This window comes from Danio aesculapii, chromosome 4, assembly GCF_903798145.1.
Source record: "Danio aesculapii chromosome 4, fDanAes4.1, whole genome shotgun sequence".
NCBI classification, from domain to species: domain Eukaryota; kingdom Metazoa; phylum Chordata; class Actinopteri; order Cypriniformes; family Danionidae; genus Danio; species Danio aesculapii.
The window spans coordinates 23,938,905-24,079,032 of NC_079438.1; the positions used below are offsets into that span (position 1 = coordinate 23,938,905).

The window sequence follows — 140,128 nt, forward strand, 5'->3', positions numbered from 1 at the left end:
TTGCCCCCTGCTGTCAAAACCTCAAAATTCCACTGTCCAGCAACCACCTATTTTTATGAATGGAATAGATTGTAGGTGGGATGTCCAGATCTCTGCTTCTGGACACAGCAGAGAGCCCAAACCTGCATTCCTGTGCTAGTCTAGGCATGCCCTGTCCATGCTGTGAATTTGAAGAAGATTGGAGAAACTTGAAAATCTGACCAAAAAAATCTCTAAGGGGTACCCCTTTGAGTTTTTTTTGGTCAAATTTTCAAGTTTCTCCAAACTTCCCCAAATTCACCCCCTGGACAGGATGTGTCCAGACTAGCACAGAAATGCAGGTTTGGGCTCTCTACAGTGTCCAGAAGCTGAGATCTGGACATCCCACGTACAATCTATCCCATTGTATGAAATAGGCTGTTCGTGGACAGTGGAATTTTAACATTTTGTCAACTTGATGTGGCCTAGGGGGGCTTGCATATACACCTCAATAGGTTTTTTTGGCACTTTTTTTAGATTTTGTGGCTCTAGCAGATGGATCAAGAAAAAACATCCCACCTGTAACTTATTTTAACAGGCCTAGGTAGGCTGTCCGTGGACACCCCTGTTAAAGGTCACCATTCAGAGCAGGAACAATTTTGGAGTACATCATTGGGAGCAGAGGGGTCAGTAATCCCTGCCATGCAGTTTTTTCCTCATCATATCTCACGAAACAACTTCTGTGGCCGAAAAAAGCACTGTCCACGAACAGCCTATCTGGGCCCATTCAAATAAGTTACACGTGGGATGTTTTACATGGTCCACCCACCCAAGTGGTCAAACTTCAACAGATCCACAAAAAAAAACCTTTGAAGGGGGATCCCCAGCTCCCTCTGAGTTGCCCCCTGCTTTTAAAACCTCAAAATTCCACTGTCCAGCAACCACCTATTTTTATGAATGGAATAGATTGTACGTGGGATGTCCAGATCTCAGCTTCTACAAGGGCTAGCAAGCTGAAACCTGGCCTCCTGCTCTAATCTGGACATGCCCTGTCCAGGGTGTGAATTTGGAGAAGTTTGAAGAAGGTTGAAAATTTGACCAAAAAAAACTCAAAGGGGTACCCCTTTGAGTTTTTTTTAGTCAAATTTTCAAGTTTCTCCAAACTTCACCAAATTCACCCCCTGGACAGGATGTGTACAGACTAGCACAGAAATGCAGGTTTGGGCTCTCTGCTGTGTCCAGAAGCTGAGATCTGGACATCCCACGTACAATCTATCCCATTGTATGAAATAGGCTGTTCGTGGACAGTGGAATTTCAAGGTTTCGAAACTTGTAGGTGGCCCAGGGGGGCTTGCCCTTTCACCTCAATACGTTTTTTTTGGCACTTTTTGAGGTTTTCCAGCTCACAGATGGATAAAAAAAAAAAACATCCCACCTGTAACTTATTTGAACAGAGCGAGGTAGGCTGTCCGTGGACACCCCTGTAAAAGGTCACTATTCACAGCAGGAACAGTTTTGGGGTTCATTAGGGGGAGTAGAGGGGTCAGGAAGCCCCACTCAGCAGTTTTTTCCACATCAGAGCTCACCAAAAGGCTTCTGTGGCCTAAAAAAGCACTGTCCACGAACAGCCTATCTGGGCCCACTCAAATAAGTTACACGTGGGATGTTTTACATGGTCCACCCACCCAAGTGGTCAAACTTCAACAGATCCCCAAAAAAACCTTTGAAGGGGGATCCCCAGCTCCCCCTGAGTTGCCCCCTGCTTTTAAAACCTCAAAATTCCACTGTCCAGCAACCACCTATTTTTATGAATGGAATAGATTGTACGTGGGATGTCCAGATCTCAGCTTCTACAAGGGCTAGCAAGCTGAAACCTGGCCTCCTGCTCTAATCTGGACATGCCCTGTCCAGGGTGTGAATTTGGAGAAGTTTGAAGAATGTTGAAAATCTGACCAAAAAAAACTCAAAGGGGTACCCCTTTGAGTTTTTTTTGGTCAAATTTTCAAGTTTCTCCAAACTTCCCCAAATTCACCCCCTGGACAGGGCATGTCCAGACTAGCACAGAAACGCAGGTTTGGGCTTTCTACATTGTCCAGAAGCTGAGATCTGGACATCCCACGTACAATCTATCCCATTGTATGAAATAGGCTGTTCGTGGACAGTGGAATTTCAAGGTTTCGAAACCTGTAGGTGGCCCAGGGGGACTTGCCCTTTCACCTCAATAGGTTTTTTTGGCACTTTTTGAGGTTTTCCAGCTCACAGATGGATAAAAAAAAACATCCCACCTGTAACTTATTTGAACAGAGCGAGGTAGGCTGTCCGTGGACACCCCTGTAAAAGGTCACTATTCACAGCAGGAACAGTTTTGGGGTCCATTAGGGGAAGTAGAGGGGTCAGGAAGCCCCACCCAGCAGTTTTTTCCACATTAGAGCTCACCAAAAGGCTTCTGTGGCCTAAAAAAACACTGTCCACGAACAGCCTATTTGGGCCCTTTCAAATAAGTTACACGTGGGACCTTCTTGTTTAAACAGTCAAAGAGACCTTTATTTTGGCGCAAAACGGTGGGGGCTTCGACTACAGTTTTGTCATGGCCCCCTGCACCACCTATTCAAATTTCGTACCCCTCGGTGCAGGGGAAGCACTTGAAAAAAATCTGAAAGAAATATTCAGTGAAAATTATTCAATCCGCCCATCCCCCGCCCAGCCAATTAAGCATTTGCAAAGGACCTGCGGGCCCCAAACTTTGAGGATCTTTTAAGGGACCCCTGAGGGTCAGACCATATCAATTCGAAGCCGTTTCGGGCCACGGGGGCCATTCCGCAGGGCGTCCACGAACCACCTATAAAAATGAATGGGATAAGTTACACGTGTCATGGGCTCTGTATCGGCCCCCGAGGGTCCGAGGGGCTCCAAACTTGGTCTGCTGGCAGCCTAAGGGCCCCCAAACACCATACTAAGACCACAAGTGCCTCGCTCGAACGCAACTCTTAATTGGCAAGGCAGAGCAAATCTCTCACTCAGGCCTCTTTCACCTATGCACTCTAAGTCTGTCTCATGAATGACTTTGCATGTTTGAGGTGAACTTTGCATCCTCAAAGGTCAGGGGTTATTTGGGTAGTTAGGGGGGGGTCAGGGACCCCCTCCAACAGTGCCTGTCAAGTCAGAGCTCACCAAACGGCTTCTGTGGCCTAAAAAAGCACTGTCCGCGAACAGCCTATCTGGGCCCATTCAAATAAGTTACACGTGGGACTTGTTGTTTGAGCGGTCAAAGGGACCTTTATTTTGGCGCAAAACGGTGGGGGCTTCGACTACAGTTTTGTCAAGGCCCCCTGCACCACCTATTCAAATTTTGCACCCCTCGGTGCAGGGGAAGCACTTGAAAAAAAATCTGAAAGAAATATTCAGTGAAAATTATTCAATCCGCCCATCCCCCGCCCAGCCAATTAAGCACTTGCAAAGGACCTGCGGGCCCCAAACTTTGAGGATCTTTTAAGGGGCCCCTGAGGGTCAGACCATATCAATTCGGAGCCATTTGGGACCACGGGGGCCATTCCGCGGAGCGTCCACGAACCACCTATTAAAATGAATGGGATAAGTTACACGTGTCAGCGGCCCCCCTTCGGCCACCGAGGGTCCGAGAGACCCCAGATTTGGCACAGAGTTGCGTCACAAGGCCCTCGGTCACCTACCGAAAGGGCTAGCTCGAGGAGCGCCCCCAAAAATTTTTTGAGCTCTTCATACATCCCTCTGTCTCTCATACAGCTCTATACGATGAGGCCTAAGAGGGTGTTTTTGTCGGCCAGGCCTAAAATGCTCAGAAAGCAGCTAGGGCCACGGACCTTGGGGACCTGGCTGGGGGGCCGGTGGCGGTACTCTGTGCCAAATTTGGGGGTCCTGCGACTTTTTGACCCCCTGTACGGCCATGTCCCTCCTGCAACTTATTCAATGGAATTTCATAGGTGGTTTGCGGTCATGGGGGGCTTTTTTGAGCAAATTAGCGCGTGCGACCGCGGAACTTGGGGGCCCGACTCAGGGGCCCGTGACGTAACATATATGTCAGTTCGGGCCGATCGAGCAACGTCAGCGTTCCCATGTACACGGAAGCCATCTGCGACCCGACACTCTGGGACTCGTGTCGGGGGCCCCAACACGACCCCCGTGCCGATTTTCGGGGCCCTCTGACCTTTCGACCTCTCGGGAGCCAACGTCCCACGTGCAACTTATTTCAATGTAAACTCCATAGGTGGTTCGCGGTCATGGGGGGCTTTTTTGAGCAAATTAGACCGTGTGACCGCGGAACTTGGGGGCCCGACTCAGGGGCCCGTGACGTAACATATATGTCAGTTCGGGGCCGATCGGGCAACGTCAGCGCTCCCATGTACACGGAAGCCATCTGCGGCCCGACACTCTGGGACTCGTGTCGGGGGCCCCAACACGACCCCCATGCCAATTTTTGGGGCCCTCTGACCTTTCGACCCCTCGGGAGCCAACGTCCCACGTGCAACTTATTTCAATGTAAACTCCATAGGTGGTTCGCGGTCATTGGGGGTTTTTTTGAGCAAATTTGCCAGTGCGACCGCGGAACTTGGGGGCCTGATTCAGGGGCCCGTGACGTAACATATATGTCAATTTGGGGCCGATCGGGCACTTTCCACGAAACACCTACAAAATGAATGGAATAAGTTGCACGTGTCACGGGCCCCGGATGGGCCCCCGAGGGTCCGAGGGACTCCAAATTTGGCCTGCTGGCAGCCTAGGGGCCCCCGAACAACATACTGAGAGCACAAGTGCCTCGCTCGAACACAACTCTTAATTGGCTCCTCAGCCCAACTTTCACACAAAGGCCTCTTTAGCCTTTAGACCCCAAGACTGTCTTGAGTCACTTTGTGTGTATTTAGGGGATTTTTTTTTTGGCACGCTATAAAACGTTCATGAGACCTACTGGGGCCCTGAAATTCGAGGTGCCGTGTCGGGGGCCCCTGCGCGACCACCACGTCGAATTTGGGGGCCCTCTGACCTTTTGACCTCTTGGGAGCCAACGTCCCACGTGCAACTTATTCAATGTAAACTCCATAGGTGGTTCGCGGTCATGGGGGGCTTTTTTGAGCAAATTAGATCGTGTGACCGCGGAACTTGGGGGCCTGATTCAGGGGCCCGTGACGTAACATATATGTCAGTTCAAGGCCGATCGGGCAACGTCGGCACTTGCATGTACACGGAAGCCATCTGCGGCTCGACACTCTGGGACTCGTGTCGGGGGCCCCAACACGACCCCCGTGCCGATTTTCGGGGCCCTCTGACCTTTCGACCCCTCGGGAGCCAACGTCCCACGTGCAACTTATTTCAATGTAAAGTCCATAGGTGGTTCGCGGTCATTGGGGGTTTTTTTGAGCAAATTTGCCAGTGCGACCGCGGAACTTGGGGGCCTGATTCAGGGGCCCGTGACGTAACATATATGTCAATTTGGGGCCGATCGGGCACTTTCCACGAAACACCTACAAAATGAATGGAATAAGTTGCACGTGTCACGGGCCCCGGATGGGCCCCCGAGGGTCCGAGGGACTCCAAGTTTGGCCTGCTGGCAGCCTAGGGGCCCCCACACACCATACTAAGAGCACAAGTGCCTCGCTCAAACGCAACTCTTAATTGGCAAGGCAGAGCAAATCTCTCACACATGCCTCTTTCACCTATGCACTGCAAGTCTGTCTCAGGAATGACTTTGCATGTTTGAGGTGAACTTTGCACCCTCAAAGTTTAGGGGTTATTTGGGTAGTTAGGAGGGGTCAGGGACCTCATCCGACAGTGTGTGTCAAGTCAGAGCTCACCAAACGGCTTCTGTGGCCTAAAAAAGCCCTGTCCGCGGACAGCCTAAAAATAAGTTGCCCGTGGGACCTTTTTCTTTGAGTGGTCAAAGGGACCTTTGTTTTGGCGCAAAACGTTGGGGGCTTCGACTACAGTTTCGTCAAGGCCCCCTGCACCACCTATTCAAATTTCATTCGCCTCGGTGCAGGGAAAGCACTTGAAAAAAAATCTGAAAAAATATTCAGAGAAAATTATCTAATCCGCCCATCCCCCGCCCAGCCAATTAAGCACTTGCAAAGGTCCTGCGGGCCCCAAACTTTGCGGATCGTTTGATGGGCCCCTGAGGGTCAGACCATATTAATTCGGAGTCGTTTCGGACCACGGGGGCCAATTCGGGGGGCGTCCACGAAACACCTACCAAATGAATGGAATAAGTTACACGTGTCAGCGGCCGCCGTTCGGCCACCGGGGACCCGAGGGGCCCCAAATTTGGCACAAAGTTGCGTCACAAAGCCCTCTGGCGCATACCGAGAGGGCTAGCTCGAGGGACACCCTGAAAATTTTTATGGATTTTTCGTATGTCCCTCTGTCTCACATAGAGCTCTATGGGATGAGGCCTGAAAGGGTGGTTTTGTTGGCCAGGCCTAAAATGTTCAGAAAGCAGCTAGGGCCACGGAACTTGGGGGCCTGGCTGGGGGGCTGGCGGCGGTACTCTGTGCCAAATTTGGGGGTCCTGCGACCTTTTGACCTCTCGGAAGCCATCGTCCCACGTGCAACTTATTCAATGTAAACTCCGTAGGTGGTTCGCGGTCATGGGGGGCTTTTTTGAGCAAATTGGCCCCTGCGACCGTGGAACTTTGGTGGCGGCCCTGGGGCCCCGTGACGCAACATATATGTCAGTTTGGGGCCAATCGGGCGCCGTCCACGAAACACCTATGAAAATGAATGGGATAAGTTGCACGTGGGACGTCCAGCCGTTTGGCCCCTAAGGGACCGTTCGGCCCCAGACTTGAAGTTTCGGTACTCTCTGGGGGTCGAGAAGACTACTGCGGCCTTTCTATGGCATCTTGGAAACAATTTTTTTCCAGTGACCAAAAACGAGTGCTCGTTAGCGCAGAGGGCACCTGGCGGGCATGTCCAGGCGGTTCCCGGGCACGACGGTCTCTTTGTGCACGATGATGAAAAATAGGTGTTTAGGGTCATTAAAGGCACTCTACGGAGAATGAGGGAGAAGAGGGTAAAAAAAACAGACAGTCGGGGGATCGGCGGGCATTTTGGGGGTCAAAGGTCAGTTTTTGCACAATAGGCAGTCAGGGGGACCAATAGGCACTTTTTGGACAATAGGCAGTCAGGGGGACCAATAGGCACTCTGCGGGCAGTGAGGAAGAGGAAGGTGAAGAATAGGCAGTCAGGGGGATCAATAGGCTCTCAGCGGACAGTGAGGAAGAGGAGGGTGGTGAATAGGTGGTCAGGGGGATCAATAGGCAGTCTGCGGGCGACGAAGAGGGTGAAGGGGTGTCGATAGGAGCTCAGGGGGACATTTAGGCACTTTGTGGACAAAAAGGTGGTCAGGGGGACGACTAGGCATTTGGGGGGATGGGGGGGGCTTCGGGAGTGACCCACGAAGAGCTTGGACACCCCCGAAGGCGTCCGTTCGGAGCCTAGGGCCGATTTGGTGGCCTTACCTCCGTTTTAGTAAAAGTGACAAGTAGTCATTCACTTAAGTGGTTCGTGGCGTCCAAATAATGAGTACGATCCCTCGAACCAACTATGCGTCATCTGGCAACTTATTTCCATTCAAAAATTTCCACGAACAGCCTAGTTTCCCTTACCTCGGGCTGGAGCTGGATTCGGTTGCTATGGTTGCGCGCCTCTCTGAGGAGCGCGCCAGGCTAATGCTTTCCTGTGTAACGAGCTCCACAGGAAAATAGTGGTCCCACTGAAATGTTTTCAGAGGCTCCTGGGGCATATGGCATCCGCAGCCGCTGTCTCGCCGCTCGGTTTGCTTCATATGAGACCACTTCAGCGTTGGCTTCGCGATCGAGTCCCCAGACGGGCATGGCGCGCGGGTACGCACCAGGTGAACATCACTCTGCTGTGTCTCCGCACCCTCAGCCCCTGGACGGATCTGGCTTTTCTACAGGCCGGAGTGCAGGTCTTGTTTGTTGCGCCCCTCTGGCCCAACCGGACCTGGGTTTCGGAGCTCACACTCCTCGCGGCGGCCCCTCCTTGGCGCATTCCCCTAAGGGAGGACCTCCTCTCTCAGGGACGGGGCACCATCTGGCACCCACGCCCAGATCTCTGGAACCTCCACGTGTGGTCCATAGACAGAGTGCGGAGGACTTTGGTGACTTACCGCCCGCGGTACTTAACACCATCACTCAGGCTAGAGCACCCTCTACGAGGCATGCCTACGCCCTGAAGTGGAGTCTATTCTCTGAGTGGTGCGCTTCTCCCCGAGAAGACCCCCGAACTTGCCAGATTAGCATTGTGTTATCCTTCCTTCAGGATAAGCTGGAGCGTAGGCTGTCACCCTCCACACTGAAGGTTTACGTGGCTGCATCTCCGCTCATCATGACGCGGTGGATGGCAACACGCTCGGGAAGCATGATCTAATCATCCGATTCCTCAGAGGCGTGCGGCGATTAAATCCATCCCGCCCCCCTCTCATGCCCTCTTGGATCTCTCTTTAGTCCTGGTGGGTCTGCAGAGAGATCTGTTTTAGCCACTCGATTCGGTATTCTGTCATTATGACAGCTCTGCTGATCGCATTGGCGCCATTCAAGAGAGTTGGGGATCTGGAGGCATTTTCGGTCAGCGAATCGTGCCTTGAATTCGGGCCGGGTTACTCTCACGTTGTCCTGAGACCCCGACCTGGCTATGTGCCCAAGGTTCCTACCACCCCATTTAGAGATCAGGTGGTGAACCTGCAAGCGCTGCCTGCGGAGGAGGCAGGCTCAGCCCACTCACTGCTTTGTCCCGTTCGCGCTTTGCGCCTTTACGTGGAACGAACGCAAAATGTAAGATCATGTGAACAGCTCTTTATCTGTTATGGTGGCCGGCAGAAGGGAAGTGCCGTGTCAAAACAGAGGTTGGCCCACTGGTTAGTTGATGCCATCGCCCTCGCTTATCAATGCCAGGGCGAGCCGCGCCCTCCTAGCGTGAGAGCGCACTCCACTAGAGGTGTCGCTTCCTCATTGGCGCCTCTCTCACAGATATCTGCAGAGCTGCGGGTTGGGCGACACCTAACACATTTGCGAGGTTTTATAACCTCCGAGTGGAGCGGTTTTCTCCCGGTTATTGGGAAATCCCAATCAATCGGGGGAGAATTAAGCTCGGTGTCACAAACGCTTGCTGCGCCAGGCTCCCTAAACCGGAGATGCGTGCGCTTTTTCCTATTCTACTAGTAAGTTTCCCTTCCCAGGCGAACCCTAGAGAATTCCTCCGAGGCCCCCAGCATCGACTCAGCGGAGGAGTCGAGTGCATGGCTCAGTGTGCGGTTGGTATGCCCATTAGGTCTACACGCATATTGAGGATCGGTGCCAGCTATGTGCATCCCCATTTGGTGATGTCATATGCATTATTACCACGGTGTGTTCCCCCTTATTAGGCGGTCCCGTGTCTTCCCTAAACCGCTAACCAGCTTATCATATGTAGCACTCCCCCTCATTAGGGCTAGTCCATATGTCTCCTTACCATCAGGTCTCCCCTTTTAGGGTAGCAGGTGGTCTCCGCTGCGTCCTCCCCCTTCGGGGACTGGCACGCTTTCCCAACGTACTGTCGTATTTCCAAAATCCCTAGTCTATATTAGCTAGGTAAAAGCACACTTACGACCCCCGAATTAAAACTTTTATTCCCATGTAATGGTAATATGTTGGGCCTAGGGGACGTTGGAAGGTTGCGCTCTTGGTGATGTCAGTGCGCTCACGCTTTGGCTTGGCAAACTACAAATCAGGAGCGCGACAGGCTTAGCTGCTGTGGCGCTTTCCATACTGTCTCCCAAAAGTCTGTTTAATACAGACACACGTAGAAGTTCCCATATGAAGGGGAACGTCCTGGTTACGTACGTAACCCACGTTCCCCGAATAGGGAACGGAGACGTGTGTCTCCACTGCCACAGCACCTGAGTCTCCAGCTGGGAGCTGAGCGATCGGCTCCTCAGCAGGCAAATTCTGATGAGCTGGCTCCAGCAGCCGACTGATATAGCCCTAATTGGCTCATCAGTTTCAGCTGTGGAGCTAAGCTTCGCCAGTTCAATTGGCATTTCATTGGCCCGTTTTCTTATCTTCAGAAGTGATTGGTCGTCTAAAGTACTCCCAAAAGTCTGTTTAATACAGACACACGTCTCCGTTCCCTGTTCGGGGAACGTGGGTTACGTACGTAACCAGGACGATCTTTGCCATATATTTTACCGAAATGATTAACAAATATCTAAGTAAAGTTTGATCATACTGTGTGTGGCAGGATAGTCTAGGGTTTACTAAAATGGCAATACCAGAGAAAAGTAGCATGAAATTACTGTACATATTTCGATCCAGAAAGGTACTTAACACTACCGGCCCCGTGTACAGGAGAAATTGCCTCAATTCAGTGGCCTTCCAGCGATCTAATTCTCTTAGCGATCGGGTCTTTCGGGCAAACTCCACAGGATTATAGGAACGCATCTCCACCAGCTTAGCAGACATTCTTTATAATATGTTTGCAGGAACTCTAAAATTCAGAGGACCCCTGAGCTAAATGTTCAACAAGCGCCTAACCACACCTAAACAAACCAAATGCATATAATCTAGAGGGAATTGTGAAACCATACCAACACTGCTGCCATGAAATGGACATGGCCCATCATGATGATGACTCTCACCAACCATGTTTTCAAATGAATCATCTGTCCTTAGTGCATAGTCTGTATATGGGTATGTCATGCGTCTGTTAATGTATTTCCCAGGCTGAGCAAACTTGTCACAACCATGGTAGCCATTGTGCCCCTTTGTGTTTTTAACAAAGGACCTGGCTGGTGTGTCACAAATACCTGTGTCCAGCTCAAGCTTTAGTGACTTTCCTTCTATATCAAAACATTTTTCAAGTTTTTGCAACTCAGTAACAAAATCTCCAAGAAACTCTTTTGCTGAGCTTGGTTTTTTTGGTCCACAGTACAAACCTATCAATACTGGTTCTTTCATGGGAACACTCAGTAGCAGACCAAGGATTGGCCACAGTTGCAGACTAGAGCTCTTGAACAAAGGAAGTCCATCAATGTTTATTTGCAGCTTTAAAGCTGCGGTCACACTTGACTTTTCCTCCCATAGACTTCCATTCATACGCACACGAATGCGTCAGACCGGAAACGCAGGATCCTGCGATGGGTTTTCGCACTTCGCTGCGTGAAGTCTAGACAAGATACAGCTGCAGATACGCACTTTACTATAGGATCATTTCTGTGACACTGCATAGCAACAATTAAATTTTTTACAGTACTGTGATGGTTGGGTTTAGGGTTGGGGTGGGGTAGACGGTGATAAAATACATTTATTAGGAAATTTAATAAATAATTTAAGTAAATTTCTTTCAGTTCCGGCCGCAACCGTATCTGATGATCTGACCTCTAGCAACAAAGTTCGCTGCGTGGCAAAGTTCAAGCTAGGTGAACTTTGAACTGCAAATTTGCTTCAGGTGGTTCGTGAGACCAATAGAAAAACAAACCGTAGCATGACCTTTCTGTTCAGAAAAAAAATGGAGGAAGCTCTAATTATATCCGTGTCTCTTCGCCCTATTTTATACAATACCTCCCTAAAGGATTATAAAAATCAAATAAAAAAAGAAGCAGCTTGGTTCGCAGTCTCTGTGGAAACGGGAATAGATGGTACATTTTAAAACTACAATGAATGAATGAAGTAACACTTTTTTTTCAAAGAGTCAAATGTCAGAATATTTTGAGAACTCAAGAGTGTTCCTAAAGATGTTTGGTGACCACACTTAACGGATAAAATAGTTTGATAAAACTGTTTTAGTAAATTGCACCAACATATTTTATACTGAAATATAAAAAAATATTAATTTTCATAGTGCCAACTTTTATATATGTGTGTGTGCATGCACACACATACAGACAGACAGATACAAAGAGATACTATATTTGTATATGTGCGTGCACACATTGCATAGTCTTATATTTAATATAAATATAATTATTGTATGCATATATAAATGTATGTTTATTAATATGTAGATCCTAATGTTTTTTTTATTTTCCAGTTGAAACTTGCAAGAAAAAATGGCGTGGCCTCAGAGATACGTACATGAGGGAGAGAAGGATAGAAAGAGACAGTAAGAGAAGTGGTAGTTAAGGAGGAGAGAGAAAAAAATTGAGGTTTTTTGACATCATGAGATTTATTGAAGTGTTTGTGGTGGAACGAACAACAACTACCAATTTCCCACAAGAGAAGAGGATGACTCAACAATCAGGCACATGCCAGCAGGTGATTCATTGTTTTGTAATATGATTTATGAAAAATAGAAATGCATTGTATATGTACCAGGATATGCACTACAGATATTTGTTGAAGCACTGAAATACTTTCAAATATTTTGAAATTAAAATAGCAGGTTTCGCATGGCAATGGGAACCCTGTGACAGGCAGCAGCAGTCAGGTCCTTGGTGTCATCACTCAGGTCCCAGGAATCACAAGACAGGTACATGTCAGAAGACAGTTCTGTATCAAATCATACGTTCACTACATTTTTCCATGTTATAATAAAGCATCTTTAATTTTAAAAGGTTTACTTATGACCAAAATATTTCATGGTGTTATTGAATTTTTTAAAATATATTTCTCAGGTTTAAGTTCCCTTGTGTAGGAGTGTGTGCTACTTGACAATGTAAATGTCATAAAAACATTTGTTGACAAATTAAGGTCTTTTCAATGATGTAGGTCTTCGACAGTGAGGTGCTAAGCAGCCAGTTCCCCGGCAGTCAGGTTCTCAGCAGGCAGATCCCCGTCAGCGTGATTGCTAACAGCCAGCTCCTCTGCAGCAGCCAGGTCGTCAGCAGCGGAAGCAGCAGTCAGGTCCTAAACAGCAGCAGCACCCAAGTCCACAGCAGCAGCCCCCAAGTCCACAGCAGCAGCCCCCAAGTCCACAGCAGCAGCCAGGTCCTCCACAGCCACATTCCCACTAGCAGCCAGGTCCTTCGCAGCCATGTTCCCAGCAGCAGCCAGGTCCTTCGCAGCCACATTCCCAGCAGCAGCAAGGTTCTCTACAGCCAGCTGGTCCCCCCCAGCCAGGTCCTCTATAGCCAAGTCCCAAGCAGCCAGCAGGTTCTCTGCAGCCAGATTCCCAAAAGCACCCAGGTGCTCCAGCAGCCAGCAGGTCTTCTGCAGCCAGGTCCGCCCCAGCGAACAGCAGCCAATAGGTCACCCGCAGTAGCAGTCAGCTCCCCTAGCAGCCGCCAGCAGGTCGCCCACAGCAGCAACCAGGTCCCCCAGCTGCAGCCAGGTCGGCCGGAGCAGCAGCCAGTAGTTTGCCGACAGCAGCAGCCAGCAGCTGGCCCACAGCAGCAGTCAGCCATTTGCCGACAGCAGCAGCCAGCAGCTGGCCCACAGCAGCAGTCAGCCATTTGCCGACAGCAGCAGCCAGCAGTTGGCCCACAGCGGCAGCCAGCCGTTTGCCAACAGCAGCAACTAGGTCTGCCAGCAGCAGTCAGGTCCCCCAGCAGCCAGAGCACATTTGGATCAAAAAAGAGGAAAAGAAAAACAGGTGATATAGATGAATTTGAAAGCCAAATTTTGTAAATTGTAAAAGAGAAAGAAAAAAAAAAGGATGAAGAAGTTGACAGCTTTCTTAGCTGCATTCGTCCAGCACTCATCCGAATAACAGGGGCCAAAAGAAGCAATCTACAAATCAAAATAATGCAGTTAATACATGAGGCTGAGTTCAGTTCTGAAATGTAAAAAAAAAATTAAAATGTTAAATAATGACATTTCTACCATCACTCTGCATGACTTTCAGTAAATGCATTAAATTATTTCAAACTAAAAAGCATACTGTCATATTATACTGAACTTTATGCGATTACTTTTAATGGTCTTTCTCATTACTATACTTCAACATTCCCAACATACTTCATATAATATAAAAAATTATATATAGTAAATATATATAGTAAATTATATAATGCACTGTTATGTGTACTTATTTGCTCATTTATTGAACCATTTCTAAACGTATTTAATAACCTTTCAGATGTTTTTTACTTACTTAATAACCTACTTCATTTGGATGACGTTTAATTTTGGGAAATAATTCAAATCAATGCAAATCACCGCGCTCTTCGTGCTAAATAGGCGCTGAGACCGAAATTATTTAAAACAAGACTGTGGCGCGGAACAGGATTTAATAGTGACTTTCGGATTCATGCCGTTATCCGCGGGACTTCCACAATACAGATTATAAACGGATGAAAACAAATGAAATTATGCAACTTATATACGCACAGAAAAAACAAGTATGCATTTAAGGTCTTTAAAGACGGGAGGCGGACGGAGGACTCGGCGCCTGCGCGTGCCTGTTTCTATGCAGTGAAGGCGTTTTCTTTTTGTTCAGTTGATCGCGCCGCGGCTTTGGGTCTGATCATTAAAAAGTGGTCATCAACAGTGTCCGATTAGTATTGGCTGAAATCTAACACAATGTTGATGAGTGTTTGTTTTCTGATAAGAGAAATAGTTTCATTTTAAACAGGCTATTGCCGACTTGCAGAAATGGCTGTAATTAAATTTTTATAATATTGTGTTTACATCAAAACTTTTCACTGAGCTCAAGGAAACGTTTTTTTATTAGTTATTAATTTTCTGTTCAATAATTTGTTAAAGCCAAAATGAATGGTAAAGTGCAGGTTGTAATATATTTTTATATAGACTACTTTAAATTAATACAATTTATTTTAATAGCCTGTACAAGTAAATATATTACATGTAATAATATAATATAAACGGACATGCGTATATTTTCAGAAAAAAATCTATCTATCTTATATATATATATATATATATATATATACACACACACACAGAAAATGGCAGACGTTTATCCTATTCCGTGTATTTTAATAAGCAGTCAACGCGTGCACTGAAAAAAGGCCTTACAACTTAAATAGTCTATTAATAACGGATATAAACATAAATAACTTTTGTGAAAGCAAGGGAAAATCTTGCGGGAGTGCTGTTATATAGGAGTCTTAAATTACCAAGAATTTTGTTTTACCGCAACACATTTTATCCTAGAACATTTCAGCTGGTTTAAGTTCTTATTTATTTATTTTTTATTGTTTTTTCATTTTCTTTTTGGGTTATTTTATTCTTACAAATCGTTTTATTTAACTTGTTTGTTAATTAAATCCAGTTTTATTATTTAGCCTATTATTGTTATGCAACAAAGTTGCAAATTAATTTGCTATGAGACGTGGCTGTGGCCATCACGTGCAGCGCTCGCGTCACCTGCTGCTGCAGAGAGAGAGCGCAGAAGAGCGATGGAAATACTGCATTTTTCGCATGCTGTGAAATTGCGAATACATGTCTATAACAGCCTTGCAATTTTACAAATTATTGTATTTTTTCCTTTGAGTAGGCTAGTGTACTTTTAAATTTATGCTAAAGATGCATGGTGCTGCTGTCCAATTATTTGTAGTTTAATATTATTAATAATCATAATGAACAAAATAACAATACTATTCATTTCATTTAATAATGTAATTAAAATAAAACATAATAAAAACATTTATGCAAAACGAAGTAAATATCGTCTTTAAAATCGTCATAGGTCTCAGCGATATCTTTGCCTTTAGGTATGTATATATATATATATATATATATATATATATATATATATATATATATATATATATATATATATATATATATATATATATCGTAGATACATGACAGTCTATCGGCATAACACAAGTATATATATATATATATATATATATATATATATATATATATATATATATATAGGTGTGTGTGTGTGTGTGTGTGTGTGTGTGTGTGTGTGTGTGTGTGTGTGTGTGTGTGTGTGTGTTAAAAAACAGATCAAATTACTGAAGTTTGAGATCCTAGGTGTAATCATATCATTGTACTGGAGATGTTCTTCATGGCTGTAAACATACTTCATTCCTACAGATGACTGGTAACATGCATAAAGCCAGAACAATCATAGAAATACATATTTTTGCATCCATGTTCTCAAAGAATTATTTGCATTAGAAATGTACAACACAGTAGTTCTTCTAAGTGTTCATAAGACAAGAATAATAAGTATTGTTCAACAGTTTTAGGAAAACTTCAAAGTAACGTTTTTATCCACTAAGTTGGTCACACATACACCAAATAATTGACTGCTGTGGTCCTTTACAACATGTGTATGGAGTATGTGACCCTACTAAACACACAAAAACATTGGAATAAGCTCTTTCTTTGATCATGAAGTGGCTCTGAAAAGAGCCTTTTTATGGAGGGCAGGCTGCCTCAAACCTGGTTGTACTGCCAGTGAACTTCACCACATGGGGAGTTAAAGTATTCTCTATACTTCTCCCTCACAGCAATGGCCTCCTGCGATGCTGTGTTGCTCCCCATCCGTCCGCACGCATTTAGTGCAGCTCCTAGATCAGCTCATCCAGTCATGGAGGAAGCATTCCGCTGACCCCATCTCAAGAAGTTGTGGAGGATGATGGTTGCTTGCACTATTTTTTCCACATTACATGGCAACAACTCCATCACTCTGTGGTAGACACGGAATTGAGCTGCCATGATGCCAAATGCATTTGACACGGCGTGTGACACGGAAATTAGAGATGCGCTGATCAGCAGGGATTGCTCTTCCTAGGTAAGGACGGAGAAGGTGTTTTTGAACACAAACACAAATGGAACTTGAGCATGGTGTTGGCCATTTGAGAGGGGCAAATCTGCTGGCAGATGGAGCATTCCATTTCTGTGAGCTCTTCCAAAAGATCAGGCAGACAATAAACCACCATCACTACTCTTGCCATAGCCACCAACATCTACCACTCTAAACAGGTAGTTGGCATCCACCACTGCCAGAAGAACAATAGAAATTTGGCCCTTATAGTTGTAAAAAAGGGACCCAGAATTAGCAGGAGCTTTAATTGTAATGTGTTTCTTATCAATCAGCAATCTCCCTCCAATCTGATTCCTGAGGCACTGGCATGTACTCTCCTACCAAACTCTCCCAAATGGCCTTAGCTACAGATGGCACAATTCCAACAACAGTGGATTTGCCCACCCTGAAGCTCTTGGATATGGTTTGGTAGGAGTCACCAGTTGCCAAAAATCTAAAATTAAAGAAAGAATTGTAAAAATTTATCTTTTCCTTTCTTGATACAAAAAATATTTTCATGAACGTGGCAGCGCATTTTCTTTGTAATTATATTATCAAATTAATGTTAATACTTAACAAGTAAATATATGGTAAAGAATGAGGTGGTGTGGTAAATTAACTTGATGTGAAAGATGCATAATTTACTAAAATACTTTTAATCTATAGTTTGTAATGTATATTACACACCTAAAAACGTTATTCACTAACAGATATCGTGATGTTTAGTTTTCTGACGTTAAAATACTGACCGTAAACATATAGCAAGACGTTCTGCTGGACCTATTGCCTGACGCAGTATAGTGTCTCGCTTCTCTATTGCCGGGGCAACCATTGTAAGCAACTGGTGAAAATCGGCTCTACTGAGGCGAAAATACTCCTTGTGGCGTTCTTCATCCAGACGAAGCTCTTGAATAAGGGAATGAAACTCTCCCCGCTCATTTCTTGTCTGGAGAATAGGGTGAATCCACAATCTCTTCCTCTGCAGGTGTTTTCGTTGTCGTCGCAGCAAATACAGCAAAAGTACGTTGGAATCCATCTTCTGTACAAAACTAAACCATTTGACGTGTGACTTCGTATCCTATTCCTCGCCCATATTCGCAGCGCCGTGCGTCAGAATTTCGCACACACAAACTCTAGTGTGACCGCAGCTTAAGAGTCAGTTACACCGTGCCATAGCGCATTTGCTATTTACACGGTGGACTTTGTACAAGGAAAAACTCAACGCTCACTAGAGAGAAAACCGTTAAACAGCATCTACAGTTCGAGAATGAGAGATGAGCCTCCTCACTGTTTACTTTTGCTTTTACTCTCATGGATAGGGAAACATGTTGTACGCACAGACATCCATTAGCTTATAAATAATTAATTTTGTTTATTATGCACAAATATTGTTTCAAAACTATTTCTAAATTCAGTTCTAATTTCCAGCAAACGATTAAATGAACGATAATAATGCTGTGCACATGCTGTGCCCCATATGGTCTAAAACCTGACAGGTGGACAAATCTAAGCTTGTTTTTAAGCTGCGGTGCAAAGCAGATTTTTCCATCCTTAAAATAGTAAAAGTGGATTCAGACATGCCCTTAATGCGTTTGTGCCCTGCGCTTTGGACTTTGCGTCTAGACCGTTAAAATAGAGCCCTCAATCTCTGTCTGTTTGTGATATACGTCAGCTTTCAGTTTCTGTAAGTTTTCACACTGCAGATAACAATATAGGCTAAACAGTTTCGCCCACTTAATGTTTAGTAACTCGTTAAATGTAGTGCTAAGCCATATTGCAAAAAAGCTTGATGGTGTTGTCGCGTCATGAGGTCCCGAGGCTCTTCAAACCAGTGTTGGATTGACTACAGCTTCAAAGCCATATTCAGCAATTTAAGTTTATTTTAAGGAAATGTTTTTTTCTTTCGTTTTTTTTACTAAATGAGCTTAAAAAGGTTATTAAGGTTAAAAAACATTTTATGTTTTTTTTATTTGTAATGCCATGATTACCAACTTGGTAGCTGTATGACTCTTTACTAAAAAATATATGCATGTATTAGTGTAGTTTACCAAGTACCAGCCTATAGTGCAAATAAATAGCACAAGTTATATTGCAGTCCTGTCAAAGGACTACCCTTTTCACAAATTCAAACATTAATATAATTGTCCTTCATACATTTTATATTGAATTGTTTATTTCTGTGACAGGACAAATGTAATAATATAAAATAGGAATAATAAAAAATATCTAATATATCTAAATATCTTTCTTTCTTTTAGGAAGCATATTTTAATTCCTCAGTAAATATGACTTTTTAAATCTTGGGGGAAATCAGGACTGTTGTTACTGTTCTAAATCAGTTACAGCATCTGTAAATCACTGTTCTGTAAAACATCTGAGATATGCTATGCACTTTAAGGAGGGTGATACAGGTCAGTCATTTTTTGACAATTTGCCAAGTTTTAAATTTAAGTGTTGAGGTGAAGTCTTTTGACTAATTTGATATTCAAAACATCTTGTGTTCGAAGACAAATTTACCATACCATGCCACTGTCCAGATTGGAAACTTGGTACAAGGAGTCACTGGCATTGTCCTAAATGTGCCAAAATAATAAGCAGATCTGTAGATTTTAAAACACACTTACATAAGCATGGTAGGCTATTGTACATAATCTTAATCCTTTAACCTTAATGAGTGAAACTGCATTTTTCAACTGTTTAATTTCCTTTCTCTGCAACTACAGGTCTGATGGTGCCAACAACACCATTTGGTGAGTACACTTATGTTTCTAACCCAACTGAAGTAATGAGACAATAGCACATTATAATGATGTTAATCACACTATGACATTTATTATTATTCTTAGAAAAGGATCAACCTGAAGATAAAGACATCCCACAAGCAAACAAAATTTGCCATATATGTGGTATTACATTTAGCACAAACTCAAACCTAATACGGCATAAAAAGGAGCAGCATGCTGGGCAAGAACCAATGTTGTGCATTGACCCAAAAAATGGGATTTATGTGACTACAAAGCAATCCCATGGTATTAGATTGCCAATACATGTCCAAAAGACAGTAACATCACAGCTCTACGATTGTGAAGTGGAGGAATACAGAGACTATATGGCCATAGCTGCTCAAAGTGGAAACCCAGGGAAAGAATGCCACCACGTAGAGCGGACCGAGAAAGCCAGTGCATACATTCCACCACCAGCACTACAAGAGGAAACCGTAAAGGAGATGGTTGAAAAAGGAATCATTTCTAAGTCCAGGCAAGAGGAATGTTTGGAACTTTACCAACATGCTTGCTCACACGAAGTGGACAGTGTGTTTCCTATTTTCTGAGGGGAACACAATCTGTCAGAGAGATATCTATTTTTCTCAGTGTACTCTGGGGAGAAGGACACCTGGTGTAAGTTTGGAAGGACAGTTTCCACATTTGACATAAAATTGGGAAGATGGCACTGCAAGAGCATTGGTTTAAAGAACAATATCAGTTGTGTCCACAGATACATGTTTATGTGGTGGATTTATCATTAGCATCCTTATTTGTTGAAAGATGCACCAGAAGCCCCAGAGGATATAGAGGGTATTGAGGAGTGCATCAATGGGAATGTCAGCATGGATGAGCACTTGGCCTTTTCACATAGTAGTGTGATCACAATGACCAATTACTTGTGGAATTGCAAAAGAATACCAGAAGACCTTACACTTGAAATGACCAAATCAGAAAAGCCCATTCCAGAAACCTTTATACCATCAGAAACAACCTGTCCATATTGCCCAGGGCCATGTCCTCCCGATCTTAACAATGCTTTTGTTGTTACAACACAAGCAACTGTTTATGGGATATTTTGGCAGAATAGAGGTAAGGAGTTCTATGTTATTTAATATATCTCTTAAATATACTGTATATAATATCTATGTATTTTTTTGTATGCCAACCAATTTGTTTTGATGCGTTTTCTTCTAGGCATTTCTGTTCATGCCAAGGCATGCCCAGTCTGCAGAAATGTAGTTCGTTTTCAGGACTACAATTCTGGATTCCATAATTATAACAACAGGGCCTTTCTTTCCATCCCACTTTGTTCTCTTCTCACAACTGGCCTTTTGGTAAGTATGCATATACAAGTTATTACATATGTTTTAGATAACATATAAACAACATATGTTTAAAGGCACATTCTGTATTTTTTTGCAGAATCACATTGCTGTTGGTAGAATGTTGCGCACTATAGAATCTCATTCTGGGACTACAGTGCCACACAGCACCTTGAGAAAAGCATTCTATTTCTGTTACCGCTGTGGACGCCACCCATCTGTGGTCATTGCTGATGCAAACTGGAAGATTGCCTTTGATTGGCCAGGTGAGTGTTAGTGAATATATTTTGTTTAAAATAGAAATATCTTCATAGAGCTTTGCTTTAAAGGAATAGCTGACTCAAAATTTTAAATTCTCTTATTTTTTACTCACGCTCAACTTTTTCCAGAGATATTTGAGTTTCTTTCTTCTTTTAAATGCAAAAGCTGATAATATGAATAGTGTTGAAAAGCAGCAGAAATTAACTTCCAGATAATGTTTTGATCCTACTATGGATATCGGTGGCTGCTGGTTTCCAGCATTCATCAGAATATTCTTGTTTTGTGTTCAACTAAAGAAAGTCATAAAAGTTTAGAACCACTTGAGGGTGAGTACATTGTGAGAATTGTAAATTTTGGGTGAATAATCCCTGTAATTCACATACTGTTATTTTTTTTTCTTTACAAATATCAGTGCATCTTTTGAGACGTCTAGAGAGCCATGATAATATGCCCCATGAAACTGAGATTAATGTGGCAGCAAGGTGGGAGACCCTGGAGAAAGAAATTATAGCTACTAGATTTTGTGATGGTAAGCATTATATAATGTATAATCATCAGACTACTAGTAGAATTTCTTTGCGATTTATATGAAATAAAAGATATCAGAAAATTATTATCTTACCATTAAAATTAATTGTTAATACAGAATGCTATACAACTATTCCTAATTGCAATACATATATACAAATGTTTCTGAACTTAAGATGCATCTAGCAATCCATTTAAAAGCCTACTTTCATACTCTGGCTTTGCTCCATGGATGGGGCAACATACACGAAGCAGCAATACTCTCCCAAAAACTGAGGTTTAAAAAGGACTATGTCAGACTGGCAGGGTGAGCACTAGTCTATCTGGAAATGACATTGATGAGGACAGGATTTTACAAGTGCTTGATTCCAAATCGGTACAGTATTAACAGCTGATTTTCATTAAAATATGACATTATGGTATTAATTATTGTATGCCCGAACATCTCTTTATAATTTTATTTTCATCAGCCTAAAAAAGATGAACTGACAAAAGGCTGTAATTATCTGGGAGTGTCTGCAAGTGGGTCGATCTCAGACCTTATAAACCGGCTTGAGGAACTTCTCCTCTATAAGGATATGTGTCCAAAAATGTTCAATAAACTGAAAAAAGCCGGAGGTAAGATCAGTTTTGTTATTCTATTGCATTACCTTTATTTACAGAAGGCACTCATTTATTAGATTTTTCTAAATGCATGTATATGGTAAAACTTTTATTTTTCATAAATTAAGGACATGTGTCATTTCTCTTTACAATACAGGTGGAGTGCTACACATGGGGGGCACACATGGAGTTGTGTATTATGCATCACCCTTGTGGTGGCAGGAGTCCCCCCAGGACCATGAGGATGCCCTTTTGAGCTTCAAACATCCTCCCACAGTGTATGTATGTGACATTGCTGGTCGTGTTGCCAGACATGTAAATAACCGTACACAGCAACGATTTTTTAAGCCACATGATGGGAGAGTATGTGAGCCAACTGAGAAGAACATGACCTTGGCAGTAACTGGAAAGTTCAGTGCACATTTTGACTGGCTTGATAACATCAAAAAGAAAACCAGGCTCAACCCCAAATCCTCAAAACGGACACATTTTTTCATCCACATCCAGAAACTGGAACATCCGACCGCTTGTGTTTATATGACAGGTTTCATAAGAAGAACCACAAACGACCTGAGGAGAAATTACGGGGTATTAAACTCATCCCATATCTGGCTACTTTAATCAACTCTTCAGAAGCAGAACAAGTAAACCGAGAACTTTCTTCAAGCCGACATTCCTTGTGCCAAATGAAAGATACACATTAGATGTTTTCAATTTGATTGTACTTCTACCTTCACAACACAAGGAAAAATGCATAGTTTTTCAAAGAAATGCAGAAGCGCACACCAGAGGAGATGCATATAGGAATACAGGGAAAACTGGTGTGTGGTCAGAAAGGTAAGAAAATGTAACATGTGTGTGTATAGTTCTGTCATATATGTAATAATTCTGAAACATTTGTAGAGATACAAACACAACCAACTATGGAGAGGCCCAGGGCAGAGATCCACAAGGCCCAGCAAAAGCTGATGAAAGTTTGCAAGAGGAAGGGAAGAAGTTTTCAGTGGCAATGTTCCCAACTGAGCAAGCACACAAAGTAGCATTTTTGCAAGTTTCATACTCCAAAATGAAATGTTTAAAATGATTGACAACAGGAATGTCAGTCTTTATCACTATGCTTTTCAATATTAGAAAACAATCTGCAAGCTGTATGCTGCAAAGAGGAAAGAAGATGGGATAATTGCCAGAATTTCACCTTATGTTGTATTGTTTCTGCGGGACCTGAAATCAATTCTCCCTCCACATCTCCTGAGTGACAGCAGCAGCACAGCAATGCCTTGGCTAAATGACAATGTAAGTATGAAACGTTATAAAATATTAATGAAGTAGTCATACAATAAATTGAATATCTACACAATGTGTGATGCTTTATAAGATTACACATTTATTGATAGATGTCTGCATATTTTGCTTTAAAGGCTGTGAATTGCCGTATTGCTCAAATTGCCAAAGAGACCAAAGATGTAAGTTGTTCACCCAGAAAATATAATTTGTCAGGGACATTATTAGTTTATGTAATGACTAAAACTTTTTGTTTTTAGGTTTTGGCTTTACACACGGACGCATTCATTTTGTGGCACAGGGATTGGCAGAGTTCTGAAACCGTTTCAGATGTGCATTTAGAACTGCTTGGGGTATTTAATATTGCTTATACTATAAGAAAAATATAATCATTGTAAATGAATCGTGTAAATGTCCCATAACACAGTGTTCTCTGCTTATTTTCAGAAGGCTTTAGAGTTCCAAAAAGTTCTTTTCCAAGAATTGTTGGATCTGGAGGTAACCCAGAGAAAGGGTGACACTTCATTCTTAAGGTAACGTCATATGTCATAATAGTTACAATGAAATTAACAAACTAAATATTTACAAATGCTATATTTTTCAGAATGATGCATACACAAACATGCTTAAAACTGTAAAATGTTTTAAAATATTTATTATTTCATGTATCCATAACATTTTTAATATTAGAAAATGTTATTAATTTGTTATTTTACAGGTTTCTGACATGTTGGAAAAATAAATCCGAATTCATGACAATACCTGCCAATATGTCACCATTTCAGACCTGGAATTGGATATTCTGAAGTATAAATATAATTTATCAATTTATATTAATACAAATTATGCAGTGTTTAAATAAATACAAAAATCATAAAAATCCATTTTGTGAATAGAACTATTAGCTTTTTTTTTTTCAGAAATGCTTTTAGAAATGTTAATTCCCTGGATGACTGGACAGTCCACAGCAGTGGCAAAAAGATGATGGACATAACTGTGGTGTTTTTGTATGCACAGTGAGTTAATGTTTTATTTGTTATGCATTATTTTTTTTATATAAATATTTCAAAAAAGTCTTTTTAATAAATGTGTCTAATTCAGTAAAATCATATTTCAAACAGAATCAGAATCAGTTTTATTGCCAAATGTGTTTCACACACACAAGGAATTTGTTTTGGCTACAGAAGCTTCCAGTGTACATAAAGTGACAAGTGACAACACAAAATAAATATGAAAAAAAAAAGATGATAAACATTAAACAGAGATGCATTTATTCAAAATAAAAATCTGGATGTTGAATTGTGTGTACAGATTTGTTATAAATATTCCGGGGTTTAAGGTGCTGTGTACAAGTGCAAATGAGAAAGTATTGCACATATTTATTGCACAGTAGGGGAATATTTAACTGTTCATAAGGTAGACAGCCTGAGGAAAGAAACTTTTGTGCTTTTTTGTGCTCTGAAGCGCCGACCAGATGGTAACAGTTTGAACAGGAAGTGTGCTGGGTGTGAGGCGTCCAGAGTGATTTTGCGAGCCCTTTTACTCACTCTGGAAGAGTACAGTTCTTGAAGTGTAGGAAGGGTAGTGCCAGTAATTCGTTCAGCAGTCCGGACTATTCGCTGTAGTCTACGGAGGTCGGTTTTGGCAGCTGAGCTGAACCAGATGGTGATTGAAGTGTAGAATATAGATTGGATGACAGCTGAGTAGAACTGTATGAGCAGCTCCTGTGGCAGGTTGAACTTCCTCAGCTGACGAAGGAAGTACAATCTCTGCTGGGCTTTCTTCACAATAGAGTCTATGTGAATGTTCCACTTTAGATCCTGAGAGATGATAATGCCCAGGTACCTGAATGCCTCTACTGCAGCCACAGTGCTGTTCATAATGGTGAGTGGAGGGAGTGCAGATGGCAGAAATGGAAGCAAAGAATATCAGAATGTGTCATGAAATGCTGCACAATGAACAGATGGCCCACCTTCGCCTTTACCATGCATCTTGCATGGTCAAAAATCTGCAAGCAAATGTAATTTGAGGGGTAGGAAAAAATGTTAAAAGGTGTGTGATTTTTTTTTTTTACTTAAAACTGTTTTTTAGGACTCTCCAGAGATCGAATCAGCGCAGGGCGCAACACAAAATATGTGTATGGCACAGGAAGCTGGAGTCTGTATTTACCAAAGACATCGCTCAAAGTATATGATAACTACAATATTCCCATGTGTTAAAGTTAGGTTAATTTGGTTGTTGTATCAATACCTTTTTCATTTATTTGTCCACAGAGTAATGCACCCTCAAATCCAGACAGTAGATTGGATTCAGTGTGACCTTTGCCAAAAGTGGCTTCATGCAGACTGTGCTGGCATCAGTATTGAAAAAGTGACAGAGCAAACATTCTTCAAGTGTGGTTGTGATGAACATGTGCATACATTTGAGTAGTACATATTATTTATAACATTATTTAAATACTTTAAATATACAGTTCTTTAAGAAAAATTATAATGCCAATTTGATTTTAACAGAACGTTAGCACTCTTGAAGGAAGGCCGGTTAGTTGACAGTGTCATAGAGGATGGAGAGATCCTGGTAAATATTATAATTTACAACAACCCTTTGGATTAGCTTTATTACAGCTGTATTATTTTATGGGTTATTATCGGTTAAGTTGCAGTCTCCCAAAGACATTTAAATTTTGTTATGGTTGTCATAATTATGTATTATTATAAAGAAACATATTTAGTGAATGCACTAAAATACATATTTCTAATTACAACACTTATTTGTTGTTTATTTCTATAAAAATGCTACATGTTGTTGAATAAAGTTTGTTCCATTTTAGAAATCACACGAAGGCTTGAGAAATGGCACAATCAAATCTAACAGGATGTTTTTATTCAAGCATCCCACATTTTGCCCTAAGCTCAAGATGAAACTTAGTCTGAAGTTTAGTTTTTTTGATGAAGAACAGGTACAGTACATAATTGTAATATAAAAGAATATCTATTTTGAAAAGATATAAATATCACATTTCAATCAACAATATACATTTACTGGACATTTGCTGTAAAATATTTGCAGAATTACAGTTATTAGCAGTTATAATTCAAATAAAAATGTTTGAAGCATATAATTTGAACAATTGACTTTTGTTTTGCAACAGACACAGTTGATAATAGAGAGAATATTTCAAGTAACACAACTGGCCAAATTGTCTGTAGAAAACACTCGCTATGTTCTTGAAGTTTTGACCCCTGAGGTAAATCTACAGTCTTACTGAAATTCATGGGACAAATGCATTAAATGGACGTTACTTATTGTTCAGCACTGTACGCTCCTCTTTTAAAGTTGACGCTGTTAATTCTGCACAAGACTGAGGGCTTCCACCGGTTTCAGGCAGAAATGGCTTTACAGTCAAACATTGCATTGGAGTAAGTCTATCTTTTGCTTTTGTTCTGTCCTGCAATCAGTTCTGAAAGGTTAAAACTCTCCTGTTTGTCTTCTTAAAGGATGGAAACTTAAAATCCGAAATGATGAAACTAGACAAGTCAATGTGTTTTCCAAGTTGTGTCACGAAAGAGGAATATTAAAGTATACTGTGACCGATAACCTGTTTACAGCTTCTGCAGTGCATGCACTTTACTCATTTCCTTGACAATTAAGAATATGCATTGTTATTTACACGCAAATTTATGTAAATGTTTATTTGTGTTGATAGTAACATGTTAATTAAAGTAAACATCTGTGTTTTACAATAAAGAAATGAAAGCATTGCAAAATACTGAAAAACAATAATAAAAACGTTTGGAATAGATCTTGTATTTGTCCATCAATACACAGTGGCAAACACTATAGGCCTATATTTCACATAAGCTAAATACAATACACTTCTGTAATACAAATTGTATTAACAGTAGTATTATCTAGCAAGTATATTGTTATATTTTCATTTGAAAACACTGTATTTCAGAGTCAGAATTTACTTATCTTTTATCATTGTCTTTAGAAGACAGCCGTGACTTGTTCGGTTTAAGGCGCGTATAAAAAAACTGACGGATTCCGTGCACTGGTGTGTACTTACATTAAGGGCTCAGTCACAGACACATATTACCGTGGCGGGTTCCATAGCAGACCTGTTTAACCGTGTCGGTTCCGTATCAGCCGCACATAATCGTAGCGGGTGCCGTGGCAGGCGCGTATAACTGTGGCGGGTTTAACTTTTGTATTGCTTCAGTTGATCCACGTCAAACGTCAAGCGATAATGTGACAGGAATGGGAGCATCTTGCCATTATGGCTTCAGACTCAGGAGATGTTCTTAGAACGTCACGCCGCATGCCCTCCAGAGGAGCTGTGGCCTTTTTTGCCCCCGGGAAGCATAAACGGCACGGAAGGTAATAAAGTACGCCGCCCGGTCACCGAAGTGCTCCCGTGTTCCAAAAGGTACGATCTTGCCCCGTGTGAGGCTCAAACTCACGACCTTCAGATTATGAGACTGACGCGCGGCCTACTGCCCCAACGAGGCGGACTGCTGGAGCTGGGCAAGCTGTGAAACACCAGCTTCCATGTCATGGTGCTGCGATGTGGCTCCTAGGAGACAGCTCCGGCTAAGTGTGCATGTCAGGCTGGCCGAGCGGTCTAAGGCGCTGCGTTCAGGTCGCAGTCTCCCCTGGAGGCGTGGGTTCAAATCCCACTTCTGACAAACCTAGTCTTTGGCTTAATGGGCACTGTAGACTGCAAGTTTTGAGGCATTTGCGCAACATCAAGGCATTGTCTACAGCAACTCGGAAAAGCATGTGAACAAAACAATGGACGTGGGCTTTAATGCAAGTGCATCGAAAGGGCATCAAAAGAATTGCCTTGGAATGCCATGTAGTGGAATGTCCTGAGATGCCGTTTATTTTTAGGGCAATGGGATTCGCAGGACTTTTCGGCCAATTTTCTTACAACGTCAAGTCATGACATTTGACTCTTTGTGGGAAAGAGAAGAAAAAAAGCTGTGTCAGTCAATCAACGCGTCTTTTTCAAGACGCTGTTCTGAATGTGCGTTTCTGGAGGCGGTGGTTCCTATCTCCGGATGATGAGCACGAGTATCGCATCACAGGTCTGGGGGTCCAGCATGTCGATGCAGTGCCCGCGGACAGCTCATGCTCTCACTGTGAGGACATGGCTGTTGCACAGCTGAGATCTCAGGTTCAAGTATTTAACCCTCTGGCGCCATGTCCGAGTGATACAGTAACACTGACAAAGTGCCGCATCAATCTCTTTGCGCCACAATTTACGCAGCATAGCAGTGGCCATGGCAGCGTTAATGGGCACTGTAGAGCGCAAGGTTTGAGGCGTTCGCGCAACATCAAGGCATTGTCCACAGCAACTCGGAAAAGCATGTGTTCAAAACAATGGACGTGGGCTTTAAAGCAAGTGCACCGAAACGGGATCAAAAGAATTGTCTTGGCATGCCATGTAGTGGAATGTCCTGAGATGCCGTTTATTTTTAATTCAATGGGATCCGCAGGGCTTTTCGGCTAATCCTCTTACACCGTCAAGTCATGACATTTGACGGATCCACGTCAAACGTCAAGCGATAACGTGACAGGAATGGGAGCATCTTGCCATCATGGCTTCAGACTCAGGAGATGTTCTTGGGACGCCAGCCGCATGCCCTCCAGAGGAGCTGTAGCCTTTTTTGCCCCCGGGAAGCATAAACGGCACGGAAGGTAATAAAGTACGCCGCCCGGTCACCTAAGTGCTCCCGTGTGCCAAAAGATACGACCTTGCCCTGTGTGAGGCTCAAACTCACGACCTTCAGATTATGGGACTGACGCGCTGCCTACTGCGTCAACGAGGCGGACTGCTGGAGCTGGGCAAGCTGTGAAACACCAGCTTCCATGTCATGGTGCTGCGATGTGGCTCATAGGAGACAGCTCTAGCTAAGTGTGCATGTCAGGATGGCCGAGCGGTCTAAGGCACAGCGTTCAGGTCGCAGTCTCCCCTGGAGGCGTGGGTTCAAATCCCACTTCTGACAAACCTAATCTTTGGCTTTGTGTTCAGGCTCAAGTATTTAACTCTCTGGCGCCATGTCCGAGTGATACAGTAATACTGACAAAGCCCCGCATCAATCTCTTTGCGTCACAGTTTACAAGGTGTAGCAGTGGCCCTGGCAACCTTAATGGGCACTGTAGACTGCAAGTTTTGAGGCATTTGCGCAACATCAAGGCATTGTCTACAGCAACTCGGAAAAGCATGTGAACAAAACAATGGACGTGGGCTTTAATGCAAGTGCATCGAAAGGGCATCAAAAGAATTGCCTTGGAATGCCATGTAGTGGAATGTCCTGAGATGCCGTTTATTTTTAGGGCAATGGGATTCGCAGGACTTTTCGGCCAATTTTCTTACAACGTCAAGTCATGACATTTGACTCTTTGTGGGAAAGAGAAGAAAAAAAGCTGTGTCAGTCAATCAACGCGTCTTTTTCAAGACGCTGTTCTGAATGTGCGTTTCTGGAGGCAGTGGTTCCTATCTCCGGATGATGAGCACGAGTATAGCATCACAGGTCTGGGGGTCCAGCATGTCGATGCAGTGCCCGCGGACAGCTCATGCTCTCACTGTGAGGACATGGCTGTTGCACAGCTGAGATCTCAGGTTCAAGTATTTAACCCTCTGGCGCCATGTCCGAGTGATACAGTAACACTGACAAAGTGCCGCATCAATCTCTTTGCGCCACAATTTATGCAGCATAGCAGTGGCCCTGGCAGCGTTAATGGGCACTGTAGAGCGCAAGGTTTGAGGCGTTCGCGCAACATCAAGGCATTGTCCACAGCAACTCGGAAAAGCATGTGTTCAAAACAATGGACGTGGGCTTTAAAGCAAGTGCACCGAAACGGGATCAAAAGAATTGTCTTGGCATGCCATGTAGTGGAATGTCCTGAGATGCCGTTTATTTTTAATTCAATGGGATCCGCAGGGCTTTTCGGCTAATCCTCTTACACCGTCAAGTCATGACATTTGACGGATCCACGTCAAACGTCAAGCGATAACGTGACAGGAATGGGAGCATCTTGCCATCATGGCTTCAGACTCAGGAGATGTTCTTGGAACGCCAGCCGCATGCCCTCCAGAGGAGCTGTAGCCTTTTTTGCCCCTGGGAAGCATAAACGGCACGGAAGGTAATAAAGTACGCCGCCCGGTCACCTAAGTGCTCCCGTGTGCCAAAAGATACGACCTTGCCCTGTGTGAGGCTAAAACTCACGACCTTCAGATTATGGGACTGACGCGCTGCCTACTGCGTCAACGAGGCGGACTGCTGGAGCTGGGCAAGCTGTGAAACACCAGCTTCCATGTCATGGTGCTGCGATGTGGCTCCTAGGAGACAGCTCCAGCTAAGTGTGCATGTCAGGATGGCCGAGCGGTCTAAGGCGCTGCGTTCAGGTCGCAGTCTCCCCTGGAGGCGTGGGTTCAAATCCCTCTTCTGACATACCTAATCTTTGGCTGTGTGTTCAGGCTCAAGTATTTAACTCTCTGGCGCCATGTCCGAGTGATACAGTAATACTGACAAAGCCCCGCATCAATCTCTTTGCGTCACAGTTTACAAGGTGTAGCAGTGGCCCTGGCAACCTTAATGGGCACTTTAGACTGCAAGTTTTGAGGCATTAGCGCAACATCAAGGCATTGTCTACAGCAACTCGGAAAAGCATGTGAACAAAACAATGGACGAGGGCTTTAATGCAAGTGCATCGAAAGGGCATCAAAAGAATTGCCTTGGAATGCCATGTAGTGGAATGTCCTGAGATGCCGTTTATTTTTAGGGCAATGGGATTCGCAGGACTTTTCGGCCAATTTTCTTACAACGTCAAGTCATGACATTTGACTCTTTGTGGGAAAGAGAAGAAAAAAAGCTGTGTCAGTCAATCAACGCGTCTTTTTCAAGACGCTGTTCTGAATGTGCGTTTCTGGAGGCGGTGGTTCCTATCTCCGGATGATGAGCACGAGTATCGCATCACAGGTCTGGGGGTCCAGCATGTCGATGCAGTGCCCGCGGACAGCTCATGCTCTCACTGTGAGGACATGGCTGTTGCACAGCTGAGATCTCAGGTTCAAGTATTTAACCCTCTGGCGCCATGTCCGAGTGATACAGTAACACTGACAAAGTGCCGCATCAATCTCTTTGCGCCACAATTTACGCAGCATAGCAGTGGCCCTGGCAGCGTTAATGGGCACTGTAGACCGCAAGGTTTGAGGCGTTCGCGCAACATCAAGGCATTGTCCACAGCAACTCGGAAAAGCATGTGTTCAAAACAATGGACGTGGGCTTTAAAGCAAGTGCACCGAAATGGGATCAAAAGAATTGTCTTGGCATGCCATGTAGTGGAATGTCCTGAGATGCCGTTTATTTTTAATTCAATGGGATCCGCAGGGCTTTTCGGCTAATCCTCTTACACCGTCAAGTCATGACATTTGACGGATCCACGTCAAACGTCAAGCGATAACGTGACAGGAATGGGAGCATCTTGCCATCATGGCTTCAGACTCAGGAGATGTTCTTGGAACGCCAGCCGCATGCCCTCCAGAGGAGCTGTAGCCTTTTTTGCCCCTGGGAAGCATAAACGGCACGGAAGGTAATAAAGTACGCCGCCCGGTCACCTAAGTGCTCCCGTGTGCCAAAAGATACGACCTTGCCCTGTGTGAGGCTAAAACTCACGACCTTCAGATTATGGGACTGACGCGCTGCCTACTGCGTCAACGAGGCGGACTGCTGGAGCTGGGCAAGCTGTGAAACACCAGCTTCCATGTCATGGTGCTGCGATGTGGCTCCTAGGAGACAGCTCCAGCTAAGTGTGCATGTCAGGATGGCCGAGCGGTCTAAGGCGCTGCGTTCAGGTCGCAGTCTCCCCTGGAGGCGTGGGTTCAAATCCCTCTTCTGACATACCTAATCTTTGGCTGTGTGTTCAGGCTCAAGTATTTAACTCTCTGGCGCCATGTCCGAGTGATACAGTAACACTGACAAAGTGCCGCATCAATCTCTTTGCGCCACAATTTACGCAGCATAGCAGTGGCCCTGGCAGCGTTAATGGGCACTGTAGACCGCAAGGTTTGAGGCGTTCGCGCAACATCAAGGCATTGTCCACAGCAACTCGGAAAAGCATGTGTTCAAAACAATGGACGTGGGCTTTAAAGCAAGTGCACCGAAACGGGATCAAAAGAATTGTCTTGGCATGCCATGTAGTGGAATGTCCTGAGATGCCATTTATTTTTAATTCAATGGGATCCGCAGGGCTTTTCGGCTAATCCTCTTACACCGTCAAGTCATGACATTTGACGGATCCACGTCAAACGTCAAGCGATAACGTGACAGGAATGGGAGCATCTTGCCATCATGGCTTCAGACTCAGGAGATGTTCTTGGGACGCCAGCCGCATGCCCTCCAGAGGAGCTGTAGCCTTTTTTGCCCCCGGGAAGCATAAACGGCACGGAAGGTAATAAAGTACGCTGCCCGGTCACCTAAGTGCTCCCGTGTGCCAAAAGATACGACCTTGCCCTGTGTGAGGCTCAAACTCACGACCTTCAGATTATGGGACTGACGCGCTGCCTACTGCGTCAACGAGGCGGACTGCTGGAGCTGGGCAAGCTGTGAAACACCAGCTTCCATGTCATGGTGCTGCGATGTGGCTCATAGGAGACAGCTCTAGCTAAGTGTGCATGTCAGGATGGCCGAGCGGTCTAAGGCGCTGCTTCAGGTCGCAGTCTCCCCTGGAGGCGTGGGTTCAAATCCCACTTCTGACAAACCTAATCTTTGGCTTTGTGTTCAGGCTCAAGTATTTAACTCTCTGGCGCCATGTCCGAGTGATACAGTAATACTGACAAAGCCCCGCATCAATCTCTTTGCGTCACAGTTTACAAGGTGTAGCAGTGGCCCTGGCAACCTTAATGGGCACTGTAGACTGCAAGTTTTGAGGCATTTGCGCAACATCAAGGCATTGTCTACAGCAACTCGGAAAAGCATGTGAACAAAACAATGGACGTGAGCTTTAATGCAAGTGCATCGAAAGGGCATCAAAAGAATTGCCTTGGAATGCCATGTAGTGGAATGTCGTGAGATGCCGTTTATTTTTAGGGCAATGGGATTCGCAGGACTTTTCGGCCAATTTTCTTACAACGTCAAGTCATGACATTTGACTCTTTGTGGGAAAGAGAAGAAAAAAAGCTGTGTCAGTCAATCAACGCGTCTTTTTCAAGACGCTGTTCTGAATGTGCGTTTCTGGAGGCAGTGGTTCCTATCTCCGGATGATGAGCACGAGTATCGCATCACAGGTCTGGGGGTCCAGCATGTCGATGCAGTGCCCGCGGACAGCTCATGCTCTCACTGTGAGGACATGGCTGTTGCACAGCTGAGATCTCAGGTTCAAGTATTTAACCCTCTGGCGCCATGTCCGAGTGATACAGTAACACTGACAAAGTGCCGCATCAATCTCTTTGCGCCACAATTTACGCAGCATAGCAGTGGCCCTGGCAGCGTTAATGGGCACTGTAGACCGCAAGGTTTGAGGCGTTCGCGCAACATCAAGGCATTGTCCACAGCAACTCGGAAAAGCATGTGTTCAAAACAATGGACGTGGGCTTTAAAGCAAGTGCACCGAAACGGGATCAAAAGAATTGTCTTGGCATGCCATGTAGTGGAATGTCCTGAGATGCCGTTTATTTTTAATTCAATGGGATCCGCAGGGCTTTTCGGCTAATCCTCTTACACCGTCAAGTCATGACATTTGACGGATCCACATCAAACGTCAAGCGATAACGTGACAGGAATGGGAGCATCTTGCCATCATGGCTTCAGACTCAGGAGATGTTCTTGGAACGCCAGCCGCATGCCCTCCAGAGGAGCTGTAGCCTTTTTTGCCCCCGGGAAGCATAAACGGCACGGAAGGTAATAAAGTACGCCGCCCGGTCACCTAAGTGCTCCCGTGTGCCAAAAGATACGACCTTGCCCCTGTGTGAGGCTAAAACTCACGACCTTCAGATTATGGGACTGACGCGCTGCCTACTGCGTCAACGAGGCGGACTGCTGGAGCTGGGCAAGCTGTGAAACACCAGCTTCCATGTCATGGTGCTGCGATGTGGCTCCTAGGAGACAGCTCCAGCTAAGTGTGCATGTCAGGATGGCCGAGCGGTCTAAGGCGCTGCGTTCAGGTCGCAGTCTCCCCTGGAGGCGTGGGTTCAAATCCCTCTTCTGACATACCTAATCTTTGGCTGTGTGTTCAGGCTCAAGTATTTAACTCTCTGGCGCCATGTCCGAGTGATACAGTAATACTGACAAAGCCCCGCATCAATCTCTTTGCATCACAGTTTACAAGGTGTAGCAGTGACCCTGGCAACCTTAATGGGCACTGTAGACTGCAAGTTTTGAGGCATTTGCGCAACATCAAGGCATTGTCTACAGCAACTCGGAAAAGCATGTGAACAAAACAATGGACGTGGGCTTTAATGCAAGTGCATCGAAAGGGCTTCAAAAGAATTGCCTTGGAATGCCATGTAGTGGAATGTCCTGAGATGCCGTTTATTTTTAGGGCAATGGGATTCGCAGGACTTTTCGGCCAATTTTCTTACAACGTCAAGTCATGACATTTGACTCTTTGTGGGAAAGAGAAGAAAAAAAGCTGTGTCAGTCAATCAACGCGTCTTTTTCAAGACGCTGTTCTGAATGTGCGTTTCTGGAGGCGGTGGTTCCTATCTCCGGATGATGAGCACGAGTATCGCATCACAGGTCTGGGGGTCCAGCATGTCGATGCAGTGCCCGCGGACAGCTCATGCTCTCACTGTGAGGACATGGCTGTTGCACAGCTGAGATCTCAGGTTCAAGTATTTAACCCTCTGGCGCCATGTCCGAGTGATACAGTAACACTGACAAAGTGCCGCATCAATCTCTTTGCGCCACAATTTACGCAGCATAGCAGTGGCCCTGGCAGCGTTAATGGGCACTGTAGAGCGCAAGGTTTGAGGCGTTCGCGCAACATCAAGGCATTGTCCACAGCAACTCGGAAAAGCATGTGTTCAAAACAATGGACGTGGGCTTTAAAGCAAGTGCACCGAAACGGGATCAAAAGAATTGTCTTGGCATGCCATGTAGTGGAATGTCCTGAGATGCCGTTTATTTTAATTCAATGGGATCCGCAGGGCTTTTCGGCTAATCCTCTTACACCGTCAAGTCATGACATTTGACGGATCCACATCAAACGTCAAGCGATACCGTGACAGGAATGGGAGCATCTTGCCATCATGGCTTCAGACTCAGGAGATGTTCTTGGAACGCCAGCCGCATGCCCTCCAGAGGAGCTGTAGCCTTTTTTGCCCCCGGGAAGCATAAACGGCACGGAAGGTAATAAAGTACGCCGCCCGGTCACCTAAGTGCCAAAAGATACGACCTTGCCCTGTGTGAGGCTCAAACTCACAACCTTCAGATTATGGGACTGACGCGCTGCCTACTGCGTCAACGAGGCGGACTGCTGGAGCTGGGCAAGCTGTGAAACACCAGCTTCCATGTCATGGTGCTGCGATGTGGCTCATAGGAGACAGCTCTAGCTAAGTGTGCATGTCAGGATGGCCGAGCGGTCTAAGGCGCTGCGTTCAGGTCACAGTCTCCCCTGGAGGCGTGGGTTCAAATCCCACTTCTGACAAACCTAATCTTTGGCTGTGTGTTCAGGCTCAAGTATTTAACTCTCTGGCGCCATGTCCGAGTGATACAGTAATACTGACAAAGCCCCGCATCAATCTCTTTGCGTCACAGTTTACAAGGTGTAGCAGTGGCCCAGGCAACCTTAATGGGCACTGTAGACTGCAAGTTTTAAGGCATTTGCGCAACATCAAGGCATTGTCTACAGCAACTCGGAAAAGCATGTGAACAAAACAATGGACGTGGGCTTTAATGCAAGTGCATCGAAAGGGCATCAAAAGAATTGCCTTGGAATGCCATGTAGTGGAATGTCCTGAGATGCCGTTTATTTTTAGGGCAATGGGATTCGCAGGACTTTTCGGCCAATTTTCTTACAACGTCAAGTCATGACATTTGACTCTTTGTGGGAAAGAGAAGAAAAAAAGCTGTGTCAGTCAATCAACGCGTCTTTTTCAAGACGCTGTTCTGAATGTGCGTTTCTGGAGGCGGTGGTTCCTATCTCCGGATGATGAGCACGAGTATCGCATCACAGGTCTGGGGGTCCAGCATGTCGATGCAGTGCCCGCGGACAGCTCATGCTCTCACTGTGAGGACATGGCTGTTGCACAGCTGAGATCTCAGGTTCAAGTATTTAACCCTCTGGCGCCATGTCCGAGTGATACAGTAACACTGACAAAGTGCCGCATCAATCTCTTTGCGCCACAATTTATGCAGCATAGCAGTGGCCCTGGCAGCGTTAATGGGCACTGTAGAGCGCAAGGTTTGAGGCGTTCGCGCAACATCAAGGCATTGTCCACAGCAACTCGGAAAAGCATGTGTTCAAAACAATGGACGTGGGCTTTAAAGCAAGTGCACCGAAACGGGATCAAAAGAATTGTCTTGGCATGCCATGTAGTGGAATGTCCTGAGATGCCGTTTATTTTTAATTCAATGGGATCCGCAGGGCTTTTCGGCTAATCCTCTTACACCGTCAAGTCATGACATTTGACGGATCCACGTCAAACGTCAAGCGATAACGTGACAGGAATGGGAGCATCTTGCCATCATGGCTTCAGACTCAGGAGATGTTCTTGGAACGCCAGCCGCATGCCCTCCAGAGGAGCTGTAGCCTTTTTTGCCCCTGGGAAGCATAAACGGCACGGAAGGTAATAAAGTACGCCGCCCGGTCACCTAAGTGCTCCCGTGTGCCAAAAGATACGACCTTGCCCTGTGTGAGGCTAAAACTCACGACCTTCAGATTATGGGACTGACGCGCTGCCTACTGCGTCAACGAGGCGGACTGCTGGAGCTGGGCAAGCTGTGAAACACCAGCTTCCATGTCATGGTGCTGCGATGTGGCTCCTAGGAGACAGCTCCAGCTAAGTGTGCATGTCAGGATGGCTGAGCGGTCTAAGGCGCTGCGTTCAGGTCGCAGTCTCCCCTGGAGGCGTGGGTTCAAATCCCTCTTCTGACATACCTAATCTTTGGCTGTGTGTTCAGGCTCAAGTATTTAACTCTCTGGCGCCATGTCCGAGTGATACAGTAATACTGACAAAGCCCCGCATCAATCTCTTTGCGTCACAGTTTACAAGGTGTAGCAGTGGCCCTGGCAACCTTAATGGGCACTTTAGACTGCAAGTTTTGAGGCATTAGCGCAACATCAAGGCATTGTCTACAGCAACTCGGAAAAGCATGTGAACAAAACAATGGACGAGGGCTTTAATGCAAGTGCATCGAAAGGGCATCAAAAGAATTGCCTTGGAATGCCATGTAGTGGAATGTCCTGAGATGCCGTTTATTTTTAGGGCAATGGGATTCGCAGGACTTTTCGGCCAATTTTCTTACAACGTCAAGTCATGACATTTGACTCTTTGTGGGAAAGAGAAGAAAAAAAGCTGTGTCAGTCAATCAACGCGTCTTTTTCAAGACGCTGTTCTGAATGTGCGTTTCTGGAGGCGGTGGTTCCTATCTCCGGATGATGAGCACGAGTATCGCATCACAGGTCTGGGGGTCCAGCATGTCGATGCAGTGCCCGCGGACAGCTCATGCTCTCACTGTGAGGACATGGCTGTTGCACAGCTGAGATCTCAGGTTCAAGTATTTAACCCTCTGGCGCCATGTCCGAGTGATACAGTAACACTGACAAAGTGCCGCATCAATCTCTTTGCGCCACAATTTACGCAGCATAGCAGTGGCCCTGGCAGCGTTAATGGGCACTGTAGACCGCAAGGTTTGAGGCGTTCGCGCAACATCAAGGCATTGTCCACAGCAACTCGGAAAAGCATGTGTTCAAAACAATGGACGTGGGCTTTAAAGCAAGTGCACCGAAATGGGATCAAAAGAATTGTCTTGGCATGCCATGTAGTGGAATGTCCTGAGATGCCGTTTATTTTTAATTCAATGGGATCCGCAGGGCTTTTCGGCTAATCCTCTTACACCGTCAAGTCATGACATTTGACGGATCCACGTCAAACGTCAAGCGATAACGTGACAGGAATGGGAGCATCTTGCCATCATGGCTTCAGACTCAGGAGATGTTCTTGGAACGCCAGCCGCATGCCCTCCAGAGGAGCTGTAGCCTTTTTTGCCCCTGGGAAGCATAAACGGCACGGAAGGTAATAAAGTACGCCGCCCGGTCACCTAAGTGCTCCCGTGTGCCAAAAGATACGACCTTGCCCTGTGTGAGGCTAAAACTCACGACCTTCAGATTATGGGACTGACGCGCTGCCTACTGCGTCAACGAGGCGGACTGCTGGAGCTGGGCAAGCTGTGAAACACCAGCTTCCATGTCATGGTGCTGCGATGTGGCTCCTAGGAGACAGCTCCAGCTAAGTGTGCATGTCAGGATGGCCGAGCGGTCTAAGGCGCTGCGTTCAGGTCGCAGTCTCCCCTGGAGGCGTGGGTTCAAATCCCTCTTCTGACATACCTAATCTTTGGCTGTGTGTTCAGGCTCAAGTATTTAACTCTCTGGCGCCATGTCCGAGTGATACAGTAACACTGACAAAGTGCCGCATCAATCTCTTTGCGCCACAATTTACGCAGCATAGCAGTGGCCCTGGCAGCGTTAATGGGCACTGTAGACCGCAAGGTTTGAGGCGTTCGCGCAACATCAAGGCATTGTCCACAGCAACTCGGAAAAGCATGTGTTCAAAACAATGGACGTGGGCTTTAAAGCAAGTGCACCGAAACGGGATCAAAAGAATTGTCTTGGCATGCCATGTAGTGGAATGTCCTGAGATGCCATTTATTTTTAATTCAATGGGATCCGCAGGGCTTTTCGGCTAATCCTCTTACACCGTCAAGTCATGACATTTGACGGATCCACGTCAAACGTCAAGCGATAACGTGACAGGAATGGGAGCATCTTGCCATCATGGCTTCAGACTCAGGAGATGTTCTTGGGACGCCAGCCGCATGCCCTCCAGAGGAGCTGTAGCCTTTTTTGCCCCCGGGAAGCATAAACGGCACGGAAGGTAATAAAGTATGCTGCCCGGTCACCTAAGTGCTCCCGTGTGCCAAAAGATACGACCTTGCCCTGTGTGAGGCTCAAACTCACGACCTTCAGATTATGGGACTGACGCGCTGCCTACTGCGTCAACGAGGCGGACTGCTGGAGCTGGGCAAGCTGTGAAACACCAGCTTCCATGTCATGGTGCTGCGATGTGGCTCATAGGAGACAGCTCTAGCTAAGTGTGCATGTCAGGATGGCCGAGCGGTCTAAGGCGCTGCTTCAGGTCGCAGTCTCCCCTGGAGGCGTGGGTTCAAATCCCACTTCTGACAAACCTAATCTTTGGCTTTGTGTTCAGGCTCAAGTATTTAACTCTCTGGCGCCATGTCCGAGTGATACAGTAATACTGACAAAGCCCCGCATCAATCTCTTTGCGTCACAGTTTACAAGGTGTAGCAGTGGCCCTGGCAACCTTAATGGGCACTGTAGACTGCAAGTTTTGAGGCATTTGCGCAACATCAAGGCATTGTCTACAGCAACTCGGAAAAGCATGTGAACAAAACAATGGACGTGAGCTTTAATGCAAGTGCATCGAAAGGGCATCAAAAGAATTGCCTTGGAATGCCATGTAGTGGAATGTCGTGAGATGCCGTTTATTTTTAGGGCAATGGGATTCGCAGGACTTTTCGGCCAATTTTCTTACAACGTCAAGTCATGACATTTGACTCTTTGTGGGAAAGAGAAGAAAAAAAGCTGTGTCAGTCAATCAACGCGTCTTTTTCAAGACGCTGTTCTGAATGTGCGTTTCTGGAGGCAGTGGTTCCTATCTCCGGATGATGAGCACGAGTATCGCATCACAGGTCTGGGGGTCCAGCATGTCGATGCAGTGCCCGCGGACAGCTCATGCTCTCACTGTGAGGACATGGCTGTTGCACAGCTGAGATCTCAGGTTCAAGTATTTAACCCTCTGGCGCCATGTCCGAGTGATACAGTAACACTGACAAAGTGCCGCATCAATCTCTTTGCGCCACAATTTACGCAGCATAGCAGTGGCCCTGGCAGCGTTAATGGGCACTGTAGACCGCAAGGTTTGAGGCGTTCGCGCAACATCAAGGCATTGTCCACAGCAACTCGGAAAAGCATGTGTTCAAAACAATGGACGTGGGCTTTAAAGCAAGTGCACCGAAACGGGATCAAAAGAATTGTCTTGGCATGCCATGTAGTGGAATGTCCTGAGATGCCGTTTATTTTTAATTCAATGGGATCCGCAGGGCTTTTCGGCTAATCCTCTTACACCGTCAAGTCATGACATTTGACGGATCCACATCAAACGTCAAGCGATAACGTGACAGGAATGGGAGCATCTTGCCATCATGGCTTCAGACTCAGGAGATGTTCTTGGAACGCCAGCCGCATGCCCTCCAGAGGAGCTGTAGCCTTTTTTGCCCCCGGGAAGCATAAACGGCACGGAAGGTAATAAAGTACGCCGCCCGGTCACCTAAGTGCTCCCGTGTGCCAAAAGATACGACCTTGCCCTGTGTGAGGCTAAAACTCACGACCTTCAGATTATGGGACTGACGCGCTGCCTACTGCGTCAACGAGGCGGACTGCTGGAGCTGGGCAAGCTGTGAAACACCAGCTTCCATGTCATGGTGCTGCGATGTGGCTCCTAGGAGACAGCTCCAGCTAAGTGTGCATGTCAGGATGGCCGAGCGGTCTAAGGCGCTGCGTTCAGGTCGCAGTCTCCCCTGGAGGCGTGGGTTCAAATCCCTCTTCTGACATACCTAATCTTTGGCTGTGTGTTCAGGCTCAAGTATTTAACTCTCTGGCGCCATGTCCGAGTGATACAGTAATACTGACAAAGCCCCGCATCAATCTCTTTGCATCACAGTTTACAAGGTGTAGCAGTGACCCTGGCAACCTTAATGGGCACTGTAGACTGCAAGTTTTGAGGCATTTGCGCAACATCAAGGCATTGTCTACAGCAACTCGGAAAAGCATGTGAACAAAACAATGGACGTGGGCTTTAATGCAAGTGCATCGAAAGGGCTTCAAAAGAATTGCCTTGGAATGCCATGTAGTGGAATGTCCTGAGATGCCGTTTATTTTTAGGGCAATGGGATTCGCAGGACTTTTCGGCCAATTTTCTTACAACGTCAAGTCATGACATTTGACTCTTTGTGGGAAAGAGAAGAAAAAAAGCTGTGTCAGTCAATCAACGCGTCTTTTCAAGACGCTGTTCTGAATGTGCGTTTCTGGAGGCGGTGGTTCCTATCTCCGGATGATGAGCACGAGTATCGCATCACAGGTCTGGGGGTCCAGCATGTCGATGCAGTGCCCGCGGACAGCTCATGCTCTCACTGTGAGGACATGGCTGTTGCACAGCTGAGATCTCAGGTTCAAGTATTTAACCCTCTGGCGCCATGTCCGAGTGATACAGTAACACTGACAAAGTGCCGCATCAATCTCTTTGCGCCACAATTTACGCAGCATAGCAGTGGCCCTGGCAGCGTTAATGGGCACTGTAGAGCGCAAGGTTTGAGGCGTTCGCGCAACATCAAGGCATTGTCCACAGCAACTCGGAAAAGCATGTGTTCAAAACAATGGACGTGGGCTTTAAAGCAAGTGCACCGAAACGGGATCAAAAGAATTGTCTTGGCATGCCATGTAGTGGAATGTCCTGAGATGCCGTTTATTTTTAATTCAATGGGATCCGCAGGGCTTTTCGGCTAATCCTCTTACACCGTCAAGTCATGACATTTGACGGATCCACATCAAACGTCAAGCGATACCGTGACAGGAATGGGAGCATCTTGCCATCATGGCTTCAGACTCAGGAGATGTTCTTGGAACGCCAGCCGCATGCCCTCCAGAGGAGCTGTAGCCTTTTTTGCCCCCGGGAAGCATAAACGGCACGGAAGGTAATAAAGTACGCCGCCCGGTCACCTAAGTGCCAAAAGATACGACCTTGCCCTGTGTGAGGCTCAAACTCACAACCTTCAGATTATGGGACTGACGCGCTGCCTACTGCGTCAACGAGGCGGACTGCTGGAGCTGGGCAAGCTGTGAAACACCAGCTTCCATGTCATGGTGCTGCGATGTGGCTCATAGGAGACAGCTCTAGCTAAGTGTGCATGTCAGGATGGCCGAGCGGTCTAAGGCGCTGCGTTCAGGTCACAGTCTCCCCTGGAGGCGTGGGTTCAAATCCCACTTCTGACAAACCTAATCTTTGGCTGTGTGTTCAGGCTCAAGTATTTAACTCTCTGGCGCCATGTCCGAGTGATACAGTAATACTGACAAAGCCCCGCATCAATCTCTTTGCGTCACAGTTTACAAGGTGTAGCAGTGGCCCAGGCAACCTTAATGGGCACTGTAGACTGCAAGTTTTAAGGCATTTGCGCAACATCAAGGCATTGTCTACAGCAACTCGGAAAAGCATGTGAACAAAACAATGGACGTGGGCTTTAATGCAAGTGCATCGAAAGGGCATCAAAAGAATTGCCTTGGAATGCCATGTAGTGGAATGTCCTGAGATGCCGTTTATTTTTAGGGCAATGGGATTCGCAGGACTTTTCGGCCAATTTTCTTACAACGTCAAGTCATGACATTTGACTCTTTGTGGGAAAGAGAAGAAAAAAAGCTGTGTCAGTCAATCAACGCGTCTTTTTCAAGACGCTGTTCTGAATGTGCGTTTCTGGAGGCGGTGGTTCCTATCTCCGGATGATGAGCACGAGTATCGCATCACAGGTCTGGGGGTCCAGCATGTCGATGCAGTGCCCGCGGACAGCTCATGCTCTCACTGTGAGGACATGGCTGTTGCACAGCTGAGATCTCAGGTTCAAGTATTTAACCCTCTGGCGCCATGTCCGAGTGATACAGTAACACTGACAAAGTGCCGCATCAATCTCTTTGCGCCACAATTTACGCAGCATAGCAGTGGCCCTGGCAGCGTTAATGGGCACTGTAGACCGCAAGGTTTGAGGCGTTCGCGCAACATCAAGGCATTGTCCACAGCAACTCGGAAAAGCATGTGTTCAAAACAATGGACGTGGGCTTTAAAGCAATGCACCGAAACGGGATCAAAAGAATTGTCTTGGCATGCCATGTAGTGGAATGTCCTGAGATGCCGTTTATTTTTAATTCAATGGGATCCGCAGGGCTTTTCGGCTAATCCTCTTACACCGTCAAGTCATGACATTTGACGGATCCACATCAAACGTCAAGCGATAACGTGACAGGAATGGGAGCATCTTGCCATCATGGCTTCAGACTCAGGAGATGTTCTTGGAACGCCAGCCGCATGCCCTCCAGAGGAGCTGTAGCCTTTTTTGCCCCCGGGAAGCATAAACGGCACGGAAGGTAATAAAGTACGCCGCCCGGTCACCTAAGTGCTCCCGTGTGCCAAAAGATATGACCTTGCCCTGTGTGAGGCTCAAACTCACGACCTTCAGATTATGGGACTGACGCGCTGCCTACTGTGTCAACGAGGCGGACTGCTGGAGCTGGGCAAGCTGTGAAACACCAGCTTCCATGTCATGGTGCTGCGATGTGGCTCATAGGAGACAGCTCTAGCTAAGTGTGCATGTCAGGATGGCCGAGCGGTCTAAGGCGCTGCGTTCAGGTCGCAGTCTCCCCTGGAGGCGTGGGTTCAAATCCCACTTCTGACAAACCTAATCTTTGGCTGTGTGTTCAGGCTCAAGTATTTAACTCTCTGGCGCCATGTCCGAGTGATACAGTAATACTGACAAAGCCCCGCATCAATCTCTTTGCGTCACAGTTTACAAGGTGTAGCAGTGGCCCTGGCAACCTTAATGGGCACTGTAGACTGCAAGTTTTGAGGCATTTGCGCAACATCAAGGCATTGTCTACAGCAACTCGGAAAAGCATGTGAACAAAACAATGGACGTGGGCTTTAATGCAAGTGCATCGAAAGGGCATCAAAAGAATTGCCTTGGAATGCCATGTAGTGGAATGTCCTGAGATGCCGTTTATTTTTAGGGCAATGGGATTCGCAGGACTTTTCGGCCAATTTTCTTACAACGTCAAGTCATGACATTTGACTCTTTGTGGGAAAGAGAAGAAAAAAAGCTGTCAGTCAATCAACGCGTCTTTTTCAAGACGCTGTTCTTAATGTGCGTTTCTGGAGGCGGTGGTTCCTATCTCCGGATGATGAGCACGAGTATCGCATCACAAGCATGTCGATGCAGTGCCCACGGACAGCTCATGCTCTCACTGTGAGGACATGGCTGTTGCACAGCTGAGATCTCAGGCTCAAGTATTTAACCCTCTGGCGCCATGTCCGAGTGATACAGTAACACTGACAAAGTGCAGCATCAATCTCTTTGCGCCACAATTTACGCAGCGTAGCAGTGGCCCTGGCAGCGTTAATGGGCACTGTAGACCGCAAGGTTTGAGGCGTTTGCGCAACATCAAGGCATTGTCCACAGCAACACGGAAAAGCATGTATTCAAAACAATGGACGTGGGCTTTAAAGCAAGTGCACCGAAACAGGATCAAAAGAATTGTCTTGGTATGCCATGTAGTGGAATGTCCTGAGATGCCATTTATTTTTAAGTCAATGGGATTCGCAGTGCTTTTCGGCTAATCCTCTTACAACGTCAAGTCAAGACATTTGATGGATTCACGTCAAAAAAGCATCTTGCCATCATTGCTTCAGACTCAGGAGATGTTAAACATTTACTTACCTTACAGCACTTACCTTTTACCTCACAAATTAAGGGATTTGACCAGATACTTAGTCTGCAGATGGTAACCAAGTCAGCAGCTGTATGTTATGATGCAAATACGTTAGCATACTGTTATACATTTATAGCTTACTTATGTTAACACAAACGTGACAAGACATGACCATACATAAAAAATCATAAAAATGTGTATTATTTACTTACCTTCCATAACATAGAGGCTGCGTGGCTACAGGACCTTCCTAAACCAGCTATGCACTAACATCCTGTAGTCTCCACTGATCCCTGCTTACTAAGTAGCAACCACGCTGAGTGGCATGGACTGCTCGACTGGCTGGGGTGCAGCTTTGCTTTTAAAAAGGGTCACCCTTGCTGTGTAATAGAACACGACCCACTTTCCCACTATGCAAATATTGGTAGGCTTCGGTACTGCGAGAGCAGCCGTCAAGAGTTGGCTATTTAAAAAGAGGCGCAGCACCAGAAGCCGAGCGCCGCTCAGCTTGCCTTGAAACAGCACCGACAAAAACAAAGCCCTTGACCCCTTTTTCTGTTTCTGCTCCAAAAATAAATCTATTGCTTGTAACCTCCCAATGGAGAGGAGAAAGTCTCAGTGGCGCAATGGATAACGTGTCTGACTATGGCTCAGAAGTTTCTAGGTTCGACTCCTGGCTTGCTTGCTTGCTTTGTACTTTTTGCTTTGCTGTCAGTCAGTGCACTGCGGTCGCCTTTCCCCCCCGCTGGAGCTGTTCAGTTCCACTCTGGAGTGAATCGAGTTTCTGGGGCTGCCAGCACAGAGCCCGTGGGGTGTTCCCCTGGTTTCAAAGGCTGCCCCAACTGCTGATTTTTATTAACGTCTACTACAGCTACACCAACCGTAAACCAAGCCTACTTGTTGCAAATGTCCCTACCACTTAGAAGTCACCCAGCCAACTTGCAGCGTAATCTCTTCCACTTGTAAGTCTCTAAGCTGCAGCAATACCTAAGCGCTCTGATAAAACATGCATAAAAGAAACTATCGCTTTTAACCTCCTTTTGGAGAGGAGAGAGTCTCCGACCCTGGATCTCAGGTCTTCTATGGAGGGACTGTCAGGAATCCTGTAAGAGCATCCCATCCACACAACCTCTTGCCATAAAAACAAAGCAGAATGTGTGGTGACGGAACTCCAGGTTGACCGAGCCTTGTCCTTGTTTCAAACAATGTGCTAAAAAGGTGCTGAACAGAGTGCCAGTGGCACAAAGGATAACGCTAATGACTATGCATCAGAGGATTCTAGCTTACGGAAACCATGAGACTGTGTATGAGAGCGTGCGTAAATGTATGAGTGGTACTTGTGCAAGAGAGGCAGTGAAGTGTGCACGATCAGAAAGAACTGAAGTTTGTGCCAAGACTGGCCCTCACAAGTGGCAGCTCCCATATGGTCTAGCGGTCAGGATTCTTGGTATTCACCCAGGCTGCCCGGGTTGACAGAGCCTTGTCCTTGTTTCAAACAATGTGCTAACAAGGTGCTGAACAGAGTGCCAGTGGCTCAAAGGATAACGCTAATGACTATGCATCAGAGGATTCTAGCTTACGGAAACCATGAGACTGTGTATGAGAGCGTGAGTAAATGTATGAGTGGTACTTGTGCAAGAGAGGCAGTGAAGTGTGCACGATCAGAAAGAACTGAAGTTTGTGCCAAGACTGGCCCTCACAAGTGGCAGCTCCCATATGGTCTAGCGGTCAGGATTCCTGGTTTTCACCCAGGCGGCCTGGGTTTGACTCCCGGTATGGGAAGGCTTGAGTGTTTTTGCTTCTGCCCTTTTTGGCCTGCAGCTACCTTAAGGGGATGGGCTTGTGCTTGACTGTCGTAAGCCTTCGATAGCTCAGTTGGTAGAGCGGAGGACTGTAGGTGGGATGTTGGCAATCCTTAGGTCGCTGGTTCGACTCCGGCTCGAAGGAGATCTTTTGCGCCCAGAGCTGCTTTCATGCCTGTGCAGTTCCATTATATTTTAGTTGCTAGAACTCAAAGTTCACCATAGAGGTGAAAAGGAAGTTCCCTGACCAGGAATCGTACCCGGGCCGCGGCGGTGAGAGCGCTGAATCCTGACCACTAGACCATCAGGGAAGGGCCAGCAGAAGCTTGCCCCTGGCTTTCTGTGGTCTTTTTGCTGTGCTGTCAGTCAGTGCACTGCGGTCGCCTTTCCCCCCGCTGGAGCTGTTCAGTTCCACTCTGGAGTGAATCGAGTTTCTGGGGCTGCCAGCACAGAGCCCGTGGGGTGTTCCCCTGGTTTCAAAGGCTGCCCCAACTGCTGATTTTTATTAACGTCTACTACAGCTACACCAACCGTAAACCAAGCCTACTTGTTGCAAATGTCCCTACCACTGAGAAGTCACCCAGCCAACTTGCAGCGTAATCTCTTCCACTTGTAAGTCTCTAAGCTGCAGCAATACCTACGCGCTCTGATAAAACATGCATTAAAGAAACTATGGCTTTTAACCTCCTTTTGGAGAGGAGAGAGTCTCCGACCCTGGATCTCAGGTCTTCTATGGAGGGACTGTCAGGAATCCTGTAAGAGCATCCCATCCACACAACGTCTTACCATAAAACAAAGCAGAATGTGTGGTGACGGAACTCCAGGTTGACAGAGCCTTGTCCTTGTTTCAAACAATGTGCTAACAAGGTGCTGAACAGAGTGCCATTGGCACAAAGGATAACGCTTATGACTACGGATCAGAGGATTCTAGCTTATGGAAACCATGAGACTGTGTATGAGAGAGTGCGTAAATGTATGAGTGGTACTTGTGCAAGAGGGGCAGTAAAGTGCGCACAATCAGAAAGAACTGAAGTTTGTGCAAAGTTTGATTCCTGGTTTTCACCCAGTTCGCCTGGGTTCGACTCCTGGTCTGGGAAGCCTTGAGCATTTTTGCCACTGCCCTTTTTGCCTAGCAGTCGGACTGCAGCAACATTAAGGGGGTGGGCTTGTGTGGGAATCTCATAACCCTGTCTTTCTTCCGAGTTCAGATGAGATCAGGCATTGCCAGGGTGGTATGGCCGTAAGCAAGAGCAGCCGTCAAGAGTTAGCTATTTAAAAATAGGCGCAGCACCAGGAGCCGAGTGCAGCTCAGCTTGCATTGACACTCACCGACAGAAACAAGGCCCTTGTCCCCTCAATTGTTTACCTGTTTTTTGTTTTTTTTCTGTTTCTGCTCCAGGGCACCAACAGCTCTTGCTAAGTTAAACCAGCCAAGTCACTGTACCCACTTTCCCCCGAATGGAATCAGGGGAAGTGGGTACACTGACTTGGCTGGTTCCAGAGTTCAGAGAGGAATTGAGAGGTTTTTTTTAAATATATTTTGGGAAGTGTATTAGCTGCCAAATGAAGGAATTTAAAAAGCTTACAGCACCTGGTATTCCCAGGCGGTCTCCCATCCAAGTACCAACCAGGCCCAACCCTGCTTTGCTTCCGAGTTCAGATGAGATATATATTTTTTTTTAATTAAAATCAAATATTTACATTTGTACAAAGAAATGATCACATCACACAAAAACCACATGATACTTACAACACTCATTATTAGACTTCATATTTTTCCCATAACCAACTTAAAATGTTGTCCTTGTATTCAACCATTACGTTCCCTTTTACCATTATTTCTATAAATACATCCTCCTTTTCTTGCACTATAAAATAGTTGAATATCAATTTTACAGCCATCTCCATTCTGTTTTTAAACATACGCCATATATCCACTCTCTTCCCATCATGTTTAGCCATATTTCTCCTTATCCAAATCAAATACTTAGCAATTGTTATACATAGATTAAAAGCATACATACCACATTAATTTTGACCAAATAAATATTTTTTTCCCAGTTCTTTTGTTCATCCACATATTTGTCCCCTATTAACGATTTAGCAATTTTCTTAAATTTTTCCATAATTCCTCCAACTTTTCACAATAGAAGAACAAATGTAATAAACCTTCCCCTTCCTTCCTAAACACCTTACATATTATATCTTGTTCAATTCCCATTTTACACAATCTCATTTCTGTTAATATGCAATTATGTCTCAATAAATAAATACAATTTTCTAAAATTGATTCCATATATTTCATTCTGACATTTGCCCATATTTCTTTTTCATTTAAATCCTCATATCTTTCCTTCCAGTAGTTGAATGCTATAGGTCTTATAAAAGCCTTTGATCTAAAAACAACATAAAAACTCTTAGCTGTACATAAGCTCATATTGATCTTTTCTCCATTTTTTTTCTTAAAATAGACCTCTGGTAATTCTTCCTTATCCCGCAACTCTTTTTTTTTTCAATTATTTCAATCCAATCTTTTGGTATTGCTTTTTTCAAATCATGATATTGTCTTTGCAATTTTGTTTCAGAAAGAACTGAAATTTCTGCCAAGACTGCCCTCATATGTGGCAGCTCCCATATGGTCTAGCGGTCAGGATTCCTGGTTTTCATCCAGGCGGCCTGGGTTCGACTCCCGGTATGGGAAGCCTTGAGTATTTTTGCCACTGCCCTTTTTTCCAACAGTCGGACTGCAGCAACTTTAAGGGGGTGGGCTTGTGTGGGACTTTCATAAGCCTTCGATAGCTTAGTTGGTAGAGCGGAGGACTGTAGGTGTGTTGTTGGCAATCCTTAGGTCGCTGGTTCGACTCCGGCTCGAAGGAGGTCTTTTGCCCTTTCATGCCTGTGCAGTTCGCATATATCTTCATAGCTAGAGCTCAAAAGGAAGTTCCCTGACCGGGAATCGAACCCGGGCCGCGGCGGTGAGAGCGCCGAATCCTAACCACTAGACCACCAGGGAAGGTCCTGCAGAAGCTTACCCTTAGCCTAGCTGTGGGCCTCCACGCAAGTATGCTGCAGCTGCTCTGACAAAAATAAATCTAATGCTTGTAACCTCCTCCTGGAGAGGAGAAAGTCTCAGACCCTGGATCACAGTTCTTCTAGGGAGGGACTGTCACATGCACTGTAAGAGCATCCTATCGACACCACAACTTGCCTTCATAACGAAGGACAGCATGTGTTGAACGAACTCCGTGTTGAATGAACTCCGTGTTGACTGAGCTGTGTCCTTATCACAAGTAACAAGATAAAGATGAAAAGATAAGCAGACAGGGCCAGTGGCGCAATGGATAACGCGTCTGACTACGGATCAGAAGATTCTAGGTTCGACTCCTGGCTGGCTCGCTCTGGTCTTTTTGCTTTGATGTCAGCCAGTGCACTGCAGTCGTCTTTCGCCCCCACTGGAGCTGTTCAGGTCCACTCTGGAGTGAGTTTAAGGGGCTGCAATCACAGAGCCCGTGGGGTGCTCACCTGGTTTCAAAGGCTGCCCCAACTGCTAGATTTTTATTAACGTCTACTACAGCTACACCAATCGTAAACCCAGCCTACTTGTTGCAAAAGTCCCTATCACTTAGAAGTCACCCAGCCAACTTGCAGCGTAATCTCTTCCACTTGTAAGTCTCTGAGCTGTAGCAATACCTAAGTGCTCTGATAAAACATGCATAAAAGAAACTATGGCTTTTAACCTCCTCTTGGAGAGAAGAGAGTCTCCGACCCTGGATCTCAGGGGTTCTATGGAGGGACTGTCAGGAATCCTGTAAGAGCATCCCATCCACACAACGTCTTGCTATAAAACAAAGCAGAATGTGTGGTGACGGAACTCCAGGTTGACAGAGCCTTGTCCTTGTTTCAAACAATGTGCTAACAAGGTGCTGAACGGAGTGCCAGTGGCACAAAGGATAACGTTTATGACTATGGATCAGAGGATTCTAGCTTAGCAATCGTAAACCCAGCCTACTTGATGCAAACGTCCCTACCAGGCCCAACCCTGCTTTTCTTCTGAGTTCAGATGAGATCAGGCATTGCCAGGGTGGTATGGCCGTAAGCGAGAGCAGCCGTCAAGAGTTAGCTATTTAAAAATAGGCGCAGCACCAGGAGCCGAGCGCAGCTCAGCTTGCATTGACACAGCACCGACAGTAACAAGGCCCTTGTCCCCTCAATTGTTTAACTGTTTTTTTTTTTTTTCTGTTTCTGCTTTGGGGCACCAACAGCTCCTGCTGAGTTAAACCAGCCAAGTCACTGTACCCACTTTCCCTGTTATTGGAATCAGGGAAGTGGGTACACTGACCTGGCTGGTTCCAGAGTTCAGAGAGGAATTCAGAGTTGTTGTTTTTTTGTATTTTGGGAAGTGTATTAGCTGCCAAATGAAGGAATTTAAAAAGCTTACAGCACCTGGTATTCCCAGGCGGTCTCCCATCCAAGTACCAACCAGGCCCAACCCTGCTTTGCTTCCGAGTTCAGATCAGATATATATATATTTTTTAATTAAAATCAAATATTTACATTTTTACAAAGAAATGATCACATCACACAAAAATCACATGATACTTACAACACTCATTATTAGACTTCATATTTTTCCCATAACCAACTTAAAATGTTGTCCTTGTATTCAACCATTACGTTCCCTTTTACCATTATTTCTATAAATACATCCTCCTTTTCTTGTACTATAAAATAGTTGAATATCAATTTTACAGCCATCTCCATTCTGTTTTTAAACATACGCCATATATCCACTCTCTTCCCATCATGTTTAGCCATATTTCTCCTTATCCAAATCACATACTTAGCAATTGTTATACAAAGATTAAAAGCATACATACCACATTAATTTTGACCAAATAAAAAAAAAATTTCCCAGTTCTTTTGTTCATCCACATATATGTCCCCTATTAACGATTTAGCAATTTTCTTAAATTTTTTCCATAATTCCTCCAACTTTTCACAATAGAAGAACAAATGTAATAAACCTTCCCCTTCCTTTATACACACCTTATATGTTATATCTTGTTCAATTCCCATTTTACACAATCTCATTTCTGTTAATATGCAATTATGTCTCAATAAATAATTACAATTTTCGAAAATTGGTTCCATATATTTCATTCTGACATTTGCCCATATTTCTTTTTCATTTAAATCCTCATATCTTTCCTTCCAGTAGTTGAATGCTATAGGTCTTATAAAAGCCTTTGATCTAAAAACAACATAAAAACTCTTAACTGTACATAAGCTCATATTGATCTTTTCTCCATTTTTTTTCTTAAAATAGACCTCTGGTAATTCTTCCTTATCCCGCAACTCATTTTTTTTTTCAATTATTTCAATCCAATCTTTTGGTATTGTAAGGGCCCATCTATTTTTCCTATGACGGAACTAACAGCATGGGTGAAGGTTAAATGCATGTAAGCCTTTTAGCACATGTGAAAAGAAATATTTTTATTCATTAAGATTTATTTTAATTTGTTTCCAACTCCGAATTTTAATCTGACTCCAATTTATAATAATTTTAGATTTATCTAATTCATGCTGATCACCTTATAGGTTGTGATTCGGTCTAATTTAGATTGATTAACCTAATAAATCCTTATTCTCAAGTAATGGTTCATCATTTACCCGAAGTCGCTTAGAGTCAGTATGCTGGCCAGTTACATCTGCTCACGGACACATCCTCGCCAGTTCCGAGTCTTAGCCGATAAGCTAATTTCCCCATGCTTGCTCATATTTAAAGGAAGTTTGATTTAGCCCCTAGATTATATTATACTAAGTCAGTGATTGTCAGAAATCATCAGGTCTCTAATGCTGTGCCCATGCTCCATCCATTGATCCTGAATGTATGACAAATCCTGGTCGTAGGCTGTGGAAACATCAGCCTAAACAATCTACTAGATTTAAATGATTTCAGGAGATATTAAAGTTAAACAAGAATTTTACATTTATTTGTCAGGCAAAGATTTTCCATTTCAATTCACATAACTAAACAAAATAAGCCAATCAAGGTTGTACAACATCAATTATTTGAAGATACATTTAAGTTAGAGATTAATACCTGACCGTGTAGAAATACATTGCAGCACATAGGTCCTGATGCAGAGCTCAGAGACTCACAAACTGCAATGGGGTATCCTGCCTACAGAATCCCACAGACACTTCTGCACCCTTTGCCTAAATACTCAAATCATCATAAATTCAAGACAATAAAAGCGTCACCAAGCCTCTTGCCTGGTCATGAGTTGATACAAAGACCATTTTCCCTGGAGTGGAGCATCTGGCAAAGATCAAAGAAATTAAGACCACTTTACCAATCACACAGAGACATTTAAAATGACACTAAGCATGACAAGTTAAAATTCACAAATACTGCAAATATACATCTTATATCATTTCACCATAGAAGCTTGAAATCTGGTCATTCCTGAGTAACCTTTTTAATGACCCAGGCTGTATAACTGGGGAGGGTAAGAGGGCCTGAGGATAGGTGATGTGTCAACTGTCCAGAAGGCTTTCTCGAGATCCTCTCTGAAGATTATAAAGTTTATTGTTTTACAGCCTGTTAGTTCTCGTGGTCTGATCTTTAGAGAATTTCACAGCAGTTTTCAGACAGTAAACTCCAGGACAAAGAGGGGGGGCTCGGGATGCATGATCGAGACAACCCGAACAACTGGTTTCCTAGCTGAACTTCTTCTCAGATTAGAAAGTTTATTGTTTTAGTGCTTGACCATTCTCGTGGTCTTGTCTCGTGTGGAGCTACATAACCGTTTTCAGGGTTTAATATTATAGAGAGATATAGCCATCCTTACACCTTCAAAAGAAAAGCACGCCATTCTAGGCAATTTGACGACTAAATGGCAGGCAGGGCAAAGAAGCCACCACAGAACAGATGTGATATTATTTTTTCTTTTTCGACCACGTCTAAAATGTTCAATTTTGACTGTGAAAAGGGGATTTAGCTTAAATGGTAGAACGGTCGCTTAGCATGCATGAGAGAGGTAGCTGGATCGATGCCCGCATTATCCACTTCTGTTTTCATGCCTTTCACACTGGCTTTTATTGCAAAGCTGGTTGCACCTGGAGGGTTTAGAGCGAATTTCCTTACGTCAGCTTTGCCGGTTCTGTGTAGTACTAATCATTGCAATCCTTCAGAAGCCCTATCAAGTCACAGTTTTCTTTTATTCAATGGCGCGTCCGCAGTGGGAAATCAAAGCACTAAATATATAGCAGAGTGCTGTCGATTAGCCCATAGGAATCATCACCAGAAGCGATGTGACCACCTGGGAGAAAGATAGCGTTTTGGTCAAATGGAAGCAGATGGACTTGAGGGTGAAGCAGCTGGACTTGAGGGTCCTAGAAAACCCATAGTAACTGTTATTCTCTGGCCTTCAAGGGAACAGGATGCTATTTTAGCTTTTTTGTGCGGTGCTGGCAAAAAAAAACAGGTCCCATCTAGATTTGAATTTAGATCGCTGGATGCAGAGTGCTATCCATTACATTATGGAACCTCAAGATGGTGTAGAGCTGCTGCCCGAGATGAAGATGATGAATTAAAAAACTGGCCTTGCAGGAAAGTAGCGGAAGGTCCATCCAAGGCAAGGCCAATGTGCATTGATTTCTGAGTAACTCGTCATTCGGCATGCAGGGCTCCTCACACATTTACTGGAGCATTACTAGGTAGGGCCTTCAAAAGAAAAGCACGCCATTCTAGGCAATTTGACGACTAAATGGCAGGCAGGGCAAAGAAGCCACCACAGAACAGATGTGATATTATTTTTTCTTTTTCGACCACGTCTAAAATGTTCAATTTTGACTGTGAAAAGGGGAATTAGCTTAAATGGTAGAACGGTCGCTTAGCATGCATGAGAGAGGTAGCTGGATCGATGCCCGCATTATCCACTTCTGTTTTCATGCCTTTCACACTGGCTTTTATTGCAAAGCTGGTTGCACCTGGAGGGTTTAGAGCGAATTTCCTTACGTCAGCTTTGCCGGTTCTGTGTAGTACTAATCATTGCAATCCTTCAGAAGCCCTATCAAGTCACAGTTTGGATGCAGAGTGCTATCCATTACATTATGGAACCTCAAGATGGTGTAGAGCTGCTGCCCGAGATGAAGATGATGAATTAAAAAACTGGCCTTGCAGGAAAGTAGCGGAAGGTCCATCCAAGGCAAGGCCAATGTGCATTGATTTCTGAGTAACTCGTCATTCGGCATGCAGGGCTCCTCACACATTTACTGGAGCATTACTAGGTAGGGCCTTCAAAAGAAAAGCACGCCATTCTAGGCAATTTGACGACTAAATGGCAGGCAGGGCAAAGAATCCACCACAGAACAGATGTGATATTATTTTTTCTTTTTCGACCACGTCTAAATGTTCAATTTTGACTGTGAAAAGGGGAATTAGCTTAAATGGTAGAACGGTCGCTTAGCATGCATGAGAGAGGTAGCTGGATCGATGCCCGCATTATCCACTTCTGTTTTCATGCCTTTCACACTGGCTTTTATTGCAAAGCTGGTTGCACCTGGAGGGTTTAGAGCGAATTTCCTTACGTCAGCTTTGCCGGTTCTGTGTAGTACTAATCATTGCAATCCTTCAGAAGCCCTATCAAGTCACAGTTTGGATGCAGAGTGCTATCCATTACATTATGGAACCTCAAGATGGTGTAGAGCTGCTGCCCGAGATGAAGATGATGAATTAAAAAACTGGCCTTGCAGGAAAGTAGCGGAAGGTCCATCCAAGGCAAGGCCAATGTGCATTGATTTCTGAGTAACTCGTCTTTCGGCATGCAGGGCTCCTCACACATTTACTGGAGCATTACTAGGTAGGGCCTTCAAAAGAAAAGCACGCCATTCTAGGCAATTTGACGACTAAATGGCAGGCAGGGCAAAGAAGCCACCACAGAACAGATGTGATATTATTTTTTCTTTTTCGACCACGTCTAAAATGTTCAATTTTGACTGTGAAAAGGGGAATTAGTTTAAATGGTAGAACGGTCGCTTAGCATGCATGAGAGAGGTAGCTGGATCGATGCCCGCATTCTCCACTTGTGTTTTCATGCCTTTCACACTGGCTTTTATTGCAAAGCTGGTTGCACCTGGAGGGTTTAGAGCGAATTTCCTTACGTCAGCTTTGCCGGTTCTGTGTAGTACTAATCATTGCAATCCTTCAGAAGCCCTATCAAGTCACAGTTTGGATGCAGAGTGCTATCCATTACATTATGGAACCTCAAGATGGTGTAGAGCTGCTGCCCGAGATGAAGATGATGAATTAAAAAACTGGCCTTGCAGGAAAGTAGCGGAAGGTCCATCCAAGGCAAGGCCAATGTGCATTGATTTCTGAGTAACTCGTCTTTCGGCATGCAGGGCTCCTCACACATTTACTGGAGCATTACTAGGTAGGGCCTTCAAAAGAAAAGCACGCCATTCTAGGCAATTTGACGACTAAATGGCAGGCAGGGCAAAGAAGCCACCACAGAACAGATGTGATATTATTTTTTCTTTTTCGACCACGTCTAAAATGTTCAATTTTGACTGTGAAAAGGGGATTTAGCTTAAATGGTAGAACGGTCGCTTAGCATGCATGAGAGAGGTAGCTGGATCGATGCCCGCATTATCCACTTCTGTTTTCATGCCTTTCACACTGGCTTTTATTGCAAAGCTGGTTGCACCTGGAGGGTTTAGAGCGAATTTCCTTACGTCAGCTTTGCCGGTTCTGTATAGTACTAATCATTGCAATCCTTCAGAAGCCCTATCAAGTCACAGTTTTCTTTTATTCGATGGCGCGTCCGCAGTGGGAAATCAAAGCACTAAATATATAGCAGAGTGCTGTCGATTAGGCCATAGGAATCATCACCAGAAGCGATGTGACCACCTGGGAGAAAGATAGCGTTTTGGTCAAATGGAAGCAGGTGGACTTAAGGGTGAAGCGGCTAGGATTTTTGGGTGACTTTCATTCAACTGACCCTGTGCCCAAAACAGAACAACAACATTGCTTTGCCGAAACCCGGGATTGAACCAGGGACCTTTAGCTCTTCAGTCTAACGCTCTCCCAACTGAGCTATTTCGGCTGCCATGACACAGCTTTCCTGCAGCAGGGATGTCTGTGAGACCAAGCTGAGCCCTTAAGTGCATCTGAGGCATAAGAGAGTAAAAATTTGGCCAGTACGGGTATCGAACCCGTGACCTTGGCGTTATTAGCACCACGTTCTAACCAACTGAGCTAACGACATGAAGATGATGAATTAAAAAAATGGCCTTGCAGGAAAGTAGCAGAAGGTCCATCCAAGGCAAGGCCAATGTGCATTGATTTCTGAGTAACTCGTCATTCGGCATGCAGGGCTCCTCACACATTTACTGGAGCAGGACTAGGTAGGGCCTTCAAAAGAAAAGCACGCCATTCTAGGCAATTTGACGACTAAATGGCAGGCAGGGCAAAGAAGCCACCACAGAACAGATGTGATCGTATTTTTTCTTTTTTGACCACGTCTAAAATGTTCAATTTGGCTTGTGAAAAGGGGAATTAGCTCAAATGGTAGAGCGCTCGCTTAGCATGTGAGAGGTAGCGGGATCGATACCCGCATTCTCCACTTGTGTTTTCATGCCTTTCACACTGGCTTTTATTGCAAAGCTGGTTGCACCTGGAGGGTTTAGAGCGAATTTCCTTACGTCAGCTTTGCCGGTTCTGTGTAGTACTAATCATTGCAATCCTTCAGAAGCCCTATCAAGTCACAGTTTTCTTTTATTCAATGGCGCGTCCGCAGTGGGAAATCAAAGCACTAAATACATAGCAGAGTGCTGTCGATTAGCCCATAGGAATCATCACCAGAAGCGATGTGACCACCTGGGAGAAAGATAGCGTTTTGGTCAAATGGAAGCAGGTGGACTTGAGGGTGAAGCAGCTGGACTTGAGGGTCCTAGAAAACCCATAGTAACTGTTATTCTCTGGCCTTCAAGGGAATAGAATGCTATTTTAGCTTTTTTGTGCGGTGCTGGCAAAAAAAAACAGGTCCTATCTAGATTTGAATTTAGATCGCTGGATGCAGAGTGCTATCCATTACATTATGGAACATCAAGATGGTGTAGAGCTGCTGCCCGAGATGAAGATGATGAATTAAAAAACTGGCCTTGCAGGAAAGTAGCGGAAGGTCCATCCAAGGCAAGGCCAATGTGCATTGATTTCTGAGTAACTCGTCATTCGGCATGCAGGGCTCCTCACACATTTACTGGAGCATTACTAGGTAGGGCCTTCAAAAGAAAAGCACGCCATTCTAGGCAATTTGACGACTAAATGGCAGGCAGGGCAAAGAAGCCACCACAGAACAGATGTGATATTATTTTTTCTTTTTCGACCACGTCTAAAATGTTCAATTTTGACTGTGAAAAGGGGAATTAGTTTAAATGGTAGAACGGTCGCTTAGCATGCATGAGAGAGGTAGCTGGATCGATGCCCGCATTATCCACTTCTGTTTTCATGCCCTTCACACTGGCTTTTATTGCAAAGCTGGTTGCACCTGGAGGGTTTAGAGCGAATTTCCTTACGTCAGCTTTGCCGGTTCTGTGTAGTACTAATCATTGCAATCCTTCAGAAGCCCTATCAAGTCACAGTTTGGATGCAGAGTGCTATCCATTACATTATGGAACCTCAAGATGGTGTAGAGCTGCTGCCCGAGATGAAGATGATGAATTAAAAAACTGGCCTTGCAGGAAAGTAGCGGAAGGTCCATCCAAGGCAAGGCCAATTTGCATTGATTTCTGAGTAACTCGTCATTCGGCATGCAGGGCTCCTCACACATTTACTGGAGCATTACTAGGTAGGGCCTTCAAAAGAAAAGCACGCCATTCTAGGCAATTTGACGACTAAATGGCAGGCAGGGCAAAGAAGCCACCACAGAACAGATGTGATATTATTTTTTCTTTTTCGACCACGTCTAAAATGTTCAATTTGACTGTGAAAAGGGGATTTAGCTTAAATGGTAGAACGGTCGCTTAGCATGCATGAGAGAGGTAGCTGGATCGATGCCCGCATTATCCACTTCTGTTTTCATGCCTTTCACACTGGCTTTTATTGCAAAGCTGGTTGCACCTGGAGGGTTTAGAGCGAATTTCCTTACGTCAGCTTTGCCGGTTCTGTATAGTACTAATTATTGCAATCCTTCAGAAGCCCTATCAAGTCACAGTTTTCTTTTATTCGATGGCGCGTCCGCAGTGGGAAATCAAAGCACTAAATATATAGCAGAGTGCTGTCGATTAGGCCATAGGAATCATCACCAGAAGCGATGTGACCACCTGGGAGAAAGATAGCGTTTTGGTCAAATGGAAGCAGGTGGACTTAAGGGTGAAGCGGCTAGGATTTTTGGGTGACTTTCATTCAACTGACCCTGTGCCCAAAACAGAACAACAACATTGCTTTGCCGAAACCCGGGATCGAACCAGGGACCTTTAGCTCTTCAGTCTAACGCTCTCCCAACTGAGCTATTTCGGCTGCCATGACACAGCTTTCCTGCAGCAGGGATGTCTGTGAGACCAAGCTGAGCCCTTAAGTGCATCTGAGGCATAAGAGAGTAAAAATTTGGCCAGTACGGGTATCGAACCCGTGACCTTGGCATTATTAGCACCACGCTCTAACCAACTGAGCTAACCGGCCGTTTTCTTATCAGTGTGCTGGAAAACCCAGAGTTAGTGTCATTCTTTGGCCTTCAAGGGAACAGGATTTACTGGAGCAGGACTAGGTAGGGCCTTCAAAAGAAAAGCACGCTATTCTAGGCAATTTGACGACTAAATGGCAGGCAGGGCAAAGAAGCCACCACAGAACAGATGTGATCTTATTTTTTTTTTTTTACCACGTCTAAAATGTTAAATTTAGCTTGTGAAAAGGGGAATTAGCTCAAATGGTAGAGCGCTAGCTTAGCATGTGAGAGGTGGCGGGATCGATGCCCGCATTCTTCACTTGTGTTTTCATGCCTTTCACAGTGGCTTTTATTGCAAAGCTGGTTGCTCCTGGAGGGTTTAGAGCGAATTTCCTTACGTCAGCTTTGCCGGTTCTGTGTAGTACTAATCATTGCAATCCTTCAGAAGCCCAATCAAGTCACAGTTTTCTTTTATTCAATGGCGCGTCCGCAGTGGGAAATCAAAGCACTAAATATATAGCAGAGTGCTGTCGATTAGCCCATAGGAATCATCACCAGAAGCGATGTGACCACCTGGGAGAAAGATAGCGTTTGGTCAAATGGAAGCAGGTGGACTTGAGGGTGAAGCAGCTGGACTTGAGGGTCCTAGAAAACCCATAGTAACTGTTATTCTCTGGTCTTCAAGGGAATAGAATGCTATTTTAGCTTTTTTGTGTGGTGCTGGCAAAAAAAAACAGGTCCCATCTAGATTTGAATTTAGATCGCTGGATGCAGAGTGCTATCCATTACATTATGGAACATCAAGATGGTGTAGAGCTGCTGCCCGAGATGAAGATGATGAATTAAAAAACTGGCCTTGCAGGAAAGTAGCGGAAGGTCCATCCAAGGCAAGGCCAATGTGCATTGATTTCTGAGTAACTCGTCATTCGGCATGCAGGGCTCCTCACACATTTACTGGAGCATTACTAGGTAGGGCCTTCAAAAGAAAAGCACGCTATTCTAGGCAATTTGACGACTAAATGGCAGGCAGGGCAAAGAAGCCACCACAGAACAGATGTGATATTATTTTTTCTTTTTCGACCACGTCTAAAATGTTCAATTTTGACTGTGAAAAGGGGAATTAGCTTAAATGGTAGAACGGTCGCTTAGCATGCATGAGAGAGGTAGCTGGATCGATGCCCGCATTCTCCACTTGTGTTTTCATGCCTTTCACACTGGCTTTTATTGCAAAGCTGGTTGCTCCTGGAGGGTTTAGAGCGAATTTCCTTACGTCAGCTTTGCCGGTTCTGTGTAGTACTAATCATTGCAATCCTTCAGAAGCCCTATCAAGTCACAGTTTTCTTTTATTCAATGGCGCGTCCGCAGTGGGAAATCAAAGCACTAAATATATAGCAGAGTGCTGTCGATTAGGCCATAGGAATCATCACCAGAAGCGATGTGACCACCTGGGAGAAAGATAGCGTTTTGGTCAAATGGAAGCAGGTGGACTTAAGGGTGAAGCGGCTAGGATTTTTGGGTGACTTTCATTCAACTGACCCTGTGCCCAAAACAGAACAACAACATTGCTTTGCCGAAACCCGGGATCGAACCAGGGACCTTTAGCTCTTCAGTCTAACGCTCTCCCAACTGAGCTATTTCGGCTGCCATGACACAGCTTTCCTGCAGCAGGGATGTTTGTGAGACCAAGCTGAGCCCTTAAGTGCATCTGAGGCATAAGAGAGTAAAAATTTGGCCAGTACGGGTATCGAACCCGTGACCTTGGCATTATTAGCACCACGCTCTAACCAACTGAGCTAACCGGCCGTTTTCTTATCAGTGTGCTGGAAAACCCAGAGTTAGTGTCATTCTTTGGCCTTCAAGGGAACAGGATTTACTGGAGCAGGACTAGGTAGGGCCTTCAAAAGAAAAGCACGCTATTCTAGGCAATTTGACGACTAAATGGCAGGCAGGGCAAAGAAGCCACCACAGAACAGATGTGATCTTATTTTTTTTTTACCACGTCTAAAATGTTAAATTTAGCTTGTGAAAAGGGGAATTAGCTCAAATGGTAGAGCGCTAGCTTAGCATGTGAGAGGTAGCGGGATCGATGCCCGCATTCTCCACTTGTGTTTTCATGCCTTTCACAGTGGCTTTTATTGCAAAGCTGGTTGCACCTGGAGGGTTTAGAGCGAATTTCCTTACGTCAGCTTTGCCGGTTCTGTGTAGTACTAATCATTGCAATCCTTCAGAAGCCCAATCAAGTCACAGTTTTCTTTTATTCAATGGCGCGTCCGCAGTGGGAAATCAAAGCACTAAATATATAGCAGAGTGCTGTCGATTAGCCCATAGGAATCATCACCAGAAGCGATGTGACCACCTGGGAGAAAGATAGCGTTTTGGTCAAATGGAAGCAGGTGGACTTGAGGGTGAAGCAGCTGGACTTGAGGGTCCTAGAAAACCCATAGTAACTGTTATTCTCTGGCCTTCAAGGGAACAGGATGCTATTTTAGCTTTTTTGTGCGGTGCTGGCAAAAAAAAACAGGTCCCATCTAGATTTGAATTTAGATCGCTGGATGCAGAGTGCTATCCATTACATTATGGAACCTCAAGATGGTGTAGAGCTGCTGCCCGAGATGAAGATGATGAATTAAAAAACTGGCCTTGCAGGAAAGTAGCGGAAGGTCCATCCAAGGCAAGGCCAATGTGCATTGATTTCTGAGTAACTCGTCATTCGGCATGCAGGGCTCCTCACACATTTACTGGAGCATTACTAGGTAGGGCCTTCAAAAGAAAAGCACGCCATTCTAGGCAATTTGACGACTAAATGGCAGGCAGGGCAAAGAAGCCACCACAGAACAGATGTGATATTATTTTTTCTTTTTCGACCACGTCTAAAATGTTCAATTTTGACTGTGAAAAGGGGAATTAGCTTAAATGGTAGAACGGTCGCTTAGCATGCATGAGAGAGGTAGCTGGATCGATGCCCGCATTCTCCACTTGTGTTTTCATGCCTTTCACACTGGCTTTTATTGCAAAGCTGGTTGCTCCTGGAGGGTTTAGAGCGAATTTCCTTACGTCAGCTTTGCCGGTTCTGTGTAGTACTAATCATTGCAATCCTTCAGAAGCCCTATCAAGTCACAGTTTTCTTTTATTCAATGGCGTGTCCGCAGTGGGAAATCAAAGCACTAAATATATAGCAGAGTGCTGTCGATTAGCCCAAAGGAATCATCACCAGAAGCGATGTGACCACCTGGGAGAAATATAGCGTTTTGGTCAAATGGAAGCAGGTGGACTTAAGGGTGAAGCGGCTAGGCTTTTTGGGTGACTTTCATTCAACTGACCCTGTGCCCAAAACAGAACAACAACATTGCTTTGCCGAAACCCGGGATCGAACCAGGGACCTTTAGATCTTCAGTCTAACGCTCTCCCAACTGAGCTATTTCGGCTGCCATGACACAGCTTTCCTGCAGCAGGGATGTCTGTGAGACCAAGCTGAGCCCTTAAGTGCATCTGAGGCATAAGAGAGTAAAAATTTGGCCAGTACGGGTATCGAACCCGCGACCTTGGCGTTATTAGCACCACGCTCTAACCAACTGAGCTAACCGGCCGTTTTCTTACCAGTGTGCTGGAAAACCCAGAGTTAGTGTCATTCTTTGGCCTTCAAGGGAACAGGATGCTATTTTAACTTTTTTTGTGCGCTGCTGGCAAAATGAAAACAGGTCCCACCAAGATTTGAACTCGGATCACTGGATTCAGAGTCCAGAGTGCTAACCATTACACCATGGACCCTTAAGACGATAAAGAGCTGCTGCCCGACATGAAGATGATGAATTAAAAAAATGGCCTTGCAGGAAAGTAGCAGAAGGTCCATCCAAGGCAAGGCCAATGTGCATTGATTTCTGAGTAACTCGTCATTCGGCATGCAGGGCTCCTCACACATTTACTGGAGCAGGACTAGGTAGGGCCTTCAAAAGAAAAGCACGCTATTCTAGGCAATTTGACGACTAAATGGCAGGCAGGGCAAAGAAGCCACCACAGAACAGATGTGATCTTATTTTTTCTTTTTTGACCACGTCTAAAATGTTCAATTTGGCTTGTGAAAAGGGGAATTAGCTCAAATGGTAGAGCGCTCGCTTAGCATGTGAGAGATAGTGGGATCGATGCCCGCATTCTCCACTTGTATTTTCATGCCTTTCACAGTGGCTTTTATTGCAAAGCTGGTTGTACCTGGAGGGTTTAGAGCGAATTTCCTTACGTCAGCTTTGCCGGTTCTGTGTAGTACTAATCATTGCAATCCTTTAGAAGCCCTATCAAATCACAGTTTTCTTTTATTCAATGGCGCGTCCGCAGTGGGAAATCAAAGCACTAAATACATAGCAGAGTGCTGTCGATTAGCCCATAGGAATCATCACCAGAAGCGATGTTACCACCTGGGAGAAAGATAGCGTTTTGGTCAAATGGAAGCAGATGGACTTGAGGGTGAAGCAGCTGGACTTGAGGGTCCTAGAAAACCCATAGTAACTGTTATTCTCTGGCCTTCAAGGGAACAGGATGCTATTTTAGCTTTTTTGTGCGGTGCTGGCAAAAAAAAACAGGTCCCATCTAGATTTGAATTTAGATCGCTGGATGCAGAGTGCTATCCATTACATTATGGAACCTCAAGATGGTGTAGAGCTGCTGCCCGAGATGAAGATGATGAATTAAAAAACTGGCCTTGCAGGAAAGTAGCGGAAGGTCCATCCAAGGCAAGGCCAATGTGCATTGATTTCTGAGTAACTCGTCATTCGGCATGCAGGGCTCCTCACACATTTACTGGAGCATTACTAGGTAGGGCCTTCACAAGAAAAGCACGCCATTCTAGGCAATTTGACGACTAAATGGCAGGCAGGGCAAAGAAGCCACCACAGAACAGATGTGATATTATTTTTTCTTTTTCGACCACGTCTAAAATGTTCAATTTTGACTGTGAAAAGGGGAATTAGCTTAAATGGTAGAACGGTCGCTTAGCATGCATGAGAGAGGTAGCTGGATCGATGCCCGCATTCTCCACTTGTGTTTTCATGCCTTTCACACTGGCTTTTATTGCAAAGCTGGTTGCTCCTGGAGGGTTTAGAGCGAATTTCCTTACGTCAGCTTTGCCGGTTCTGTGTAGTACTAATCATTGCAATCCTTCAGAAGCCCTATCAAGTCACAGTTTGGATGCAGAGTGCTATCCATTACATTATGGAACCTCAAGATGGTGTAGAGCTGCTGCCCGAGATGAAGATGATGAATTAAAAAACTGGCCTTGCAGGAAAGTAGCGGAAGGTCCATCCAAGGCAAGGCCAATGTGCATTGATTTCTGAGTAACTCGTCATTCGGCATGCAGGGCTCCTCACACATTTACTGGAGCATTACTAGGTAGGGCCTTCAAAAGAAAAGCACGCCATTCTAGGCAATTTGACGACTAAATGGCAGGCAGGGCAAAGAAGCCACCACAGAACAGATGTGATCTTATTTTTTCTTTTTCGACCACGTCTAAAATGTTCAATTTTGACTGTGAAAAGGGGATTTAGCTTAAATGGTAGAACGGTCGCTTAGTATGCATGAGAGAGGTAGCTGGATCGATGCCCGCATTATCCACTTCTGTTTTCATGCCTTTCACACTGGCTTTTATTGCAAAGCTGGTTGCACCTGGAGGGTTTAGAGCGAATTTCCTTACGTCAGCTTTGCCGGTTCTGTGTAGTACTAATCATTGCAATCCTTCAGAAGCCCTATCAAATCACAGTTTTCTTTTATTCAATGGCACGTCCGCAGTGGGAAGTCAAAGCACTAAATACATAGCAGAGTGCTGTCGATTAGCCCATAGGAATCATCACCAGAAGCGATGTTACCACCTGGGAGAAAGATAGCGTTTTGGTCAAATGGAAGCAGATGGACTTGAGGGTGAAGCAGCTGGACTTGAGGGTCCTAGAAAACCCATAGTAACTGTTATTCTCTGGCCTTCAAGGGAACAGGATGCTATTTTAGCTTTTTTGTGCGGTGCTGGCAAAAAAAAACAGGTCCCATCTAGATTTGAATTTAGATCGCTGGATGCAGAGTGCTATCCATTACATTATGGAACCTCAAGATGGTGTAGAGCTGCTGCCCGAGATGAAGATGATGAATTAAAAAACTGGCCTTGCAGGAAAGTAGCGGAAGGTCCATCCAAGGCAAGGCCAATGTGCATTGATTTCTGAGTAACTCGTCATTCGGCATGCAGGGCTCCTCACACATTTACTGGAGCATTACTAGGTAGGGCCTTCACAAGAAAAGCACGCCATTCTAGGCAATTTGACGACTAAATGGCAGGCAGGGCAAAGAAGCCACCACAGAACAGATGTGATATTATTTTTTCTTTTTCGACCACGTCTAAAATGTTCAATTTTGACTGTGAAAAGGGGAATTAGCTTAAATGGTAGAACGGTCGCTTAGCATGCATGAGAGAGGTAGCTGGATCGATGCCCGCATTCTCCACTTGTGTTTTCATGCCTTTCACACTGGCTTTTATTGCAAAGCTGGTTGCTCCTGGAGGGTTTAGAGCGAATTTCCTTACGTCAGCTTTGCCGGTTCTGTGTAGTACTAATCATTGCAATCCTTCAGAAGCCCTATCAAGTCACAGTTTGGATGCAGAGTGCTATCCATTACATTATGGAACCTCAAGATGGTGTAGAGCTGCTGCCCGAGATGAAGATGATGAATTAAAAAACTGGCCTTGCAGGAAAGTAGCGGAAGGTCCATCCAAGGCAAGGCCAATGTGCATTGATTTCTGAGTAACTCGTCATTCGGCATGCAGGGCTCCTCACACATTTACTGGAGCATTACTAGGTAGGGCCTTCAAAAGAAAAGCACGCCATTCTAGGCAATTTGACGACTAAATGGCAGGCAGGGCAAAGAAGCCACCACAGAACAGATGTGATCTTATTTTTTCTTTTTCGACCACGTCTAAAATGTTCAATTTTGACTGTGAAAAGGGGATTTAGCTTAAATGGTAGAACGGTCGCTTAGTATGCATGAGAGAGGTAGCTGGATCGATGCCCGCATTATCCACTTCTGTTTTCATGCCTTTCACACTGGCTTTTATTGCAAAGCTGGTTGCACCTGGAGGGTTTAGAGCGAATTTCCTTACGTCAGCTTTGCCGGTTCTGTGTAGTACTAATCATTGCAATCCTTCAGAAGCCCTATCAAATCACAGTTTTCTTTTATTCAATGGCACGTCCGCAGTGGGAAGTCAAAGCACTAAATACATAGCAGAGTGCTGTCGATTAGCCCATAGGAATCATCACCAGAAGCGATGTTACCACCTGGGAGAAAGATAGCGTTTTGGTCAAATGGAAGCAGATGGACTTGAGGGTGAAGCAGCTGGACTTGAGGGTCCTAGAAAACCCATAGTAACTGTTATTCTCTGGCCTTCAAGGGAACAGGATGCTATTTTAGCTTTTTTGTGCGGTGCTGGCAAAAAAAAACAGGTCCCATCTAGATTTGAATTTAGATCGCTGGATGCAGAGTGCTATCCATTACATTATGGAACCTCAAGATGGTGTAGAGCTGCTGCCCGAGATGAAGATGATGAATTAAAAAACTGGCCTTGCAGGAAAGTAGCGGAAGGTCCATCCAAGGCAAGGCCAATGTGCATTGATTTCTGAGTAACTCGTCATTCGGCATGCAGGGCTCCTCACACATTTACTGGAGCATTACTAGGTAGGGCCTTCAAAAGAAAAGCACGCCATTCTAGGCAATTTGACGACTAAATGGCAGACAGGGCAAAGAAGCCACCACAGAACAGATGTGATATTATTTTTTCTTTTTCGACCACGTCTAAAATGTTCAATTTTGACTGTGAAAAGGGGAATTAGCTTAAATGGTAGAACGGTCGCTTAGCATGCATGAGAGAGGTAGCTGGATCGATGCCCGCATTCTCCACTTGTGTTTTGATGCCTTTCACACTGGCTTTTATTGCAAAGCTGGTTGCTCCTGGAGGGTTTAGAGCGAATTTCCTTACGTCAGCTTTGCCGGTTCTGTGTAGTACTAATCATTGCAATCCTTCAGAAGCCCTATCAAGTCACAGTTTGGATGCAGAGTGCTATCCATTACATTATGGAACCTCAAGATGGTGTAGAGCTGCTGCCCGAGATGAAGATGATGAATTAAAAAACTGGCCTTGCAGGAAAGTAGCGGAAGGTCCATCCAAGGCAAGGCCAATGTGCATTGATTTCTGAGTAACTCGTCTTTCGGCATGCAGGGCTCCTCACACATTTACTGGAGCATTACTAGGTAGGGCCTTCAAAAGAAAAGCACGCCATTCTAGGCAATTTGACGACTAAATGGCAGGCAGGGCAAAGAAGCCCCCACAGAACAGATGTGATATTATTTTTTCTTTTTCGACCACGTCTAAAATGTTCAATTTTGACTGTGAAAAGGGGATTTAGCTTAAATGGTAGAACGGTCGCTTAGCGTGCATGAGAGAGGTAGCTGGATCAATGCCCGCATTATCCACTTCTGTTTTCATGCCTTTCACACTGGCTTTTATTGCAAAGCTGGTTGCACCTGGAGGGTTTAGAGCGAATTTCCTTATGTCAGCTTTGCCGGTTCTGTATAGTACTAATCATTGCAATCCTTCAGAAGCCCTATCAAGTCACAGTTTTCTTTTATTCGATGGCGCGTCCGCAGTGGGAAATCAAAGCACTAAATATATAGCAGAGTGCTGTCGATTAGGCCATAGGAATCATCACCAGAAGCGATGTGACCACCTGGGAGAAAGATAGCGTTTTGGTCAAATGGAAGCAGGTGGACTTAAGGGTGAAGCGGCTAGGATTTTTGGGTGACTTTCATTCAACTGACCCTGTGCCCAAAACAGAACAACAACATTGCTTTGCCGAAACCCGGGATCGAACCAGGGACCTTTAGATCTTCAGTCTAACGCTCTCCCAACTGAGCTATTTCGGCTGCCATGACACAGCTTTCCTGCAGCAGGGATGTCTGTGAGACCAAGCTGAGCCCTTAAGTGCATCTGAGGCATAAGAGAGTAAAAATTTGGCCAGTACGGGTATCGAACCCGTGACCTTGGCGTTATTAGCACCACGCTCTAACCAACTGAGCTAACCGGCCGTTTTCTTATCAGTGTGCTGGAAAACCCAGAGTTAGTGTCATTCTTTGGCCTTCAAAGGAACAGGATGCTATTTTAACTTTTTTTGTGCGCTGCTGGCAAAATAAAAACAGGTCCCACCGAGATTTGAACTCGGATCACTGAATTCAGAGTCCAGAGTGGTAACCATTACACCATGGAACCTTAAGACGATATAGAGCTGCTGCCCGACATGAAGATGATGAATTAAAAAAATGGCCTTGCAGGAAAGTAGCAGAAGGTCCATCCAAGGCAAGGCCAATGTGCATTGATTTCTGAGTAACTCGTCATTCGGCATGCAGGGCTCCTCACACATTTACTGGAGCAGGACTAGGTAGGGCCTTCAAAAGAAAAGCACGCCATTCTAGGCAATTTGACGACTAAATGGCAGGCAGGGCAAAGAAGCCACCACAGAACAGATGTGATTGTTTTTTTCTTTTTTGACCACGTCTAAAATGTTCAATTTGGCTTGTGAAAAGGGGAATTAGCTCAAATGGTAGAGCGCTTGCTTAGCATGTGAGAGGTAGCGGGATCAATGCCGGCATTCTCCACTTGTGTTTTCATGCCTTTCACACTGGCTTTTATTGCAAAGCTGGTTGCACCTGGAGGGTTTAGAGCGAATTTCCTTACGTCAGCTTTGCCGGTTCTGTGTAGTACTAATCATTGCAATCCTTCAGAAGTCCTATCAAGTCACAGTTTTCTTTTATTCAATGGCGCGTCCGCAGTGGGAAATCAAAGCACTAAATACATAGCAGAGTGCTGTCGATTAGCCCATAGGAATCATCACCAGAAGCGATGTGACCACCTGGGAGAAAGATAGCGTTTTGGTCAAATGGAAGCAGGTGGACTTGAGGGTGAAGCAGCTGGACTTGAGGGTCCTAGAAAACCCATAGTAACTGTTATTCTCTGGCCTTCAAGGGAATAGAATGCTATTTTAGCTTTTTTGTGCGGTGCTGGCAAAAAAAAACAGGTCCCATCTAGATTTGAATTTAGATCGCTGGATGCAGAGTGCTATCCATTACATTATGGAACCTCAAGATGGTGTAGAGCTGCTGCCCGAGATGAAGATGATGAATTAAAAAACTGGCCTTGCAGGAAAGTAGCGGAAGGTCCATCCAAGGCAAGGCCAATGTGCATTGATTTCTGAGTAACTCGTCATTCGGCATGCAGGGCTCCTCACACCTTTACTGGAGCATTACTAGGTAGGGCCTTCAAAAGAAAAGCACGCCATTCTAGGCAATTTGACGACTAAATGGCAGGCAGGGCAAAGAAGCCACCACAGAACAGATGTGATATTATTTTTTCTTTTTCGACCACGTCTAAAATGTTCAATTTTGACTGTGAAAAGGGGATTTAGCTTAAATGGTAGAACGGTCGCTTAGCATGCATGAGAGAGGTAGCTGGATCGATGCCCGCATTATCCACTTCTGTTTTCATGCCTTTCACACTGGCTTTTATTGCAAAGCTGGTTGCACCTGGAGGGTTTAGAGCGAATTTCCTTACGTCAGCTTTGCCGGTTCTGTATAGTACTAATCATTGCAATCCTTCAGAAGCCCTATCAAGTCACAGTTTTCTTTTATTCGATGGCGCGTCCGCAGTGGGAAATCAAAGCACTAAATATATAGCAGAGTGCTGTCGATTAGGCCATAGGAATCATCACCAGAAGCGATGTGACCACCTGGGAGAAAGATAGCGTTTTGGTCAAATGGAAGCAGGTGGACTTAAGGGTGAAGCGGCTAGGATTTTTGGGTGACTTTCATTCAACTGACCATGTGCCCAAAACAGAACAACAACATTGCTTTGCCGAAACCCGGGATCGAACCAGGGACCTTTAGATCTTCAGTCTAACGCTCTCCCAACTGAGCTATTTCGGCTGCCATGACACAGCTTTCCTGCAGCAGGGATGTCTGTGAGACCAAGCTGAGCCCTTAAGTGCATCTGAGGCATAAGAGAGTAAAAACTCGGCCAGTACGGGTATCGAACCCGCGACCTTGGCGTTATTAGCACCACGTTCTAACCAACTGAGCTAACCGGCCGTTTTCTTATCAGTGTGCTGGAAAACCCAGAGTTAGTGTCATTCTTTGGCCTTCAAGGGAACAGGATTTACTGGAGCAGGACTAGGTAGGGCCTTCAAAAGAAAAGCACGCTATTCTAGGCAATTTGACGACTAAATGGCAGGCAGGGCAAAGAAGCCACCACAGAACAGATGTGATCTTTTTTTTTTTTTTTTTACCACGTCTAAAATGTTTAATTTGGCTTGTGAAAAGGGGAATTAGCTCAAATGGTAGAGCGCTCGCTTAGCGTGTGAGAGGTAGCGGGATCGATGCCCGCATTCTCCACTTGTGTTTTCATGCCTTTCACAGTGGCTTTTATTGCAAAGCTGGTTGCACCTGGAGGGTTTAGAGCGAATTTCCTTACGTCAGCTTTGCCGGTTCTGTGTAGTACTAATCATTGCAATCCTTCAGAAGCCCAATCAAGTCACAGTTTTCTTTTATTCAATGGCGCGTCCGCAGTGGGAAATCAAAGCACTAAATATATAGCAGAGTGCTGTCGATTAGCCCATAGGAATCATCACCAGAAGCGATGTGACCACCTGGGAGAAAGATAGCGTTTTGGTCAAATGGAAGCAGGTGGACTTGAGGGTGAAGCAGCTGGACTTGAGGGTCCTAGAAAACCCATAGTAACTGTTATTCTCTGGTCTTCAAGGGAATAGAATGCTATTTTAGCTTTTTTGTGTGGTGCTGGCAAAAAAAAAACAGGTCCCATCTAGATTTGAATTTAGATCGCTGGATGCAGAGTGCTATCCATTACATTATGGAACCTCAAGATGGTGTAGAGCTGCTGCCCGAGATGAAGATGATGAATTAAAAAACTGGCCTTGCAGGAAAGTAGCGGAAGGTCCATCCAAGGCAAGGCCAATGTGCATTGATTTCTGAGTAACTCGTCATTCGGCATGCAGGGCTCCTCACACATTTACTGGAGCATTACTAGGTAGGGCCTTCACAAGAAAAGCACGCCATTCTAGGCAATTTGACGACTAAATGGCAGGCAGGGCAAAGAAGCCACCACAGAACAGATGTGATATTATTTTTTCTTTTTCGACCACGTCTAAAATGTTCAATTTTGACTGTGAAAAGGGGAATTAGCTTAAATGGTAGAACGGTCGCTTAGCATGCATGAGAGAGGTAGCTGGATCGATGCCCGCATTCTCCACTTGTGTTTTCATGCCTTTCACACTGGCTTTTATTGCAAAGCTGGTTGCTCCTGGAGGGTTTAGAGCGAATTTCCTTACGTCAGCTTTGCCGGTTCTGTGTAGTACTAATCATTACAATCCTTCAGAAGCCCTATCAAGTCACAGTTTGGATGCAGAGTGCTATCCATTACATTATGGAACCTCAAGATGGTGTAGAGCTGCTGCCCGAGATGAAGATGATGAATTAAAAAACTGGCCTTGCAGGAAAGTAGCGGAAGGTCCATCCAAGGCAAGGCCAATGTGCATTGATTTCTGAGTAACTCGTCATTCGGCATGCAGGGCTCCTCACACATTTACTGGAGCATTACTAGGTAGGGCCTTCAAAAGAAAAGCACGCCATTCTAGGCAATTTGACGACTAAATGGCAGGCAGGGCAAAGAAGCCACCACAGAACAGATGTGATCTTATTTTTTCTTTTTCGACCACGTCTAAAATGTTCAATTTTGACTGTGAAAAGGGGATTTAGCTTAAATGGTAGAACGGTCGCTTAGTATGCATGAGAGAGGTAGCTGGATCGATGCCCGCATTATCCACTTCTGTTTTCATGCCTTTCACACTGGCTTTTATTGCAAAGCTGGTTGCACCTGGAGGGTTTAGAGCGAATTTCCTTACGTCAGCTTTGCCGGTTCTGTGTAGTACTAATCATTGCAATCCTTCAGAAGCCCTATCAAATCACAGTTTTCTTTTATTCAATGGCACGTCCGCAGTGGGAAGTCAAAGCACTAAATACATAGCAGAGTGCTGTCGATTAGCCCATAGGAATCATCACCAGAAGCGATGTTACCACCTGGGAGAAAGATAGCGTTTTGGTCAAATGGAAGCAGATGGACTTGAGGGTGAAGCAGCTGGACTTGAGGGTCCTAGAAAACCCATAGTAACTGTTATTCTCTGGCCTTCAAGGGAACAGGATGCTATTTTAGCTTTTTTGTGCGGTGCTGGCAAAAAAAACAGGTCCCATCTAGATTTGAATTTAGATCGCTGGATGCAGAGTGCTATCCATTACATTATGGAACCTCAAGATGGTGTAGAGCTGCTGCCCGAGATGAAGATGATGAATTAAAAAACTGGCCTTGCAGGAAAGTAGCGGAAGGTCCATCCAAGGCAAGGCCAATGTGCATTGATTTCTGAGTAACTCGTCATTCGGCATGCAGGGCTCCTCACACATTTACTGGAGCATTACTAGGTAGGGCCTTCAAAAGAAAAGCACGCCATTCTAGGCAATTTGACGACTAAATGGCAGGCAGGGCAAAGAAGCCACCACAGAACAGATGTGATATTATTTTTTCTTTTTCGACCACGTCTAAAATGTTCAATTTTGACTGTGAAAAGGGGAATTAGCTTAAATGGTAGAACGGTCGCTTAGCATGCATGAGAGAGGTAGCTGGATCGATGCCCGCATTCTCCACTTGTGTTTTCATGCCTTTCACACTGGCTTTTATTGCAAAGCTGGTTGCACCTGGAGGGTTTAGAGCTAATTTCCTTACGTCAGCTTTGCCGGTTCTGTGTAGTACTAATCATTGCAATCCTTCAGAAGCCCTATCAAGTCACAGTTTGGATGCAGAGTGCTATCCATTACATTATGGAACCTCAAGATGGTGTAGAGCTGCTGCCCGAGATGAAGATGATGAATTAAAAAACTGGCCTTGCAGGAAAGTAGCGGAAGGTCCATCCAAGGCAAGGCCAATGTGCATTGATTTCTGAGTAACTCGTCTTTCGGCATGCAGGGCTCCTCACACATTTACTGGAGCATTACTAGGTAGGGCCTTCAAAAGAAAAGCACGCCATTCTAGGCAATTTGACGACTAAATGGCAGGCAGGGCAAAGAAGCCACCACAGAACAGATGTGATATTATTTTTTCTTTTTCGACCACGTCTAAAATGTTCAATTTTGACTGTGAAAAGGGGATTTAGCTTAAATGGTAGAACGGTCGCTTAGCGTGCATGAGAGAGGTAGCTGGATCGATGCCCGCATTCTCCACTTGTGTTTTCATGCCTTTCACACTGGCTTTTATTGCAAAGCTGGTTGCACCTGGAGGGTTTAGAGCGAATTTCCTTATGTCAGCTTTGCCGGTTCTGTATAGTACTAATCATTGCAATCCTTCAGAAGCCCTATCAAGTCACAGTTTTCTTTTATTCGATGGCGCGTCCGCAGTGGGAAATCAAAGCACTAAATATATAGCAGAGTGCTGTCGATTAGGCCATAGGAATCATCACCAGAAGCGATGTGACCACCTGGGAGAAAGATAGCGTTTTGGTCAAATGGAAGCAGGTGGACTTAAGGGTGAAGCGGCTAGGATTTTTGGGTGACTTTCATTCAACTGACCCTGTGCCCAAAACAGAACAACAACATTGCTTTGCCGAAACCCGGGATCGAACCAGGGACCTTTAGATCTTCAGTCTAACGCTCTCCCAACTGAGCTATTTCGGCTGCCATGACACAGCTTTCCTGCAGCAGGGATGTCTGTGAGACCAAGCTGAGCCCTTAAGTGCATCTGAGGCATAAGAGAGTAAAAACTCGGCCAGTACGGGTATCGAACCCGCGACCTTGGCGTTATTAGCACCACGCTCTAACCAACTGAGCTAACCGGCCGTTTTCTTATCAGTGTGCTGGAAAACCCAGAGTTAGTGTCATTCTTTGGCCTTCAAGGGAACAGGATTTACTGGAGCAGGACTAGGTAGGGCCTTCAAAAGAAAAGCACGCTATTCTAGGCAATTTGACGACTAAATGGCAGGCAGGGCAAAGAAGCCACCACAGAACAGATGTGATCTTTTTTTTTTTTTTTACCACGTCTAAAATGTTTAATTTGGCTTGTGAAAAGGGGAATTAGCTCAAATGGTAGAGCGCTCGCTTAGCGTGTGAGAGGTAGCGGGATCGATGCCCGCATTCTCCACTTGTGTTTTCATGCCTTTCACAGTGGCTTTTATTGCAAAGCTGGTTGCACCTGGAGGGTTTAGAGCGAATTTCCTTACGTCAGCTTTGCCGGTTCTGTGTAGTACTAATCATTGCAATCCTTCAGAAGCCCAATCAAGTCACAGTTTTCTTTTATTCAATGGCGCGTCCGCAGTGGGAAATCAAAGCACTAAATATATAGCAGAGTGCTGTCGATTAGCCCATAGGAATCATCACCAGAAGCGATGTGACCACCTGGGAGAAAGATAGCGTTTTGGTCAAATGGAAGCAGGTGGACTTGAGGGTGAAGCAGCTGGACTTGAGGGTCCTAGAAAACCCATAGTAACTGTTATTCTCTGGTCTTCAAGGGAATAGAATGCTATTTTAGCTTTTTTGTGTGGTGCTGGCAAAAAAAAACAGGTCCCATCTAGATTTGAATTTAGATCGCTGGATGCAGAGTGCTATCCATTACATTATGGAACATCAAGATGGTGTAGAGCTGCTGCCCGAGATGAAGATGATGAATTAAAAAAAAAAAAGGCAGGGCAAAGAAGCCACCACAGAACAGATGTGATCTTATTTTTTTTTTTTTTTACCACGTCTAAAATGTTTAATTTGGGTTGTGAAAAGGGGAATTAGCTCAAATGGTAGAGCGCTCGCTTAGCATGTGAGAGGTAGCGGGATCGATGCCCGCATTCTCCACTTGTGTTTTCATGCCTTTCACAGTGGCTTTTATTGCAAAGCTGGTTGCACCTGGAGGGTTTAGAGCGAATTTCCTTACGTCAGCTTTGCCGGTTCTGTGTAGTACTAATCATTGCAATCCTTTAGAAGCCCTATCAAATCACAGTTTTCTTTTATTCAATGGCGCGTCCGCAGTGGGAAATCAAAGCACTAAATACATAGCAGAGTGCTGTCGATTAGCCCATAGGAATCATCACCAGAAGCGATGTTACCACCTGGGAGAAAGATAGAGTTTTGGTCAAATGGAAGCAGATGGACTTGAGGGTGAAGCAGCTGCACTTGAGGGTCCTAGAAAACCCATAGTAACTGTTATTCTCTGGCCTTCAAGGGAACAGGATGCTATTTTAGCTTTTTTGTGCGGTGCTGGCAAAAAAAAACAGGTCCCATCTAGATTTGAATTTAGATCGCTGGATGCAGAGTGCTATCCATTACATTATGGAACATCAAGATGGTGTAGAGCTGCTGCCCGAGATGAAGATGATGAATTAAAAAACTGGCCTTGCAGGAAAGTAGCGGAAGGTCCATCCAAGGCAGAGATGTATAAAGTACTAGAGACCCAGACTTAAGTAAAAGTACAAGTACTCTATCAAAAAGTGACTTGAGTAGAAGTAAAAGTGCTCTTTAAGCACCATACTTAAGTGGAAGTACTAAAGTATTCAACATTTTTTGTACTTAAGTATTGCAAGTAGTTTATTTCAAAATTTACTACTCAAGTACTGAAAGTAAAAGTACAAGTATTGTGTAATGTAGTTATTAAAGAATGCAGTCAAAAGACATCATATTGTTTTGTTTATTTTAAATCTCTTTTTGGGGGGCACGTCATTAAGCAGAACGAAAAGAAACATGACTTACAATACTGTTTTTCTCTCACGCTTGAACCACAGATCTGACAGATTATAACAGCTTTAACACACACCTTTCAAAGTTGTGTGTCACAAAAATAGTCCATAATCCACTCAAAACGCTATTGAAACCCATTTTCGGAGCACAATTTACTGGTTGTGAACGCTGTAAACGAACGTTCTAATTTACTTGATTTAGATTTTATTGTAAAAAAAAGAAAACGTGTATATCACTGTGTTAAATGAAAATCTGAAATATTTTATGGCTTATGGCTATGATTTAGTATTCAAAAATGTTTCATTTTGATTATGTTTTAATTAAATTGGTCTTAAACTTCATATTTTTATAGTATATTTATTCATTCTGGTACTTTTACCATAAACCAACATCTCAACCATTTGGTAGAGGCTGATATTTTAGAAATTATGGGATGTGTTGGGGGAAAATGTATTGATTGTGTTAACTAGCGACATTAGGAGTTAAGAAATGCAATAAATAAAAAAATTCTATTGGTTTTTTTCTTGGTGTGACAGTTAAATGGTTACTTGTAATACAATTGTGTCCTTTAATACAGCAGTAATATATATGAAATGTACCCTTAATTTGACCCGCTCAAAGAAAACACTCTTTCTGAATGTATCAAACAAAACTCATGCACAGAAGACAGCACGAGCATTTATAGCAAATAAACTAATGTAAATATTCTCCCGCCTGCTTTTTAAACGCTGACAGGCGAGGTCTTACACCCCTTTGCTTGGTTATTGTCTTCACCTTCTCAACAGAAAGGGCTGCTATCGGCTTTAGAAATGAAAGCGTTGTTCACTGATGGCGGTAAGAACAGCCGCGGTTACAGTCTATGTATGTATAATACGCGGTTATCACAGGTAATCTATAATAGACACAGTGGAGAAAACTTGCACCTCATACACGCCCAGGTCTGGATCCACAAGTATCGCTTTAACAGCCAAGAGGACAAACAGGCCAGCGGGTCAAATGTCCAAAGTGAGAGAGGCAGATATGGAGTCTCACAACATTTCTCTGTAGTAGTGAAATAGCGGCTCGTGTGCTGTGCCGCCTTCACTCGCCCTCGCGCCTCCGTCCTTCGCCATAGTATTGCGACACCGCACATAGGAGATAAATGACGTCAGTACGTAATAACCCGTTATGATCTATAACTGAACCGATATCGACCATTTTGACACCTCTAATAACGAGTAACGATACAGCTCGTAAAAAATCTATCGGAGTAAAAGTATTAAACGCATCGAAAATATGTACTTAAGTAAAAGTGGAAGTAGGAGAAAAAAACAATACTCCAGTAAAGTACAGATACTGCCTTTTAGTACTTAAGTACAGTAGTGAAGTAGTTCTACTTCGTTACTATACATCTCTGATGCAAGGCAAGGCCAATGTGCATTGATTTCTGAGTAACTCGTCATTCGGCATGCAGGGCTCCTCACACATTTACTGGAGCATTACTAGGTAGGGCCTTCAAAAGAAAAGCACTCCATTCTAGGCAATTTGACGACTAAATGGCAGGCAGGGCAAAGAAGCCACCACAGAACAGATGTGATATTATTTTTTCTTTTTCGACCACGTCTAAAATGTTCAATTTTGACTGTGAAAAGGGGAATTAGCTTAAATGGTAGAACGGTCGCTTAGCATGCATGAGAGAGGTAGCTGGATCGATGCCCGCATTCTCCACTTGTGTTTTCATGCCTTTCACACTGGCTTTTATTGCAAAGCTGGTTGCTCCTGGAGGGTTTAGAGCGAATTTCCTTACGTCAGCTTTGCCAGTTCTGTGTAGTACTAATCATTGCAATCCTTCGGAAGCCCTATCAAGTCACAGTTTTCTTTTATTCAATGGCGCGTCCGCAGTGGGAAATCAAAGCACTAAATATATAGCAGAGTGCTGTCGATTAGCCCATAGGAATCATCACCAGAAGCGATGTGACCACCTGGGAGAAAGATAGCGTTTTGGTCAAATGGAAGCAGGTGGACTTAAGGGTGAAGCGGCTAGGCTTTTTGGGTGACTTTCATTCAACTGACCCTGTGCCCAAAACAGAACAACAACATTGCTTTGCCGAAACCCGGGATCGAACCAGGGACCTTTAGATCTTCAGTCTAACGCTCTCCCAACTGAGCTATTTCGGCTGCCATGACACAGCTTTCCTGCAGCAGGGATGTCTGTGAGACCAAGCTGAGCCCTTAAGTGCATCTGAGGCATAAGAGAGTAAAAATTTGGCCAGTACGGGTATCGAACCCGCGACCTTGGCGTTATTAGCACCACGCTCTAACCAACTGAGCTAACCGGCCGTTTTCTTACCAGTGTGCTGGAAAACCCAGAGTTAGTGTCATTCTAAGTGGTTGCTAGGCGGTTGCTAAGGTGTTTCTAGGTGGTTGCTAGGCGGTTGCTAAGGTGTTGCTAGGTGGTTGCTAGGCGGTTGCTAAGGTGTTGCTAGGTGGTTGCTAATGTGTTGCTAGGTGGTTGCTATGCAGTTGCTAAGGTGTTGCTAGGCGGTTGCTAAGGTGTTGCTAGGCTGTTGTTAGGTGGTTGCTAAGGTGTTGCTAGGTCGTTGCTAGGCGGTTGCTGAGATGTTGCTAGGTGGTTGCTAGGCGGTTGCTAAGGTGTTGCTAGGTGGTTGCTAGGCGGTTGCTAAGGTGTTGCTAGGTGGTTGCTAGGCGGTTGCTAAGGTGTTGCTGGGTGGTTGCTATGTGGTTGCTAAGGTGTTGCTAGGTGGTTGCTATGCAGTTGCTAAGGTGTTGCTAGGCGGTTGCTAAGTTTTTGCGCATTTCACATCATGCGCATGCTCGAGTGACGTCACTGTCACCTGACGGTAGCCTCGCTGCGTTTGTTTGGAGTTTGCTGCGTTTGTTTGGAGTTTAGATTCGCAATTTACATTTTTATCATAAAATACCTCCTCATTCGCTAAATATTTATCTCTCCTACTTGGGGTGAACAATCCCCTAACACACTCTTACAAACAAATCTACTTTTAAACGTTCTGTCTCTCGAGCATCCGCTTGGTGTTTGTAGCTTTAGCCTGCTAGCACCGCTGGTCAGCTAAAGCTACCAACCTCTTTCACTCACTTATTTTCTCACTTTCTGGCTTTGCTCTTCACCTTGTACAATGTCGCTTGCGTGTCTGTCCTTGAGTGCAGGAGAGGCATCGATGGAGGCGCTGGAGCTGGAGCTGGAAGCGGTGGAGTCCCAGATTCGCTCGCTGGAGACGAAGCGAGAGGGCATCAGGGCTCTGCTCTTAACCCGTACTCGCTCGTCTGAGGTAAGTGTTCGATACAACGACAATCTCCCAGTTTCATCAACCCCGTGTGCTTCTCTGTCCAGGCCCAGCGCACCGAGGACGCGGTTCGCCCAGGCGTCGTTCACGCCGACACCCGGCTACCACGGCCCCTGGGTGCAGCCGCGTAAGGTGCTTACCCGGTCCCGGGGCAGAACGTCTCCTCCTCCGGTGTTCGAGATCCCCACGGAGAACCGCTTCGCCCCTCTCCGCGAGACAGGTCGCGACGTTGCCATCATTGGCGACTCAATCGTGCGCCACGTCCGCTCCACTTCCTCCAAAGGTAACAAAGTACGCACTTTCTGCTTCCCTGGTGCCCGAGTTAAGAATATTTCTGCACAGATACCTACTATCCTGAGCGCTGCCGAGAGCCTCGGTGCCGTCGTCCTCCACGTGGGGACGAACGACACCGGGCTCCGGCAGACGGAGATCCTGAAGAAGGACTTCAGGAGCCTGATCGAGACGGTTCGACGCACCTCGCCCGCCACGCAGATCATCGTTTCTGGACCGCTTCCTACCTACCGCCGAGGAAATGAAAGGTTCAGTAGACTTTTTGCTCTGAATGAATGGCTATTAACATGGTGTGAAGAACAGAAATTGCTCTTTGCCAATAACTGGAATCTTTTCTGGGAGCGTCCTAGGCTTTTCCGCGCTGACGGGCTGCACCCCAGTCGAGCTGGAGCTGAACTCCTGTCGGACAACATCTCCAGAACACTTCGCTCTATCTGACTAGTAAGTAAAAATTCACAAAATTCGCAATTTAGCCACACAGACTCCTATTCCTCCCACATAAATATCAGTAATGCATACCTAGCTAACCACATAGAGACTGTGTCTGTTCCTCGTATTATTAGATCAAGAAACAAACGTACTGTGTGCTCCAGAAATAATCTATTAAGAATTAAACCAGAAAAAACACTAAAAAGTGAAAATACAAACTTCATGAAGCTTGGTCTCCTAAACATCAGGTCACTAGCACCTAAAGCACTTATCATAAATGAAATAATAACAGATAACAATCTTAATGCACTCTGTCTCACTGAAACCTGGCTGAAACAAAATGACTATACTAGTTTAAATGAGGCAACTCCTCCAGGATTCTTATATAAGCATGAGGCTCGTCAAACTGGTCGTGGTGGTGGAGTCGCGTCAATCTTTAGTGATATTCTTAATGTTAATCAGAGAAACGGACTTATATTTAGCTCCTTTGAAGTACTAGCGCTTAATGTTGTCCTTCCAAACACTATGCAAAAACCTTTGTTATCTCTCGCTCTAATCACCATATATAGACCCCCAGGACCCTATGTCAATTTTCTAAAAGAGTTTTCTGATTTTATCTCTGACTTACTAGTTAAAACTGATAAAATACTAATTGTAGGAGACTTTAACATCCACATAGATGACGCTAACGACACATTAGGGCTCGCGTTTACGGACTTGCTGGTCTCACTAGGAATAAAGCAAAATGTTATTGGTCCAACTCATCGCCTAAAGCATATACTAGATCTAATTCTGTCTTATGGAATTGAGGTCATTGATGTAGACATTATACCACAAAGTGATGATATTACAGACCACTACCTCTTACTATATAAGCTGTGTTTACCTGAAATTAGCAGATCCGCTCCGATATATCGTCCTAGTAGAACTATTGTTCCGTCCACTAAAGATGAATTTATAAATAACTTACCTGATCTTTCTCTACTTCGAAATGCACCCGCAAACGCAAATGACCTTGATGTAGTAACCAGCAGTATGGATGCCATCTTTACTAGCACTTTAAATACTGTGGCACCCATCAAACTAAAAAAGGCTAGAGAGAATAAATCTACACCGTGGTATAATAGTCAAACCCGCGCTCTAAAAACAGCAACCCGTGCCCTGGAACGTAAATGGAAAATAACTAATTTAGAAGTTTTTAGAATTGCGTACAAAGACAGTATGTCCAGCTATAGGAGGGCTTTAAAATCTGCCAGGGCTGAGCACCTCCGCAAACTGATAGAAAATAATCATAACAATCCTGGATTCTTATTTAACACCATCGCTAAATTAACAAATAATCGGTCATCTTTGGAACAAAACGTTCCACCGCAAATTAGTAGTGATGACTTCATGAATTTTTTCAGAGATAAAATAGAAGGCTTTAGACAGAAAATAGGAGATATTAAACTTTCTGCACCGCCTTATACTTCAGATCCAGTAAACACGTCTCTGAATCTAAATAACCTACAGTGCTTTAAAATCATAAAACAGGAAGAGCTAGACAAAATTATAAATAGCTCTAAATCAGCTACGTGTATATTGGACCCAATTCCAACAAAGTTACTGAAAGAATTGCTACCTGCTACCTGAACCTCTTCTTAACATTATCAACTCTTCTTTATCTTTAGGCCATGTTCCAAATCCTTACAAGTTAGCTGTTATTAAACCTATTACTAAGAAACCACAACTGGACCCCAGCAACTTAGCTAATTTAGGCCTATTTCAAATCTTCCATTTATATCTAAAATACTAGAAAAAGTTGTTTCTGCTCAATTATGCTCCTTTCTGCAGACCAACAATGTTTTTGAAGTGTTTCAGTCAGGTTTCAGACCTCCTCACAGTACAGAAACTGCATTAGTGAAAATAACCAACGATTTACTCTTAGCTGCTGACCAAGGGTGCATCTCGCTATTAGTTCTACTCGATCTTAGTGCAGCATTTGACACCATTGACCATGATATCCTTATTAATCGCTTAAAGTCTACAGGTGTCCAGGGACATGCCCTACAATGGTTTAAGTCATACTTATCTGACCGTTACCAGTTTGTGAATATTAATGGACAGCCTTCACAAATCAGCCCAGTAAAATACGGGGTGCCTCAAGGATCAGTTTTAGGCCCTTTGCTGTTTACAATATACATGCTACCCCTGGGAGACATTATTAGAAGACATGGGATCAGCTTTCACTGCTATGCAGATGATACTCAATTATATATTTCAACTAAACCTGACGAGACGTCTAAACTGTCCAAGCTAACTGAGTGTATTAAAGATGTTAAAGACTGGATGACCAACAATTATCTTCTCTTAAACTCAGACAAAACAGAATTATTACTTATTGGGCCTAAATCCTGTACACAGCAGATCTCACAACTCGACCTACAATTAGAGGGATACAAAGTTTGCGTTAGCTCTACTATAAAAGATCTGGGTGTCATATTAGACAGCAATTTAACTTTTAAAAATCATATATCCCATGTCACAAAAACTCCTTTCTTTCATCTGAGAAATATCGCTAAGTTACGAAGTATGCTATCCATCTCAGATGCAGAAAAGCTAGTCCATGCTTTTATGACTTCTAGGCTGGACTACTGTAATGCACTGTTTGCTGGCTGCCCAGCATCCTCTATTCTCTATCAGACGAGTCTGATCTCATCTGAACTCGGAAGCAAAGCAGGGTTGGGCCTGGTTAGTACTTGGATGGGAGACCGCCTGGGAATACCAGGTGCTGTAAGCTTTTTGAATTCCTTCATTTGGCAAAAATATTCCTAAATAAATAAAAAAAATATAAAAAACTATTGAGGGGCCAAGGGCATTGTTTCTGTCAGTGCTGTGTCAAGGCAAGCTGAGCGGCACTTGGCTCCTGGTGCTGCGCCTATTTTTAAATAGCCAACTCTTGACAGCTGCTCTCGCTTACGGCCATACCACCCTGGCAATGCCTGATCTCATCTGAACTCGGAAGCAAAGCAGGGATGGACCTGGTTAGTACTTGGATGGGAGACCGCCTGGGAATACCAGGTGCTGTAAGCCTTTTGAATTCCTTCAAGGAGGAGGACCGTGGTAGCATCAAATTGCTGTCTCAGCGTAAAGTATCGGAACTACTCACTGATTGGTGGGATTGAAAACAGTCTCATTCAGTTCACTGCTTTGAAGCAAGGAGAGAAGAAAGAGGTTGCACCGATATTTGGACTCGGATCACTGGATTCAAAGTCCAGAGTGCTAACCATTACACCATGGAAACAAGACCCTTCTTATAGGCTATCTAATGCTCGGAAACTGGTGTTGAAACAGGCCTCTGTGAAAGCCAAGCTGTCCCTAAAAGCAAAAAACAACTGCAAGGGCTCGTCCAGTAAATGAAACTGGGACCTCTCACACCCGAAGCAAGAATCATACCCCTAGACCAACGAGCCAATAAAAAGCAGCAAGTTTACATGGCCACACTATCTGCTGACAAACCGGCATTCTCTGAAAATGGCCTCTGTCTAAAACCTCAACGCCCTCATAAAACATGAGACAACTGTACGGGCTCACCTGGAATTTGAACCTGGGAGCTCCCGTGGCATGAGCGAGAATCATTCTCCTAGAACAGCAAGCCACTGTGCAGGGAAGGATTTTATGTGGTGATACCATCTGCTGACAAACTGGAATTCTTCGAAAGAAGATTTTATGAAAGCCATAATGCCCCCCTGTAAAACACAAGACAGCTGCAAGGGCTCATCTGGGATTTGAACCCGGGACCTCTCGGACCCAAAGCAAGAATCATACCCCTAGACTAACGAGCCACTAACAGTGAAGCTTTCACATGGCATCAGAAGCAGTGCATGGTTGGAAATCTTTATGTAACAATTGAGTCACAACATACCTTCAAAATCTCATGCGTTGAAGCAGGGTTTGTGCGTGAATTCTCCCACCCAAAACCAGACTCGCAGCCCTAGACCGACAAGTTGAGTCACTCGTTTACTTGAAATTTTTTGTTGTCCAGCTGTTTCAGTGAGTAAATTGATCTCATCAGTTTCACAGATTTATGCTGCATGGCAAAACCACACATCATGTTACATAAGTGATTGCTGAAGGAGGACCGTGGTAGCATCAAATAGATGTCTCAGCGTATGGTATCGGAACTACTCACTGATTGGTGTGATTGAAAATGGTCTCATTCATTTCACTGATTTAAAGCAAGAAGCAGAGGCAGAGGTTCCACCGAGATTTGAACTCGGATCACTGGATTCAAAGTCCAGAGTGCTAACCATTACACCATGGAACCAAGACACGTCTTACAGGCTATCTAATGCTCAGAAACTGGTTATGAAACAGGCCTCTGTGAAATCCAAGCTGTCCCTCAAAACAAAAATCAACCGCAAGGGCTCGTCCAGGATTTTAACCCGGGACCTCTCACACCCTAAGTGAGAATCATACACCTAGACCAACTAGCCACTAAAACATGAAGTTTTCACATGGCATCAGAAGCAGTGCATGGTTGGAAATCTTTATGTAACAATTGAGTCAGTACATACCTTCAAAATCTCATGCATTAAAGCAGGGCTTGTGCGTGAATTCTCCCACCCAAAACTAGACTCGCAGCCCCAGACCGACAAGTTGAGTCACTCGTTTACTTATAAATTTTTGTTGTCCAGCTGTTTCAGTGAGTAAATTGATCTCATCAGCTTCACAGATTTATGCTGCATGGCAAAACCACACATAACATTACATAAGTGATTGCTGAAGGAGGATTGTGATAGCATCAAACAGCTATCTCAGCGTATAGTATCAGAACTACTCACTGATTGGTGTGATTGAAAATGGTCTCATTCAGTTCACTGATTTGAAGGAAGAAGGAAGAGGTTCCACCGATATTTGGACTCGGATCACTGGATTCAAAGTCCAGAGTGCTAAGCATTACACCATGGAAACAAGACCCTTCTTATAGGCTATCTAATGGTCGGAAACTGGCGTTGAAACAGGCCTCTGTGAAAGCCAAGCTGTCCCTCAAAGCAAAAAACAACTGCAAGGGCTCGTCCAGTAAATGAAACAGGGACCTCTCACACCCAAAGCAAGAATCATACCCCTAGACCAACGAGCCAATAAAAAGCAGCAAGTTTACATGGCAACACTATCTGCTGACTAACCGGCATTCTCTGAAAACGGCCTCTGTCTAAAACCTCAACGCCCTCATAAAACATGAGACAACTGTACGGGCTCACCCGGAATTTATACCTGGGAGCTCTCGTGGCACGAGCGAGAATCATTCTCCTAGAGCAGCAAGCCACTGTGCAGGGAAGGTTTTATGTGGCGATACTATCTGCTGACAAACTGGAATTCTTCGAAAGAAGATTTTATGAAAGCCATAATGCCCCCCTGTAAAACACAAGACAGCTGCAAGGGCTCGTCCGGGATTTGAACCCAGGACCTCTCGCACCCAAAGCGAGAATCATACCCCTAGACCAACGAGCCACTAAGACACGAAGCTTTCACATGGCATCAGAAGCAGTGCATAGTTGGAAATCTTTATGTAACAATTGAGTCACAAAATACCTTCAAAATCTCATGCATTGAAGCAGGGCTTGTGCGTGAATTCTTCCACCCAAAACCAGACTCGCAGCCCCAGACAGACAAGTTGAGTCACTCGTTTACTTATAAATTTTTGTTGTCCAGCTGTTTCAGTGAGTAAATTGATCTCATCAGTTTCACAGATTTATGCTGCATGGCAAAACCACACATAATGTTACATAAGTGATTGCTGAAGGAGGACCGTGGGAGCATCAAATAGCTATCTAAGTGTATAGTATCGGAACTACTCACTGATTGGTGTGATTGAAAATGGTCTCATTCATTTCACTGATTTAAAGCAAAAAGAGAAGGCAGCGGTTCCACCGAGATTTGAACTCGGATCACTGGATTCAAAGTCCAGAGTGCTAACCATTACACCATGGAACCAAGACACTTCTTACAGGCTATCTAATGCTCAGAAACTGGTGTTGAAACAGGCCTCTGTGAAATCCAAGCTGTCCCTCAAAACAAAAATCAACCGCAAGGGCTCGTCCAGGATTTTAACCCGGGACCTCTCACACCCTAAGCGAGAATCATACACCTAGACCAACTAGCCACTAAAACATGAAGTTTTCACATGGCATCAGAAGCAGTGCATGGTTGGAAATTTTTATGTAACAATTGAGTCAGTACATACCTTCAAAATCTCATGCGTTGAAGCAGGGCTTGTGCGTGAATTCTCCCACCCAAAACTAGACTCGCAGCCCCAGACCGACAAGTTGAGTCACTCGTTTACTTATAAATTTTTGTTGTCCAGCTGTTTCAGTGAGTAAATTGATCTCATCAGCTTCACAGATTTATGCTGCATGGCAAAACCACACATAACATTACATAAGTGATTGCTGAAGGAGGATCGTGATAGCATCAAACAGCTATCTCAGCGTATAGTATCAGAACTACTCACTGATTGGTGTGATTGAAAATGGTCTCATTCAGTTCACTGATTTGAAGCAAGGAGAGAAGGAAGAGGTTCCACCGATATTTGGACTCGGATCACTGGATTCAAAGTCCAGAGTGCTAAGCATTACACCATGGAAACAAGACCCTTCTTATAGGCTATCTAATGCTCGGAAACTGGCGTTGAAACAGGCCTCTGTGAAAGCCAAGCTGTCCCTCAAAGCAAAAAACAACTGCAAGGGCTCGTCCAGTAAATGAAACTGGGACCTCTCACACCCGAAGCAAGAATCATACCCCTAGACCAACGAGCCAATAAAAAGCAGCAAGTTTACATGGCAACACTATCTGCTGACTAACCGGCATTCTCTGAAAACAGCCTCTGTCTAAAACCTCAACGCCCTCATAAAACATGAGACAACTGTACGGGCTTACCCGGAATTTATACCTGGGAGCTCTCGTGGCACGAGCGAGAATCATTCTCCTAGAACAGAACTACACTGTTCCTTGAACTACACTGTTCCTATTTACTGTGACCTTTTATGTGAAGCTGCTTTGACACAATCTACATTGTATAAGCGCTATACAAATAAAGGTGAATTGAAAAAAAATTGAATTGAACAGCAAGCCACTGTGCAGGGAAGGTTTTATGTGGCGATACTATCTGCTGACAAACTGGAATTCTTCGAAAGAAGATTTTATGAAAGCCATAATGCCCCCCTGTTAAACACAAGACAGCTGCAAGGGCTCATCCGGGATTTGAACCCGGGACCTCTCGCACCCAAAGCGAGAATCATACCCCTAGAGCAAGGAGCCGCTAAAACATGAAGTTTTCACATGGCATGTGATACTATCTCAGCTTATAGTATCAGAACTACTCACTGATTGGTGTGATTGAAAATGGTCTCATTCATTTCACTGATTTAAAGCAAGAAGAGAAGGCAGCGGTTCCACCTAGATTTGAACTCGGATCACTGGATTCAAAGTCCAGAGTGCTAACCATTACACCATGGAATCAAGACACCGCTTACAGGCTATCTAATGCTCAGAAACTGGTGTTGAAACAGGCCTCTGTGAAAGCCAAGCTGTCCCTCAAAGCAAAAAACAACTGCAAGGGCTCGTCCAGTAAATGAAACTGGGACCTCTCACAGCCGAAGCAAGAATCAAACCCCCAGACCAACGCGCCAATAAAAAGCAGCAAGTTTACATGGCAACACTATCTGCTGACAAACCGGCATTCTCGGAAAATGGCCTCTGTCTAAAACCTCAACGCCCTCATAAAACATGAGACAACTGTACGGGCTCACCCGGAATTTGAACCTGGGAGCTCTCGTGGCACGAGCGAGTATCATTCTTCTAGAACAGCAAGCCACTGTGCAGGGAAGGTTTTATGTGGTGATACTATCTGCTGACAAACTGGAATTCTTCGAAAGAAGATTTTATGAAAGCCATAATGCCCCCCTGTAAAACACAAGACAGCTACAAGGGCTCGTCCGGGATTTGAACCCGGCACCTCTCGCACCCAAAGCGAGAATCATACCCCTAGACTAACGAGCCACTAAGCCTTGAAGCTTTCACATGGCATCAGAAGCAGTGCATGGTTCGAAATCTTTATGTAACAATTGAGTCAGTACATACCTTCAAAATCTCATGCGTTGAAGCAGGGCTTGTGCGTGAATTCTCCCACCCAAAACCAGACTCGCAGCCCCAGACCGACAAGTTGAGTCACTCGTTTACTTATAAATTTTTGTTGTCCAGCTGTTTCAGTGAGTAAATTGATCTCATCAGTTTCACAGATTTATGCTGCATGGCAAAACCACACATAACGTTACATAAGTGATTGCTGAAGGAGGATCATGATAGCATCAAACAGCTATCTCAGCCTATAGTATCAGAACTACTCACTGATTGGTGTGATTGAAATTGGTCTCATTAAGTTCACTGAGTTGAAGCAAGGAGAGATGGAAGAGGTTCTACCTATATTTGGACTCGGATCACTGGATTCAAAGTCCAGAGTGCTAACCATTACACCATGGAAACAAAACCCTTCTTATAGGCTATCTAATGCTCATAAACTGGTGTTGAAACAGGCCTCTGTGAAAGCCGAGCTGTCCCTCAAAGCAAAAAACAACTGCAAGGACTCGTCCAGTAAATTAACCCAGGACCTCTCACACCCGAAGCAAGAATCATACCCCTAGACCAACGAGCCAATTAAAAGCAACAAGTTTACATGGCAACACTATCTGCTGTCAAACCGGCATTCTCTGAAAACGGCCTCTGTCTAAAACCTCAACGCCCTCATAAAACATGAGACAACTGTACGGGCTCGCCCGGAATTTGAACCTGGGAGCTCTCGTGGCATGAGCGAGAATCATTCTCCTAGAACAGCAAGCCACTGTGCAGGGAAGGTTTTACGTGGTGATACTATCTGCTAACAAACTTTCTTTCTTTCTTTGAAAGAAGTTTTTATGAAAGCCATAATACCTCCCTGTAAAACACAAGACAGCTGCAAGGGCTCGTCCGGGATTTGAACCCAGGACCTCTCGCACCCAAAGCGAGAATCACACCCCTAGAAGAGGTAAACTATTGAGGGGCCAAGGGCATTGTTTCTGTCGGTGCTGTGTCAAGGCAAGCTGAGCGGCACTCGGCTCCTGGTGCTGCGCCTATTTTTAAATAGCCAACTCTTGACAGCTGCTCTTGCTTACGGCTATACCACCCCGGCAATGCCTGATCTCATCTGAACTCGGAAGCAAAGCAGGATTGGACCTGCTTAGTACTTGGATGGGAGACCGCCTGGGAATACCAGGTGCTGTAAGCTTTTTGAATTCCTTCATTTGGCAAAAAAATTAATAAATAAATAAAAAAATATAAAAAAGAGGTAAACTATTGAGGGGCCAAGGGCATTGTTTCTGTCGGTGCTGTGTCAAGGCAAGCTGAGCGGCACTCGGCTCCTGGTGCTGCGCCTATTTTTAAATAGCCAACTCTTGACGGCTGCTCTCGCATACGGCCATACCCCCCTGTGCATTTGTGATAGTGGTACATTCCAGGAAGTGTTTGGCTGCAGTTAGTGAGAGAGGCTCACCACATTTTCTTCTGTTTAGTTTTATTTTTGACTCAAATACATTTTTGTTAAACTTTTTTTGAGTTTGTTTAGTTTATCCTCCCAGCAGCGTGAGCTGTTCGGGAGGAGTGTTTTTTATTCCTATTTTTTTTTGCAATGGACGGATCTACGGTGACAGACCTGGCAATGGTGGACGGATTTGAGAAGGCAAATGACAATGGACTGGACAGACGACAACGAGAAACAAACCGATCGGAGAAGGAAGCAAGGAAAAGGATTTATCTAAAAGAAGCAACTGTAACAGTGGATATGGGACAAACAACTGAGATGAGAGCAATGGATTTAATTAAAGCAGTGACGGAGAGGATTGGGGATGGAAAGATTTTGGCTGTAAGACCAAAACAAAACAAGGAATATGAAGTAACACTTGAAAGAGAGGAAGATGCTGATGTGTTAACAGACGGATTGACTATTAAAGGGATAAACTGTACAGTAAAGAGGCTACAAAACCACGATTGTGTTGTCTCCTTCACGCATCTGCCTGTCTATGTTGCTGATATAGATATTTTAGACAAATTGGATAATTGGAGAGTTTGTCCCATTTCAAAAATTAAAAGAAGGTTTTATCCGGGCACAGATATTGAAGATGGGACGAGGTTTGTTAAAACCAGATTCCCCAAAGAAGTGGCGTCCCTCCCGTACAGCACAAGAATAGAGACAGCTGAAGGACCACAATACTTAAGGGTGATGCACAGCCATCAGGTGAAAACTTGCAGGCTGTGCATGAGCCCAGATCATGTGGTGAAAGACTGTCCAGATTTTAAGTGTTTTAAGTGCGAGGAAAGGGGGCATTTCACAAGGGATTGCGATGCGGTGAAGTGCCCGGATTGTAATAAGATTTTAATTAAATGTGAATGTTGGATGGGGGAAGAGGAGGAGGAGGTAGAGCAGCAGGTAGACAGACAGATGTATGAAGGAGACAATATACAGTCAGAGGACAAAACAACAACTCAAGACAGAAGAACAGAGTTTTGGTTTTGGGGAAAATTTTATAAAGTGGGTTCAGATTTTATATAGAGGAGCTATAACCAGGATAAAATGCAATGGTTTTTTAACGGACTGTTTTAAAATAACAAGATCAATCAGACAGGGTTGCCCGTTATCTGCACTTTTATATGCCTTAGTTGCAGAACCACTGGGATTAGCTGTGAAGCAAGAGGAACGAATAAAAGGAATAGAGGTAGAGGGGGGAGTGAACAAAATTTTTCAATATGCTGATGATACTACATTAATACTACAAGATCTGGCAAGTGTAAAGCAAGCAATGGAAACGGTACAACATTTTTGCAAGGGTTCAGGAGCTAAAATAAACGAAGATAAAACAGTATATTTGAGATTTGGAGGAACTGAGGCTTTATCTGGACATTTTACGTTCAAGGAAATGGATGAAATTAAAATTTTAGGCATTGTAGTTGGGAGGGATGAAAAGAAAGCAGAAGTAACTATGTGGGAGGAAATGTTAGGAGGGATTGAAAGAAGGCGGAGGTTTTGGAAGTTAATGTCCTTAACTTTGAAGGGGAGGGTTTTAATTTTGAATGTTTTAATGGTTTCTAAATTATGGAATATTTTATATGTGTCATCAATGCCACTGTGGATGGAAAAAAGGCTGAAAAAATGTTTTTTAGATTTTTTATAGGAAGGGAAGCCTCCAAGAATAGCATACGCAACGTTGATTGGAGAAGTGGGCAAAGGGGGACTAGGTTTAATAGATGTGGAACAAAGAAAAAACAGCTTAAGAGTGAAAATGGTAAGGAAATATTTGGATGAAGATAATAAGGCAGCATGGAAAAGATTAATGGAATATTTTTTAAGTAAAAGTGGCAATTTTAATATGGGAGATAATATTTTATGGATGAGGATGAAAACATTTATGACAGAGGGTCTACCAGACTTTTATAAAGAATTGATTGGAGCATGGGGGAAATTTTTAACTTGTGTACATTTTAATATACAAGGACGCGAGAACATTTTAAATCAGCCTTTATTCTTAAACAGTGACATTCTTAATCAAGAGAAAGTGGTGTTTTTTAAGGAAATGGTGGGAGGTGGGAATAACAAGAGTAAGGGATATTTTATATGAATTTAAGGAAGGATTCTTACCGGTGCAGTATGTTATTGATGTGATGGATAAAGCGAAGGAGGATTTTAATAGACAAGACTTAAAAAAGGAATACGACATAATTAAAAATGCCATACCTGCAGAATGGTTAACAAGAATAGAAAATATGGAAGAAAATAAACCAAGTAAAAATGTGAGTGTAAGATTTGGAGAGAAATGGTGGGATTTGAAAGATTGTACTGTGAAAATGATTTATGGTTTTTTAGAGATGGGGTTTTTAAGAAACCTGGTGCAAATCGGTACTGGATACGGATGTTAAAAGATGTAAATGAAGACAACATATGGGCTAATATAAATGGCAATTTTGTACAGTCAAAACTGGAGAATTTGGAACATTTTATCAGGAGTAAAGCAGTGTTTACAGATGTCATTTTAAACAAAATAGGGATGGAGGAAAGTCTCACATGTATAGTGTGTCAAGATGCAGATGAAGGATTCTTACACTTGTTTTTATATTGTAATGAGTTAAAAGATTTTAATGAGAAATGCAAAAACATGATTTTAACTTTGAAAGGAGAAAGAGACGACAATCTTGAGTGGGAAAAGTTGTTACTGTTGGGGCTGAACAAAGAATGTGATAATAAAAAACTCATAAATGTACTTGTGATGTTAATGAAAAGTGCAATATGGGATAGAAGAGTTGTAACAAAAAAGGTAAAAGTTTTTTTAAATGTGTGGAATGTGTTTAAGAGGAAGGTGGAGAAAAAAAACATTGTTGTGTAGCTATGATGTAGAATGGACCTTTTTAATGTTTTGTCTGAAGTGTAATCTGTATAAATAAGTGATTTGTATGAATTTTGAACGGTATAATAAAAGAAAAAAAAGTGGTTAAGGCGATGGACTGCTAATCCTTTGTGCTTTGCATGTGTGAGTCGAATTCCACCCTAGTCATTCGTTTAAGAGAGCCTGGTGTTTACAAGTAAGGTAGCTTACTTGCACCCTCTTTGTGCTTCGAAGCATGTTATGGCAAAATTGAGTGTCATCTTACCGAAAACAGTTGCAAAAACATACATGACCACATATGTGCCCCAGTCCAGCCTCCATCAGGAAAGTGGCAGCATATGTGACGAGGTGGCTGAGTGGTTAAGGCGATGGACTGCTAATCTATTGTGCTCTGCACGCGTGGGTTCGAATCCCATCCTCGTCGCTCAAATGCACTGGCATTTGAGAGATCCCGGTGATTCAGTGGAAGGTGTATTACTCGCACCCTCTTAGCGTTTTGAAGGATGTTGCTGCAAAATTGAATGTCATCTGTATCGAAAGTAGCTGCAAATACATACATTTATGCCAAAGTCCAGCCCCCATCAGGAAAGCGGCTACATGCATGACGAGGTGGCCGAGTGGTTAAGGCGATGGACTGCTAATCCATTGTGCTCTGCACGCATGGGTTCGAATCCCATCCTCGTCGTTCATTAAAGAGAGCCCGGTGCTTCCTGGGAAGTTATCTTACTCGCACCATCTTCGTGCTTCGAAGCATGTTATGGCAAAATTGAAAGTCATCTTACCGAACATAATTGCAGAAACAAATATGTGCCGCAGTCCAGCCTCCTTCAAAGAAGTAGGCGCATACGTGATGAGGTGGCCGAGTAGTTAGGGTGATGCACTTCTAATCCATTGTGCACTGCCTGTGTGGGTTTGAATCCCATCCTCGTTGACCATTTGCTATGGTGTTTGAGAGAGCCCCGTGCTTCCGTGGAAGGTATTTTACTCGCACCCTCTTAGCGTTTTGAAGGATGTTATGGTAGAAGTTAATCCAGCCTCCGGCAGGGATGGACCGCTAATCCACTGTGCTCTGCTTGTGTGGGTTCGAATCCCACTCTCGTTGTTCAATTGCTTTAGTATTTTAGAGAGCCTGGTGCTTCCATGGAAGGTTTCTTACACGCACTCTGAAGAATGTTATGGTACAGGTTAATCCAGCCTGCAGCATGTTTAGGAGCTCAACGAAAGTTGCAACATGCTAAAGAAACAGGAGCACAGCTATCCTTTTCAACAGAACATAAAGCCTACTAAGAGGCTGACAAAAACTGCCAGAGCTGACTGTATTTCAAGTCATCCCAGCGAGGTATTGGGTAAAGTTTTCAACCAGCAATGATCACGCCTCGGATAGACCTCATAGGCTACGATATTGCCTCTGCAAAAGAATAGCTATAACAGCTACGAACTTTTCTGTGTACCAATCTGGACATGCAACGACAAGGTGGCATCAAACTTTAAACTGCCAGCAATCAGCCCTCTGGCACCAATGAGTGCATGCTGTGTCTGCAGAACAGGTTATTGATTTGTCCAAAAATAATTACTTATACATTGTTTCATTTTTACTTAAAGAAAAGTATACACTACTTATGTGAATCTGGGAGAAGAGAATTGTGGGTAATCTGGTAAAGGGGGGGGGGAGTCACAACGCTGAACGGCAGAGAAAAGGGTTGAGATTGGGATGTATTTATTGGGCTGTACAGGGATTGGGGTAAGGTAATGAAGAATGCAAGGGCACTGAAACCATATTTTGACAGAAATCCAAGGTCAGCTATGCTGCCGTTTTTAGACTCAGGCATTCTGTCTAGTTTCTCTCCAACAAAACCAGAAGAAACTTGTTGCAGTTAATGTTGAACAATAAAGCCTGGTTTATACTTCTGTGTCAAGTGATCAGCGTGATCCACGGCGCAAGCCTTGCGCGTAGCCGTGCACTTATACTTCTGCGCACTGTTTCTGTTGCTCTGCAATACACTTCCGAAACGCTAGCTGGCAGTAGGTGTTTATGTTTCTCTGTGTTGAGTTTCTTCGCTGGTGTTTTGTTTTTTTCTGACCGCTTCCTTAATGTGCAAGTGGCTCAAATTCGCTCATTTTGAGGCAGGAACCAGTGGACGTGCAACAACTTTAATGAAAAGGTTAACACAAAACAACAGTCTCCATCCGGAGCTCCTTCATGGGACTCCACACTTGTAAACACCCGCTGCTTCACGCTCGAGCGGCTCTCACCTCCGCCCACACTCGTCAGCGCCACCAAGCCGACCAATCTCAGAGCTTGCACTTGCGCTGTGCTTACACGTGACGAGGTGGCCGAGTGCTTAGGTTAGTATGTTGTACTCTGCAAGTTCTGGTTTAAATCCCATCCTCATAGTTTCACTGTTTTGAGAGAGGCAACTGCTTCTGTCTAAGGTTTCTTACTTGCACCTCTCAGTGTCTTAAAGGATGTTTATGGCAAAACTGTATGTGATATTTAGCGAAAATAGCTGCAAAAACATACGTATTTGCCATAGTCCAGTCTCCATTAGGAGAACACCTATGTGCGCGGCGAGGTGGCTGAGTGGTTAAGGCGATGGACTGCTAATCCTTTGTGCTTTGCATGTGTGAGTCGAATTCCAGCCTGGTCATTCGTTTAAGAGAGCCTGGTGTTTACGTGGAAGGTAACTTACTTGCACCCTCTTCGTGCTTCGAAGCATGTTATGGCAAAATTGAGTGTCATCTTACCGAAAACAGTAGCAAAAACATACATGACCACATATGTGCCCCAGTCCAGCCTCCATCAGGAAAGTGGCAGCATATGCGACGAGGTGGCCGAGTGGTTAAGGCGATGGACTGCTAATCCATTGTGCTCTGCACGCGTGGGTTCGAATCCCATCCTCGTCGCTCAAATGCACTGGCATTTGAGAGATCCCGGTGATTCAGTGGAAGGTGTATTACTTGCACCCTCTTTGCGTTTTGAAGGATGTTGCTGCAAAATTTAACGTCATCTGTATCTAAAGTAGCTGTAAATACATACATTTATGCCAAAGTCCAGCCCCCATCAGGAAAGCGGCTACATGCATGACGAGGTGGCCGAGTGGTTAAGGCGATGGACTGCTAATCCGTTGTGCTCTGCACGCATGGGTTCGAATCCCATCCTCGTCGTTCATTAAAGAGAGCCCGGTGCTTCCGGGGAAGTTATCTTACTCGCACCATCTTCGTGCTTCGAAGCATGTTATGGCAAAATTGAAAGTCATCTTACCGAACATAATTGCAGAAACATACAGAATTGCAGAAACAAATATGTGCCGCAGTCCAGCCTCCATCAAAGAAGTAGGCGCATACGTGATGAGGTGGCCGAGTAGTTAGGGTGATGCACTTCTAATCCATTGTGCACTGCCTGTGTGGGTTTGAATCCCATCCTCGTTGACCATTTGCTATGGTGTTTGAGAAAGCCCCGTGCTTCCGTGGAAGGTGTTTTACTCGCACCCTCTTAGCGTTTTGAAGGATGTTATGGTAGAAGTTAATCCAGCCTCCGGCAGGGATGGACCGCTAATCCACTGTGCTCTGCTTGTGTGGGTTCGAATCCCACTCTCGTCGTTCAATTGCTTTAGTATTTTAGAGAGCCTGGTGCTTCCATGGAAGGTTTCTTACACGCACTCTGAAGAATGTTATGGTACAGGTTAATCCAGCCTGCAGCATGTTTAGGAGCTCAACGAAAGTTGCAACATGCTAAAGAAACAGAAGCACAGCTATCCTTTTCAACAGAACATTAAGCCTACTAAGAGGCTGACAAAAATTGCCAGAGCTGACTGTATTTCAAGTCATCCCAGCGAGGTATTGGGTAAAGTTTTCAACCAGCAATGATCACGCCTCGGATAGACCTCATAGGCTACGATATTGCCTCTGCGAAAGAATAGCTATAAGAGCTACAAACTCTTCTGTGTACGAATCTGGACATGCAATGACAAGGTGGCATCAAACTTTAAACTGCCAGCAATCAGCCCTCTGGCACCAATGAGTGCATGCTGTGTCTGCAGAACAGGTTATTGATTTGTCCAAAAATAATTACTTATACATTGTTTCATTTTTACTTAAAGAAAAGTATACACTACTTATGTGAATCTGGGAGAAGAGAATTGTGGGTAATCTGGTAAAGGGGGGGGGGAGTCACAACGTTGAACGGCAGAGAAAAGGGTTGAGATTGGGATGTATTTATTGGGCTGTACAGGGATTGGGGTAAGGTAATGAAGAATGCAAGGGCACTGAAACCATATTTTGACAGAAATCCAAGGTCAGCTATGCTGCCGTTTTTAGACTCAGGCATTCTGTCTAGTTTCTCTCCAACAAAACCAGAAGAAACTTGTTGCAGTTAATGTTGAACAATAAAGCCTGGTTTATACTTCTGTGTCAAGTGATCAGCGTGATCCACGGCGCAAGCCTTGCGCGTAGCCGTGCACTTATACTTCTGCGCACTGTTTCTGTTGCTCTGCAATACACTTCCGAAACGCTAGCTGGCAGTAGGTGTTTATGTTTCTCTGTGTTGAGTTTCTTCGCTGGTGTTTTGTTTTTTCTGACCGCTTCCTTAATGTGCAAGTGGCTCAAATTCGCTCATTTTGAGGCAGGAACCAGTGGACGTGCAACAACTTTAATGAAAAGGTTAACACAAAACAACAGTCTCCATCCGGAGCTCCTTCATGGGACTCCACACTTGTAAACACCCGCTGCTTCACGCTCGAGCGGCTCTCACCTCCGCCCACACTTGTCAGCGCTACCAAGCCGACCAATCTCAGAGCTTGCACTTGCGCTGTGCTTACACGTGACGAGGTGGCCGAGTGCTTAGGTTAGTATGTTGTACTCTGCAAGTTCTGGTTTAAATCCCATCCTCATAGTTTCACTGTTTTGAGAGAGGCAACTGCTTCTGTCTAAGGTTTCTTACTTGCACCTCTCAGCGTCTTAAAGGATGTTTATGGCAAAACTGTATGTGATATTTAGCGAAAATAGCTGCAAAAACATACGTATTTGCCATAGTCCAGTCTCCATTAGGAGAGCACATATGTGCGCGGCGAGGTGGCTGAGTGGTTAAGGCGATGGACTGCTAATCCGTTGTGCTTTGCATGTGTGAGTCGAATTCCAGCCTGGTCATTCGTTTAAGAGAGCCTGGTGTTTACGTGGAAGGTAACTTACTTGCACCCTCTTCGTGCTTCGAAGCATGTTATGGCAAAATTGAGTGTCATCTTACCGAAAACAGTTGCAAAAACATACATGACCACATATGTGCCCCAGTCCAGCCTCCATCAGGAAAGTGGCAGCATATGTGACGAGGTGGCTGAGTGGTTAAGGCGATGGACTGCTAATCCATTGTGCTCTGCACGCGTGGGTTTGAATCCCATCCTCGTCGTGCATTTAAGAGAGCCCGGTGCTTCCGGGGAAGTTATCTTACTCGCACCATCTTCGTGCTTCGAAGCATGTTATGGCAAAATTGAAAGTCATCTTACCGAACATAATTGCAGAAACATACAGAATTGCAGAAACAAATATGTGCCGCAGTCCAGCCTCCATCAAAGAAGTAGTCGCATACGTGATGAGGTGGCCAAGTAGTTAGGGTGATGCACTTCTAATCCATTGTGCACTGCCTGTGTGGGTTTGAATCCCATCCTCGTTGACCATTTGCTATGGTGTTTGAGAGAGCCCCGTGCTTCCGTGGAAGGTGTTTTACTCGCACCCTCTTAGCGTTTTGAAGGATGTTATGGTAGAAGTTAATCCAGCCTCCGGCAGGGATGGACCACTAATCCACTGTGCTCTGCCTGTGTGGGTTCGAATCCCACTCTCGTCGTTCAATTGCTTTTGCATTTTAGAGAGCCTGGTGCTTCCATGGAAGGTTTTTTACACGCACTCTGCTCGCATTCTGAAGAATGTTATGGTACAGGTTAATCCAGCCTGCAGCATGTTTAGGAGCTCAATGAAAGTTGCCACATGCTAAAGAAACAGGAGCATAGCTATCCTTTTCAACAGAACATTAAGCCTACTAAGAGGCTGACAAAAACTGCCAGAGCTGACTGTATTTCAAGTCATCCCAGCGAGGTATTGGGTAAAGTTTTCAACCAGCAATGATCACGCCTCGGATAGACCTCATAGGCTACGATATTGCCTCTACGAAAGAATAGCTGTAACAGCTATGAACTCTTCTGTGTACCAATCTGGACATGCAACGACAAGGTGGCATCAAACTTTAAACTGCCAGCAATCAGCCCTCTGGCACCAATGAGTGCATGCTGTGTCTGCAGAACAGGTTATTGATTTGTCCAAAAATAATTACTTATACATTGTTTCATTTTTACTTAAAGAAAAGTATACACTACTTATGTGAATCTGGGAGAAGAGAATTGTGGGTAATCTGGTAAAGGGGGCGGAGTCACAACGCTGAACGGCAGAGAAAAGGGTTGAGATTGGGATGTGTTTATTGGGCTGTACAGGGATTGGGGTAAGGTAATGAAGAATGCAAGGGCACTGAAACCATATTTTGACAGAAATCCAAGGTCAGCTATGCTGCCGTTTTTAGACTCAGGCATTCTGTCTAGTTTCTCTCCAACAAAACCAGAAGAAACTTGTTGCAGTTAATGTTGAACAATAAAGCCTGGTTTATACTTCTGTGTCAAGTGATCAGCGTGATCCACGGCGCAAGCCTTGCGAGTAGCCGTGCACTTATACTTCTGCGCACTGTTTCTGTTGCTCTGCAATACACTTCCGAAACGCTAGCTGACAGTAGGTGTTTATGTTTCTCTGTGTTGAGTTTTTTCGCTGGTGTTTTGAACGCTTCCTTAATGAGCAAGTGGCTCAAATTCGCTCATTTTGAGGCAGGAACCAGTGGACGTGCAACAACTTTAATGAAAAGGTAAACACAAAACAACAGTCTTCATCCGGAGCTCCTTCATGGGACTCCACACTTGTAAACACCCGCTGCTTCGCGCTCGAGCGGCTCTCACCTCCGCCCACACTCGTCAGCGTTACCAAGCCGACCAATCTCAGAGCTTGCGCTATGCGTACGCATGACATTTTTTGAGAGGTGCGCGTCAATGTCACCCACGGCCACAGCGAGTGCTATGCAACCACGTGTATCAGAGCTACTGATAAAGCTCCTTATAACAACCTTTATCTTCATCTTTTCTGTAAGAACATCCATTCAAGTCCCAAAAGTTAATCCTTTCTCTAGCACTACGCTGTGCTTACACAGCAAATTTTGAAGTGTTAATTTCACTTTCAAAGTGTGAAATTTAACACTTCTTTAGTGTTTATATAGGTCCACACTGAATTGAGTTAAATTTACACTTGAAAAAGAGTACATTTTTTTTACACTTGCATAGTGTTAAAAAAAGCACTGCTAGTGTTAACTTTAACTCTGTGTTTTCCACTCCCTTTCCCTATTTGCATAAAGTAAATGTTAAAACTACACTCACAGTGTTAATAGCTTAACACTAAGAGTGTTCTTCTTAACACTAATAATATAGTGCTCATACATACCTAGGTTGATATTTAAATGTATTTTTAGTTATATAGATTGTTCATTGCATTACAGGACAGTTTGCATTGATCATTTAAAAAAAATTGTCAGAACAGTGTACCAGTTTAAACTTTTATTTTTAACAATGCATCCTAAACGCACAGTTAAACCAATATGAAATGTACAGCATTTTCAGTGTCAAAAATGGTAAGTGTCTTAATGAGGTGCTGCTTGCTTGCCAGCTTTGACAACAGACACACTTTATTGTAAAAGAAACATTTAGTGTAAAAGCTTTGCATGCAGTTCCTTTACCCTGGGTGACTCACTGGTAGGCCACATCGATATTGTAGACCGTAGTTTGGAGAAAGGTAAATATGATGACAAGTGCTTCCTCGTACGTCAAGATGAACACATAGTCTTTAAAGAGTTCATCAACAGCACTCAAGGAGCTGCACATAGGATGAGATGTTTGTCCATAACCACATAGAAATAGTCGATCCTCCCCTTGATCCTTCCTGATCCTAGTAGATATGGCTGGTGGCCCTTCCTCTCACTGAGATGGCCTTCAATGCTGGTGCAAGACTGCAAAAAACAGCCAAAAACATGTAATTAAATGCAAGAAACCAGTTAGGAAACTTATAATTTTATTAATGAAAACACTAAAAATAACAAAACCACCTTTACCCAAAGTGCAAAAATTTAATGTGTTCATGTCATTCATTGTGTAGTGTGACGGAAAATAATTACAACAAAAATGTTTATATATTTTTTTTATAAACCCTCAGTTCATCCAAGATGTAATGTACATTCTTCAACAGCATTCAACTAAATGTATTGACTTTTTAAAAAGTTTCAACAGGTACATTTTACAGCATCGCATTATGGTTACCAACCTTAAAGAGCCCATATTATACATGAAATAGGGTCATATGTAGGTTGTAAGGGTCTCCAACAACAGTCTAATATGCATGCAAGGTCAAAAAACACTTTGATGGTCTTATAATCTGCATTTATTTTTACCTAATTATCCCAGCGACTCCCATATGAATTGTTCAGCGATTCATTTGTTCCCAACCCCCTCCTCAGCGCGAAGCTAATCTGCGCTGATTGGACCAATAACAGCCTGCTGCGATTGGTTGACAGTGACAGGCTTCAGCGCGAGACAGAGTGAAATGCCCAGCTGGTAATCAACAATATAAAAGTAGTCACAGTGCATACACGCCTCATAGTGTAAGGCTTTTTTCACACACACGCACACACAACCCTCCTCAGAAGAACTGGGGAGATCGACGCGAGTCTCCTAGCCGTCACACACTCTACCTGCTCTTTTTCTCTCTCTCTCACACACACACACGCACGCGCACGCACATTATGCTCCTCAGAAGAACTAGGGAGAGCGACACGCGTCTCCTGTCTCCTAGCCGTCACACACTCGACCTGCTCTTTTTCTTACACACACACATCACGCTCCTCCTCAGAACTAGGGAGATCGACACGAGTCTCCTGTCTCCTAGCTTACGATGGCCATAGCAATGACAAACGGCAGTGGAACGCGAGCTCACAAAAGCATTTAACGTTAAATCCGTAAACAAAGCGGAACGCGTCGCGTTTTTAACGTGGCTTACATGCGATATGAGAATATAAAGAGTAACCGCGTGTACTGTACCAGGTTAACAAGTAACAAAACACAATAAATACATAATTTGCAAGCTAGAGTAAACGAGGCAACAATTTTAATCGCACTTACTTACACTAGTGAATAAACCTCAACCACTGACTTTTCACAGTTTCATCTTTGGGTAGAGACTGTCAATATTATCCATCTGAGCACAGCATGACTTCATTTGACCGGCGGCGTCTGTGTGTGTGTGAATCTCCCGGGTTTGCGTGCGTAACTACTGGCGAGGCTTGTGTTTCGTAGACTCGTTATCAAGACGACTCGTTTGAAGCACTATGAGTCGACTCTTTTATAGATGAATCAATAATTTTAAACACTGTACACTTACAGATTTAAGCCATAGCTGGATATTTCACTTCACTTAGAGCTGTGTGACACACTACATGGAAGGGCATTTTCAAAAACCCATAATATGGGCTCTTTAATAATAATAATGAAAAGACTTTCTAAAATATTGTGAGTTTTATCTTGTGGAAATGCGCAAGTCGTTCAACAGCCTCTGTTGGACTGATCTTAGTCTTCTTTCTCCCTGAAGGAGGAGGCAGGAGATGCAGAAGGAGTAGGGCAGATGACAAATCACTATCCCAGCCTGAATGAATAATAATAAAAAGTTAGACATATTAATATTAAAATAAAGCAAGCCTACATTCACACTTAAGGCTCACAAATCCAAAAGAAACTGAAGCAAATTTCAAACTACAAAATCCTTAGAAATCGTACCATTTTCAGATCCTTGTCCTTCTCCTAAATTGACAATGAAAAAGACAATGAACGTCGGCAGTTGAAGTTAGAGATTTCGCCTCGATGATCCTGTGCTTAAATGCGGTTTCCCACCTCTCAAGCAACTTGTTGGATGTTTCAGCACTGAACAGCAGACCAAAGTCCTGATTAATCTAAGGAAGAAGCATATTAGATTGATTAAAAACTACAGTTTTTTTCCAGGTTGTTTGATAAAATTAGAAATCATGCACAAATTTAAATGTTTTACGGTTAGTTTTGATAATTACTACAATGATGTTTAAAAGGTAAGTGTGAGCATATGTCAAATCTATGAATAGGGCCAAGTAGCAATTATGTGCCGCATGAAATAGTGACAAAACCCACAATATAGCTGCATTAACACTTAAAAAATAAATCTTTGAAAAAAAGTGCCATATTTACCAATCCTTTCACTTATCAACATGCTTTTCTTGCATATATTTAATGAAATCTTACCCATGAATCTCTGTCATGTGACTGACGACAATATTAACTAGCTGCTGTCTAGTGCTGTGCCTTAAAGTTTTTGTGACCTTGTATTTGTCAAGCACTTCATCACCATCATCACCACCAGATTGCTTTTCCAAAGCAACTTGGACAATCTGATAAAGTGACTGATAAAGTATACTTGTAAAATAATAAAGTGAATTAGTATATGATTAAATTAACCATAACAAACAACATATGCATATACCTGTTTTGCCCTTTCATCATCTACCATCAAGCAGCAGCTGGCCCTTGTCAATTGATTCTGCATTGTTCGCTTAGGGTCTTCATGATCCGTTGAAGAGAGTGAAACTGTATCAGTACATGTGCTGGTTGTTGATAATCTTGTGGGTGAAATCACTGATGGAAAAATGGAAAACATTATTATTACCCTTTAGATTATATTTTCTTTAGTTTACAATTAATTTACCTTATATTTCAACTTAATTTTAAACAATGCTATACTAATAGCTTTTATTATACACAATCATCCTAAACGTTTTTCAACATAGTGGTTTTGACAGATTATTTTGATCAACCTTTCATCATTGGGCATCACATGAACTTAAGCTGTTAGGTTACAATATTACACCAAACAAACACATGGCAGTAGTCAAGGAACGTATAAAACCTCTTATTTCAGTACGTACTTCACTGTTCAGTAAGCTCTTCTATGAGTTTTACAGTTGTCTTATTTTTACTTAATTCTAACTATTCTGACCTATACTACTCTAAAACAGAGTCATTTGAAGAATATCCAGAGATTTCTTAATAATTACCCTCAGGCAGGCCAGCAGAAGTATTTTCTTCCAAACATCTTAGTCAAGCATAAATGTGGACTGCTGTCCATTAACTCGTGGAAGATGTCCTCTTCTACATTAGTGTCCGTGTCATCAAAAACTTGAAGATCTACAGTTGTTGGTAATCCAAATTTGCTTTTCACTGAAGAACAAGAAACATAGATGGTTATGACTTCAATAAGCACAACTCTGACCAGTACAATCTAGCAATTTTACATATTTTTCACTCCTTGATATTGAACTTTCACCAACATAATGGAAGCTGTTGAAAAATACATATATCACTTTATTATTGACAAGAATCCATCACAAATTTGACAGTAAAATTAAATCAAGTTTATTTGTATTCATTTTCATTTTAACGTGATATGGAAGCGGATGTTATTATGAATAGTACATATAAATAAGTAAAAAGCAAATGACGTTTTTCTTTTTCTAAAAATAGCAACACAGTAACGTTCTTTTTTTTTGCTTGTCTTTTGTTTTTTTTAATATGGTGGATTCTACATACCAATTTCTAACTAGTATAGTTAGCAAAGACGACGTATAAAAAAATTACACTTGTATAAAAGCACATTACAGATTAAAAAGCACGTTTTTTTCACTTATACGTATTAATGAAAGATCTTCAAAAGTTAAGAGTACTTACAGTTCTATCTACAATAGCCAGCTTTTCATACAATGCAACAGAACAGCACTTCAATATTATATAAATACTATTCGGCTACTACCTTAAAATCAACAATGAAATTTGCTAGGTAAACAATGGCAATAACAGTCTGCTCTGGTTCGTCTCTTCTGAGCTTGGCATTTTTCGATCGTTGTATTATGGGGAATACACTAGCGTTACACAAAAATCACTAACGTTACTCGATTCGTGCTCATCGTCAGTTCTTTTCACAGCAGTTCCGTCTGTTACGGTTACTGAATAAGGCGAAACTCGAAATACTCTATTTTTGAGTGAAACGGAGTGTCTGACAGGTTATAAAGTAAGCAATTTGTGGTTTGACCGTTTCAAGTGATTCAGTTCAATTTAGTGAACTGGTTCGACTAATTCACTTAAAAGAACCGGTTTAAGAAGAATCATTTCTGAACTGGCTATCCCCTCTTGTCAACAAGCATGGCTAACTTTTACAGCGAGTGTATTTTGCGTCTGTTTTGAACGTATTATGAAAAGCAGATCTGTACCTGTACACTTGAATCGTATAACGTTATTCACCGTTTAAAAGCACCGATGAAAGCGAGTGCAGGCAGCCCGCGACTCCTCACTGCTCGCGCCACAAATCAATCACACTGAACAGTGAACATAAATAACGTTAGATTACACACAAAGCTAAAGTTCAGCTAAGTATTAACAGCTGCTGCTTTACAGATATTTTAAACAATCGCTTTAAACAATTCAAGCGGTTAAATGAATCTTTACTGCCAATTTCTCATAATAGGCTCAAATACTGAACCCGATTCAAATATAGGAACTCGTTAAAACATTTAACTGTAAAATGTTTAACGTTACCTTTATTTTCCCGCTAAAGCAGCTTGTCTCGTGGCTCCAGATGAGTTGTCTATCGTGTATAAATTAATAAGTGGTTAGAACTTGAAGGTTAGAATATTTATAAATATTAATTTAACATTGACAAACATAAAGCATGTAAAAAGTATTGAATATTTGTGGTTAAATAAGTAATATGACAGTTACCTGTTTGAATGCACTCCGCCTGCCGTCCGCCATGAATCAAAGAGGAAGTAAGGTGAAGCGACCAGAAATGGCAACAACTCGTTTCTAGTGTTAATTATGTTAACTCACAGTAATAACCCTTACTCTGACCACAAGGGTACACTGCAGGTGTTTATGTCACGTAAATTAACACCACAAATAACACTTTTTAACTAAAAAAAATTAACACTATAAAAATAACTCCAAACAACGCTGGGAATTTTGCTGTGTACACATGACAAAGTGGCCGAGTGCTTAGGTTAGTATGTTGTACTCTGCAAGTTCTGGTTTAAATCCCATCCTCATAGTTTCACTGTTTTGAGAGAGGCAACTGCTTCTGTCTAAGGTTTCTTACTTGCACCTCTCAGTGTCTTAAAGGATGTTTATGGCAAAACTGTATGTAATATTTAGCGAAAATAGCTGCAAAAACATAGGTATTTGCCATAGTCCAGCCTCCATTAGGAGAGCACCTATGTGCGCGGCGAGGTGGCTGAGTGGTTAAGGCGATGGACTGCTAATCCGTTGTGCTTTACATGTGTGAGTCGATTTCCAGCCTGGTCATTCGTTTAAGAGAGCCTGGTGTTTACGTGGAAGGTAACTTACTTGCAATGTTCCCTCTAAGCTGCGCGCGTGCGCAATCGCGCACTGCCCGCACATTCTCAGCGCACAAGAAAATCTATCCAGCGCGTAAACAACATCAACTTAACGTATTAATTAATATGTAATATTAGACTTAATCTAATCTAATTATTTCGCCCAATAATATAGTTTTTTTGTTTCTCACTCAGTGAGTGACAGGTGTCTAGCCAATGTTACGATACAGTTCACTTACGGTACAAAGCCAATCATGGCATTGACGGTGCTTGCGTCTGGGCCCCGCCTATATGCGCCGTGCAGGTTAGCTAGCAGGTTAATAGATGCTAATACAAACCCCGCATCATGGCGAAACGAACAGGCAGCGACACATCCACTCACCATTGGTGTCACAAAGTCACAGTAAAAAAGAAATGCAGTTCTTTTAAGATGGAATGGTTGTCGGAGTATGTGCAAATTGAAGAAAAAGTGGTGAAATTGGGTGAGATTTTTTCTTATTCAAGTGAGAAAGGTCTACTCTGCAAAACATGCAGCGATGCCAAAGTAGCAAGTGAGTTTTCAGAGGGAAAGATGTGGATTGAATGGAAGCTGGACTATCTCAAGCGTCACGTTCAGCATAAAAGTCATTTAAAAGCTGTCGAAACTGTACGAAGACTCAAGATGGGACAGGGGATTAGTACATTATTGCAGGAGAGCGCAAAAGACAGAGAGAAAAGGAACGAGCTGTCACACAAAACAAAATCGGACCCTGAACAAGTTAAAGTTCTCATTGACAATATTTTACTTGCCATCAAAATGAATGCATCAATGCTGTCAGTTCAACAAATCCACGATCACATGGCAAAGTATGTGAGTATACCAGAAAGCTGGCGAAGCAAAAACTATGCCTTTGAATTTGTGAACTCAATCAATGAGATAGTGCAGAATGAGACTATGTGCAGTATTAAAAATGCACCCTGGCATACCCTGATAGTAGATGAGAGCACAGACATATCAGTACACAAAATGCTAGTCATATATATTAAATACAGGGAGGAAAATGATGTTAACTACAAAACTGTGTTTGGTGGCATCATCCAGCTGACAGCATGCACTGCTCAGGATATTGTGCAAGGAATAACTCAGTTTTACTCCAAACATGGACTGGACATGCAGAAAATGGTGATGCTGACCTCCGATGGTGCCTCAGTAATGCTAGGAAAACACAACGGAGTTGCAGCTTTGTTAAAGCGCCAAATACCACACCTAACTGAACAACATTGTGTGGCCCACAGAGAGGACTTGGGCATTGATGATGCCTGGAAAAATGTGCCTTCGATGCGAGATGTTGAAACTCTTCTTAGAACTGTCTATTCCACTTTCTCTCGGTCCGCTGTGAAGAGGGGCAAAATGGAGGACCTGGCAAAGATTCTTGATGAAGATGCACTGTCATTCAGGCCTCTGAACGAAGTGCGATGGCTGTCGCGGCACCAAGCTGTCAATGCTGTTCTGAGGAACTACACTGTGCTTACAGAATTCTGTAAAAGAGAATTCACCGATAACAGAGATCCAGTGGCAAAGTACTGCTACAAAAAGCTGAGTGATTCAAAATTCAAGGTTACTATCACTGCTCTGGGAGATGTTTTGGGTGAGCTAGCACAACTCTGCCTCACTTTACAAAGACGCAACCTGACTGTGATGGAAGGACACTGCTTTGCTAGAGCAAAAATTGAGAAGTTGCGTTCCCAATACTTGAAGGAGAAGGATGTACAGTGGAGCGACCGTGTCAAAGAGGCAATGGGGACCTCATCAGCTGATGGCAGAAATACTGGTGAGATTACTCTTTTTATTAGTAAGCTGTGTGATCACATGGATGCTTGTTTTCCAGAGGATGAATTAAAGGAGTGGTCTGCATTTGATATTGAAACATTGAGCTCAGACATCAGTTTTGACTATGGATCAGCAGACATTGCTACATTGGCAAAGAAGTATGAGGTCATTCTCCACCACCCATCACAGTCTATGGAGACCATTAACAGTCAGTATGCTGAATTCAAGTACATAATGAAGCAAAAACTTAAACAGAAGTCAATCAGCACATTCTCAGATATGGTTGCTGCAACACTTAGATGTGAGGAGCTAAAGGAGATCTCACAGCTTGTGGATATTTGTGCTACATTTCAAGCTTCCAGTGCCGACTGTGAAAGAGGATTTAGTTTAATGAATCATATCAAAACAAAATCCAGAAATCGTCTTGAAGTGACACACTTGGACCAGCTGATGCGCATAAAATCAAAGCAAGAAGCAGACGAAGCCATCAACCTGGACAAAGTGTACAACCATTGGAGAAGTGAGAAGGACAGACGTGAAAAATAAGGTAAAATTTAAGTCAGATTTGTGCATATTCTAGTGACGGTTGTTAAGATTTTGTCTTTATGGATATTAATCATTAAATGTTGTTACTATTAGGTCATTTATGGGTAGTAGAAATGCCAAGAAAAACTGTGTAATTACTTTAGTAATATTTTACAGACAAAGTGTTACAGGAATTTGCACTGTATCACAAGCTACAGCACAAATCATTGTGCAAAATGTGAATGTTTTAATGTGAGCAAAATGTTATGTCTGAAAGGTGTATATGTCTCATATCTTCCAGAACAGGACCCTCAGCCAGGCCAAAGCAGGACTGTCACATACTGTATAACATCTACACATCCCATTTTTCAGATTTTTGTCTTTTTTTTAAGTGGACCAAATTACTTATTTAAAAATAAAGCGTGCATATCTGATGTTGCTCACAGTAGTCCTCAGTTTGCTCAGGGAGCTTGTGTGTATGCCCAGATACATGAAAAATTAGAGGGAACATTGCTTACTTGCACCCTCTTTTTGCTTCGAAGCATGTTATGCCAAAATTGAGTGTCATCTTACTGAAAATAGTTGCAAAAACATACATGACCACATATGTGCCCCAGTCCAGCCTCCATCAGGAAAGTGGCAACATATGTGACGAGGTGGCCGAGTGGTTAAGGCGATGGACTGCTGATCCATTTTCAGATTTATTTTGTGTTGTCACTTGTCACTTTATGTACACTGGAAGCTTCTGTAGCCAGAACAAATTCATTGTGTGTGTGAAGCACATTTGGCAATAAAACTGATTCTGATTCTGATTGTGCTCTGCACGCGTGGGTTCGAATCCCATCCTCGTCGCTCAAATTCACTGGCATTTGAGAGATCCTGGTGATTCAGTGGAAGGTGTATTACTCGCACCCTCTTAGCGTTTTGAAGGATGTTGCTGCAAAATTTAATGTCATCTGTATCGAAAGTAGCTGCAAATACATACATATATGCCAAAGTCCAGCCCCCATCAGGAAAGTGCCTACATGCATGACGAGGTGGCCGAGTGGTTAAGGCGATGGACTGCTAATCCATTGTGCTCTCCATGCATAGCTTCCATGCATTGTAATCCTAAAAGTGTGTCCATTTGTGACAAAAAAAAGAAGGAAACGTATATCAGGCCTGCCAGAATGTCTACGTTTTTTATGTTTGTTTTTGAGGTTACCAAAAAGGTGTCTGGTGCCATTGGGGACATGGCTGCATGGATGACCAATATTGGGAATGAGCTTGGTCAGGTTTTGAACAGTGTTCTTACAACAGCTGAAGGTGCAGGACTGGAGGAGGTGTGCCAGGGCATCGTCAGACGCTACCAGAATGCTGGGGAGCCAGAGCCTGAGGTCATCTATGTTGACTGGGATTGCTGCAGTCAGTCAGCTGAAATCGTATTAAATGTGCAGTGGATTTGACAAAAAAATTTAAATCTTTAAAATCTTAAAAATGCCTCCTTTCCCTAATGATGATGAAAATAAATTATTAATTAATAAATACTGGCCCCAACATTATTGTATTTAACTATAAATATTATAATTGTATTTAAAACATTTAACTTTTTACGTTTAAAAATAAATAAATATCTGAATAACAACAACAACAAAATGCGGTTTCTTTTCTTATCTGAATTTTTACCATAAACTGTAATGAACTAATTTCTGATTAAATTAAGTTTTTGTGTAATCATCTTGATAAATGTGTCTTTTTAATTTGTAATTGTTTTTAAATTGTGAATGAAAATGAATTGTGAATTGAAATCAAATCAAATTCATGATTTTTTATTTTATATTTTCCCTCCAACATTTATTTTTTTCCACAGGTGCACCTGTGGTGCTAAATCTTTTCCGGCCATGGAAGTCTATTGTTGGGCTAGATATCTTCCATTTTATGAGAAGATTCAACTGTGGCTTTACTACAAAGCACCACCCTCTCTATGGTATTTTTTGTTCAAAACTTTCCTCTTGTATATTTGAGTGGGATCAGGAGGATGTGAAAGAACTTAAAGAGCCCATATTATACATGAAATAGGGTCATATTTAGGTTGTAAGGGTCTCCAACAACAGTCTAATATGCATGCAAGGTCATAAAACACTTTTATGGTCTTATAATCTGCATTTATTTTTACCTAATTATCCCAACGACTCCCATATGAATCGTTCAGCGATTCATTTGTTCCCAACCCCCTCCTCAGCGCGAAGCTAATCTGCGCTGATTGGACCGATGACAGCCTGCTGCGATTGGTCGACAGTGACAGGCTTCAGCGCGAGACAGAGTGAAATGCCCAGCTGGTAATCAACTATATAAACGTAGTCACAGTGCACACACGCTTCATAGTGTAAGGCTTTTTTCACACACACACACAACCCTCCTCAGAAGAACTGGGGAGATCGACGCGAGTCTCCTAGCCTCTCCCTCTCCCTCTCTCTCTCACACACACACACACACACAACGCTCCTCAGAATAACTAGGGAAAGCGACACGAGCCTCTCTCTCTCTCTCTCTCTCTCTCTCTCTCTCTCTCTCTCTCTCTCTCACACACACACACACACACAACGCTCCTCAGAAAAACTAGGGAAAGCGACGCGAGTCTCTCTCTCTCTCTCTCTCTCTCTCTCTCACACACACACACACACACGCACACACACACACACAACGCTCCTCAGAAGAACTAGGGAAAGCGACGCGAGTCTCCTGTCTCCTAGCCCCTAGTCGTCACAAACTCGACCTGTTCTTTTTCTCTCTCTCTCTCACACACACACACACACACACACATCACGTTCCTCCTCAGAACTAGGGAGATCGACACGAGTCTCCTAGCTTACGATCGCCTAGCAACGACAAACGGCAGTGGAACGCGAGCTCACAAAAGCCTTTAACGTTAAATCCGTAAACAAAGCGGCACGCGTCGCGTTTTTAACGTGGCTTACATGTGATAAGAGAATATAAAGAGTAACCGCGTGTACTGTACCAGGTTAACAAGTAACAAAACACAATAAATACATAATTTGCAAGTTAAACGAGGCAACAATTTTAATCGCACTTACTTACACTAGTGAATAAACCTCAACCACTGACTCTTCACACTTCGCAACTCATCTTTGGGTAGAGACTGTCAATATTATCCATCTGAGCACAGCGTGACTTCATTCGACCGGCGGCGTCTGTGTGTGTGTGTGTCTAGTGTTTTTTCTGTGTTAGTGGGCGGGGCCGCAGGTTTCAAATCTCCCTGGTTTGCGCACGTAACTACTGGCGAGGCTTGTGTTTCGTGGCTGCGTCATCGCGAAACACCTAATGACTCGTTATCAAGACGACTCGTTTGAAGCACTATGAGTCGACTCTTTTATAGATGAATCAATAGTTTTAAACACTGTACACTTACAGATTTAAGCCTTAGCTGGATATTTCACTTCACTTAGAGCTGTGTTACACACTACATGGAAGGGCATTTTCAAAAACCCATAATATGGGCTCTTTAAGGCAGCCAAAAGAGGGGAGTGGAAGAGTAGCCATGGAGGACAGACTCCTACTGAGGCACAGCTTATGGCCAGCATCAGCCCAGGTGAACTCACAAAGCATTGTAGGCGGCGAACACGCAAGACTGAGGAAATTCAGGCCATGATTTCAGGGCTGCTGGAATCAGTGTGGGAGCTTATTGACAACACAGGGCTTTATCTGGTTAACCCTGAGAGCATGGACCATGTCTGGGAGACACACTAAAAACACCTAGAGTGCATCCAGGACCCTCCCCATGTGGAGTTATACACGAAGACAGGGACACTCCAGAAGGGTGGTAAAGTCCTAAATGTTGTTAGATGTGGCAGGGGGTCATCCTCATCCCCTGGCCACTAACTGGATTTGGCTTCTTTTCATTAAATTTATTGATTTAAGTTGTTATCATGGAATTTACAACCATAGTTGTCTCTGTATTTTATGTTACTTTTATGTTACTGTAAATTTTAGTTTTCTCAGTTTAAAATAACTGTTAACTGATTTTTTAATTCCTAGGATGGAGATGCAATGCCATGCACACACAAATGTACATGTTAGAGGGGGCCTCGAGATTGAACATGAGCCGGGGAAAAGAAGCTGTGTCTGTAGCGAGGACCTCAAACATCAGGACATTTGATGTGTGTTTAATGTCTTATTTAAATAGCATAAGCCAACAAGTCCTTGGTAGGGCTTTGATGCCAGAATTCACCCCTCCAGGAAAACCCACTGGTAAGAGTATGTCTCAGGACAAAGCATTGGATTATTGCTCTCTCTGTCTCCTGTGTTAAAAATGTGTTAAACCTATTGCAGGTAATGACCTTATGTGAGAGTATAACTGTTATTGATTTGTGATTGTAAGCAGAGCGCCCTAGGAACTCATGGCGAGTGTTGAAGCTGGCTTCTGCTGATGTAACTGCAAACTATCTTCAGTAAACTTTATTTATTTATTCATTTAAATCTCTGACTCCGGCTCTTTTTTGTCTGACAGACTGGTCTTTCTTTGGGTTAAACTGCATACCATCCCTACAAGCGACATCTATTGCTGGTGAGCTCTTGCTTGCTCTACATGTCATCGGGCAGCACGACCACTGTGCCAGGCAAGAGCACAATGGAAAGGTCAAGCTTCGTAGTCGAGGCCGAGTGGTTAAGGCGATGGACTAGAAATCCATTGGGGTCTCCCTGCGAAGGTTCGAATCCTGCTGACTACGTCCAGGCTGCACGCAGGATTTAGTTTGCGACTTTCCTTAATTGTTTGCAACTCCAGTGTTCCTTGGGAAAAGGGATGTGCTGGTAGGGAAAAGCGACAAAAATAAAACCGCAGCACGTGCCAGCTGACTGCCCTGGGGGCCCTCCATTTTCAAAGACGTATGACAGAGAGCGAGCCTCCAGCAGCTGTCCCGTGGCTCGCCGTGATCGTATAGTGGTTAGTACTCTGCGTTGTGGCCGCAGCAACCCCGGTTCGAATCCGGGTCACGGCAGGCTTTTCAAGGTGGCATTGGCGTTGCACTCTGTGATGCCATCCGTAATCTCCAGCCTCCTTTTAGTGCAGGCTGTGCTAATGGCACGTCCTGAATGTTTACGTTTCCTAAAGTGTGGAAGACTAGGGATTCGATATGAGCAACAGGACCTTTGATGCCAGCATGCTGTGTAGGTAAGCGTTGATCGAATCACGCTTCTAAGGCATGGAAGGAATCGTTTCAATGGTTAAGTCTCCATTTATTGCTACAACAACAGAAAGACCTTCTGCAGTTGTCATTGATCTTTTTAATGTCTCCCACATGACATGGAGTCCAAACTACTGTACTTTACTGATGTCTACACCTACAACAACCATAAACCCAACCTCACAGTGACCTGTTGTGTTTTAGCAACATCTACACCATCTTGCCACCTGTTTTGTACAGCCCACTTTTTAGTGCATGCTGCAACTCTGACACGTCACAAGTGCTTAAGTCTAAGCTAATGCCCCAGTGATCCCGGATAACTCAGTCGGTAGAGCGTCAGACTTTTCATCTGACGTTCCTGGGTTCAAGTCCCTGTTTGGGCGTGTAAGCCAACTTTTGTAGAGCGTGGAGGATTCTGACTTATACCTTCCTATCCATCTCAGCATGAATCAACGTTTATCCTTTCCTCACCATCTTGTTTCTCATTATTTTTATATAATTATTTGATTGTTTGAATGAGTAATTAACTTTGAATTGATTTTAACTAATGAATGAGTTAACACATTGCTTAATATAAGAATGTTCAGTGCGTTTGCCTGTCTCTTTATAACTTTTTCAGGAGCCACCAAACTAGGTCAGAGGTCACGGAGACCTTGAGTGGAGCTGAGGGCTGAGGACCGGAAGCAACTGTCTCCATTGTTATTTCTAAGAGTTAATACTATCTAAAATGTCTTAAGGGATTTTGCTGTTTTTACGGTTAATTCTTTTAAGGTGATTCTACTTTTTAGTCAAGATAGACTTTGTGTAGTAAGGATATAACTGCCTGAATGTAGATTATACCGGTTTTTAACCAGTTTTGATAGACGGCTGAGACTACACTCAGCCTCGGATAAGAAACAGATTATACGTTAAGTGTGTGTGAAAGTTTCATCTGGATGCACAACACGTGTACTAGGCATGAGGACATGGAGTGCACAGGCAATCTTGTAGTTGCGGCCGAGTGGTTAAGGTGGTGCATGAGAAATCCACTGGGGTCTTCTCGCGCTGGTTCGAGTCCTGCCGTCTGTCGTCTGACAGACTGGTCTTTCTTTGGGTTAAACTGCATACCATCCGTACAAGCGACATCTATTGCTGGTGAGCTCTTGCTTGCTCTACATGTCATTGGGCAGCACGACCAATGCGCCAGGCAAGAGCACAATGGAAAGGTCAAACTTCGTAGTCGTGGCTGAGTGGTTGAGGCGATGGACAAGAAATCCGTTGGGGTCTCCCTGCGCAGGTTCGAATCCTGCTGACTATGTCCAGGCTGCACGCAGGATTTAGTTTGCGACTTTCCTTGATTGTTTGCAACTCCAGTGTTCCTTGGGAAAAGGGATGTGCTGGTAGGGAAAAGCGACAAAAATAAAACCGCAGCGCGTGCCAGCCGACTGCCCTGGGGGCCCTCCATTTTCAAAGACGTATGACAAGAGAGCGAGGCTCCAGCAGCTGTCCCGTGGCTCGCCGTGATCGTATAGTGGTTAGTACTCTGCGTTGTGGCCGCAGCAACCCCGGTTCGAATTCGGGTCACGGCAGGCTTTTCAAGGTGGCATTGGCGTTGCACTCTGTGATGCCATCCGTAATCTCCAGCCTCCTTTTAGTGCAGGCTGTGCTAATGGCACGTCCTGAATGTTTACGTTTCCTAAAGTGTAGAAGACTAGGGATTCGATATGAGCAACGGGATCTTTGATGCCAGCATGCTGTGTAGGTAAGCGTTGATCGTATCACGCTTCTAAGGCATGGAAGGAATCGTTTCAATGGTTAAGTCTCCATTTATTGCTACAACAACAGAAAGACCTTCTGCAGTTGTCATTGATCTTTTTAATGTCTCCCACATGACATGGAGTCCAAACTACTGTGCTTTACTGATGTCTACACCTACAACAACCATAAACCCAACCTCACAGTGACCTGTTGTGTTTTAGCAACATCTACACCAACCACAAGTCTAAACCCCACCTCACGGTAAACTTTTGTGTACCGTACAGGTCTGCGCCGACCACAACCCTAAACCTTGCCTACTCGCGAGGCACTGCCGTGGAGCCCGGATAGCTCAGTCGGTAGAGCATCAGACTTTTAATCTGAGGGTCCAGGGTTCAAGTCCCTGCTCGGGCGTGTAAGGCTCTTCTTGTGCAGCCGCAGCTTTTGCCAGTGAGCTATCGCTTGCTGAAAGTTTCATCTGCATGCACAATACGTGTACTAGGCATGAGGACATGGAGTGCACAGGCAATCTTGTAGTTGCGGCCGAGTGGTTAAGGTGGTGCATGAGAAATCCACTGGGGTCTTCTCGCGCTGGTTCGAGTCCTGCCGACCACGTGCTCGTCCTGTTCCATTTTTAAACTTGCAACAGTCATCAAATGTTTGATATTCCAGCGTTACTTGGGAAAAGCGTCGTGCTGGTAGGAGGAGAAAAACAACAGCGTGCGCTCACTGAACCGAAAGGGGCAAATCAGAGGGAGGAACATGTCGCACAGGGGCCACAACGGCTGTCCGGTAACTCGCCGTGATCGGATTGTGGTTAGTACTCTGCATTGTGGCCGCAGCAACCCCGCTTCGAATCCGGAGCCACGGCAGGCTTCCTTACGGTGACATTGGCATCACGCCTCCCTCTTGCCACCTGTTTTGTACAGCCCACTTTTTAGTGCACGCTGCATCTTTGACAGGTCACAAGCTAATCTAAGCTAATGCCCCAATGACCCCAGAAAACTCAGTCGGTAGAGCGTCAGACCTTTCAACTGACGATCCAGGGTTCAAGTCCCTGTTTGGGCGTGTAAGCCACCTTTTGTAGAGTGTGGAGGATTCGGATTTCTACCTTCCTATCCATCTCAGCATGAATCAACGTTTATCCTTTCCTCATCATCTTGTTTCTCATTATTTTTATATAATTATTTGATTATTTAAATGAGTATTTAACTTCGAATTGATTTTAACTAATAAATAAGTTAACACATTGCTTAATATAAGAAAGTTCAGTGCATTTGCCTGTCTCTTTATAACTTTTTCAGGAGCCAGTGAAGTGTTGGAGGAAATTTGTGAGGTAGAAAACTCTAAACTAATAGTATGTGGGGATTTCAATGCTCATAGCTCATTGTGGGGAAGTACAAAAACAGATAGCAACGGGGGTATTATAGAGGAGATAATGGATGATAAACAATTAGTGTGTTTAAATGATGGAAGAGCCACAAGATATGATGTTACTCATGGTAGGGAATCAGCAATTGATCTTACTTTTGTTACACAGCAACTGGCAGGAACGTGTGTATGGGAACTAAGCAGTAATACAATGGACAGTGATCATTATTCAATTTGGACCAAATTAAGAAATCAAAATGTCATTTTAGAAGATAACTGGGCTATAAGATGGAAAACGAGAAAAGCTAATTGGGAACTGTTCAGTTTTAAAGCAAGCTGTAAACTAATTGAGGCCATGCCGAACATGAGTAACAATGTTGAGGAATTAAACAATATGATTACAAACATAATAGCTGAGTCAGCAGAAGTAATAGGTAAAACATCAGGGGCTAGGAGAAAGAACATGGTACCATGGTGGACAGATGAGTGCAGAAGTGCAGTTAAAAATAGAAACAAAATCTTTAAAGTTGTAAAGTTAAATCATACTTTTGACAATTTAATGGAATATAAAAGAGCACAGGCAAAAACCAAGAGAAACATTAAAGAAGCCAAAAGGAAATACTGGAGAGACTCAAAACAAACCGGGATTGAAGCGTCTTCTTTTAGAATTGTTCTGACCTGCGGCTGTGCTGATTAAGTGAATCTGAAGTGAATTGCTGTAATTCATTACGCACATGCACTGTTTTAAAACATTTTAAACATGTGAAACTCACTCTTGATCACATTTGATGATGATTGATGATCCTAGCGAACTGAACAGACCTTTTATTCCCGGTTGCTTGCACCTCTGGTCTTGTTGATACGATTATACACATGACTACCGGGACATGTTAATGCGCACAGCTGTCAATCAATTCAGTGGGCGGGGGGACCACACTCCTACGTCAAGTTGCGGTCGATCTGAAAACCGCTCCAATTGGTCCCCCATTTTTATAATGTTAAATTTGAAAAAAAAAAAAAAAAGGACTGGGTGTGTTTATATCACCCCAATATGACTGTCTTTACACTATATCTACACACATGTCTGTGCAAACCTTTAAATCAGTGTGTTACCACCATGCTATTATTTTAATCAACCTAAACTAACAATCCTTTGTTATCTTAACAACTTTAGTGAATCTAGTTGACTTGACAAAAAATATGTTGCGATAACAAATAAAGGATATAATTTTATAAAGAGTAGACAAAATCAGACAAAACAAAACTAGACAAAACTATACAAAATTGGACAAAATAAAACTACACAAAACTAAACAAAACTAGACAAAATCAGACAAAAAAGCTAGACAAAAGTAGACAAAATCAGACAAAACAAAAGTAGACAAAAAAAGACAAAACAAAGCTAGACAAACACAGACAAAATCAGACAAAAGTAGACCAAATCGGACAAGACAAAAGTAGACAAAATCAGACAAAACAAAGGAGACAAAATCAGACAAAACAAAACTAAACAAAAATAGACTAAATCAGACAAACAAAACTAGACAAAACAAAACTAGACAAAATCAGACAAAACTAGACACAAGTAGACAAAATCAGAAAAAAACGAAGTTAGACAAAACTAAACAAAGCTAGACAAAAATCGGAAAAAAAATACAAAAATCTAAACAAACCTAGAAAAAACAAAACTAGACAAAACTAAACAAAAATAAACAAAATCAGACAAAACAACAAAATGAGACAAAACTAGACAAAAATAGACAAAATCAGACAAAACAAAACTAGACAAACGTAAACAAAATCAGACAAACAAAACTAGACTAAACAAAAGTAGACAAAATCAGACAAAACTAGACAAAAGTAGACAAAATCAGACAAAACGAAATTAGACAAAACTAGAAAAAATCTGACAAAACTAGACAAAACTAAACAAATCTAGACATAACTTAACAAATCTAGACAAAACTAAACAAACCTAGACAAAACAAAACTAGACAAAACTTAACAAAAATAGACAAAATCAGACAAAACTAAACAAAACATGACAAAACTAAAAACTAAACAAGGGTAGATAAAATCAGACTAAACAAATCTAGACAAAAAAGACAAAATCAGACAAAACTAAATAGACAAAAGTAGACAAAATCAGACAAAACGCATCTAGACAAAATGAGACAAAACAAAAGTAGACATAATCTGACAAAACAAAATCAGACAAAAGTAGACAAAATGAGACAAAACAAAAGTAGACAAAATCTGACAAAACAAAACTAGACAAAAATAGGCAAAATCTGACAAAACAAAAGTAGACAAAATCAGACAAAACGCATCTAGACAAAAGCAGACAAATAAAAAGTAGACAAAATCTGTCAAAACAAAACTAGACAAAGGTAGACAAAATCAGACAAAACTAAACAAACATAGACAAAATCAGATAAAACAAAAGTAGACAAAATCTGACAAAACAAAACTAGTCAAAAGTAGACAAAATCAGACAAAACTAGACAAAAGCAGACAAAACGAAATTAGACAAAACTAAACAAAAGTAGACAAAATCAGACAAAACAAAAGTAGACAAAATCTGACAAAACAAAAGTAGACAAAATCAGACAAACAAAACTAGACAAAATCAGACAAAACGAAATTAGACAAAACTAAACAAAACTAGACAAAAGTAGACAAAAACAGACAAAACTAGACAAAACTAAACAAATCTAGACAAAACTAAACAAACCTAGACATAAAAAACTAGACAAAACTAAACAAAAATAGACAAAATCAGACAAAACAAAACTAGACAAAATCAGACAAAACAAAACTTGACAAAAGTAGACAAAATCAGACAAAACAAAACTGGACAAAAGTAGACAAAATCAGAATAAAGTAGACAAAATCAGACAAAACAAAAAACTAGACAAAAGTAGACAAAGTCAGAAAAAAGTAGACAAAATCTGACAAAACAAAAGTGGACAAAAGTAGACAAAATCAGACAAAGCGCATCTAGACAAAACAAAACTAGACAAAATTTGACAAAACTAGACAAAAGTAGACAAAATCAGACAAACAAAACTAGACAAAAGTAGACAAAAATCAGACAAAACGAATAGACAAAACTAAATAAACCTAGACAAAACTAAACAAAACGAGACAAAACTCAACAAACATAGACAAAATCAGACAAAACTAAACAAAACGAGACAAAACTAAACAAAACTAGACAAAAGTAGACAAAATCAGACAAAACAAAACTAGACAAAAGTAGACAAAATCAGACAAAATGCATCTAGACAAAATCAGACAAAACAAAAGTAGACAAAATCTGACAAAACAAAACTAGACAAACGTAGACAAAATCAGACAAACAAAACTAGACAAAACAAAACTAGACAAAAGTAGACCAAATCAGACAAAACGAAATTAGACAAAACTAAACAAAACTAGACAACGGTAGATAAAATCAGACAAAACAAAACTAGACAAAAGTAGACAAAATCAGACAAAACAAAACTAGACAAACGTAGACAAAATCAGACAAACAAAACTAGACAAAACAAAACTAGACAAAACTAGACAAAATCAGACAAAATGAAATTAGACAAAACTAGAAAAAAACTGACAAAACTAGACAAAACTAAACAAATCTAGACATAACTTAACAAATCTGGACAAAACTAAACAAACCTAGACAAAACAAAACTAGACAAAACTTAACAAAAATAGACAAAATCAGACAAAACTAAACAAAACGAGACAAAACTAAAAACTAGACAAAGGTAGATAAAATCAGGCTAAACAAAACTAGACAAAAAAGACAAAATCAGACAAAACAAAATAGACAAAAGTAGACAAAATCAGACAAAACGCATCTAGACAAAATGAGACAAAACAAAAGTAGACAACATCTGACAAAACAAAAGTAGACAAAATGAGACAAAACAAAAGTAGACAAAATCTGACAACAAAACTAGACAAAAGTAGACAAAATCAGACAAAACTAGACAAAAGTAGACAAAATCAGACAAAAGTAGACAAAATCAGACAAAAAGAAATTAGACAACACTAAACAAAACTAGACAAAATCAGACAAAACTAAACAAAACGAGACATAACTAAACAAAACTAGACAAAGTTAGATAAAATCAGACAAAACTAAACAAAAATAAACAAAATCAGACAAAAAACTAGACAAAAGTAGACAAAGTCAGACAAACAAAACTAGACAAAACAAAACTAGACAAAATCAGACAAAACTAGACAAAAGTAGATAAAATCAGACAAACGAAATTAGACAAAACTAGACAAAAGTACACAAAATCTGACAAAACTAAACAAACTTAGACAAAACAAAACTAGACAAAACTAAACAAAAATAGACTAAATCAGACAAAACAAAACTAGACAAAATCAGACAAAACAAAACTTGACAAAAGTAGACAAAATCAGCCAAAACAAAACTGGACAAAAGTAGACAAAATCAGACAAAACAAAAGTAGATAAAAGTAGACAAAAGCAGACACAAAACAAAAAACTAGACAAAGTAGACAAAGTCAGAAAAAAGTTGACAAAATCTGACAAAACTAGACCAAACTTAACAAATCTAGACAAAACTAAACAAACCTAGACATAACAAAACTAGACAAAACTAAACAAAAATAGACTAAATCAGACAAAACAAAACTAGACAAAATCAGACAAAACAAAACTTGACAAAAGTAGACAAAATCAGACAAAACAAAAGTAGATAAAAGTAGACAAAATCAGACAAAACAAAAAACTAGACAAAAGTAGACAAAGTCAGAAAAAAGTAGACAAAATCGGACAAAACTAGACCAAACTTAACAAATCTAGACAAAACTAAACAAACCTAGACATAACAAAACTAGACAAAACTAAACAAAAATAGACAAATTCAGATAAAAAACAAAAGTAGACAAAATCAGACAAAACAAAACTTGACAAAAGTAGACAAAATCAGACAAAACAAAACTGGACAAAAGTAGACAAAATCAGACAAAAGTAGACAAAATCAGACAAAACAAAAGTAGATAAAAGTAGACAAAATCAGACAAAACAAAAAACTAGACAAATGTAGACAAAGTCAGAAAAAGTAGACAAAATCTGACAAAACAAAAGTTCACAAAAGTAGACAAAATCAGACAAAGCGCATCTAGACAAAACAAAACTAGACAAAATTTGACAAAACTAGACAAAAGTAGACAAAAATCAGACAAAACGAATAGACAAAACTAAATAAACCTAGACAAAACTAAACTAGAAAAAAATCAACAAAAATAAACAAAATCAGACAAAACTAAACAAAACGAGACAAAACTGGACAAAAGTAGACAAAATCAGACAAAACAAAACTAGACAAAAATAGACAAAATCAGACAAAACGCATCTATACAAAATCAGACAAAACAAAAGTAGACAAAATCTGACAAAACAAAAGTAGACAAAATCAGACAAACAAAATAGACAAAACAAAACTAGACAAAATTAGACAAAATAAGACAAAACGAAATTAAACAAAACTAGACAAAGTAGACAAATTCAGACAAAACTAAAAAAACGAGACAAAACTAAACAAAAGTAGACAAAATCAGACAAAACAAAACTAGACAAAAGTAGACAAAATCAGACTAAACGAAATTAGACAAAACTAAAAACTAGACTAAACTAAACAAACCTAGACAAAACAAAACTAGACAAAACTAAACCAAAATAGACAAAATCAGACAAAACTAAACAAAGTGAGACAAAACTAAAAAAAATAGACAAAATCAGACAAAAAAATAGACAAAATCAGACAAAACAAAACTTGACAAAAGTAGACAAAATCAGACAAAACAAAACTGGACTAAAGTAGACAAAATCAGACAAAAGTAGACAAAATCAGACAAAACAAAAGTAGACAAAGTCAGAAAAAAGTAGACAAAATCAGATAAAACAAAGGTAGACTAAATCAAAAAGTTGACAAAAACAGACAAAACAAAAGTAGACAAAATCGGATAAAACTAGACAAAACTAAACAAATCTAGACAAAACTAAATAAACCTAGACAAAAAAACTAGACAAAACTTAACAAAAAAAGACAAAATCAGACAAAACTAAACAAAATGAGACAAAACTAGACAAGGGTAGATAAAATCAGACAAAACAAAACTAGACAAAAATAGGGAAAAATCAAACAAAACAAAACTAAACAAAAATAGTCAAAACAGACAAAACTAAACAAAATGAGACAAAACTAAGCAAAAATAGACAAAATCTGACAAAACAAAACTGGACAAAAGTAGAAGTATTGTCTATAGGATATTTTTAGACAAAAATCGGACAAAACTTAACAAATCTAGACAAAACAAAACTAGACAAAAATAAACAAAAATAGACAAAATCAGACAAAACAAAACTAGACAAAATCAGACAAAACTAAATCAGACAAAACTAAACAAAACTAGACAAAATAGACAAAATCGGACAAAAATAGACAAAATCAGACAAAACTAAACAAAACGAAACAAAACTAGACAAAATCAGACAAAACAAAACTAGACAAAAGTAGACAAAATCAGACAAAACGCATCTAGACAAAATCAGACAAAACAAAGTAGACAAAATCTGACAAAACAACACTACAAAAATAGACAAAATCTGACAAAACAAAAGTAGACAAAATCAGACAAAACTAGACAAAATCAGACAAAATAAAATTAGACAAAACTAAACAAAACTAGACAAAAATTGGACAAAACTAAACAAATCTAGACAAAACTAAACAAACCTAGACAAACCAGAACTAGACAAAAATAAAAAAAACTGGCAAAATCAGACAAAACAAAACTAGACAAAAGTAGACAAAATCAGACAAAACTAAATCAGACAAAACTAAGCAAAACTAGACAAAATCAGACAAAACAAAACTAGACAAAAGTAGACAAAATCAGACAAAACGCATATAGAGAAAATTAGACAAAACAAAAGTAGAAAAAATTTGACAAAACAAAAGTAGACAAAATCTGACAAAACTAGATAAAAATAGACAAAATCAGACAAAACTAAACAAAACGAAACAAAACTAGACAAAATCAGACAAAACAAAACTAGACAAAAGTAGACAAAATCAGACAAAACACATCTAGACAAAATCAGACAAAACAAAAGTAGACAAAATCTGACAAAACAACACTACAAAAATAGACAAAATCAGACAAAACAAAAGTAGACAAGACTAAACAAAACTAGACAAAAATTGGACAAAACTAAACAAATCTAGACAAAACTAAACAAACCTAGACAAAACAAAACTAGACAAAAATAAAGAAAAATAGACAAAATCAGACAAAACAAAACTAGACAAAATCAGACAAAACGAAATCAGACAAAACTAAACAAAACTAGACAAAATCAGACAAAACAAAACTGGACAAAAGTAGACAAAATCAGACAAAACGCATCTAGACAAAATCAGACAAAACAAAAGTAGAAAAAAATTTACAAAACAACAGTAGACAAAATCTGACAAAACAAAACTACAAAAATAGACAAAATCTGACAAAACAAAAGTAGACAAAATCAGACAAAAGTAGACAAAATCTGACAAAACAAAATTAGACAAAACTAAACAAAACTAGACAAAAATCGGACAAAACAAAACAAACCTAGACAAAACTAAACAAACCTAGACAAAACAAAACTGGACAAAAATAAACAAAATCAAACAAAACAAAACTAAACAAAAATAGACAAAATCAGACAAAACAAAACTAGACAAAAGTAGACAAAATCAGACAAAACGCATCTAGACAAAATCAGACAAAACAAAAGTAGACAAAATCTGAAAAAACAAAATGACAAAAATAGACAAAATCTGACAAAACAAACGTAGACAAAATCAGACAAAACTAGACAAAAGTAGACAAAATCAGACAAAACTAAATTAGACAAAATAAACAAAACTAGACAAAAATCGGACAAAACTAAACAAATCTAGACAAAACTAAACAAACCTAGACAAAACAAAACTAGACAAAAATAAACAAAAATAGACAAAATCAGACATAACAAACCTAGACAAAACTAAACAAACCTAGACAAAACAAAACTAGACAAAATAAACAAAAATAGACAAAATCAAACAAAACAAAACTAAACAAAAATAGACAAAATCAGACAAAACAAAACTAGACAAAAGTAGACAAAATCAGACAAAACGCATCTAGACAAAATCAGACAAAACAAAAGTAGACAAAATCTGAAAAAACAAAATGACAAAAATAGACAAAATCTGACAAAACAAAAGTAGACAAAATCAGACAAAACTAGACAAAAGTGGACAAAATCAGACAAAACTAAATTAGACAAAACTAAACAAAACTAGACAAAAATCAGACAAAACAAAACAAACCTAGACGAAACTAAACAAACCTAGACAAAACAAAACTAGACAAAAATAAACAAAAATAGGCAAAATCAAACAAAACAAAACTAAACAAAAATAGTCAAAAACAGACAAAACTAAACAAAATGAGACAAAACTAAGCAAAAATAGACAAAATCTGACAAAACAAAACTGGACAAAAGTAGAAGTATTGTCTATAGGATATTTTTAGACAAAAATCGGACAAAACTTAACAAATCTAGACAAAACAAATCTAGACTAAACTAAACAAACCTAGACAAAACAAAACTAGACAAAAATAAACAAAACTAGACAAAAATCGGACAAAACTAAACAAATCTAGACAAAACTAAACAAACCTAGACAAAACAAAACTAGACAAAAATAAACAAAAATAGACAAAATCAGACAAAACAAAACTAGACAAAAGTGGACAAAATCAGACAAAACTAAATCAGACAAAACTAAACAAAACTAGACAAAATCAGACAAAACAAAACTAGACAAAAGTAGACAAAATCAGACAAAACGCATCTAGACAAAATCAGACAAAACAAAAGTAGAAAAAAATTGACAAAACAAAAGTAGACAAAATCTGACAAAACAAAACGACAAAAATAGACAAAATCTGACAAAACAAAAGTTGACAAAATCAGACAAAACTATATAAAAGTAGACAAAATCAGACAAAACAAAATTAGACAAAACTAAACAAAACTAGACAAAAATCGGATAAAACTAAACAAATCTAGACAAAAATAAACAAACCTAGACAAAACAAAACTAGACAAAAATAAACAAAAATAGACAAAATCAGACAAAACAAAACTAGACAAAAGTAGACAAAATCAGACAAAACTAAATCAGACAAAACTAAACAAAACTAGACAAAAATAGACAAAATCTGACAAAAATAGACAAAATCAGACAAAACTAAACAAAACGAAACAAAACTAGACAAAATCAGACAAAACAAAACTAGACAAAAGTAGACAAAATCAGACAAAACGCATCTAGACAAAATCAGACAAAACAAAAGTAGACAAAATCTGACAAAACAAAAGTAGACAAAATCAGACAAAACTAGTCAAAATCAGACAAAACTAAATTAGACAAAACTAAACAAAACTAGACAAAAATTGAACAAAACTAAACAAATCTAGAAAAAACTAAACAAACCTAGACAAAACAAAACTAGACAAAAATAAACAAAAATAGACAAAATCAGACAAAACAAAAGTAGACAAAATCAGACAAAACTAAATCAGACAAAACTAAACAAAACTAGACAAAATCAGACAAAACAAAACTAGACAAAAGTAGACAAAATCAGACAAAACGCATCTAGACAAAATCAGACAAAACAAAAGTAGAAAAATTTTTACAAAACAACAGTAGACAAAATCTGACAAAACAAAACTACAAAAATAGACAAAATCTGACAAAACAAAAGTAGACAAAATCAGACAAAAGTAGACAAAATCAGACAAAACAAAATTAGACAAAACTAAACAAAACTAGACAAAAATCGGACAAAACTAAACAAATCTAGACAAAGCTAAACAAACCTAGACAAAACAAAACTAGACAAAAATAAACAAAAATAGACAAAATCAGACAAAACAAAACAAACCTAGACAAAACTAAACAAACCTAGACAAAACAAAACTAGACAAAAAAAAACAAAAATAGACAAAATCAAACAAAACAAAACTAAACAAAAATAGACAAAATCAGACAAAACAAAACTAGACAAAAGTAGACAAAATCTGACAAAACGCATCTAGACAAAATCAGACAAAACAAAAGTAGACAAAATCAGACAAAACTAGACAAAAGTAGACAAAATCAGACAAAACAAAATTAGACAAACTAAATAAAACTAGACAAAAATCGGACAAAACTAAACAAATCTAGACAAAACTAAACAAACCTAGACAAAACAAAACTAGACAAAAATAGACAAAATCAGACAAAACAAAACAAACCTAGACAAAACTAAACAAACCTAGACAAAACAAAACTAGACAAAAATAAACAAAAATTGGCAAAATCAAACAAAACAAAACTAAACAAAAATAGACCAAATCTGACAAAACAAAACTGGACAAAAGTAGGAGTATTGTCTATAGGATATTTTAGTCAAAAATCGGACAAAACTTCAATTCAATTCACCTTTATTTGTATAGCGCTTATACAATGTAGATTGTGTTAAATCAGCTTCACATAAAAGGTCACAGTAAATAGGAACAGTGTAATTCAGTTTGTAGTGTTTAAGTTCAGTTCAGTTGAGCTCAGTTCAGTGTGGTTTAATAATCACTACTGAGAGTCCAAACACTGAAGAGCAAATCCAACGATGCGCACCTCTACAGATCCCGAACCATGCAAGCCAGTGGCGACAGCGGAGAGGGAAAAAAAACTTCACTAAAGGCGGAAGTGAAGAAAAAAAAAACCTTGAGAAAAACCAGGCTCAGTTGGGCACGACCATTTTAATTTCTCCGCTGGCCAAACGTCTTGTGCAGAGCTGCAGTCTCAGTGGCGGAGGCTGGAAGCTGGCCTCAGCAAAGACTCGTCTGTTAATTTTTTTTAAATTTTGGCCCTCTGTGAATTTGAGTTTGACACCCCTGCCCTAGACCAACGAGCCCTGTAGAAGCAACCTGCAGTGCCACAAAGAATTCTGTGAGACCGATCCAATCTACTCTTTGTTCATGTTGTTTTTGTTATGTGTGTCAGCAACTCCCTGGAGGCATATTACAGTTCACAGGTAATAAAAACAGTCCAGTGGGCTAATGGATAAGGCACCAGCCTTCGAAACTGGGGATTGTGGGTTTAAAGTACCAACTGGGTTGTCTTTAATGCAGTTCCTTTTAAGTTGACTGTGCAAGACAATCCAGTGTTACCTTTACAAAGCTAGGTACATACCCTTAGGTCAAAAAGACATGACAATGGAAAACTCCTCAGAGAAGCTGTTTTGTCATTAGGTGTACACATCAGATCGTCTGAATGCAATATGGCATAGGGATCCTAAAGTACTGTTTTCTGAGTAACAAGAACTTCCTGAGCCATACATCAAATATGACAAACGCTAGTGTTGGCCTAATGGGTAAGGCATCAGCCCTCGAAGCTGGGGATTGTGGGTTCAAGTCCCATCTGGGTTGTCTTTGTTGGGTTACATTTAAGTTGTGTGAAACAATTCCGACTGGTCTTCTCAAAACTTAGGCGTGATGATCTGAGGACAATAGTTAGCTTTGAATTCTCAGACTTGCTGCACACATCAAATAAACTTCATCCAATCTTGCTTGAATCTCACTGTCACATTACAAACCTAAATGGTTCCGCTTTGGTAATGGAGATCTTGACTTTAAGTACCCCGTGGCTTTCAACTAATGGTCTCATGTTAGGTGGATGATGATGAAATGCAAACAAGGAAATAGCTGCAGAAAGGTTGTGATTTCAAGTTAACGAGAGTGGCCTTGTCTGGAATTTGAAACTCAAGACCAGTCACACCATACGCGAGAACCATACCCCAGGACCAATAAGACACGAATGTGGATGATTGCACAAAGAAAATGTTTGTCCATTAGTTGCACACATCTTTTTTGATGGAATGCAAACTGGCATCGAGATCCTAAAGTGCAGTTTTCCATGTGTTGGCATCTTGTTGAAGGCATACAAAAGATCCTTGACAAATGATTGACTAATGATTGGCGAAATGGCCCAGTGGCCTAATGGATAAGGCATCAACCTCCTGGTCTTGGGATTGTTGGTTCAAGTCCCATCTGGGTTGTCTTTGAAGGTCTCACTTCAATTTGGGAGCAATGTTTGGTGGATGAAACAAGGTAGCTGTGAAAACCTTCTTGAGATGTGTTTGCATGTCATTAACTTCCTTCATTGCCTGCATTGCCATGCATATTACCTATTATGACTAAAAAGGTAACGAGATACCTAACGCGAAAGGCCATTTTGAATCCTGCATGGTGCCTACAGAGAAGAGACTGTGTACAAAGACAAAAATGGTGCTTACATATAAAGCTGGTGGGTTGTTCAAGATCCATAAATAAATCTAACAACCGAATCATTGCCGCTCCTTTTTTTGTCTGTATAATTGTACATGTTAGACTGATTTAGATCAGAAGTCCACTAAATGTTCATTAACTAAAGTCACAGCAAAAGCTGCTACAATTAACATAGAAACACCTTGGATAGCACAGCACCGTTGCTTTTTCTATGACTGTCGTAGGGCTCGTCCGGGATTTGAACCCAGGACCTCTCGCACCCAAAGCGAAAATCATACCCCTAGACCAACGAGCCCTGTAAAAGCAACCTGCAGTGCCACAAAAAATTCTGTGAGACTGATCCAATCTACTCTTTGTTCATGTTGTTTTTGTTACGTGTGTCAGCAACTCCCTGGAGGCATATTACAGTTCACAGTAAGTATAAAACAGTCCAGTGGGCTAATGGATAAGGCACCAGCCTTCGAAGCTGGGGATTGTGGGTTTAAAGTACCAACTGGGTTGTCTTTGTTGCAGTTCCTTTTAAGTTGACTGTGCAAGACAATCCAGTGTTACCTTTAAAAAGCTAGGTTCATACCCTTAGGTCAAAAAGACATGACAATGGAAAACTCCTCAGAGAAGCTGTTTTGTCATTAGGTGTACACATCAAATCGTCTGAATGCAATATGGCATAGGGATCCTAAAGTATTGTTTTCTGAGTAACAAGAACTTCCTGAGCCATACATAAGATATGACAAATGCTAGTTTTGACCCATTGGCCTAATGGATAAGGCATCAGCCTTCAAAGCTTGGGATTGTGGATTCAAGTCCCAATTGGGTTGTCTTTTGTTGGGTTACATTTAAGTTGTGTGAAACAATTCCGACTGGTCTTCTCAAAACTTAGGCGTGATGATCTGAGGACAATAGTTAGCTTCGAATTCTCAGACTTGCTGCACACTTCACATAAGATTCATCCAATCTTGCTTGAATCTCACTGTCACGTTACAAACCTAAATGGTTCCGCTAAGCTTTGGTAATGGAGATCTTGACTTCAAGTACCCCGTGGCTTTCAACTAATGGTCTCATGTTAGGTGGATGATGATGAAATGCAAACAAGGAAATAGCTGCAGAAAGGTTGTGATTTCAAGTTAATGAGAGTGGCCTTGTCTGGAATTTGAAACTCAAGACCAGTCACACCATACGCGAAAACCATACCCCAGGACCAATGAGACACGAATGTGGATGATTGCACAAAGAAAATGTTTGTCCATTAGTTGCACACATCTTATTTGACGGAATGCAAACTGGCATTGAGATCCTAAAGTGCAGTTTTCCATGCGTTGGCATCTTGTTGAAGGCATACAAAAGATCTTTGACAAATGATTGGCGAAATGGCCCAGTGACCTAATGGATAAGGCATTGACCTCTGGGGCTTGGGATTGTTGGTTCAAGTCCCATCTGGGTTGTCTTTGAAGGTCTCACTTCAATTTGGGAGCAATGTTTGGTGGATGAAACAAGGTAGCTGTGAAAACTTTCTTGAGATGTGTTTGCATGTCATTAACTTCCTGCATTGCCATGCATATTACCTATTATGACTAAAAAGGTAACGAGATACCTAACGCGAAAGGCCGTTTTGAATCCTGCATGGTGCCTACAGAGAAGAGACTGTGTACAAAGACAAAAATGGTGCTTACATATAAAGCTGGTGGGTTGTTAAAGATCCATAAACAAATCTAACAACCGAATCATTGCCGCTCCTTTTTTTGTCTGTATAATTGTACATGTTAGACTGATTTAGATCAGAAGTCCACTAAATGTTCATTAACTAAAGTCACAGCAAAAGCTGCTACAATTAACAAAGAAACACATTGGATACCACAGCTCCGCCGCTTTTTTCTATGACAGGCATAGGGCTCGTCCGGGATTTGAACCCGGGACCTCTCGCACCCTAAGCGAGAATCATACCCCTAGACCAACGAGCCCTGTAGAAGCAACCTGCAGTGCCACAAAAAATTCTGTGAGACCGATCCAATCTACTCTTTGTTCATGTTGTTTTTGTTATGTGTGTCAGCAACTCCCTGGAGGCATATTACAGTTCACAGGCAGTAAAAACAGCCCAGTGGCCTACTGGATAAGGCACCAGCCTTCGAAGCTGGGGATTGTGGGTTTAAAGTACCAACTGGGTTGTCTTTGATGCAGTTCCTTTTAAGTTGACTGTGCAAGACAGTCCAGTGTTACCTTTAAAAAGCTAGGTACATACCCTTAGGTCAAAAAGACATGACAATGGAAAACTCCTCAGAGAAGCTGTTTTGTCATTAGGTGTACACACCAGATCGTCTGAATGCAATATGGCATAGGGATCCTAAAGTACTGTTTTTCTGAGTTACAAGAACGTCCTGAGCCATACATCAGATATGACAAAGGCTAGTGTTGACCCAGTGGCCTAATGGATAAGGCATCAGCCTTTGAAGCTGGGGATTGTGGGTTCAAGTCCCATCTGGGTTGTCTTTGTTGGGTTACATTTAAGTTGTGTGAAACAATTCCGACTGGTCTTCTCAACACTTAGGCGTGATGATCTGAGGACAATAGTTAGCTTCGAATTCTCAGACTTGCTGCACACTTCAAATAAGATTCATCCAATCTTGCTTGAATCTCACTGTCACATTACAAACCTAAATGGTTCCGCTTTGGTAATGGAGATCTTGACTTTAAGTACCCCGTGGCTTTGACAATGAGACACGAATGTGTATGATTGCACAAAGAAAATGTTTGTCCATTAGTTGCACACATTTTATTTGACGAAATGCAAACTGGCATCGAGATCCTAAAGTGCAGTTTTTCATGTGTTGGCATCTTGTTGAAGGCATACAAAAGATCATTTGATGTGCTTTGATTCACTCTGTATTATCACGCTTCCTGACTGCCTGCCTGGGTTTCAACCATGATTGTAATGGACCGAACAGCCTAATTTAACCCAACGCATGAAGTTGTGGACGTGCATCGCAGAGCTGCTGCAAATACAACAAACACAAGCATTTAAGTGTCTTCAGTTGTGTATTTTTCGTTTGTTAATACCTCTTGTTTGATGGCCTTTGTTTCACTTTCTCACGCTGCTCCAGCACTGCCTGATGAGGGGATTTACATTCAGACGATGCAACGATTGAAAGCATACAAGACTTTACACTTTACTAGTCACGTCTGTGTGGATTATGTCAAGACATATTTTCTTATCAAGACGATGATTCCAATCTTCCAACATGTATGATGGGTGTAAAAATCTGCCATAAAAAAAACGCGGCGATCTTTGGTTTGATTTGAACACGAGCAGAGGTGGGGGGCTGTCAGTAATGATTCACTTTTTGTGTTAGCTGCCTGACTGCCTGTGGTTTCAACTAGGTCTGGTGCTGATGTAATGGAGGCAGGTACTTTCGCTTTTCACTACTACAGCTCCTCAACTCTACTCGTGTTAAAATCAAACTAAGATCGGCGCAGTGTTTCTTATTGCAGGTTTTTATGTCCTGTCATACATGTTGAGAGATTGAGTTGATCAACTTGATAAGGGAATATGTCTTGACATAATCCACACAGATGTGACTTAGTAAAGTGTGAAGTCATGTATGATTTCAATCGTTGCATCGTCTGAATGTAAATCCCCTCATCAGGCAGTGCTGGAGCAGCGTGAGAGAGTGAAACAAAGTGCATCAAACGAGAGGTAACGAAAAATACACAACTGAAGACTCTTAAATGCTTGTATTTGTTGTATTTGCAGCTGCTCTGTGATGCTCGTCCACAACTTGATGCATTGGGCTAAATTAGGCTGTCCAGTCTCTGTGTTCAGTCCGTTACAAACATGGTTGAATCCCAGACAGGCAGTCAGGCAGCGTAATACAGAGAGTAAATCAAAGCGCATTAATTGATCGGTAATTAAAAGGGGAAAAAAGAAAAATAGAATAAATATATATACTTTTATATTAGACACACATCTGATGCTTGTATTTGCATCAGCCCCATGTCCACAACATCACGCATTGGGTTAAATAACGCTTTCACGCTTTACAGTCTCCGTTTTCAGTCCTTCCATTGTACCTGTTCAGTGGAGGGAACGGAACCAACGCAGTGATGTCAGACACAGCGACATTCCAAGATGACAGCGCCTTAGGTCTAAAATCTACAGTAAAACATGCTGCTTTTTGCTAAATGGTCACATTAATTGAGTTTGTTTAACATATTTTCATTAAAGTGGAATCCAATGTACAAAATATTGTAAACTTGACTGAGTGCTTCATTTCCCCTTTAAAATAAATTATTTTTTAATGTATTTTATTTTTACCTTAAAATAAAATTTAAATGTAATTTTCTGCTCAGAATTTTCTGCTCTGAGTTGTTTTTTTAAACTAAAATTTGAACAGCCATGACATTCAAGATAATAGACTGATTTCACGCGGCCAGCATTATTAAAAGTGAAGTCGAAGCTGCGGTGGGAAGAAACCCGGAAGAATCGTTGGGAGTTACATAGGAACGTTGTGTACTTGGCTGTAAATCTGATCAGCGAAGATAAAGTGACACAAATTTATAATTTCATCGCCTTCCGAGTGACCCGAAGGTCCGTTCTGAATGAATGGTGAAAATTAAAAGAGATATCAGAGCTCATTTTCAGCTAAGTTAAGGGGAATGGCACTAGTTATCTATTGTTTTCTTTCCCAAACACACGTTTTAGATGCCATTTATCAAACTCGAGTTAATAAACTGATTCTTTACTATATTAGACTTGTCACGTTGCTGAATTAAAAGAAAAACCGTCAATTTCCTGCTAATATTTAAGACACTGTTGATGACTTTCTTAAAACTGCGCTGATTTGCCATTGTGTTTACGTGCTCAACAGAAATGCTTGTGATTGGCTGAGAAGGTCATCAGTTCACTCTCCGCTGTTTACCGAGCACAAACACAGACGAGCTGAGCGATCTGCTTGATGACTCGACTGATCTTCACGGCTGCTTCGCGCTCCAGTCTCCGTGTACCTGTGTTTGCACTGGGTGAAGAGCAGTAAACTGAGTGCAAACACAGATACACGGAGACTGGAGCGCAAAGCAGCCGTGAAGATCAGTCAACTCATCCACTCTCAGCAGTGCTTCAATGTTAGCGTAATGGACGGATTTAAAACTTCAGTACCGGGACAACCTTATTACAGATAACACGAGGGTGTGCTGCAGAGGACTGCAGTGTTTATCACTCACTAGGTTACATAGGCTGAAGCAGGAAAGCGTCCCCACGGTGTTTAACTGGTGCCATGAACTAAAGCCTAGAAGGACACTTCAGTATATTACTCTTACAGAGATTGTGATGTTGTTTGATGCTAAATTGTTTTTAATTGTTTAAATTAAACGTACGGAATGATATTAAAGTGATTTTCACACCATTTCTGCATTTTGAAATCTATGCCACAGCTGGAGGTTTGTAGTGCACAGCATGTTACTGCAATGTTTACAGTTCTGGTCCTATACTCCCGGGTTTCTTCCCACCGCAGCCTCGATTTTGTTCTTTAAAATGGCGGCCATGTAAAAATAAGCATGTTTTGTAGTGCTTTCGATTTGAGACCATTTGTTGATGGACATACATAAAAAGACAGTAGTCAGGTAATCTGTGTATGTTAGATGTACAGTTATAAGTGCAAATTTTCATTTCATTTTAGAGCATCACCATTGAAAAGAAACGTGAGTGCATCCTGAAAGCCTTAGTGGTCTACTTAAATGAAGATCCTTCAAACCTAGTGAAGGAGTACATGGTAAGTCATTTACATTTTTAAAGAAGCATTTAGTATTTTCTCTAAAACCATCACTCCTTTCACCGTTGAGCTTTTGGTAGATGTTTTATTTTGTACTTTACATTTTTAGGACACCGAACATGATGAAGCAGAAATCTCCATAAGCAACACAACTCTCGGAATATATGCCATCAAACATGAAGGGGCAGGGGTTGCAGATCCATACGAAGATGTTGGTGTCATCGTCGAAGGCGTTCAAGTTCTTGAAATCTTGGACAATGTAGCCAATGCATGTTCGATGATCATTGGTCTAATGCATTAAACCTGGCTTACCCCAAGGATTTGAGATATACTTTTGAATGGTTTCAAAAGATTTTCATGGAACTCGATGCCAACAAGTTATCAAACAAGGTCCAGGTGTTAAAAAATAAACTTCTTTCATAGGCACCTTAACCTTCAGATGCAAGGTCTGAGAAGCAAGTCTTATGTTTTTTTTCATAATGTTGCTCTGTCTGTTGCACTACATTTTTTTAATTCAATGATGGCAAGATGATATCTTTACAAATATTTACTTTATTTTTTGCTATCAGATGTTAATCTTCATTTGAATACCTGCGATGTTGATAGCTGTTTTTTTTTTTTTTGTTTTGTTTTTGTTTTACTAAAGAAGACTATAATATCCAAGTCTATTTTTGTAAATCGTTTATTTTAAAAGACAGAATTCTTTTATTTAGATTTTTACTTGCAATATTGTTTTTGTAACTTGTAATAAGTAAAGATTCATTTTATTTTGAAAACTGAAGATTTTGGTGAAAATGTTATTGTTGAAAAAAACTTTAAACAGTGTAAAAATGTTATTCTGTTTTCAAATGTTATTCTTTCTATGAAAAACAAGTGTTACCTGATTTTTTCAGTTTCAAGAAAGTATACTTTGTACGGTTATGCTTTATACTGTTAAAGAAGGCTGTTAATTTTTCCAAGTATAAAAAAAAACATTTTTGTAAATCCTTTAATTTAAAAGCTGCATGTTTTTATTTTACTTTGTACTTATATTATTATTTTAACAGTACTAAAATTAACAATGTAATACGTTAAGATTACTATTATTTTGAAAAGTAAACCAGAATGTAGCTTTTGACAAATATTTTATGTTTAGAAGAATGTGAACACTATAAATGTTCATCATAAAACATTGTGAAAATGTTATTTAATAAACTCAGTGAAATTGAAAATGATTGTTTTTTTATTTGTTTAAATAATTGAATTTAAATAACTAAAAGGATTAAAACAAAATCATGAATGTTACATTGATTGAACTAATCAAAATAACTTAATAACTTAAATAACTCAAAATAATCTGAAATTTTTTTTTTCTTTGGTTAAACATAACAATATAAATTTTAGAATAGTTGAACTTAATTAACTAGAGAGATTAAAACAAAACAATGAATGTTATGTTGACTGAACTAAACAAAATTACTTTAGCTTTACGTAATTAACTTAAGTTTATTGAAATAAATATTCTTTCTTAAAGACAACTTAACTCGGTTACGTGGAACCAGTGGACAAAAAAAAGTTCATTAATGCCAACATATCACTTTTTTGAGTGTTGTTCATTCAAACCATCTGGTGTTAATTCCTGTTCTTCATCCTCTCTTTCTTCATCGCTTGATTTCTCCGTTGGTTTATGTATTTCCATCACTTCAGTCTCTTCCTCGTCCGATTCACATCTGCACCACAATGTTGTCTTTTTGCAGCCTTGGCACCGTGGGGCTTTACAGTCCCGCGCAAAATGCCCCTGCTCCAGACATTCTCTACACACAAATTGTGGGCAGTCTTTTTTTTTCATGTTCAGTGCTTCCACATAACCTGCATGTTTTTATCTGCTGATCATGTATCACTCTAAAATATTTTGGTCCTTCCTCTGTATCAAATTTGACGTTGTAAGGAAGAGTCATGACTTCTTTCGGAAATTTCACCCTGATGAACCTTGTTCCGTCAGCCACAGTTGTTCCTGGATGATATCTTCTTCTTAGTGGGAGAATTGGAGAAACTCCCCAGTCCACAAGCTTTTGGATGATTTCACTATCTTGAATATAGTTGGGTAAATTTAAAAAAGAAACCATTCTCTCAGTTGCGCAGAGTTTTGATATCTCACAGAATTGTTGATTAATCATGAGTCCATCCATTAAACTATCACAGTCTGTTTCATTTTCCATTGTGAGTTCATAGTCAAAGTTTGATTTTTTCCTTAGTCCAAACAATTTTCCAACTCCAGTCTTTCCTTCCACAGCCTTTATAATCATAACTACTGTGATATTTTCAGGATCTTTCACAGTCATTGTCAAAGTTGTTTCTTTTTTATATTGTCTCTGAAATCTTGCTTGACTTTTCAGTTTGTTTATCATCTCTTTTTTTTGACTTGTTTGTAGGGTGTTTTCCAAACATTCAGCAACTGCTTTACCTTTAGTTTGTTGTTTTTCTCCACTTCCTCCTCTACTTGTGTCTGATCTGTTTTTCCTCCTTCTTGCCACAACAGTTGCCCATGTGTCATTATTGTCAATGTCCTTGTTTAAATCTCTTGAATTGCTATCTTCAGGAGTAGCTTTGTCCGTGTTGCCATAGTCCATATTCAGTTCCTGTTCCTTTACCGGGGTGTCCATCCTTTCAAGAGGTTTTAACCCCAAACAGATAACACTGTCTGGGGTTTAACTAAAACTAAACAAAATTAATACAACTTATTTCTGGCAAAATCAAGAAAAAAACAATAAAGAAAATCAAAATGGGAGAGCCTTTCTCTCCCTACTGCCACCTCACACTTCCTTGAAAGCAGTGACTCAGTCAAACTCAAGGGGGCGTGCTCAGGGTGGTATGGCCGTAAGCGAGAGCAGCAGTCAAGAGTTGGCTATTTAAAAATAGGCGCAGCACCAGGAGCCGAGCGCCGCTCAGCTTGCCTTGAAACAGCACCGACAGAAACAATGCTCTTGGCCCCTCAATAGTTTACCTCTTTTTTTTTAAAAAAAAATGTATTTATTAATTTTTTGGCCAAATGAAGGAATTTAAAAAGCTTACAGCACCTGGTATTCCCAGGCGGTCTCCCATCCAAGTACTAACCAGGCCCAACCCTGCTTTGCTTCCGAGTTCAGATGAGATTTTTTTTTTATTTTATTTTTTTATTAAACACATCATCAACAATCATGACATTTATACATACAAATATTTAAAATACACAATATTTAAAAATCTCCTGGTAAGAAAACTTCAAAACCAGTCCAAGTTTGTACAACATATGGATTATTTTTTGTAATACATTTTTCAAAAATGTCCATCTTCTCATACATTTTGCAATAGTTATATATAACCGTTATTTCCTCAGTCACAATCTGTTTGTACAACAAAACCAATGGAATTTCTTTTTTCTTTTGTTTCATAATATTTCTTCTTTTCCATATTGTATATCTTGCAAGAGTCAACATATAATTAAGAGCAAACACATTTTTTGTTTTCCATTAAAACCAAATAAAAACAGTGTATCCCATTCTTCTAAAACAATGTTTTCATCATACAAAAAAGTACAGACCATTGTTTTCAACATCTTCATAAAATCACTTAACTTGTTACATTTTAAAAATAGGTGTAACACACCTTCCCTTTTTTCCAAACACACCTTACACAATTCATCTTGTGATACCCCAATCTTTTTAAAGATGATCTCTGTCATTATGCAGTTGTGTCTTAACATAAAATCAAAGTTTTCCAATGCTGGACTTTTAAAATGTAATCTGACATTTTTCCATATAGTCGAAGCATCGAAGTTTTCAAATATCTTTTCCCAAAATTCTATTGATTTAGGTTTTTTAAACACAGCATTACACAAACATGTATAAAACATCTTGATAGGACAATCATTGATACTAATCTTATCTTCATCCATTTTTAAAAACACTTTGATTTTTCTATTTTCAGTTTCTTTTTCATTCTCTTCAATAGTTTTGATCCAGTGATCTGGTAATGCTAATCTTAACTTCTTGTATTGATCTTCAATTTTTTCTTTATCATCTACATCTTCTATTTCCTCCAGTGTATCTATTATTGCTTGAGTAGGTAAAAACCCAGGTTTTATTTCATATAAAATGTCTTTTACTTGTCTAAAACCAACTGCATACCAGTTCTCATAAAACATTTGTTTTTTGCTTTTATTGTTCTGATTTAAAAACAGGGGTTGCTGTAAATAAAGTTTTCTTCCTTCAATCTCAGTGTGTATGTTATCATAAAAACATTTCCATGTTCTCAACAACTCTTTATTAAACTCAGGAATATTCTCTATCATGCGGTCTTTAAATGCCATCCATAAGAAATCATCTCCTATTTGTCCACATTTATTAATAAAATAACTCATGATGCTTTTCCACGGAATATTGTCTTCATTTAAAAACTTCTTTAATGTTTTAATTCTCATACTTTTCATTCTTATCCATGGATCTATAAGTCCTAATCCTCCCTCATCCACCTTTCCAATGATAGTGTTATATGCAATTTTAGATGGTTTATCATCCCATAAAAACTTTAAAATCATAGTTTTTATTCTCTTATACACCCACGTAGGTAGACTAACAACACTTAAAACATACCACATCTTAGATAGAAAAAGAGAATTTAATACCAGTACTTTCCCTTTTAAAAACAATACTCTCTGCTTCCAAAAACATAATCTTTTCTCCATTTTATTTAGGAGTTCATCCCAAATTATTTCTCTAGTTTTCATTTCATCATATCCCAGCGTAATGCCTAAGATCTTTATGTAATTGTTTTGTTCTTTAAATTCCCAATTTCCTTGTGGAGCTTCTGCTTT

The 140,128-nt window shown here is 42.3% G+C and overlaps 58 non-coding genes and 1 pseudogene across 58 annotated transcripts; 29 read left to right on the forward strand and 30 right to left on the reverse strand.

Moving 5' to 3' along the window:
- The first annotated feature begins 28,012 nt into the window (after positions 1-28,012).
- trnal-cag (transfer RNA leucine (anticodon CAG)) lies at positions 28,013-28,095 on the forward strand. Its single transcript has one exon. It is a non-coding gene; the product is annotated as a tRNA-Leu (tRNA).
- A 1,240-nt stretch (positions 28,096-29,335) lies between these two features.
- On the forward strand, positions 29,336-29,418 carry trnal-cag (transfer RNA leucine (anticodon CAG)). The gene has a single exon. It is a non-coding gene; the product is annotated as a tRNA-Leu (tRNA).
- A 1,366-nt stretch (positions 29,419-30,784) lies between these two features.
- On the forward strand, positions 30,785-30,867 carry trnal-cag (transfer RNA leucine (anticodon CAG)). The gene has a single exon. It is a non-coding gene; the product is annotated as a tRNA-Leu (tRNA).
- A 1,366-nt stretch (positions 30,868-32,233) lies between these two features.
- On the forward strand, positions 32,234-32,316 carry trnal-cag (transfer RNA leucine (anticodon CAG)). Its single transcript has one exon. It is a non-coding gene; the product is annotated as a tRNA-Leu (tRNA).
- Positions 32,317-33,091: 775 nt separating this feature from the next.
- Positions 33,092-33,173, forward strand: trnac-gca (transfer RNA cysteine (anticodon GCA)). The gene is given in 2 exon segments: positions 33,092-33,134; positions 33,139-33,173. It is a non-coding gene; the product is annotated as a tRNA-Cys (tRNA).
- A 1,367-nt stretch (positions 33,174-34,540) lies between these two features.
- On the forward strand, positions 34,541-34,623 carry trnal-cag (transfer RNA leucine (anticodon CAG)). Its single transcript has one exon. It is a non-coding gene; the product is annotated as a tRNA-Leu (tRNA).
- Positions 34,624-35,978: 1,355 nt separating this feature from the next.
- trnal-cag (transfer RNA leucine (anticodon CAG)) lies at positions 35,979-36,061 on the forward strand. The gene has a single exon. It is a non-coding gene; the product is annotated as a tRNA-Leu (tRNA).
- Positions 36,062-37,427: 1,366 nt separating this feature from the next.
- On the forward strand, positions 37,428-37,510 carry trnal-cag (transfer RNA leucine (anticodon CAG)). Its single transcript has one exon. It is a non-coding gene; the product is annotated as a tRNA-Leu (tRNA).
- A 1,366-nt stretch (positions 37,511-38,876) lies between these two features.
- trnal-cag (transfer RNA leucine (anticodon CAG)) lies at positions 38,877-38,959 on the forward strand. The gene has a single exon. It is a non-coding gene; the product is annotated as a tRNA-Leu (tRNA).
- A 775-nt stretch (positions 38,960-39,734) lies between these two features.
- trnac-gca (transfer RNA cysteine (anticodon GCA)) lies at positions 39,735-39,816 on the forward strand. The gene is given in 2 exon segments: positions 39,735-39,777; positions 39,782-39,816. It is a non-coding gene; the product is annotated as a tRNA-Cys (tRNA).
- Positions 39,817-41,182: 1,366 nt separating this feature from the next.
- trnal-cag (transfer RNA leucine (anticodon CAG)) lies at positions 41,183-41,265 on the forward strand. Its single transcript has one exon. It is a non-coding gene; the product is annotated as a tRNA-Leu (tRNA).
- A 1,355-nt stretch (positions 41,266-42,620) lies between these two features.
- On the forward strand, positions 42,621-42,703 carry trnal-cag (transfer RNA leucine (anticodon CAG)). The gene has a single exon. It is a non-coding gene; the product is annotated as a tRNA-Leu (tRNA).
- A 1,365-nt stretch (positions 42,704-44,068) lies between these two features.
- On the forward strand, positions 44,069-44,151 carry trnal-cag (transfer RNA leucine (anticodon CAG)). The gene has a single exon. It is a non-coding gene; the product is annotated as a tRNA-Leu (tRNA).
- A 2,740-nt stretch (positions 44,152-46,891) lies between these two features.
- On the forward strand, positions 46,892-46,963 carry trnae-uuc (transfer RNA glutamic acid (anticodon UUC)). Its single transcript has one exon. It is a non-coding gene; the product is annotated as a tRNA-Glu (tRNA).
- Positions 46,964-47,041: 78 nt separating this feature from the next.
- Positions 47,042-47,128, forward strand: trnay-gua (transfer RNA tyrosine (anticodon GUA)). The gene is given in 2 exon segments: positions 47,042-47,078; positions 47,093-47,128. It is a non-coding gene; the product is annotated as a tRNA-Tyr (tRNA).
- Positions 47,129-49,612: 2,484 nt separating this feature from the next.
- On the forward strand, positions 49,613-49,684 carry trnae-uuc (transfer RNA glutamic acid (anticodon UUC)). Its single transcript has one exon. It is a non-coding gene; the product is annotated as a tRNA-Glu (tRNA).
- Positions 49,685-49,772: 88 nt separating this feature from the next.
- Positions 49,773-49,859, forward strand: trnay-gua (transfer RNA tyrosine (anticodon GUA)). Its single transcript is given in 2 exon segments — positions 49,773-49,809; positions 49,824-49,859. It is a non-coding gene; the product is annotated as a tRNA-Tyr (tRNA).
- Positions 49,860-49,924: 65 nt separating this feature from the next.
- On the reverse strand, positions 49,925-49,996 carry trnae-cuc (transfer RNA glutamic acid (anticodon CUC)). Its single transcript has one exon. It is a non-coding gene; the product is annotated as a tRNA-Glu (tRNA).
- A 310-nt stretch (positions 49,997-50,306) lies between these two features.
- trnar-acg (transfer RNA arginine (anticodon ACG)) lies at positions 50,307-50,379 on the forward strand. Its single transcript has one exon. It is a non-coding gene; the product is annotated as a tRNA-Arg (tRNA).
- Positions 50,380-57,022: 6,643 nt separating this feature from the next.
- Positions 57,023-57,095, reverse strand: trnaf-gaa (transfer RNA phenylalanine (anticodon GAA)). Its single transcript has one exon. It is a non-coding gene; the product is annotated as a tRNA-Phe (tRNA).
- Positions 57,096-57,541: 446 nt separating this feature from the next.
- On the forward strand, positions 57,542-57,614 carry trnaa-agc (transfer RNA alanine (anticodon AGC)). The gene has a single exon. It is a non-coding gene; the product is annotated as a tRNA-Ala (tRNA).
- Positions 57,615-59,436: 1,822 nt separating this feature from the next.
- On the reverse strand, positions 59,437-59,509 carry trnaf-gaa (transfer RNA phenylalanine (anticodon GAA)). The gene has a single exon. It is a non-coding gene; the product is annotated as a tRNA-Phe (tRNA).
- An 88-nt stretch (positions 59,510-59,597) lies between these two features.
- trnai-aau (transfer RNA isoleucine (anticodon AAU)) lies at positions 59,598-59,671 on the reverse strand. The gene has a single exon. It is a non-coding gene; the product is annotated as a tRNA-Ile (tRNA).
- A 1,551-nt stretch (positions 59,672-61,222) lies between these two features.
- Positions 61,223-61,295, reverse strand: trnaf-gaa (transfer RNA phenylalanine (anticodon GAA)). The gene has a single exon. It is a non-coding gene; the product is annotated as a tRNA-Phe (tRNA).
- An 88-nt stretch (positions 61,296-61,383) lies between these two features.
- Positions 61,384-61,457, reverse strand: trnai-aau (transfer RNA isoleucine (anticodon AAU)). The gene has a single exon. It is a non-coding gene; the product is annotated as a tRNA-Ile (tRNA).
- Positions 61,458-63,006: 1,549 nt separating this feature from the next.
- Positions 63,007-63,079, reverse strand: trnaf-gaa (transfer RNA phenylalanine (anticodon GAA)). Its single transcript has one exon. It is a non-coding gene; the product is annotated as a tRNA-Phe (tRNA).
- Positions 63,080-63,167: 88 nt separating this feature from the next.
- trnai-aau (transfer RNA isoleucine (anticodon AAU)) lies at positions 63,168-63,241 on the reverse strand. Its single transcript has one exon. It is a non-coding gene; the product is annotated as a tRNA-Ile (tRNA).
- A 109-nt stretch (positions 63,242-63,350) lies between these two features.
- Positions 63,351-63,422, reverse strand: trnaq-cug (transfer RNA glutamine (anticodon CUG)). Its single transcript has one exon. It is a non-coding gene; the product is annotated as a tRNA-Gln (tRNA).
- A 5,102-nt stretch (positions 63,423-68,524) lies between these two features.
- trnaf-gaa (transfer RNA phenylalanine (anticodon GAA)) lies at positions 68,525-68,597 on the reverse strand. Its single transcript has one exon. It is a non-coding gene; the product is annotated as a tRNA-Phe (tRNA).
- Positions 68,598-68,685: 88 nt separating this feature from the next.
- trnai-aau (transfer RNA isoleucine (anticodon AAU)) lies at positions 68,686-68,759 on the reverse strand. Its single transcript has one exon. It is a non-coding gene; the product is annotated as a tRNA-Ile (tRNA).
- Positions 68,760-68,868: 109 nt separating this feature from the next.
- Positions 68,869-68,940, reverse strand: trnaq-cug (transfer RNA glutamine (anticodon CUG)). The gene has a single exon. It is a non-coding gene; the product is annotated as a tRNA-Gln (tRNA).
- A 1,636-nt stretch (positions 68,941-70,576) lies between these two features.
- On the reverse strand, positions 70,577-70,649 carry trnaf-gaa (transfer RNA phenylalanine (anticodon GAA)). The gene has a single exon. It is a non-coding gene; the product is annotated as a tRNA-Phe (tRNA).
- Positions 70,650-70,737: 88 nt separating this feature from the next.
- trnai-aau (transfer RNA isoleucine (anticodon AAU)) lies at positions 70,738-70,811 on the reverse strand. Its single transcript has one exon. It is a non-coding gene; the product is annotated as a tRNA-Ile (tRNA).
- A 3,572-nt stretch (positions 70,812-74,383) lies between these two features.
- Positions 74,384-74,456, reverse strand: trnaf-gaa (transfer RNA phenylalanine (anticodon GAA)). Its single transcript has one exon. It is a non-coding gene; the product is annotated as a tRNA-Phe (tRNA).
- An 88-nt stretch (positions 74,457-74,544) lies between these two features.
- Positions 74,545-74,618, reverse strand: trnai-aau (transfer RNA isoleucine (anticodon AAU)). Its single transcript has one exon. It is a non-coding gene; the product is annotated as a tRNA-Ile (tRNA).
- A 3,965-nt stretch (positions 74,619-78,583) lies between these two features.
- Positions 78,584-78,656, reverse strand: trnaf-gaa (transfer RNA phenylalanine (anticodon GAA)). The gene has a single exon. It is a non-coding gene; the product is annotated as a tRNA-Phe (tRNA).
- Positions 78,657-78,744: 88 nt separating this feature from the next.
- On the reverse strand, positions 78,745-78,818 carry trnai-aau (transfer RNA isoleucine (anticodon AAU)). The gene has a single exon. It is a non-coding gene; the product is annotated as a tRNA-Ile (tRNA).
- A 4,656-nt stretch (positions 78,819-83,474) lies between these two features.
- LOC130223910 (5S ribosomal RNA) lies at positions 83,475-83,593 on the forward strand. Its single transcript, XR_008837019.1, has one exon. It is a non-coding gene; the product is annotated as a 5S ribosomal RNA (ribosomal RNA).
- Positions 83,594-84,755: 1,162 nt separating this feature from the next.
- Positions 84,756-84,827, reverse strand: trnaq-uug (transfer RNA glutamine (anticodon UUG)). Its single transcript has one exon. It is a non-coding gene; the product is annotated as a tRNA-Gln (tRNA).
- A 1,115-nt stretch (positions 84,828-85,942) lies between these two features.
- trnap-ugg (transfer RNA proline (anticodon UGG)) lies at positions 85,943-86,014 on the reverse strand. The gene has a single exon. It is a non-coding gene; the product is annotated as a tRNA-Pro (tRNA).
- A 411-nt stretch (positions 86,015-86,425) lies between these two features.
- On the reverse strand, positions 86,426-86,497 carry trnaq-uug (transfer RNA glutamine (anticodon UUG)). Its single transcript has one exon. It is a non-coding gene; the product is annotated as a tRNA-Gln (tRNA).
- Positions 86,498-87,748: 1,251 nt separating this feature from the next.
- trnap-ugg (transfer RNA proline (anticodon UGG)) lies at positions 87,749-87,820 on the reverse strand. Its single transcript has one exon. It is a non-coding gene; the product is annotated as a tRNA-Pro (tRNA).
- A 129-nt stretch (positions 87,821-87,949) lies between these two features.
- On the reverse strand, positions 87,950-88,021 carry trnaq-uug (transfer RNA glutamine (anticodon UUG)). Its single transcript has one exon. It is a non-coding gene; the product is annotated as a tRNA-Gln (tRNA).
- Positions 88,022-88,489: 468 nt separating this feature from the next.
- Positions 88,490-88,561, reverse strand: trnap-ugg (transfer RNA proline (anticodon UGG)). Its single transcript has one exon. It is a non-coding gene; the product is annotated as a tRNA-Pro (tRNA).
- Positions 88,562-89,703: 1,142 nt separating this feature from the next.
- Positions 89,704-89,822, forward strand: LOC130224046 (5S ribosomal RNA). Its single transcript, XR_008837147.1, has one exon. It is a non-coding gene; the product is annotated as a 5S ribosomal RNA (ribosomal RNA).
- A 3,487-nt stretch (positions 89,823-93,309) lies between these two features.
- Positions 93,310-93,391, forward strand: trnas-gcu (transfer RNA serine (anticodon GCU)). The gene has a single exon. It is a non-coding gene; the product is annotated as a tRNA-Ser (tRNA).
- A 179-nt stretch (positions 93,392-93,570) lies between these two features.
- Positions 93,571-93,652, forward strand: trnas-gcu (transfer RNA serine (anticodon GCU)). The gene has a single exon. It is a non-coding gene; the product is annotated as a tRNA-Ser (tRNA).
- A 594-nt stretch (positions 93,653-94,246) lies between these two features.
- On the reverse strand, positions 94,247-94,387 carry LOC130224230 (U4 spliceosomal RNA). The gene has a single exon (XR_008837298.1). It is a non-coding gene; the product is annotated as a U4 spliceosomal RNA (small nuclear RNA).
- Positions 94,388-95,789: 1,402 nt separating this feature from the next.
- On the forward strand, positions 95,790-95,871 carry trnas-gcu (transfer RNA serine (anticodon GCU)). The gene has a single exon. It is a non-coding gene; the product is annotated as a tRNA-Ser (tRNA).
- A 179-nt stretch (positions 95,872-96,050) lies between these two features.
- trnas-gcu (transfer RNA serine (anticodon GCU)) lies at positions 96,051-96,132 on the forward strand. Its single transcript has one exon. It is a non-coding gene; the product is annotated as a tRNA-Ser (tRNA).
- A 612-nt stretch (positions 96,133-96,744) lies between these two features.
- Positions 96,745-96,885, reverse strand: LOC130224187 (U4 spliceosomal RNA). Its single transcript, XR_008837257.1, has one exon. It is a non-coding gene; the product is annotated as a U4 spliceosomal RNA (small nuclear RNA).
- Positions 96,886-98,286: 1,401 nt separating this feature from the next.
- On the forward strand, positions 98,287-98,368 carry trnas-gcu (transfer RNA serine (anticodon GCU)). Its single transcript has one exon. It is a non-coding gene; the product is annotated as a tRNA-Ser (tRNA).
- A 623-nt stretch (positions 98,369-98,991) lies between these two features.
- Positions 98,992-99,132, reverse strand: LOC130224252 (U4 spliceosomal RNA). The gene has a single exon (XR_008837319.1). It is a non-coding gene; the product is annotated as a U4 spliceosomal RNA (small nuclear RNA).
- A 1,615-nt stretch (positions 99,133-100,747) lies between these two features.
- Positions 100,748-103,626, reverse strand: LOC130223486 (uncharacterized; annotated as a pseudogene).
- Positions 103,627-113,758: 10,132 nt separating this feature from the next.
- On the forward strand, positions 113,759-113,830 carry trnah-gug (transfer RNA histidin (anticodon GUG)). Its single transcript has one exon. It is a non-coding gene; the product is annotated as a tRNA-His (tRNA).
- A 2,261-nt stretch (positions 113,831-116,091) lies between these two features.
- Positions 116,092-116,164, forward strand: trnak-uuu (transfer RNA lysine (anticodon UUU)). Its single transcript has one exon. It is a non-coding gene; the product is annotated as a tRNA-Lys (tRNA).
- Positions 116,165-129,761: 13,597 nt separating this feature from the next.
- On the reverse strand, positions 129,762-129,833 carry trnap-ugg (transfer RNA proline (anticodon UGG)). Its single transcript has one exon. It is a non-coding gene; the product is annotated as a tRNA-Pro (tRNA).
- Positions 129,834-131,424: 1,591 nt separating this feature from the next.
- trnap-agg (transfer RNA proline (anticodon AGG)) lies at positions 131,425-131,496 on the reverse strand. Its single transcript has one exon. It is a non-coding gene; the product is annotated as a tRNA-Pro (tRNA).
- Positions 131,497-131,946: 450 nt separating this feature from the next.
- trnaq-uug (transfer RNA glutamine (anticodon UUG)) lies at positions 131,947-132,019 on the forward strand. Its single transcript has one exon. It is a non-coding gene; the product is annotated as a tRNA-Gln (tRNA).
- Positions 132,020-140,128: the final 8,109 nt, after the last annotated feature.